Source organism: Pungitius pungitius, chromosome 15 (assembly GCF_949316345.1).
Source record: "Pungitius pungitius chromosome 15, fPunPun2.1, whole genome shotgun sequence".
NCBI lineage: Eukaryota > Metazoa > Chordata > Actinopteri > Perciformes > Gasterosteidae > Pungitius > Pungitius pungitius.
This window is the reverse complement of record NC_084914.1, coordinates 3,724,918-3,860,455: the sequence shown is the minus strand read 5'-3', so window position 1 is coordinate 3,860,455 and position 135,538 is coordinate 3,724,918. Positions and strand designations below refer to the sequence as shown.

Genomic DNA, 135,538 nt, shown 5'->3' with positions numbered 1-135,538 from the left:
TAGTTGCAACAGCACGAACGTGTCTTATCTGCGGCGGGTTCATATAACTTGAAACATTAACCGATTAGTCTTTCGTGCTCCCTCGGGTCTTTAAATGAGGCGACTGCACTGAATTGTCAAGATTTATTTAATTGGCAACCGGCGTTAGAAGTGTATCCAACGCGTCCCTGTCTCTCTGAAGCGATTTTATAGTCCCACTCCATGCGTTCTCTTGAGACCCAACAGAGCCCCCCCCATTGTAAAGATTCCCCCCCCCCCCACCCCACCCACCCACCTCCACAGAACATTCACAAAAACCTTTGTGAAAGGCTTAGTTAGGGGTCTGCGACGCCATGACAACAGGTCCCACATTACAGACCTCTGTAAAGGAGACCTTTATGACCAAACCCATCAGGGTTGTAACGCGCCAACGTGACCACCGGGACGCGGGAGGGTGACCAGTGCATCTGTTTGAAGGGTTAGATCAATTGAACGTAGAAGAAGCGACGCAATGTTTGCTCTCAAATCAGAACACAAGCGCAGTCAGTAAAAATGTCTGTCCCGCGCAGCGAGGTGGTCTCCGGATGAAACCTTTCATCAGGCTTCAGTGGCCGACTGGATGCTCTGCTCTTGAACAACATTGATTCCGCAGGCATGACAGCAGGTATAGAAGAATGAAGTTGTGATGTGAGCATTGTGCCCCTCATCTCTGCTTTAAGGTGCAATGGCATAGTTTTAATAGTGAATGAAGTCGGATCAGGACCCAATAAATGACAATGAACATATTTGCTAAATGTGATAATGGACTTTTCCATCTCTATCCAAGCATCTCCGAAGAGGTCGATGGATACGAGTAAGGTGTGTGTTTTTGTTAGAGGCTCAGCAGTGTGTGTAATCACTGTTTATGCAGCTTGCATTTTCCACCAGTTTGCCTCTTGTTGACTTTTCTGGTCAACAAGAAAAGGCCCTTTCCTACACCCTCATGTCTATATATTGACACGCCGCACACGTTGAGTGGGTTTAGGGGTATGTGTTGTCTTGATCGGGATCATGAGGACATTGTAACACAATGAGAAGCCTTGACACTTAACTTAACTTAGAATAAGTACATTAACTTAACAACCTACACCCTGTGACATGAGCATCAAAGAAACGCAACTTCCCAAGAAACACAACTTCCAAGAAACTCAACGACACAAACGCCGGCGTCCAAGACATGTGTTTTCTTTAACGACCGGCATCCTGTTGTTCGCCCCAAACGCGTCTCATAAAGACGTAAAAGAGCTGCCTCCTGCGTCACCGTCGGAGGCCGAGAGGATCAACAAAGCGTCCGCACTCGCCGCCCTGGGAATAAAGACGGGTCTCCGGCCCGGGGCCAGATGGCCCTGTGGACGAGGCTCGTAGAGAGAGAGAGAGAGAGAGAGAGAGACGTCCACTGCAGGACTGAGAAGGAAGCAGGGTGTGAACTTCACAATGAGGTGCCACAAAAGGCAGGAGTAGAATGTGTCACTCCGGAAACACACAGAGATCCAGACTCTTTCCAGGTTGTTTTAAGGCCCCTTAAGAGGGCAGCGAGTCAGCGTCCTAATACTGATGCGCTCAACTATGGGGCGCCGTTTGTAAAATGTTTGGTTTAGTTGAACAACTTTTCACCAATATATACAAATTCAGGGACTAACATTGGATGCTCAGAGTATTTACATACCTCAACATACCTCAACACGCCTGCATAAAAAAAAACATTTCACAGTGAGTTGAGTATCGGGCGCCGTTTGTAAAATGTTGCACGTTGCAAAATCCTGCGCAGTTTTTGTACATTTAGCGTTATCATATGAATAAAAAAAGCAGGCCAATACTCACACTTTTTCAAACATTTAGAGACAAAATCATGTAAATACATGCAACAACTTTTCCAAGTACAATGTTTGGCAGTAACACAAAGTTGTTAAATAATAAATGTTAAATGTAAATGTTAAATATAAATGTATACATTTAAAATTTAGATTTACATTTAACATTTATATATAACATTTAACATTTACATTTAACATTTATTATTTAACAACTTTGTGTTACTGCCAAACATTGTACTTGGAAAAGTTGTTGCATGTATTTTACATGATTTTGTCTCTAGATAAAGTGACATGTGAATATTGTCCTGCTTCTTAAACCAAACAACCCGCTTCTCCAGCTTTTTATTTCATTTATCAGCACGCATTCACTGCGTTTGTTCATCACTTTGATCGATCTGAACTCATTGGAATTGTTCCACTCATAATTGCGAGATGTGATGCACACGGTGCACAGGGGCCACTTGACAATATTAATCGGGCCGTTTTGTGGAGCGATTCTTCTTATCGCTGTTGGCCTGAGAGAAGACTTTCAGCCCCCTGAAATAAGAGGCAAAACAAGGAATTGGCGTGTAATCCGGCACGAGATTTCGGTGGCAGCAAGAGATCAGACAGGAAGTCGAAGTCCTCCCTCGAGGGGACGTCCATCAGAATTGTACTCTTGTTTTTATAAAAAAGGAAGAACAGCCACAGATCCCCGTTCAGCCTCACCCAAGATAAATGGAGCCAAGGAGACAAAAGAGTGCTATCTGGCGAAAGGACAAAGTGAAATGTCTGAAATGTCAGCCAAGATGCAGATTAAATTTAGCAGCAGTTGTTGTTTGGACATGGCTTTGTACTCACTAATGTGACATTGTGTCAGTCCCCGTTAGGATATGCTTGAACACAATGATGATTTATAGTCATGTATGAGGAGTACTGACAGTTGAAAACCTTGAGGCTGACTAAAATAAGCCATAAAACAAAATAGCTAGTACTATGGGATTTAACCAAGGATTTAACCGCCGTCTTTGATCGTATCCACGATAAGTCATGCATATGTCTGCATGTCTGCATGACTCCACTCACTTCTTCCTCATTACACACAGACATACTGGCTGGAAGTCTCCTTCCCCTTGTGTCTGGGAAGCGCCCTTCCCTTCCCCTTGCCCTCGTGCTTCTTCAAGAAATCCCTTTTCCCCCCCCCCGCGGGGAATCGATGGAAATGGACATCGAGGCCTTTGATGAAACAACGCGGTGAATCCGGGGCGTGTCGCACCTGGCTCAGAACTCCTGTATTTTCCAGTTTCTTGGAAATAGTCAAAGACAGCAGCGTGTGTTGGCCCCTGGATGAGGAACTGAGTCACTTCAGGGATTGAGGTTCCTCTTGGTGGCCTTGTGGTATGAGGGACTGCCCTTGAACTGCATGTGGAAAGAGGATGAGAGGTGGGGGCATGTGTGTTAATAAGCTTAAGTGGCCCTAAACAGCACCGCATCCCGGCGTGACGTAGACACGAACGCAAGTGCACTAGAGGGATTCATAAAACATAAATAAAATATGTTGCTAAAACACTCATGTTGGAGTGCTGTAAGCTTCTTTAAATTCAGATTTAGCAATCTTCCCTTTACCTCCCCGGGAGGAATCTTCGCTCCTGGTTCTAACTCAAACCAACGTGCCTTTCGGAAAGCTGTCACAAACAACTTTGTCCAGATGGCTCTCAGCGCCGAAGCGTTCCTGATTGCCTGAAAAAAAAAAACAGAAAGAAAGAAGAAGAAGCAATTACGGCGTGAACTTAATGCACTCTTCCCAGAACCACACAGAGAGACAATGATATCGCAGCAGGCCTTCCCTGGATGCCTGAGTGTCGCCGTTAAATCTTAAGTGAGCAGCGGCGGGAAATCTGTGATGGCCCGACAATCAGCGGGGTGCCGACTGGGAACTGGGAGGGGGGGGGGGGGGGCAGGGAAATTGGCCCGGGTGGCACCAGGGGGGCAGGTGTTGACGTCAAATGCACAGGATCTTCTCAGATAGTGACGGCCCTTAAGGGTGCAAAACGGTACGACAGAATCTCCGATGTATGTCTGAGGTAGCCACTGCCCTGCCGAGGGGAAGGAAGCAATCTGGGAGCTGCTTCCCTGCATTGTGTTTATTTGCATTGTGCCCCTACTGAGAAGAGGATGCATTTTGCCAGCACGAGGCCGATAACGCCCCACGGGGAACCGGGGGTATTTTTGTTTGTGCTTTTGAGGATTTTCAATTGTTTTGGAAACAGATGATGCTAAACTACACACAGGGGGTGGGGAAGTGGAAGAAGCTTCCTCCAAAAAAAAATCACAACCCAGTTGCCCCGTTTTGCTGAAAGTGTCTTCATTTAACGGCCGAGGCGTGCGGCTGCATAGTGAGAGGTCTGCTCATTCACTGCCTCTGGCACAAAACCAATGCCAATAAACACACAAACACACAAGGCCAACTTGGTTTTCCATTTCTTTGATGCTTAGCAGAATCTGCCGTTTAGAGGGAGAGCAAATATTGAAGCGACTTAAGAGTCCATGCTGTCCAAAAAGGAAAAGCAAACGTGGCGGCACGAGAGCCTCGATTCCTTTCCCCCCTGCAGACGAATAAATGTGGTCACAGCGTCGCCTCTGCCGACCGGCTTAATGGGGTTCGAGGGGGGGTTCGGCTTTCAAGCCATTAGTTTGAATGGCACTCCATTAGTTTGAATGGCGCTCCATTCGACGCAGATCAAGCCCGCTCGGGTGTTTTGCCTTTCACGCGATCGCGTCCCCCCGTCTCCCGAAATTTTTTGCAAAATGTCATCTGCTAATTACAAGTTGCAGAGAGCGAGGTCACGCAGCAGCAATTGGCTTGGAACCCGAGGACATGAAATACTCTGACAGCTTCAGCCTTCAGAGGGCAGGTCAGAAAATAAAAATAACGTAGTGTAATTACAAAATGTTCCGGAATTTGAATAGGTCCCTTTTAATTGGAGCCTCTGATGGCTCTTTATCTTCAGCTATTGAAAGGATCTGCTACCGTTTTTAATGCAGCACCCCCCCCCCCCCCCCCCCTACTAACCCCTGCCCCAGTGAGGAATAAAAGCTGTTTAGGCAACGGGGGCGTTGGGCCCCCTCAGTTGAAAAGGGATCAAATATGTGAGCACAGGGCTGTTGCAGACCTGTATGTTAATGAGCGAGCGATGCCAGGAGGCTGCTGATGCTCTGCCTTCGGGACGCCAACGCCACGGAAGCCCAGAAAAAACGAGACATTGGTCGGCATTTTTGTCCATTCTTGTTCCTGTTTGTCACACGTTGGCTGAATAATTCCCATTTGAAAAAAAAAAATGTATTATTAGGATGCCGAGCGTCGTGCCGAAATTAAGATTCACAGAGAAACGGCAGACTCCGCCTCTCACTCCTTTCCCTTTCCCGTCCGCCCTGTGAGCGCCGAAAAGAAAATCAATTACGTCCACATTAATCAGTTCGCTCAAGGCCGGCTCGGCCCGACTTCCTGCCAAACAAAAGGGCCATGCGGACGTTGCGGGTGCATGCGCCGTGGTTTTCTTAAACGCTTTTTCCTTTCCACGGAGCAGTTTCGCAACAATGGGATAAAGCAGCACCAGAGCAGATGACGTCCATAAACCGTGGCCCAGGCGTAGGGCCAGTCATTGTGGCCGACTCCTGCCAAGTGGGAAACACACGATGTGTGCTGTGTCCACCAAGCGCGCGCTGCCATTTGCATCTTGAATACTTAGCATTCACTGCAGAGATAAACCCACTTCTTCTCCTATAGCAGAGCGGCGCTAAATCTACTGAAAACTTTGAATGCTGAGCGGCCTTTTTTCTTTCTTTCTTTTTTTTACAGAGGAGTGCTGGAAAACAGTCTTTGTAAAGTCCTTGTGTAACCGATTTCAATCTTTTGTATGCAGGCCAACGATAAAATATCATCACGTTTTCGATGAGGCCAAAACACAACTGAGACAAAACAATCCCTTCATATCAGATAGTATGGCACAGAGAATCTGTGGTGTTCTGGTACCGATTGTTCTGATTCCCAACAACATAAGTTACATTACAATACATTACATTCCCAACAGCATTCACAGTACACTACATTATTTCACGGGCTGTTTAAAATGTGCATGTGACCTCGCCGCGGGCTCAAAGTAGCTCCGCCCCTCTGCCATCTTGGTTTTTTTGGAACCCGAAGGGGCCGGTTAGCGAGATGCATCCGTAAATTCACACAAAAAAAAAAGATTTAACAAGACGCGAATGTGGAATGGAATCCAATCAGCTGCTTTGCTTTCCACATCGGCCCGGCAGGACAGCGGAAATTACATAATTCTCCGGATTGGGATTATTTGGGTGGAAGTAAAATAGGAGGACAGGAAACATCACTATTGACAAAGCACTCGTGCAAATATTAGGATAACACTGTGCTGAACTCAAAATATGGGAGGTATGGGCCGCGTGTTATTTCAACGTATCCTGCCATTGTAGGATGGGATGGGATGGGAAAAAGGGCACCATTAAAATCACACATCTATTTGATTCCATCCAGCTTCATGTACTGTAGATCCGAGCTTTGGCTCGCGGTATCGGCTTTGACGATCCGCAGTCATTAAGTGCAAATACGCAGCGCTACATGTCAAAATGTGACATTCTGCAGAACCGTATAGGTTTCCTCAGAGGTTCGGGAGGCCCATGTAGGTATTTTGCTATCAGGACATACCTTGCATTTTACCAGAGGCCCGTAAGGCCACCCAGGACGTTCACATTATTGAACCTTTGGTGGTGCACCAATGCATCACGCTGGCAGCTGCATCGCATGAATGATGTTTTTTTTTATTTATCTGCGAGGGGCCAGATGTCAGCGCCGTCTACTTATTTTTAATCAATCACAAGCTTCGACGTTCCTTTAAACAACGAGGCCGTTTGTCAGCTCTCAGCTTTTCACAGGGACTGATTAGAATATGATGAATGGCGAAAACCAGTAACCCAAACCACCATCCCCGAGTGCAGAGGAAGAGGAGATCTTGAGCTGAGCTGTCCTGCTCTCGTAGCTGGACAGAAGAGCATTTCACAGTGAAAGCTGGAATTTTGGAAAAGTTGAATTGTGCCAAAAACTGGTTTTAATGTTTTTAAAATGTCATTAAAGCACAATGGCCCTCCTTAATTCCACACATTGGTGGCACATGGCTTCCAATGGTTCATTCATCCCAGACACACACAAAACATGTTTTCCCAACTCTGAATGCTTCTCGGGTGTCGTCAGACCAATCGGACACAAAAAGTCTTGTTTCTGGATGCTACTTGGAGCTTATTTAATTTCTCTCTGGCGTCACGCTGAACTTTTTTTTTTAACAAAAAATACCTTATTTCTTCAGGAACGAGTTGGCCTCGAGCTCATCTGCTAGTGCAAGAGAAAATGAGCCTCACAGGTGCTTCGTCGCGTTATTGCTGTGTGCAGTATATTTCATCTCCATCTTCTCCCATATCTGTCCGGGGATTGGTTTAAAAAAAAAAAAAAAAGACTCATCAGAGCGATGCATGAAAACACTCTTTTGATTTGTGTCTTTTCTCAGGTCCTTGACCCTCTGAAGCGGCCTGCTGGGGAACGAGCAGGAAGGACTTGTTCCTCCAGGTGTTGCAGCCATTGGACAGCACGGAGGGATTCAGCAACAAGGCGGGGGGGTGCGCTTGCATGCGATCCTCCCGAAGTCCCACACCCCGCCGCGCGTGAGAAATCAACGTGATGCGTCAGACACATTCCACCTGAGTAGATGAGGTTGTTTACTGTACTACGGCAGCTTTAAATAGCGCGTGTACTTCCTCTATATTATGCTCTGTGATTTCCCTCCGACATCAGAACATATCGTTTCGTATTTCCCAACAGGCTTTTTTGTGGGAAGACAATCGCGAGTCTTTTTGGCTCTCGCCCCGAATTCCGTTCATTCCAGATGCGGCCTGAGAGTTGAACCTCTGGGTCTCCTCACCTCGCCATTGCCCTCTAGTGATGTGGTCGGCGTCAGCTCAGGTTGCCGGACCCCCCCCCCCCCCCCTTTTTACTAGAGGTGTTCGTAGAGCTGGTGGGATGGAATCCACTCTCAGCATGACACCGTTCCCCCCCCCACGAACCCGAGTGGTGCCTCTCTCTTGTCACTCGTCACTTGGGGACAGAGTGTGGGACCAGAGCTGTCACTTTTCATCTTTTTCACTTTTTTTTTTTTTTTTATCAACATGGACAAAAAAAAAAAAGGGTGAAAAGTGAAGCGAGACAACATTTGCACGTTGTGCCTTGATTAAACAGTTGCATGGCAAGAACTTACACACCTTTCTGTATTCACCAGCCACCAAAAACCAGCAAATATGGCTTCTTTGTGGTTATTAAATACTGTTTTTGGATGGATTGTTCGGTAAAGGAGCTCACTCCAAACCTGTTGAAATTAAATGTGCACTTGTTCCAAATGGTGCAGGTTTTGAACATGTACTTTTTAAGCACATTTTCACTGAGAGAGAGAGAGAGACCAATGTCCAGCAGAGGGCAATAAGGGATCAACATTCTTCTTAACATTCTTCTCCACATTCAGAACGTGGGTGATAACCTTTGGATAGACTTTACATAAATGCTTATTGCATATATTTGCTGTTGCTGCTACGTGGTTGCCGTCTCTTTGTCTTTTTCGATTTTCTGTCACCTCTTTTCTTCTTCTGTCAGCTTTATTTCAATTTCACCCTCAATCTCTCAATCTGTGCTCTTACTCCACACAAATGAAAATGTCGTTCCTGAATGACCGTATTTTTTTGCGTGAAAGGAGTAAAAGAAGCGCTCAGAGAAAAGAGGTTCTCGCATAACGTAATCCAAGCACCCGCGTGGGAACACACAGCTTTTTAATCCAAAAGCCCATCAAGAACCCGTTTGAAGTTGAGGTGAAGAATTCCCTAATATATGCAAACCCGAGCGGGATTAAAGTTCCTATTAAAGTCTGTGCCCTGCAGGCAAGTCTAGTGTGGCTGATGGTTGTGGCTGACGTCACCCTGCAGAGACCCTTCAGTGTAAAGTTCAGGCAAAAGCATGAAAACACCCAAACTGCACTGAGGTGTCAGGAAAAAAAAGCAGCTCGCCTCCCAAGAGCAAGAAAAGCGTCAGTGCAAAATTGTGATGTGCTTGAGCTATAAATGTGGGCCTGAAATATTTAGATGGAAAATGATCTTTGCATCACATTGCGTTGTTTGAAAGGATACCGTTTTTTTTTTTTTCTCCAATGTTCTGCACAAGTAACCTGTCATGTTGCCCCTGTCGGACTCCTCCCCCGCCAGCTCTGCTCCACTCTTCCCACCAGCTGCAGTCAATCACCCTCATCACCTCACCTCCTCTTAAGGAGCTGCAAAACCCTGTGCCGTCGTCAGTTCGTTGCCATTCAACGTCGACTCGCCAGGCCCCAGCCAAGCTTTGTCTTGTCCTGCCTTGCCTTTTCTATTTAAACTAACCATTGTTCTCGTGCCTCAGGAAACTGCTTCAGGAGCACGCCAGGGGGGACCTCCAGCCAAGCGGTATCACCCATCCTCGAGCCCGGACCTCGTCCAAGCCAAGTCCCTGTCTGCCGCACCGACACAATAAACCTGTACACTCTCCCACGACTTACCTGTCTTTTCTCTGGGTTCCAGCACCTGGGTTCGCCCCGTCAGGGTACCATGACAGAACGAACTGACCATACTCCGGACCCAGCTGACCCAGAAGGACTCCGTCTTGCCGTCAACCTACAAGGCGTCGCCCTGGGCCGCCAAGCCGACGCTCTGTCCCAGATTGCATCTGCCCAACAAGAGCTCTTCCGACGCCTAGATGGGTTGACACAAACCTTAATGGATCTAACTGGTCAAATGTCCACTTCCCCCACCGCAGCTTCACTTCCGGTTCCCAGCAACGCTTCCGCCCCTCCTTCCGCCATGAACCCGGAGAACGTCCGCCTACTGCCCGAACCGTTCTATGGGGACGTCGAAGCCTGCGGCGGTTTCTTCCTTCAGTGCCGTTTGCTGTTTCAACAAGCCCCGAGGTATTATCAGTCCGATCACAGCAAAATTACGCTCATCATCAATTCACTGCGTAACAAGGCTCTACAATGGGCTCAAGCGTTTCTGGCTGTCAACCCCGTCTCTCACCTATCCTTTGACCACTTCATCGGGGAGTTCCAGTTGGTGTTTGACCGCCCTCAAAGACAAGAAGAAGCCGGCCGTAAGTTATTAGCCCTGCGACAACGCAACCGTCCCGTTAATGATCATGTGATCGATTTCAGGATCCTGGCGGTGGAGGCAGGATGGTCGGACCCAGCATTAAAAGGGGTCTTTTACCAGTCATTGAATGACCCCATTAAGGACCATTTATGTACACAACCAGAAACCCACTCTTTTGAGGAGCTCGTCAGCGCTGCTCTCCGCTCGGACACCCGACTACGTGAACGTCGGCATGAGAACCCTTTTCCGTCCCGCAAGAGCCCAGTAAAGACCACTCAAGGTACGACACACCACTCTCCACTCATTTCCTCGTCTGAACGGCCCCTTACGTCGCAAGAAGAACCCATGCAGATCGGCCACTCGAAACTATCCGCCGAAGAACGCCAACGCCGACGCGATGAGGGGGCATGCTTCTACTGCGGCCAGCAGGGCCACCAAGTAAATCAGTGTACGGCCCGTTTAAACTCCAGAACCCCCCGCTAGACGACAGGCCGCGGGTGGGTGACTCGACACCCTCTTCTAAAGCTTTTCTTGTCGTTCCTGTCAAACTATGTCATCAGTCTAAGATCTCTGAACACCAAGCGCTCATTGACTCCGGGGCTGAACAAAGCCTTATCGACCACAGTGTGGTTTCTCGTCTCTCGCTACCCACAGAAAAACTAGAAGCTCCTGTTAAAGCTGCTGGTTTAGGAGGACAACCTCTCTCGTTAATAACTCACCGCACCAAGCCTGTATTGCTAGTCACCTCCGGTAATCATCGGGAATTCATACGATTTTTCATCACTCACACCCCCCAGAACCCGGTCGTGTTAGGTTTTTCTTGGCTCCAGCGCCATAACCCCCAGTGTGACTGGGTTCACCGTCACATCACCAATTGGAGTGTGTTTTGCCTAGCCAACTGTCTGCAGTCCGCTGTGCCTCCCGTTAAGGGCTCCTCCAGCCCTAGTCTTGAAGAGGTCGACCTATCCAACGTGCCCGACTGCTATCATGACTTAAGAACCGTTTTCAGTAAGGCCAAAGCTAGCTCTCTCCCGCCACACAGACCCTATGATTGCTCTATTCGTCTGCTCGATGGTGCCACGCTTCCTAAAGGAAGGTTATTTAATCTTTCAGGTCCCGAGAAAGCAGCTATGGAGAAGTACATCCAAGAGGCACTTTCTTCGGGACACATTCGTCCCTCGTCCTCTCCTGTTGGTGCTGGGTTTTTCTTTGTCGAAAAGAAGGACAAGACACTTAGGCCGTGCATTGACTACCGCGAACTAAACCAAATCACGATTAAAGACAAGTATTCTCTCCCTCTTATAAGTTCCGTCTTTGACTCTATTCAGGAGGCTCGTATTTTCTCCAAATTAGATCTTCGCAATGCTTATCATCTTGTCCGGGTCAAAGAGGGGGATGAATGGAAGACGGCCTTTAATACACCCTTGGGGCATTACGAGTATTCGGTCATGCCTTTTGGCCTGACCAACGCGCCTGCCGTCTTCCAGCGTTTAGTTAATGACGTTCTTAGGGACTTTATGAATCGATTTGTGTTCGTCTATCTTGACGATATACTTATTTATTCTAAAGACCCCACTCAACATCAGGAACAGGTCCGTCGTGTACTTCTAAGACTCTCCGAAAACCAGCTCTTCGTTAAAGCCGAGAAATGCCAGTTTCACACCACCGTTATCCCCTTCCTGGGGTACATTTTTGAGGCCGGCAGTATCCGACCTGATCCCGCCAAGCTCGAAGCCGTCGCTCAGTGGGAAACCCCCACTTCACGTGAAAAACTTCAGCAATTCCTCGGCTTCGCTAATTTCTACAGACGATTCATCAGAAACTATAGCTCTATCGCCGCCCCCCTCACTCAATTAACATCCACCCTCAGAACCTTCCAGTGGAACCCGGCTGCTCAAGATGCCTTTGACACCCTCAAAAGACTTTTCGTCTCTGCCCCCATCCTTATCCAACCGGATCCCGCCAGACAATTTGTTGTCGAGGTAGACGCTTCGGACTCTGGCGTTGGGGCAGTGCTCTCGCAACGAGAAGAGAAGTCCGGCAAACTAAAACCTTGTGCCTACTTTTCCAGGAAACTCACTCCCGCAGAACGCAACTATGATGTTGGCAACCGTGAACTCCTCGCTATCAAGTTGGCGGTAGAAGAGTGGCGACATTGGCTGGAGGGAGCGGTCCAACCATTCATCGTTTGGACCGACCATAAAAACCTCTCGTACCTACGCTCTGCTAAAAGGTTAAACTCACGTCAAGCCCGTTGGTGTCTGTTCTTTGACCGTTTCAACTTTTCAATAACCTACAGACCAGGCAGCCGTAACGTCAAGCCAGATGCCCTCTCCCGTAAATATTGCTCCTCGGAGGACCAGGACAGCGCCAAAACTACCATCATCCCGCAATCCTGCATCGTTGGAAACCTCACCTGGGACATCGAAACAAAAGTCCTTCAAGCCCAAGGTGAGGAACCGGACCACCCCAATCCTCCTAACGGCACACTCTATGTTCCATCCTCTCTCAGATCTGACGCCATAACCTGGGCCCACTCCTCCCGTATCGCATGTCACGGAGGTGTCACCAGAACCCTCAACCTCCTCCGCAGACGTTTCTTCTGGCCATCGATGAGTAAAGACGTCAAGGAGTATGTTGCCGCCTGTCCAACTTGTGCACGCTCCAAGACCTCCAACGCTCCACCATCCGGACTACTTCATCCTCTGTCTACCCCCAGCCGGCCATGGTCACACATTGCGGTGGATTTTGTTACTGGTCTCCCCACCTCTCAAGGCAACTCTGTGGTATTTACAGTCATTGACCGGTTCTCCAAGTTTGCCCATTTTATCCCGCTTCCACAGTTACCCACAGCCACCGAGACTGCAGATATCCTGGTCCAACAGGTTTTCCGACACCATGGCATCCCCTCTGATATCGTCTCGGACCGAGGGCCTCAATTCATTTCCCAAGTTTGGAGAGCATTCTGCTCAGCGCTGGGCGCCACTGTAAGCCTCACCTCCGGATACCACCCTCAATCCAACGGGCAGGCTGAGAGGGCTAATCAGGAGCTGGAGACCACCCTTCGCTGCCTGGCCTCTCAGGACACTACGGACTGGGCGAAATATCTGGTATGGGCCGAATATGCTCATAATTCTCACCCTTCCTCTGCCACAGGACTGTCCCCGTTCGAGGCCGCCCTCGGGTACCCACCACCACTGTTTCCATCCCAGGAACTGGACTTGGCAGTGCCCTCGGTTCAGGAACATCTTCGTCGGTGCCAAGACATCTGGCACCAAACCAGGGCTGCTCTCCTCCGCACCAAGGAGAGCAACTGCCGTTCCGCCAACCGCCACAGGGTGGTGGGACCCACCTACCAGCCAGGTCAGAGGGTTTGGTTGTCCTCACGGAACATTCCCATCCAAGCCACGTCACGGAAACTCGCTCCCCGCTACATCGGTCCGTACAAGATTGAGAAGGTCATCAATCCCTCCTGTGTCCGCCTCCGGTTGCCCGCTGCCCTCAAGGTCCACCCGTCATTCCATATCTCCCAGATCAAACCTGTTCGAGACAGCGCTCTTTTCCCGCCTTCCGCACCCCCACCACCCGCCCGGCTCATTGACGGTGCGCCGGCCTACACGGTCAATCGCATCCTGGACGTCCGACGACGGGGTCGTGGCCACCAATTCCTGGTGGATTGGGAGGGGTACGGTCCAGAGGAACGTGCCTGGATCTCTCGCTCCCTCATCCTGGACCGTACCCTCATCGAGGACTTCTACCGTGCCAACCCGGATCAGCGTCCAGGACCGCCTGGAGGCGGTCGTTGAGGGGGGGGTACTGTCATGTTGCCCCTGTCGGACTCCTCCCCCGCCAGCTCTGCTCCACTCTTCCCACCAGCTGCAGTCAATCACCCTCGTCACCTCACCTCCTCTTAAGGAGCTGCAAAACCCTGTGCCGTCGTCATTTCTTTGCCATTCAACGTCGACTCGCCAGGCCCCAGCCAAGCTTTGTCTTGTCCTGCCTTGCCTTTTCTATTTAAACTAACCATTGTTCTCGTGCCTCAGGAAACTGCTTCAGGAGCACGCCAGGGGGGACCTCCAGCCAAGCGGTATCACCCATCCTCGAGCCCGGACCTCGTCCAAGCCAAGTCCCTGTCTGCCGCACCGACACAATAAACCTGTACACTCTCCCACGACTTACCTGTCTTTTCTCTGGGTTCCAGCACCTGGGTTCGCCCCGTCAGGGTACCATGACATAACCAAAGGCGGTTCCGTCTTTGTTGGTACAAGCATGGGATTTGTCTCTGCTTTGTGATCAGATCGAGCTCCTCGGTGACAGTGCAAAATGCAAAAAAATAAATGTGAGTGATTCTCTGTGGTTTCATCAGGAAAATTGCTGTTTTTTTTGCCTCCCCCCCCCCCCTCCTGCCCTTCAGCGGAGCCGAGGCCCCTTTTTTTCGTGTCTGACTGCACTCCTGTGCATGCGTGTGTCTAATTGGGCGCGCCAAGCGCAAGAGAAAAATAACCCCGCCGGCTGTGCTGCACACAATTCTTTAGGTACGCCGACAAATTGGATGATTGCGTGTCGCAGATCATCCAATCGTCGGCGTGAAAGCGTTTGACACACACACACACACATAGCGGGTTTTGATGGAGTCAGAACTTTTGGGCCAAATCGGAGTAGAGCTGCAGTGCGTGCCCCATTGTCCCCTCCGAGCATTTCAGGACATTTCCAGGTGTATTCAAAAGTCCTAACAACGACACGGACATATTTGAGCTTTGACTGCTGGAATGTGTCGGATACCGCAAAAAGTTTGGATTGAATGATATTATAACACAAAACCACACACACACACACAGGTGATAACACATTAATGGGAGGCCACACGTTCTTCATTAGTCTCTTCATCTGTTTTGGCCCTTGTTGGGATGTCGCCATAAGGCCACAGGGTACGACCTCAGACATCTCTTATAGGTTCACGCTCTGTTTAAAGTTGGAGACGTACTTGTGCCTTTGCTTTGGCGCTGTAGTGTTGTCAGCTTGCTAAGCTCTTGTTGCGTGTGAAGTCCCTCCATACGCAGCGTGCCGGTGATTGCCTCCTTTCTGTGGACATTGTTCGTAACGAATGCTCCAATAAAGAGGCCCTTCACAGACTCTGAGGACGGATCCGGCGGCGGCGGCGTGAAAAAAACAGATGCACAAGAGGCTCTTCACTTAAAAGCATCAGGGCAGAAACGCACCAGCAGGAATCACGGATAATGCACGTGTCACACGTTTTAAAAACAACTCAATTTGGTTCAAAGTAAACCGGTAAAGTTGATACCCACACAGACCAGATCCTCCACGCACAACGCTCCCAGCAACACAAACCCTTTAGTGTGTTAAAGGCGACACACGCTGCTTATTTTCAGGTCCATGTTTGTGTTGCACATCATCTTTCTCCTACGTTCCGTCTGCGTTTACCTGTGTTTACCTGGAGGAGCTGGATTGTGAGATGTCTCCCCTCACTCACGGCACGCCGCCGTATACGTCGCTTGCTGTTTTTTTTTTTTGGTGTCTTGCAACGTTATCTCTCCTGAAACAGCAAGTTTACAGAGTGCCTGGGTCCACCATCCGGTGCATCGCCCCCCCCTTGTGGTTCCCTCCTCTCACTCACGCTGTGGTCTGTGTTTGCCCCCCCCCCCACCCACCAGTGTTTCTTTGGCAATAAATACACATTAGCATCATCACATGCCAGGGAAGTATACAGACAACATTTTGCACAATTTAAATTCTCACTGGGGTGTGAAGCAATTTGGGGAATATAAGACAGCGACTCTATTACTGAAAATAGACCAGCTGATTGCATGTGGTGCTGTTTAATATCCCCCTGAAAAGGGTTTTCTATTATTACTGCCTGTTCAGTTTCAAATTGAGGAAAAGTAATGGATACAGTTTCACCCAGAGGGTCTCATGCAAAGTGGTTTTTGATCAATTCTATGGACTAAAAGATATAAGTGCTAGTACAACATTAAATCAGAATATAGAGTTCAAATGACAAGAGTTTAGCAGTAGATTCTAGGCAGAAAAAACACAATATGCACACAGGGCTGGTGGTGGGGTGGGGTGGGGGGTGGGGGGGAACCACGTCTGGACTGTACCAACAGACTGAGTGAACAACATTTCCATCTTATGTAAAAATTGGAAACTAATTCAAATAATGGATACCTTCAACGGCAGAACATGTTCTAATCTAATGTTCAGCACAGACGCATCCCTATGCATGACTCCGAGGGACAGCGTCATGATGAAATCACAGTTCCGTGATAAATATTAATATCTCCCCTGTGACTGCAGGCCTTTGAGGATGCACGATAAAGATCAGGCGACAGCATCTTAAATAGGTTGATTATTAAAAATGAAATGAGAAACAGCATGTGTTGAATGAACTCTTGAAGGATCCTACGTCACCATCAAAGCAAAGCAATAGTGTACATGTTATTATATATTTGTATGACAGATGGAAGCAAATCAGAGTCAGAGGCCACAGGCAGCTTCAAGCCTCATATAGAATTCCTCAGTTCATTTGTTGTGTATTAAACTGTTGACATAATTATGTGCAAAATGGTTACATGTGGTCACAGGTGTTTATTTTCCCGCCTCGCAAGATAATTGAATGGATCATAAACCAGCTTCTAATAAAATATTCCCTCCATGGGTTAAGATGACAGTGGAGAAATAATTCCACAACCCCCCCCGACCATCCACTGCTGCACATTTTAAACAGAATAAATAGTATCGCATGATGACATGATGGAAGGCTGAAAACAGAGTGAAAGAGATACAACTAGGTTACAAATGTGTATGAAAAGCTGCAAGAATGACAAAAAACCACGTTGTGCAACACGTCACACGATGCACACACTCATGGAGACGGATGAACTGATATAATAGGCTGACTATATGGACTTCAGCTCCTCGTACCAGCTCTCCCTCAGTGGCGGGGGGGGGGGGGGGGGGGGGGGGGTGCTCCTCATTACTGCTTCCTGCGGCTCAGGTTCAGGTTCATCTCCACCGCCACGGCTTGTTTGCACGTGAATTAGAGGTGAAGCTGACAGATGAGTCCAGTTTTTTTTTTTGTGCTTCTTCCTCCGGGTTCTGAATCCACGCTTTGACTTTCCTATTGGATAAGACGCCTCTACCACACATGTGTGTATTTACATGCATCGAGTGATCATTACGCTAATCTCATTCAGTCTTTACCTGTTCTTTGTCTGAGACCATAGAAGCTTTTCAACGTTTTTTTACTTTGCTTTGAGGTGTTGGATTTCCCGAAATCTGAAAAAAAAATGACAAACCTGTCTGGCAGACCCTTATTGCACCAGAGTGGCGGTGGACGGATCTCCTGCGCGTGGCCCAGCTGTGCTCACCTCCTCCGTAATCCAATCCGGGAGAAAATAACCTGACTGACATATTGTCTCTTGCAGGCCCAAAAAGCTGATTAGCCAGTCACACGGGGGCGGCTGCGTGCCAATTATAGATTTACAATATAGATACATGAATGCGCTGTTAATTAAATTTTTCCGCCTGCAAGGTGCATCTGTGCATACAAAACGTGCTCGGGAGATCTCAAGGGCAAAGCGTCAACTGGATCCGTACCGTTGGTGCTGCATTGAAGACCCGCCCCCAGCCCCCCCCCCTCACCACCATCAGGGCGACGGAGGTCATCAGCTCGAATCACACATTTCAGAAGCACGAATTAAGATTGATTGTAAATGTTAAATAGTACACTCGCTGTGCAGAGAACTATTAGATTGGTTGATTTAGAATGAAGCTGGTTTTCTCCTAGTTGTGACTGTACATGATCCGTTTTAATAACACCCTGAAGGACGTGTTGGATATTTGTCAGCTTCGTTGTCGTGGGTGTTTACAAAAAAAAAAAAAAGGTGCTCGTCGGTTAAAAATGGCTTCCATTAAAAGAAGCTGTGGTCGTGGATAAAAAGATCTAATGAGATGAATTCAAAAAATGGCATTTAGAAAACCAGGAGTCAGCGCCAACAAACTTTACTCATAGCCAATATCATTTATATTCTGCTCCCTGAAGCGAAGAAACACAAATGTCTTTGATTCAACAACACAATGGACGTATTATGATGGCGAAAGGAGGCTAATTGGAAGCAAGAACGGGGGGAGAATTTGAATCGTTAATGGACCCCATTGTCTAGTTGCGGGCCACAATTTTTAGCTGGACACACGAAAATCTGCAGACCAGCTCCTCTAAAAGGGTCCGTTGCCACGGCTACCGTGCATGCTTTAACGCTGGAGGTGGACTGGTCGTACGGAACAGAGCGCCAGACAGTGGAGATGGTGTCAGTTTGAGGGGGGGGGGGGGGGGGGTGGGGTTGTGTGGATGGCATTTATTAGGGGAATCAGACTTGAAGCAGATCAGCTGAGAGGGAAGTTCGCACGATAACGATTCCGATTATAACGCCACGTGCATTTTTTTTCTCCATTTGAACAGAAGAATCGTATGTGAATTTAAACTGGCTGAAGACGTGGGGGCAAAGCCCAGCAGTTCTCTAATCTGTTTTCTCTCTTGTGTTCTCCCTCCAAACTGTTTTCACGGGGGAAAGTCAGGGAGCAGCTGAACTCTTAAACTGCGCCTTTTTAATTGCATTTTGACTTTTTCCTCCTCTTCGGGGCTTCAGGAGGAGAAATAGCAACCGAAGGTGCAGCGAGAGAGATTAGACGGGAGGGGCCGGCCGCGTGTTAACGGGGGCCGGGGGCCTCGGGGGGGGGGGGGAGGTGGGATGGGGGAGGGGGGGCGCTTTGTGTACGAGAAGAAGAGAAACTCGGGTGGATGTTGAGGTCAAGCGGTGGCACTGCGCCCCCCCCAACACCTGCAGTCAGGAGCATCGTGGGCCCAGTGCAGAGCTGATATCAATTATAGATTACAGCAGGTGACTCCTTAAGGCGTGTCCTAGTGCACAGTGCACACGCGCATTGGTCATGCACCAGCCATCACGCTACGTTTTCATTTGGCTGGTCGCCCGAGCGCATTCGACCACAATTGACTGTTCTGTCATCTTTCTCCAGATTCACACTGTCTTCTCTCCTCCTCAGATGTTATAGGCTCACAACAAGGGGGACAGATTTAAAACCCTTCATACGTCATCTAAGCCCCGGAGGCCTTTTTTCCGTAATCTCTCTTTTTGACTCGGACGTGAACTCGCGTGGGGAACATTTAGCATCTGTGGCATATGGCAGATTCACAAAAAGCTCCTTCGAGGTCCCCCGGTATCGTGTGCATTCATTTCTATGAAACATTTACGCTAGAGTACACTTTTTAACAAATGAAACGTGTCAAGTACAAAAAAAAACCCCTGATATTTATGATTCATTAGGCTCCACAAGCACCATTCAAATTTTAATAAAACTTTATTCTTTTTGAATATGAAAAAAAGTTAATGCACCAGGGTTAATGCAGGATTTGCTGCAAATAATAATGAAAACGTGACTACGGTAAAGGTTAGGACTCATGTATGCAGCAGGGAGAGTGATTGCAAATGATTTATATGACACTGCGAAATAATATTGCAATTACAGTGGAGCTCGCCCACTGGAGTACCACCGAGTAAAGGGTCTCGCTTGTGTGATTGGCTGAAAATGGAGGAGACGTCTGATTGGCTGATTATGAGATTTGGGGAATCCAGCCGGGTCAGGGGGGGGGGCTAAGATGAACGCAGTGAAGTTCACACATGCCATTTGTGAATGTGGGTTCAACAGTTTAGAGATTTAACAACCTTCATATGTCTTCAATGAAAATGAATTATCTGTTAAAATAAGTGTCTTTCTCGATTGAAGAGGCTATGGATTCAAAGCATATTTGTGAAATAATAATAGTAATTTTGTTTATGTGAACTGAGAGGGATCTGAGCCCCTTTTTTAAAACGGGAAACCAAAGCGTACCGGGGACACACACACACACACACACATACATTAAGCAAAAACATCTGTATTCATGACAATAATACAATTTCTCGTGTCTCATGACAGATGCAGTTAAAAGCATGCCGTCTTCCCTCCCCCTCGAGATTGACATCTCTAAAGCTCATTTGCAAAGCAATGATGTCCACAGAGAAACAAAGGAAATCGATATAATGAATTAGCATTTGGCTGCAGCGACTGCTCTCAGGTGCAGACACCGGTTGCTACAACTCTCAACCCAGTCTCCAAAAAAAGCGTGAAATGGCTACGTTGGTCCACCGTGATAAACGTAGTATGTCACGTTTTCCCCCAAAATAACGTTACTATGTTACGTTTCTATTGGCCCATTCATTTACATTGCTTTGCAAATAGGTCACGTGACTATCAAGTTTCCCGGTAGCGAAAAGAAAAACATGGCGGACGGTCAGCATAGTCTCCGTGAAAAACACAATATTTTAAGAAAGCATCAGCATTTGTATGCATTTCGATGGCATTTCTAGCGAGAAGAATGCGTTATTCTTTCATAATCTTCTATCAGAGACTGTAGAAGACCTTCCGTTTATTCGTTTCTGCGAAGATTTGAGTGTCTCTTTGGGAAAGCGTGGCTACGCAACGCCTTTAACGGCGCATTATTAAAAAAACACTTCCAGTGGGGGCGTTACCGTAAAGAGGCGTTCAGCCTTAAAGCCACTAATCGCCAAACAAAACAAACTCAAAGCACACGAATCACATTATGACTTTTTAAACATAAATTCCCTTATTTTTATGAGTTTTCAATGAAAGAATGCATAATTTCCGGGTGTAGGCAAGCCCGGGACATCCCGAATTATGGGCAATTTTGATTTGTCCAGCTTTTTGACAGCTCCAGTCCCGACTTCCAATCACAGCCTCCTAAGTCAATGACGCGCCTTAAACTCTCGGTTATTGTGAAGTTGTGTGAGTGCAACTCCCCCCCCCCCCACCCCCCCCCGAACATTACGTCTTGTTTACATGGAAAAGGGGGGCGGGGCTTCGCCTTCAGAGCGGAGCGTCATTTCTCGCTCCACACGTCTCCTCTTTTTACTGGCCAGGAAAACGGGCGATCTATCCCACGTGGGTCTGGCTCCATTCCATTGGCTCTGACGAATCCATGGAGAGGCGGGACTTATCATTTTCCCGGCAAACGGAGCTGCATTGCTTGCCCTGTGCGTGAAGTGGCCGTGAGGCCTCCACTAAAGTCTCTCTCTATTTGTTCTGCTTTACTCAATAAAAGTAAAACCTTTACAGATATACTGTCCACACACTAGGCTAACATAACGGAGATTCCAGGCTTCGTCCTTTATGTTTTATGGGGATAAAGCCTCTGTAAGTAGTTTTTTCCCAAGCAAATCTGAGTTTCTTCTGTTTTTTGTGTGTCCCATACAAATATCAAAATATATATACTGATTTTCACATCCAAACACACTCACTTATGTTCCCTTTTATCATGACAACAAGAAATTTCAAGATAAACCTTTTGCTTTCATAAATATGACAGTTTTAGTGTGTAAATGCCCAGCAGTGTACAGTCCGAGGGCCCCTATCGGGCCACTATTTTGGGGGAAAACGTGACATGACTACGTTTTACACGGTGGACCAACGTAGCCATTTCACGCTTTTTTTGGAGACTGTGTTGCAACTCTCTGCACACGTGAGTCAGAGCGGAGGGCAAAGGTGTGTCCCCTGTCTTGGAGATGAATGGAGTGCCTGCATAAGAGTGAGCGGCGGAGCGGGAGGATGGATAGAAAGGAGACGAAACTGCATCCTGCGTATCAATCACGGGAGGAAACGTTGCTCCTTTTGCCTTTGGGACAGATCGAGCTCTGACTGCGGTGTTGGAGTAAACAAAGTTTAAGGGAAAATGTTGAACGTGCTTATGGTCTCTTTTATGGATTGGCTTTCAAAACACGGGACCTTCATTCACAGAATGAAGAGAGAGATTTGCATTTCAAAGTAATAGTTGTTTAACTTGCAAATACGATTGTCCACATTATTCATTCATTCATTATTATTCATAAGCTATGCATCTTGCATATCGCCGACACCCATCTTCCCATGCAACACGTTGTTTTCTTCAAAGCAGTACAAATGCTCTTTGCTCTGTTGATGTGCCATGACGTAAAGATTTCATTGTCCTATTTATAAGATGGTTTACCCGATACACACTGAAATGCAATATAAGCCTGAGGTGAAAAAAAAAAAAGATATATTAACAAACAAAAAGCGTACTTTTTTTCGGTCCGCTATCTATTAAAAGGGCCTCGATGCTCACTGATTCGGACAGTGTTTGTGTTTACGTAATGACTTCTTATGTATTTAAAAATCAATGTCACTGTCCAGCTGATGGGATTGGATTAAACCCCCCCCCCCCCCCCCCCCAGGTGCAATCTGAGGACGCTCATTCCGTCCAGTCCACGAGTGCGTTCTGAGGACACGAGGAGACGTGGGGAGGGGGGGGAGGGCGTAACTCCTTGTGTAGCCGAGCGGGAGAGCCGTGACCTCCGCCAGAGCCTGACCTCCAGGGGGGGGGGGGGGGGGGCTCTACGAGCTCCAAAAGCCCGAGGCCAATGGAAGGAGTCGAAGCTTCTCCGCTCCTGTCGACGAGCGACGCTTAAATGGAGCGTGACGTGTATACGGGGGAGGTTCGTTGTGTTGTCGTGTCGGACCGTAGTGGTCAAGCTTTATAAGGGATAGGGGGAGGGGGGGGGTAGTTAATTATGGATTGCAGCAATATTCACCTTTTAAAAAATGAATTGCAGAAGAGCTTCCCCCCCTTTGTGGCTGCGTCACATCACGTTTGGGTGTCGTTTACTTGACTCCGTTTCCAAACAACAATGGAGTTCAGGAATAAAACTGACATATGGAGGTGAATTTGGAAGAGGAACGGATTGTGCTTGCATGTATATGCGTTTTGAGAAATATGGAGATGATGTCTGTGGCTTGCATCACTTCCAAAACAATGATGCATTCCCAGTGAAACCTCAGATGAGTGAGGCTGACAGGAAAATGCTAAGCAGCTCATTACGATGTAACAATAATTGCTTTCTGAATTTAATTTGAGTATATTTATTTTCACAATAACGAAGCATATCAAAGACAGTAGACCTACTATAATTTGTAAAAAAATCTTATGTAAATTGTTATCAAAATAACAAACAATGATGGCAACCACTTTGGAGACTTATGACGAAGTGCAGAAATAAAACCTTCTATGAAGAGCATGTTGTGCTTCCCCAGGAAAGCATCTCAGGACTCTTAAGTTGTTTTCTGCATTCTGTTCACATGACTTCTCTCCCCGACATGGGCCTGACGTCTCCGGGGAGGCTGGAGTCCAAAGGAAGAGAGTTTTTCCTTCTCGTGATACCTACAGTACATTCAAAACAGCCAACCAGGGCATATGGCAGGGGATCAAAAGCCAATATGCTGCATATCCGGGGCCCAGATTGTATTTCGGGCTTCCTTTTGAGATACGTTAAAAAGAAGAGATGAGTCCCGAATGGTTTCACAGCGGGAGATGAAGGAAGACATTTGTTTCCCGCTCTGTGCTGACGTACATTCGTATCCTAACATACAAAGTGGATAGCATGAACTGCAACTGCATGTCCCTCGCAGAGTGTGGCCACATATTAAAACCCAGAAAAAATGCTTCATTGACTCCCACCACACACGCAAAGAAGATCCTACCAATAGCCTTCTATACGATAGCGTCCTGTTATATAAACGTAAAGCAGATCAGTAGTGGTGACTAAAACCATATACAGTCGAAAATTGTGAAATGAGAGGCATTCGAAAGCTTCTCCATGAATTCCATGAAGCAAGATAGCTTTTTAAAGAATAAATATGGCATGCAGGATCGGAGAGAGGACGTTGAGGACGGGCTATTGAGCTGCGATGTGCGTAATAATCTCATGCTCTCAGGGTAGAAGAATACGTATTGATTAAACTCTTTCTTCTCATCGCTTGCCGCACGGCAATTTCGAGAACGCTCGGTAAATTCAACACTCACAAAAGAAAAATAAACGGAGCTTGAACGATCCCAACACAAAGAAATTAGGAACAAAAGCACCGGGCGGGAACAAAAAAAAAGTGCGCCGAGCACAGTTCAACTGACTCCCACGTATCGATTTCGTGGGTCCTGAGGATGAATGAGACGGTGATGATACGATGCTTCTTCACTGCCGATAAGACGGCACTTCCAGGCTTTTATCATCTTATCCCGTGGCTCAGACCCGGCCAGAAAGCATATCTCAAACCCCCTGCTTCCAGCCTGCAAGCCAGCGGAGAAAATCTCCTGAATAACGACATGCGGTCAAAGGTTTGGGGGGGGGGGGGGAGACAGAATTGCTTTGCCCCGTCACATGACAGCAGTGACACGAGGATCACCTCTATTACACAGCGGGTGGATGGCGAGGACCTCCGCCTCATCCAGTCGGGGCCTCATTAAGGTGCTGCATGTGATGATGCACAATGTTCATTTCATTATTTACTTGCGGCGACAAACTTGTGTAAATTTTGAATGCTTAACAGAGTTAAAATAATTATCTGTATGTATGTTTTGTGTGTGCCATCTGCCACTAATTAACCATGATGCATGCAACAAAAAAGTGTTTTGCATGCATTTCCAAAACAACATCATTCACATAAAGTGCTTTGTTGGATCTGTCTTCCATTATAGTGTGATAAATACGTCAATGCCGTGTCGCTGGTTGGAGTCCTTTTTTCAGCTTCAATTATGCATATTCAAAACTAATAGGTGCCGATAACCACGAGGGAAGGAAGGAGCACTCGGACTTGTTTAGCGTTAGCCGACGTTCGTCATTCAATCTTCACTAATGAAGCACACAGACAGTGTGTAAATGTTCCCCCAGAGTCAAACACAAAGCCCCTCCGACGAGGACAAATCCACGTGGTTGAGATCGCAGCTCATCCAGCGATTAAAAAACACTTGTTATGGCATTATGGCATTAGCATTTCTCAGATTTATTTACGCCCCCCCCACCGCGGCGCCCACGCATCGACACGATTACGACGTCTCCGGGATTTTAACGCGATGACACAATCGCTCTTGAAAACTGAGTGAGCAGCAGAGGACTCGAGCCCCCCCCGAAGGCATAACGCATTTAAACTTTATACTCTATTAGTATCTGCAAGCAAAAGGTCTTCCTCTCCAGCGCCAAAAACATCCAGCTGAAAAATGATATAATTAAACAGGGGGGGGGGGGGGCTTTGTTCACGTCGGAGTGCCGGGAATCCCCCCTTTGGACAAGGACCATCGTGTTCTTTTCCCCCCCAGGAAAAAAATATTGTTTTGCCCCACAAGTCACCAGGAGGTCACGTGGACATCCTCAGCTGACCTGGTGTTTACACAGTTTTATTGCACAGGATTATTGCAGTTTTTCCCCCCGCAGCATTTAATCTTCCCCTGGACCAGGACTTCACCAGAACTTCACGTGATTTCAAGCGCCCTTGATGACACCCACAAAAAAAAAATGCTTCCTTAAAAAGACATCCCACGCAACACCCGCAGAAGGATTTCCCACAGTTTGACATTCATGGAGCAGGCCGTGGTCGGCGAAGAGCCCTTAGAACCGAAACCATTTCCCACAAAGTTAATCCGAGGCAGTGGGAGTGAAATCCCACGAGGCCGTTTCAGAAAGGCACTCGGATTGCATCAGTGTGGGACGCTGCGTTGTCGTGAAGCTCCCGGAAGGGATCAGCTTTTGGGGAATGAACTGTCTACCGTGAAAATACTTCTTTATTTTCAGTGCAGAATCCTGCTGGCAATTAGCTGGATGCGAAATGTCCCGTTCTGCCGCATTTGTGAGGATTCCTTGAAATACTTAAATGCTGATTGCTATGAAATTAGAACGCATTGAGTGGCCTTCTATATATGTACGAATCCAAGTTTCGCTTGCAGCAAAGCTGTTGAACTGGGTTTGAATAATAATTCCAAGAACAAAATTAACATTGTTTGTCCTTCGGGGGAAGAGTAATCTCTTTTTTAATATATTCATTTCAATGTAATGTTTTTTAGGCGCTTTCCTTCCTTGAGGTGGGGCAGGTATCCTTCTAGAGGCAATTCTGCATTTACATTTGAAGCACCTTTTAATGGCGAGTGGAACACACAGAAGAAACATCCCCATGGGGCTCAAAAGACTTCACAATAAATCGATAAAAGATCTTGAGCCCTTTCAATTTAATATCATCTCCAGTTTTAGTTTGATACTAGAACATAGAATATAAATGACACATTTCAAACCCCATTTCTTGCCTCCTTGTAACACCGGATTGAAACATTCAGCATCAAACACATGCACGCTGTCGGGATAGATGTTGGTGCATGTGACATGCATACGGTCGCTGTTTCCTGAGATTGCAAATTGTAATCTACGTTGTCGCAGACAACAGCTTCGCCGAGGGAGAATAACTCCTTTGAGGTGCGCCGGCAAGCCTGCGGCCGGCACGTCTTTTCCTATTTTCACCCTAATAACTCTGCACTGCCCAGTACTTTGAGTCACAGAGTACTGAAAGTCTCTCCAGATTGTCCACTTGAGCTCCACATTGGAACAAATTACAGCCACTTGTTTCGGGCCTCGGAGAAACCAACACTTGTAAATAATCACATAAACACGGACTCGTGGTGGCACACGGCCACAAACAACACAGCTTGAACTGAGCTTTGGACGGTGTCTCTCGGGGGGGGGGGGAACTGCCTATTCACTCGGATCGCCCTCATTATGGAGTGACTGGCTGCGCCAGCAGACATTGTCCTTTTTAGCATTTTCATACCCTTGAACATGTGTTTTTTTTCATGTTCCAACAACTGTTTTAGGCCCTGAAAAGGCCTCAGGCTGCTTCCTCGTTTGCACAATTTTGTGTTTTTTTTTAGAGACAGGCGTGTGGATCCCGAGGGTGGGCTCCAATAACACATTCTAACAAATTCTTTCCAATATTATTAGAACATTACTTAGAATGTAAACGTCGGAGATATCATCATGCACAAAAAGTAGTTTCGCACTCATACTCATAGTGTGTTCAACGCAGTGATAGCGTGACACCTGAGGCAGCATCAGTGGCAGCGTCTATCTGCTTCACCTCTGCTCCGCTGCACACTGTTCAGAAGACACGGGGCGACCTTCGTGATGCACGCCGCGCGCCGGGCTGGCGTGTTGGACCCCCGGCGGGTGACGGCGGGGTTCGCCGAGAGCGGTCAAAGGCGAGGCGCCGCGTTCCGAGGGGGTGAGCCACGTCCAGGCGAGCGGGAGGCCTCCCGACTGCTCTCGTTGTGGAGTCCTCACAGGATCCGACGTGCAGCTTAGATCCAGTCTTTTTTTTTCTTCATTCTGCGTGTGCATGGCTCGCTTGGATGTAGTCCAACTGTTAGAATATCAGAAGTTCATCCGGACTCGACGGGTTTTCTTCAAAGGCTTCTCAATATGCCAGAGGGCGCGGCGAGAATGTCAAATTCCAGTTCCAGTGGTTTCGCTTGGTTTGCGGGCAATTTTCAGCAGCTTCGGAACGAGTTGAACCAATAACAATCAAGTTACATCTCGGGTCCCCCCTGAATCTGATCGTTCACCGGGGGGGGGGGGGGGGAAACTGGCTCCTTATCGGCAGCCAGCGCTTAAACTCGAGGCATCAAGCATCCCCCCCGTGGCTCAGAGTCACCACAGAAACCCCCCCACATAGAATCAACATCTTTTGGTCAGAGCCGTACACCAGAGCCGTTGGCTAAATTTCAGTTGCGTGGGATTGTGAGGAAAAAAAACGCTGTCGGGTCTGAAAATAGACGGGCTCACACATCTGAGGCTCATTGATGCAAGGCTTTAGTTACACGCAGCCCTCGCGAAAATATCCCTCCTGGTCAGGGGGGGGGGGGGGTTCAGAGCGAGTTCTCAAAGGATGCAAGGTGACTAAAAGCAGGAAAAAACACGCCGCGTGATCGGAAATGCTCTCTTCCAGCAGGTCATTGTTATGATTATGTGTCATTTCTTGTAGCAATGATGAGACCATTTTGTCCAATTTGTAGCTCAAAACTACCACGTAATGATAATGCAAAAAGTACGGATCAAAGTCTGCTCATGACTGTATTAAGTCCATGCAAAATGTGGATTTTATATATATATTAGACTCCAAATGAGACAAAGAATGACCCCCAGTGACCCTTTTACAAACTGGCCCCAGGCAACAAATGAAAAAGGTTTGAAGAATTCTACTAAATTGCAATCTCTGACCTACTGTGTGACAACATTAGACACTAGAGAAACAATCACCACCTCCACCGCATCCAGTCGACATTCAGACGCAGGACTCGGCACCGACGTGTCACAGATCTCTGTGGGCGTGATGTGGAAATGAGACGGGGCGGCGTGCGGGGGGGGAAGGCTGAGAGGGAGCTGGGATCGAAAAGCCTCTCGCTGGTGAAAAGGTCACGTCTCGCAACCCGGAGAGAGGTAAACATGCCGAGATATTTAATCCCTCCGTTATGAGGCACCTGTCTAGTCGAGGCATTTTGGATATTTATGCAGTGGCGTTATTGCAGTTTTGCATTTTTGGTGATTTCAAGAAATGTACACCAGCAAATCTGCTAAAAGGTTGTTTACAAGGCTCATTCAGTCGTTTTTAAGTTCATTTTTTGAATCAGAAATGTCCAATATGTGAAAAAACGAAATAAATAAATCGCTGACTTCGTTCCATTCAATGCATTGAGCAATGTGTGGGCTCCTGTCTGACCGATGCTGAAACCCTCCAAGCCAGCAGGGAGCAGGGCGATGGTCGGGGTGGATGGCAGGCTGCTGCAGAGCAGTGTTTGAGGGCACTCAACCTTGTTGTAATTTGCAGTTTGGTGGGAAAATGCCAAGTGTTGGGAGCTCCGAAATGTATGGTAATTTCCCCTTTTGTGGTCTAAATTTCCACATTTTTAAATTGCAAGCAGACTCATTATTTTAAAGGACAAAGCGTCTATTGCTCATTCTTTTTAAAGCTGATGTCAATGAAGAGCTTTTTTTTTTTCTTTCGCTATAGCATATAAATCAAATCAGTCTCCCACATCGAGCCGACAGGCTTCCATACACTGAACTCTATGCTATTACCGCAGAGGTTGAGTGCCAGTCTAACCTTCATTTGTCTGACCTGCAGAAGATGGTTATCCAAGGCCACGCTTTAAGTCTCACCTCCAAACTCTGCTTCTCAATGTCACGTTTAAGTCAGACCTCCAAGCCTTTAGCTTCAGAAACACAGAAGAGAATTCAAGAATATTAGGATTTAGACCGGACGCATATTATAAAGCTGGAACGCTCTCTGGAATCCCCCCCCCCCCCGCCTGGACTGTGTGGGTGTGCAGAGACCAGCTGATGGATATCGTCCTGAACCTCCTGTCAGCTTTGTTCAACATGCCGCGGCGGGACGAGTCACGCCTCTGCCGCGCCGGGGAGATATGTGACTAAAAGAATTGAGTCAGAGCCCCTCCTTCAACCCCCAGAGCAGAGGTCCAGTGAGCCAGGACGGTTGTAAATCGCAGGTCAGCGGTGTGATAAGATTCAAGCGTCAGCGCATGTGGTGCACCTGCACGCCACAGCGTCCACACCTCCTATCACCTGTCCGGATATAAGTGGCGCACTACGCATTGTGGCCCGGGCCTTGTGTCACCGTCGCCAAACACCTCGGTTTCTGCCGAAACAGCATTGTGGGTATTTGTCCGGCATGGACTCAAATACAGGGAATATACTTGCCTGTCGTGTTCATAAGCGTTACCTGTAAAGGTAAACTTCACTTAGAGGACACACGCAAACGTTAGGCCTCGATTGGCCCACTAAACCACATAAATCTAAATCATCCATCCACAGATTTTCTATTTAAAAACTCCCAATTTGTAAAAAAAAAAAGAAAAGAAGAAGAAACCAGTTACGGTGGTTAGCAGGTGTGCGGGATAAATGAGGGTGACAAAGCCTCATCAGCCGCGTCGTTGCGGTTTGTCTCACACGCGGCTGTTGCGTGGACGGAGCAGCTCTTTTGCGCGCCGCTGATTGGCCGGGCACGCGGCTCCCGCGCGGGGGCACGTGGGCTCCTCACTTGTCGTTACGGTTTTCTCCGGTCGTCGAGCGCGTGCACGCCCCGCCGGGCTCAGTGCGTCCGCCTTCTCCTCGGACTCGGAACCAAATCTTCCGGCTCGCGCCATGGACGCTACCGTTTATCAGATCCTAATTGGGGAGCTCGGGGACATAAATTGCACTTTGATAGACGCACTCCAAGACACTTTTTTCCAAAACGCATCATTCTCATTTCTCAGCTCTGATGGTAAGATAGACTTCCTCCTCCTCCTCCTCTTCCTCTTCCTCCTCTTCCTCCTCCTCCTCCTCATCTTCTCCGACACTGAGTGATGCTGCGTGCGGGCTTTGTTGTACTCTGTTGTCTTCCCTCCCCAAAAGGGTTTTATTGCAATGCCACAAGCGATGAGATTGGCACCTGCTGGCCGCAGAGCAGCGCGGGCAGCGTCGTGGAGAGACCGTGTCCCGAGTACATCAACGGGGTGAAGTACAACACAACCAGTAAGGACCAAAGTTACTCCCTGCGTTCATTTGGATGAGGTCGTTTTTCCCCGAATAAGTGTGTTTATGGTGTTTTTATTTATTTCATTTTCTATGAATGCAAACAATGAAGCCAAATGCCGAAGGGCAAAACATTCTTTTTGCGAGAGTCACGTGAGCAAACACGCGAATACATCGCGATGTGTCTCGTGTTTGTTGGTAAATCGGGCTGCATGTGTGGTATAGAAGAGGTATTAAATATGTTTATGTAAACAATATATTTTTTTAAATAAAGCTTATACATAAAATATTTAAATTTTAAATTGAAAGCCCATTAAAAGCAGTAGTTTTTTTTTGCAAGCCTCATTACAAAACGTTACAGACTTGAGTTCAAAAATCACATATGCGGAATCAATCATGTGATATGGCTGATCCAATCAATCAATCAATCAATCAATCAGTGGTGAATGTGTGACACCTGACTCTCGCTCAGATGAATGTGTGGTTGGAGGCGGGTTCGTTTGAGTAAGGCACACGACCGGTCAGAAGTTTGGACACACCTTCTCATTCAGTTCAATTTCGAATTTCACGGAATTGCAGAATCTTCAGTTCAACAATGATAACATTGATTTAAACTTGCCGGCTTGTTTTCTCGCAATAATCTGCGGAGAGCTGGCAGAGCAACAGAGTCACGTTATGCAACTGCTGCATTAATCATAGGAGGAAGTTGTTGAGACATTAAAAGAAAAAAAAAGCAATTTGCAGGTTTTAATTTCAGAAAACCACTATAAAAGACTATTTTTAGCGCGAGGGTTCAGCTTGACGCTGGGAGTGTGGGAGGGTGGACTTTTCGTTTAACCATAGCAGTTATCTCTGTAATCGCGTAGCAGTGTCCCCCCCCCCCCCCTCCTGCAATGATTCACAATCAGTTCATTCGTTGAGGAATTTTAGGTCACGTTGTTGAACAGATGGTATCTTTGAGGTGAAATAACCCAGCTGATGATGACCTGATGACAAAGACCCGTATCTCCTAAAGGCCTCGGCCTCCTTTTTCAGGCAGAATGGAAATAAAACAAAAGAACAAAATGGAATCCTTGTTGCCAACCTTTTTGCAGGAGCACTGCTTAGCCGCTCTCATCCCCCGTCCGCCGCTGTGAATCCAATTTTAATGTCTTCTGTACACTTCGGAGCTATAAGCTTTTACACGCTCGCCTCCCACATCACTGCCTCTTCTCAAATATTCATTCACCTTGTGTCACTGCATCCGCGGCGACGTTGGCCAGCTGCGAGTGGCGAAAGGAGAGCGAGTCATCATCAGACCTGATCATTGGCGGTGGCGTGGAGTCAGAATCGAGTGATCAAGAATCCATCCATCCCTCCCACCTGTGCTGCGGCCCGCCAGGTGGCGCTCTGCACGCCGCGCGCATGAGTGTTTTTTTTCGAGCTCGAACGTGACGGAGGTGATTGACGGCGTTTGAACGATGCACGATTAGCCTTCGCCTGCACACGAAGGAGACGGGAGTAGTTCTTGTTTGACTCCATTTCACTAGACTCATCCGTTCAGTTGGCTGGTGTTGAGTGGAACATCAGTGGAGCCTTCAGAAAACTCTTTACTGCATAATTAATACTTCAGTCACGGGACGAGCTTCTTCACGCCGCCGGGTTCCCGTCTTTTTCAGCCGAGGGCGAATGCAAATTTAAAAACCACTAAAATAGGTTTGACATAAAGGGAAGAAGCAGGTTCCCGAACGTCACACGGAGCAGGTGTTGATTAAAAGCTCGTCCCACACAAGACGCAAGCACGCTGGAAACTGAAGGCCGAACTGGATGCGCGTGACCAGTGGCCCTGGAACCAGATCCTCTTCCTTCTGCCTCCTTGGGAAACTCTCGTTTTTTTTTAAAAGGTCATATGTCAACAAAAATTGAAGCTTTACAGAAATGCGACGTTTCACCTGGCTTGACGTGTGAAAGAAAGAAGGAACGAAGGAAATGTGAAGCCCGGTCGGGGACGTCTGGAAGAATTCAGCCCAAAACGACTTCTCTCGTTGTGGTGGATTTGTTTGTCAGATCACAGGTGACAAGTGACAGCGCTGCGTCTGCAAAGGCAGGAGCAGTCGAACAGAGCGTGAGTGTTGTGTGGTGTCTGGTGTGTCTCTAACCCCCATCCCGCTTGGCCCCTCTGACCTTCTGACCTTCTGACCTCAACCAGCACAAGACAGTGACTCCCTAACTGAGCACTATGAAAGAGCTTTTGATTATCACGTGCCTTTTTCAGGTGTGTTGGGAGGGTGTGGGTGGGGGGGGGGGTTGTCTCTGGTCTGACATCAGCACACGGGGGGGCCCAGTTTGGCTCACGTGGTTCCACATCAGTCCTTCATCCCCCCCCCCCCACACATTTCATTCTGGGCGAACAATAGACACGGACCCGCTGTACAGGCCACATCTGGATTGACCCCCCGCCTTTGTGTTTCCCGGGCTCATTGCCGCTGACCCCCCCCCCCCCCTCCCCCCCACCCGTCAGCGGCTCTGCGCACCTTCAGGCCGCACGGCTTTCCACGGCAGGACTTTTATTTACCTTCTTATCTGGATTAATAACGTCGGATGGTTATTGGGATCAGAGGGAGCGGCGTGGGGTGCCCTCGTGACGGGGGGGGGGCGTCTCAATGCTTTATTTGAAAAGAGATGCGAGTCTGTGCGATATTACCTCGTCTTTCGGGGAGGGGGAGGGGGGGGGCAGTCACGAAACTGGGGTAGAGAGCGGAGGACAAACAGAGACACGGTGCCACGCTTTTTAATTGCTCGGTCGAGTCACAACATCCTATTTTTTGGTCGGGGGAAAAAGACGGCGCGTCGGGTTTTAGAAACGTCCAAAACCGCAGAATATCTCGCGTCAGACGCTTTGTTTTTCTCTGCATGAGGCGCCCGTGGATGGGAAGTCGATCGCATGACTCACTTCTTCCCCCCCCCCCCCCCCCGGTGAGTGAATGCACCGTATCATCGCCTCAGAAGCACCTCTCTTGCAGTGAACAAATCCCATGGAAACTTTGGCCCAGTTCTCCACTTTGAGAAGGCTACACACACACACACACACACACACACACCAGTGCCTCCACACACACATGACACTTGAACACTCTCATCTGTGAGGACTGTAAATAATAATATTCCTGACTATTTTTAATAAGAATGCTATTTATCTTGATAAATGATTTATGTTTTTCATTGTAGGCTATAGTTACTGGAAAAGTACCAATGTTTAGGCTTCCTCGTGTGTTCTGCAGATATAAATGTCAAATAAAAGACATGTACAAGCCACCCTAATCCTTTGCGAATGACTAAACAATTGCGATTATCCCACCATACAATTACTAAAAGTCCACAGGACAGATAAAAGGTAATTGCTTGATTTTAATCATAAAGAGGACGGACAAAGTTGCAGTGACCTTCTATAAACGAGTTGGATGAAGATTGCTTACTTGTAAGATGTGTGATGCATAATATACTGTAATCACATGGAAAGCACATGTGGCAAAAGTCTGCATCAATGATTTACTCATTGCAAGTCACGGTGTGATAATAAGAAGTTATGTGCAGCCAAGCAACAGCACCGGTGTCACTTTTATCCATAGTTGTATTATAGTTGTCGTTATGCCGGTGAAGCGTCTAACTCCTTTTAAACAGAACATTAATCTGCAACAGTTTAAACTGGGACAAGATTTGTTAACCGAGCAATAGAAACCCCAACCATTCCCACCTTGGACTGTGCATCAATGACCTACTTGGGGGGGGAGGCTGGCAGCGGTATGTTTTACAGACTCGATCCCTCTCTCTGAATGCATGTTCCAATCAACCGGCTCCGAAACCCAAACAAAACCCGCCCCCATCCTTTCAATCCAAATTAGAGCAGCTGCCTTCTTTTCACTTTCAATTATCTTCTTTTGGGGGAAAATAATGAGCACATTAGACGTCCGAGTAATACTGATGAATTTCTAAAAGAACATTTAATTGCAGGTTGGTTGTGGTTCTCCCCCCCCCCCACGTTTAGATTCCCCCCATGTCGTCAAGAAGTAAATATGCCACAATGTTTGTCATTTGTGAAATTCAACGGACCATCTCATGTGCAAAGTGGATGCCATTCACAGCTCTGACCTCGGTTTGGCTCGGGAATATTTTCCTTTTTGGGAACGGCGCCGGCCTGCGTTTTCGCTGACGGGTTCCCGAGCACTCGAGACCTAACGTTGTTTGATCTGAAGGTCGTCGGGGTTCATGGGTTTGTGCTGTTTGGAGTTTTTTTCCATTATGCTGCTCGCAGGGGGGGGGCTTTTTATGCGTGATTTACTTTACATATGAATCTGTCACGGAGGTCTTCTGGTATGTGTTTTTGGAGGAGAATATATCACTGGGCAATAACAAAACTAGAAATATATACGCGGAGGAGTAAATAACATATTTATATAACTGCCCTTTGATGAAGGACACACAAAGGGCACGAGAGGTCGCTGGAACACTTCAAGGAAGCAAAAAAACGTACTTAGGGATGAGAAGTCGGCCTCAGAAGGAATCACTATAACACAATAAATCCTGACCCAAAGACTAAAAAACAGATCACATAAATTCAGTGCACCGCAGTTCTGCCCCATTTCTTGTTTAAATGGCGCCTGGAAGGAGCGCCGCTGGGACTGGCCCAGGTGTGCGACAATTTCAACCCCCCCCCCCCCCTTTTTTTTCATCTTTACTACTTGTACACAGCTCCGAGCGGCGGCTCTGTGCTTTCGAGGAGTCGTTCACCAACAGTCGTGTCATTCGGGGAAGATGACCTGCGGGGTTCAATTAATCAAATGAATCAAATCAAGCTGCGTTTCAGCCCGAGTGTGACGGCGTCAAATGCGACGACGTGTGAAATGCGAGCTTTCAATGGCCAATATCATCGCGCATATAGAATGTCTGCCGGTTTAACTCTGAGGAGCAAGTGTCCGACCTCCCATCCCTTGAGCGAGCATCATTTATTCCGCACGCACTTTTTGCAGGACAGCCGGGACCAGCTGTCCCGCTACCGCCCTCGTTAACGACTTCACGACGCCACCCACCACCCCCCTCCGTGCCAAATTCGAACCCAGGAATAAGATCATCTCGCTTTTTTGTGTGTGTGTGTGTGTGGATAAAATGTGAAGAAGAATGTTCAGAGAAAGGCTTCTCCATGCGTAATGCACAGATGGTCGTGCCAGTGGAAATGGCTCACAGGGACGGAGCCAACAACCTTCTCCCCTTCCTCTACTTCAACACTGCTTTGTTCCGCTAAATGCAATATTAGTGTTGATTTTTTTCTTTCTTTTTTTTTGGAGTGCTGACTGACACTTTCTCAAAAACACCAATTACCGTCCTCTGCAGCCATTGGCTGGCCTGCTGACTAATCCCTCGCTGGTTTAACAGGCCTCTGGGCTGCAAATGTGTTGCAAAAACACAGCTGCTCCTCTGCAGCCCAGAGATAGCCAGGTAAAGACATTGCTTCTTGCCATTGTCAAAGCAGGCGGATGCACCAGTAGCTGTTGCTCTTTTTGGTCTTTCGACTACTTAGGTACGAGGTCATTGTGCTTTACGGCCAGTTCTTTTTTACGTTTTCCTTTTCGCGAAGGAGCACAAAGCAACGTCTGCGACCACCAAGTAAGCTCCGCTCTGCTTCCAGCTGCCACCAGCAGTTTTCTAATGTCACGTTGCGTAACGTCAGTACGAAGGCTACGGATGCACAGAGAGCCGCTGTGAGCCTTTTTCCGAGGTAAAGGTTTTCCTCGCTTTTTTATAGGGTGTTTTTTTTTTTTTTTTTTTTGTATCTAAAAATGACAAGGACGTTCTCGCCTACACAGTTGGCACAAAATCACTAACCTTGGTGTTGGCTTCAGATGTGAGGTCTGAAGGCACTGCCCATTAGAACAGTCCAACCAGTGTTTTGTTAACCTCTACAATGCACTCTCACCTCTTTTCTTGCAGGGAGCGCGTACAGGGAATGCATGGACAACGGCACCTGGGCCTCGAAGAGCAACTACTCCAATTGTGAACCCATTTTGGAGGAGAAGGTTAGCGGAGCGCCCCCCAATCCCCCCCCCCCGTGATAGCGATCTCGTTACGTCCTTTCTCCTGTAAACAATCTGTCAGGCACCTCGGAGATAAATGCTCATCACAGCATGTCATGATTACACTAAAGATCTGGCGGTGAGTAACGTGGTGCTCTGAAGGACACTCGGCCGAGGGGCTGATTTCTCGGGTTTCTGCGCGGCGTCGGTTTGCAGACGTCGCAGGCGATGAGTTTTTAGGCCTTGTTACCGATCCTCACATCGCGCCTCGCTCCATTTTCTCAGATAATTGGAAGCCGCGACACCCCCCGAAGTGGGACGTCGATACATATCTGTGCTTTCACTCGCGTTACCTCAAAACGACATGCCTAGATAGCTGGAAGCATATGCTGTCTGCACGAGGGTTCTTCATATATATATATATATGTGTGTATTGTTTTCCTCCTAACCTCTCGTTCTTGTTTTGTTTTCACCCAGTTGCCTTTGAGGAGTAACCCGTGCGTTGTCTTTTCAGAGAAAATATCCAGTGCATTACAAAATTGCGCTGATCATCAACTACCTGGGTCACTGCATCTCTGTGGGAGCTCTCGTCGTGGCCTTCGTCCTCTTCTTGTGCTTGAGGCAAGAAAACAGAAACAGTTTCCCTCTTCATCATTGACTCGCTTATGCAAAAGAGATTAGATGCGGGGGCTGAGATTCTTCAGAACAACATCCTCAGTTTGGTTGCACTCGTTTAATAGATGTGAGCGTCTCAAGTCTTGATATCTTTAGTTTGAAGAAAAAAAAAAGCCTCCCAACCTAACTCAAGGAATTTGCTTGAACAGCACCACAAAGTCTTCCTCAGTGAGAAAAAGAGTCTGTTGATAGTGGGTGTGTACGGTGCAGGGTGGATCGATACGTGAAACAACGTCATGAATCATTTTAACACGGAGGTGCAAACTGTTTGCATTGGAGCCTCCATCCGTGACGATGACCTGCCGAGGGTTTTATAGGAAATAACGCTGAACCTGCTAATGAAAGGTTTCTCGTTTGGCTTGTGCTTGAAGGAGCATACGATGCCTCCGCAACATCATCCACTGGAACTTGATCACCACGTTCATCCTGAGGAACGTCATGTGGTTTTTGCTTCAGTTGATCGACCACAATATCCACGAGAGCAATGAGGTACAAGCCGCGTTTCACGCACACACACACACACACACACACACATGCTACATAAAGTAGAGACTCGGAGTCTTACGTTGTTGTCTCTTTCAGCCCTGGTGTCGATTCATTACGACCATATACAACTACTTTGTGGTGACGAACTTCTTCTGGATGTTCGTTGAAGGGTGTTACCTTCACACGGCCATCGTGATGACCTATTCCACCGATAAGCTCAGGAAGTGGGTCTTCCTCTTCATCGGCTGGTGTGAGTATCTTGCGACGAACGCGTTGATTCGCGATGGATCTGTAAAGCTGAGTTTTGTCCACAAGGAATCCCGCAAAAGCACCACTTCAAATATTGCATTTGCCTTTCTCACTTTTAAAGCCTTCAATCCCCACACGTTATCGGCCCCAACACATGCTCTCACATGTCACCATTGGGTTTCCGCCACCGATTTATTCGCCACGGATGTCCTTAAAGCCGTTGAAGTGAAGTGTGGTCGGGGCGCGTGAGGTGGAGGGAGACCCTTAGTGCTGCAGACTCGCTTATTCTCATTTAAAGAGAACACAGCTCCAGTGAAGTGGGCGAAATGTAATTGTTTGAGCTTGACTTCCAGTGATGGAATGAGTCTTTGAACACGCACTGCGGCGTAGGCGAAACGTATGACCACATGAATTATCAATGCTCACCTCCACTACTGTTCAGTATTAGCAAAGCACGACGTTTGTTCTCTAAACACACTTCGCTGCATCAAGGTCAAACTGAACAACTCCGATTTATGAACACGGGAATGGAAAAGTTAAAAAAAAAAAAAAAAGATCAAAGAAGACGCGATAAGCGATGATGACACTTGGACGACATGGTCGTGAAGCTCATGATGACTTTAAAATAGAAATAACCAAAGGCAGATATCAATCATATCAATGTGGCTCAATTGGTGTAATTAGAATATGGAGATTATGACAACTTTTCCTTGTGATGATTAGTCGCAGTGACTAATCACGATGGTTCATTAAATATTTGAAACCAAGTACCCCGGTCAATATGCATTCAGTGAGCACAACAAATATATCTGTGAAAAGTTTGTATCATCATCCACATGTTGGTGCAGCAAAGAACGCACACAAGATAAAAGAATAACGTCGCCGTAGTTAACTAGAGGAAATCAAAACGAATTGTTAACAGAGTATAACACAAATACTGTGGAAATGATGTAGTTCTCTCTTTCTTACGTTATAGAGATAGAGAATATTGAAGTCTCGGGAGGTTGTTAATATGAAGCCGTTGAGGAGATGTGGAAGTGGGTCAGATTAAATCTGTCCCCATGTCAGATGGGATGGAAATAGGTTCACAGTTTTTTCAGCTACTGTGAAAGTGGAAATCAGGTGAATCATCGCTAAAGCTTTTGTCTTGAGGTAGAAAAAGGATTGGGACTTAACACACCGGCACTTTATTCATAACATTTGTTTTTTTTTATTATGTGTCAATCTATACTTCATTTCTTCACTGGACCTTTATGCGTCTATGAAGAAAATATAGGCTAAAAATGTTGTTACTTCAGAAGAGAAAAGGGAGAGTGTCTTTCTTTTTCTTTTTGGAATTACCCTAATCCCCATCACGCTGCACAAACCAATATGTTTCTGTGGCTAAAATTATAAATTATATAGTATATTGTGTGGTTTTCACTCTCATTATTCGGACCTCCTCCAGTGACGTTAAGAAGAAAGCCGTTAGTTAGGTTACCAAAAGGTGGACGGGCTACATTCATTTCCTTCTGTAACCAAATTCCCTTTCATGTGATGCTTTTTGTCGTTTCTGTCCTCCAGGTATTCCCTGCCCTATAATCATAGCTTGGGCCGTAGGAAAGCTATATTACGAAAACGAACAGTGAGTATCGAAAGCGACTGCTTTGTCCCAGTTTGATGTTGTGCGAATCTTTCGGGCTTTTGACCGTCGCGTCTCTGCTGTCTGCAGGTGTTGGTTCGGCAAAGAACCTGGAAAATACATGGACTACATCTACCAGGGCCCGGTTATTCTCGTGCTTCTGGTGAGCGACGCGGGGACCGCGAACCCGCCGTCGTTATTTTTTTTTCCCCCCCCCACATGATTAAGGAACCTTCAGTCACGCGACATTAAGATCCATCGCCTGCTCGAGGGGGTAAAACTGATGGAAGGAACGCGCTCCGCAGTGAAAGTGGTTTTTATAATGAAGGCCCGTGATGGTTTGGTTCTAAATGTTACCAGCGTGTAGCGGTTTGGCATCTCACTCTCGTTGAGGTGTCTTTGTTTATTCCTCCTCCTCCATCAGGACTTAATGGGCGGAGGGAGTTGCTCTTGGTGTTTTACCACAGGCTCAACGCTGATGATTGTGTTTGTGTGTGTGTTTGTGTGTGTGTGTGTGTGTGTGTTTTTTTTTCTTCTAGATAAACTTTGTTTTCCTCTTCAACATAGTAAGAATTCTCATGACCAAACTAAGAGCTTCAACCACCTCTGAAACAATACAGTACAGGTGAGTTAACGATGGCAGAAGTAAGGAATTAACGCTGACGTTGTTATCATTACTGACTTGATTTCAGCCGAATCCCCTCGGGGGGGGAGGGGGGGGGGGAGCTAGAGATGATCAATTATCGATCTCATGGATTCTGCATCTGAAAGTCAATGAAAACAAATGCACTTGATTCAGCACAATGTCATTATTCACAATGTCGGTCATCTTTGGAGTTGGGAAACCTCCGTGTGTGAGTTTTTGCTTTCTGCCCTTTGATGACAGTCAAAGTCATCAAAGTTGGGGGGGGGGGGGTGATAACTTGGAGTGTGTTTGCATAGTCACAGCTCAGGCCACTTCCCTTCAGGCCTCACAGGCTGCACGCGGCGAGACAGGTTTAAGTGGGTGCGAGTGCCACGGCGTCTGGCATTAACCAGACTCAAGCCCTGGTGACGTCACTGCACTAAGACTGCACTGACGTGGTGCAACAACGCAGATATTTCTAAATGAATTATTATTAAGTTATGGCGCATCATCTCTGATACCGTGTTGATATTTTCCGATCTGAGAGTCCAAAACAGCGTATTTCCAAAAAACAAACGACGCATTGGAGTCATTTCCCACAGCTGAAGCTGCTGGTTATTTGTCCATCTGTGCCTTCACAGGAAAGCGGTGAAGGCCACCTTGGTGTTGTTGCCTCTGCTGGGCATCACCTACATGCTGTTCTTTGTGAATCCGGGGGAGGACGACATCTCACAAATCGTCTTTATCTATTTCAACTCCTTTTTGCAGTCCTTTCAGGTGAGGTCAAAAGGTCGCGCTGCACCGCTTTCTTACGCCGCTAAGCCGGGCCTTCTGGTAAAGGAAGATGATTGAACCTCCTCGTTCAGTGGTCTTGGATGACAGGGCCGTGTGAGGGGGGGGGGCGTTGTTTCTTATGTGCTTAACTGTAAGACTGAGTGAATGGAACGAGCCTTTTTTTTCATCCAAATCTGCTATAAAGCTGAGAATTGTATTTGGCAAGACTCAATTCAACACCTCCTTTTTATTTTTTCCTGAATTCTCTGATGTCTAGTCAATGTTCCCTAACACATAACACCTGCTTTTATCTATTACCAATGTGTTCTTTTTACTCTGCAGGGGTTCTTTGTGTCCGTGTTTTACTGCTTCCTGAATGGAGAGGTGAGATTTTTGCAAAAGACACAGGATTTATGAATTTAATTTACACTTGATTCATTTAGTTGTATCTGTGTATTACCTTTCTAGTTATAGACATCTTTGCTAAGCAGTGGGTAGGATCAGGTTCCTTTCATAAGGGATATATCCTGTTCTTCTGGTGACATTTCTGATTAGATATTGAAATGAAAACTCCCATCTAATTACAATCAAAGTAAATTGCTCCAATTTAAAGTCAATAAAAACGATATGTACACATTTTTCTCTAATTGTGACGATGTGAAAATGAAAGAACCTCTTTCCTCGAATGATTGAAAGAGAGAGAAGTGTTTTAATTTGATGAGGAAGTGGGAAGAACGTGAGTCACACATTATTGCTTTATGATTCCGTCCAAATTCAAAATGGTCTTTGGCAACAGACAACATTTAGATTCTTGTACTCGGTGCCCAAATAGAAGCGTTTTCTTGGCTGCATTAAATTGTCTTTTTAAATCGTCTGATTTAAGACGGTCAACACTCGCCTCTTTTCTCCTCGTGACCACTTGAAAAGACGATATTTATTATACTGCTTTTTAATGGTCAAATAGTTCAGATGGTCTGAATTCTCTGAAGGTTGAAACACAAACGGAATACTTTTGAGATTCAGAATGAAACGTGTGGTCAGCGTGACATCCGTCTCCCCTCTCCTTTGACACCACGATCACATCGACCCCCCCCCCACTCTCCTTCTCCCTCCCCCCTCCCCCTCCTTCCCTTCCACATGCACAGGTGCGTTCCGCAGTCAGGAAGCGGTGGCACCGCTGGCAGGACAACCACGCCCTGCGAGTGAGGGTGGCCCGAGCCATGTCCATCCCCACCTCGCCGACCCGGATGAGCTTCCACAGCATCAAGCAGACGACGGCTGTGTGAGCGGCGCGGTGTGGAGGGGGGGGGGGGGGTTCAACAACACAGAGAGGACAAAAAGAGACGCGAAATCCTCGGAGAACATGTTGCACACGAGTCGGAGAGTTTGCCTGAGGCTGGCGGCGCTGGGATCTCGCTGCTTAGCGGCTGCTTAGTGGGAGCCAGATAATCCCCCCCCCCCCCCCCCCCCCCCAGCGGGAGAGAACGTCGACTGCTGAAGACGCTTTTAGACACCGGCTCCCATTGTCACTCAGCGGCGGCATAACAGGATCGCCTGATCGGAATTCTGGTGCGATGAACATCATCAAATGCTCTCTGAATGGACCGATCTCACACAGATATGGACGAGGCTGAGGGTGACAAAGGGGGTTCACCTGAAGTAAATATAAAACAACTTTACTTTATAAAAAATTTAAAAAAAGGGAAACCATCCATAGGAGGCCAAATACACCTTTCAAGACTTATTATTGATAGTGATCATCAAAGAAGACAGAACGTGGTAATAAGCTTCTGGTAAACGAGAGCAGTGTTAACAGAAGCCTTTGTAATGCCTTTATAATGTGTCTTCACCGCAGTGTGAGCCTCCTCCTCGTGAGGCTGTGTGCTCTCACACTGTGTTGCATTTTCTGTCTCGTAGTCCAGAATACTTTAGCTTCCTCTGGTTTGTGTTCCTCCAACACAGACAACACACAGCTACACATTCCCCGTATTTCCTAAAACGCCACATGACGTTATCTTGTAACATCCACCTGTTCCACTGTGGTTTTTTTTTTTTTTTTCGGCGTTGGGGGGTGTTGTGTAGCAGCTCTAATACCTCAGCACTGTGTGGTAAAATGTACATATTCATGTTTGCACTGTGTTGATACCGCGTGCTGCTCGCCGGGACTGATTTTGATCGACTTATTGCAGAACTTAGTTGCGTTTGCAGCATGAAGACCCGCGGAGGTGTATCACTGCACAACCCCCCCCGTGGCTGTGTCATGTTATGTAAATATAAAATAGGACTTTTATTTAATATTTTCATACAGAAGTGAGAAAAACCAACTCAACTCGCCAAAGAGAGAGAGAGAGAGAGAGACCATGTTTACCAGCATCCAGATGTTTTACTGCCACTGCACTTTGTAGCCCCGAGTGGTGTCAACGGTTACCTTCTACACCATTTACTGTACGTGATGAAATGCATTCGGTGCAGCGTGTTATTTGTCAATTACTGTACATGAACACATCGGACTTCATGTAAAGATATTTATTCCACCACCCATGTTGCCTTACACAAAAAAAAAAAAGGCTTTCCCCCAAACCCCCCGTCCCTGTCTCTGTGCACATCTGTACGCGTCTCTACTCATTGTGTGACCGTTCCCTTTGCACACGCGCACACACGTGTGAAAGCGACGATAACGCTTTGAATTAAAACCATTCCCTTAATTCTGTCTCTTTGGCCTTTTCACCGACGAGATCCGTTCAGCCCATTCGTTTGTTTTGGCGATGACTCACCCGTGTAATCATCGCCGTTACAGAGCAGGCCCTTTGCAGGTGACCTATTGCTGCCACCGTGGCCACTAAATGTGACACCAGCGCATCGGAGCAGAAATACCGCAGCCCGTGCACCAGAACCCTGAGGACTTTGTGAGTTACTATACTATAGGCCCATGGCGGTGGACAGGAGCGTGGGAGGAGCTTCTGAGCCTGCAGCCAGAGGCAAGCGGCACATCTGCACCTGCGCCTGGGCTCCTTTGTGTTGATACTAAACTGCATTTCACGAGTCATTGCCTCTGCTAAAAAATTAAAAAAAATGGATTGAAAATGCTCCGTTTCTTTATGCTGCGATGGAGTGTTTCTCATTACACTATAGGCATCCTTTTGAGAGGAAATAAAGCAGCACAACCAACGTTCAAAGGGTTTTGGAAACGTGTGGTTCTGAAAACTTGATTATTTGTTGCTTTAAGAAAGGACCTTAAGAAACACTTTCGATTTAAGAAGTAAACATTTACACTTTTGGTCATTTTGCCTGTGAAGACGGCTTTAGAATACGTTCTGTGGCCACCGGGGAGCTTTGTGCAGGATGTATGAAACCTCTTAGTTCTGTTATGCTGCAACCTAACATGCAATAATTGCTTAAATTCATCACCATGGAAAAGGGAGATGTTGTATTTGCATGTCAGACTAAACCCTTTTTGGGATGTGATACCGTGCATTATTAAGCATCTCTATCAATGTTTCTTTGATACAGATGCTCCTCCTTGTGTTGGTTTTAAGTCGAGCAGGAAACTGGCAATCTGATCTGTCAACACTGATCTCGAGGGCGCAACGCGCTTCCTATTTCCACGTCTCTCACGTCTTCTCACATCCTGCGGCTCACGCTCGGCCCCCGTCGACGTCGCTCACTTGATTGTCTTTCGTTTTGAAACCCTGTTGAAGTCTTTGAATTGAATAAAGCTTGAATTCGTTCAATGGGTTTGAATTTGCCTGGAGGCGTTACGTGATCGAGTGTACAGATGTTGCATTGTGACACTATTCCCCCCCCCCCTGAGCCGGCGGTATCTTGTTAGATTGGTGAGCGATTGGTGCTTTTCATTAAGGGCACGTCTATCTCCTCTTTCCCTCAACACCGACCTGTTCCCCAGTCTCTGCCTCTGAAAGCACAGATCAATAGCACCAGGCCACCTATTTTATTTCAAAACCTTTTTTTTCCCCCTTTTCGAGGCAACTTTGCTTTTGGGAACTTAAAATGCAAAATAAATGGTTAATAAAGTGACTACGATCACATCCTGATTCTATTTTCATGCTGTTACTACATCATTATAATAATAATTATTATTATTATACTTAAATGCCTTCCCCCCCATTGGTTACATCAAAGCAACTAAGAAACACATGTTGCCCATCATTCACTGATGGGAAACATAATTAAATAGACTCAATAAATACGTCCGTGACAGAGAATGTCAGAGGAACTCCACGAGAGGAATACAGTTCCAACCTTTGGCTTGCGAATTGCAGGGGTGATGATATCTGTCTAATTCATTACGTTAAACAAGGTCGTCGCTTAAGAGCATTTTATTTCATCCTCGGGGAGCTGAGGTTGAGCTCGGAAAGTGCACCGTAACAAGAGGAGATAAATGATCCCATTACGATACCACAGGTTTACACCGTAACTCGTTTGACTGCAGTTGAGATGGAATTCCTAACGTGCCGGGGGAAGAAGAAGTGCTTGAAAAAAAAAGAAGATATTTTGTTCTGTTAAGAAGTACAACAGATTGGGTGGATTTCTTTACGAATGTGTTCACCTCTGGACGCGCTAGCGGTCGTTATGGATAATATCTTTCCAATGACACCAAAAAAAAGGCATAAGTGTAAACATTTGTAGTTATTTGTTCCCAAATGACAATCTTTTCTTGCTGGGAGAAAAAAGAAGAAAAAGACGGCTTCCACGATGTCATACGTGAGGTTGTACGAGGATAAATGAAACTGTGCCTGAAAGGGGTCAAATGAATTGGGTCAAAAAGGGAACTGGCAGATTAGAAGATCAGGTGGGTCCCAACACGAGGGCAAAGCTCCAGAGAGGGGACACGCGTGCAGATAGGAGGGTGTATACATAGCACCTGACCTTTGTGGACGATCTGAGTGTCACTTAAAAGTCTAGTTGATACCAGCGTCGTTTTCTAACCGCTCTCCTAGCAGACTAATTCCAATATTCCAATATTACCTACTAGCTAACAGGTGTATGAGTCATACACACAGCATCTCACTCATTATGCAAATCCCCCCCCCCCCCTCCTTTCTTAATGCCCCGGGGCTGGCGTGCTCCGAGGAGTCAGGGGAGGCCCTCACCCTTCACAAGGTCGCCGAGGTTACCGAGGTACCTGGTGCAGAGGTTCCAGATGTTTGCAGCGTCAACTAACGAGCGGAAAAACAACACAAGTCGGCGTGATTCCACTCAGCGTCAAAGTCGTGACTGCGGAGACTTCCGCTCGGGTTCCATGTTTTTGTCTGACGTGTGTCTTCTTTTCTGGTTATGTCTATAACACTGAAGAAAATTAGGACCATACTTTCTTTATTTACAACCCTCCCCTCCACACAGTAAAAAAACATACATACCGGTAATCTAAAACATCAAACTACAGTGGACAGAAAAAGAGACAAACAACAACCACCAGAAGGCAGTGATTGTGTGTTTTGTGGGTTGTGAAAGGGCAATTATATTGGTTTTTAATGCTCTTTATGATCAAAACAGCTCAAGATTTTATTTATTTATTTAGATAATGAGGTTTTCTGTCAGACAGATTTACAAACGTTCCATTTGAGGGACTCTTACTGTGAAAATCTACGTACTTCCGGTTTAGCGGCTACACTTCGTATTTTTCGTTTTACAGGGAAAAAGGGAAAAACTATCAAAAGGTTCACAGACAATTGTTTTATATATATATTATATATATATATATTTATAATGAATATACTGAATTGTATGAATAAAATGCCCTTGTTATGTTAAACTGTTGGAATAAATGTTAAATATTTAACTGCAAAGTAACAATGCGTGTTTTTGCATTGAATCACGTTCACTCAAACTGATTGGCTGACCTTACTCCAAAAAAAAAAAAATCCACCAGCCACCACTGGTCGTCTTCCTCTTTTCTTCTCCTGGTGCGTTGCTGCCACCTGCTGTGAGTCAGTGGAACATCATCAAGGGTCTAAAAGGTGACCTTTAGGTGGAACCTTTCCTCCAGGTGCAGCGTGAGGGGTTGGACCTCCATTTCTTTATTGGTGCTTCTTGAAGTCCACGAGGTGAACGGTGATGACGGCAGACACCATGATGATCAGACCCACAGAGAACACCACCATCTTCACCAGGAACACGGAGGGAAGCTCTGCACCTAAAACACACCACAAACACAACACATCTGGGCTTTCGGGTTGAGTTTGGATTTAAGCCCTGCGTCCCTGAAGAGGAGCTTCAGAGATGCTCAGAACTCAGAATTCTGAAAAACACACAATTTTTTCTTTAAAACAGAGAAAGAATGAAACTCCAAACTGTCATCAGGAAGTCGTCCTCTCTTTCGGTCTTACCAGCGTGTTCGGGGCAAAGGATTTCCGTCGTATTGAAGGCGTGGGTCCAGTGAACCTGGTTGCTATGGTTACAGATGATGGTGCTGTTCAACAGGTAGACCTGGAGAGAAGCCCCAGAGGTCGTGACCTCTCCTCCCTCCTGCCCGCAGACCCGGTCGACACCTCTGAAAGTGCTGCAGATGTGAGAGTTGTGAGTCCTGCAGGTCACATGGAGGTCACATGACTCTGAGCTGTTGGAGTCCACTCGGTCCACGGTCAGTTCAACTGGAGACACTGGTCCTGAGGGGGGGGGGGGGGGGGGTACTTTATGAAACATGGCGGCAGAAACTCTCCATCAGTGAGAAGTTTACAGACTCACCTTGAACTGTGACCTTGTATTCAACAAGAGTTTGGTCTTTCAGAATCGTCACCAGTTGTGCAGAATAAACTCCACTGTCGGCCTCTTGCAGATTCTTCAATATCACAGCGAAGTCTATCTCAGGAAACTCAAGCCTTCCGGGGAAATTGTTGTATTCTAAATGTTGTCCAGTCGGTTCAAATCTTACTAAATTAACCCTGTTGTTGAATTTCCACTCAATAAATGAAAACTCCTGAAGAACAGCATCAAACTTCAGCAGCAGATCTCGTCCCTTCAGCACAAACACAGGAGTCACAGCAGGGGTTTCTGGGAAAACAGGAGACGCAAAACGACCCGCGTTGGTTGATGAGAAGAATCCGACACGTCAATTAATTGAAGTTAAAAAGTTAACATTTATTTAGAAGAGAAGCAGTATACATTGAGCAATTCCCGCAGATATCTGGAGACATTTTGGCGCATCCAACATCAAATCTGTCAGAGTCTGTCAGCTGACTCTGTACCCTTTAGTACTAAGAACTGGTCCAAACTGGCTCATCCAAGGCGGTGATCACAGAAGCGGTATTTTTGTACTTCTCCTTTCTGCTTTATTACCCTGTTTTACCCTATAAGGTCCTAAGACACACCACAGCAAGTGTTTATGCATCATGATTAATAGGTCAATGTTACATTTGGCTTCATGGCTAAAGATCTATTTGAAGAGTTTTTTTGTATGCATTACATCAGCTTTGTATTCTAAGATAGAAAATAGCTTAATAATTTAGCACTAAGTAAAGAGTGATGACACCTTTTTTATGTACTGTTTAAGACATAAACCTTTCTGTAGACTTGTACAAACAAAGAGGAGCTAATCAACCCCCCCCCCCCCCCTAACAAGTATGTAATGTTTACCCATCACAATAAAGCATCCCGCTCAGACCTCCGTGGTTTGTGGGTTTCTCACCTTGAGCCTTGATGCAGACGAGCAGCCCGAGTATCACAAACAGAGACATGACGGAGTCTCCGACCCCTCGCTGCAACAACCTGCTTCACAATAAACAGCTCGCCTCTTATTTGAAGAACCTCAGAGACGTTTGCACACAGCTCATCACACTGGATCAGTAGTGCAGTCAATTATCTTTTTCCGGTAAAAAAAAACACAGAATCTTAATCAGGATGTGAAGAAATTAGCTCCTCTTTGAGTTCCTTACTAGTGAAGGCCATTTTATTTGTATGGAACATTTCAACAACAAGGCAACCCGAAGAGCGTCACATAAAACCATTAAAAACATCCACACATAAAGAGAGATTTAAAAACAATTAAGAATATCAAAATCAAATTACACACTGCACACTAATCAACAGTTGTTAGCCAGATGTTTTTAAGGCAGCCTGAAATAACAAAATCACAAAAAGAAATGTAATTGAAATGAATAGACAAACGGACATCAGCGAATAAGAGAAACCAATAGACTGCTTGAGATGTGTGAAAGGATGACTTTGTTCAGCCCTTTGGTAAACTTAATAGTTTGATATTCATGTCATGAGAAGTATCAAGGTGTACAAAGGTGTGATGAGGAAGTCAAGGATGTGAGACAAACAAAAGTCACACTTCAGTAAGTAAAAGAGTGTGTCTGTAGATGTCGTACCATCGAAAGTCATTTAAAATGTCATAAAAGGATCAATAAAGCCTGCACTCATTACCAGATTGATCCATTACTGTCGGACAGATGATTACATTTCAGGTTATTTACTTGTTGTTGTTGGTCTTGGTCAAAAATAAAAAGATTTTCTTTTTCTTTAATTTTTTCAAGATAACATCTTGTGATCCTGTGATATTGGGTGTAATCAATAGATTATCAGCAGGATTTATTCCGTTTAAGATGTTGAAACCTCTTTTTTATCTATCAGCATTGCCAAAACTAATACACAGACTATAATATAACTTCCCTCCCATGTGAAAGTTATATTTTATTCACTTCTGGTGTATCTTTTAATGTTCTTTCCAGTTAAGGGCCAAATGTGTCCCTCGGTGGGGGAGGCATGGGGGAGAGAGGGAGTTTCTTCCTTTAACCTCTCAGGACGCCTTTGAATCAGACTCTGATGACAGATGGTTTGATCACTGACAGTCGAATCTGATCAAATGACCCACACAGTCCACTCAGAGTCCTAATAGATAATGATCATAACAATAGATGTTGCTTTTGCATTATTGACTTGAAAAACCTGAAAGAAGGCGTGACGATGTATCTGCATAAAGTAGTAAATACATTTGTCCTGAAACACCATTTACATCCATGTGTGCACTTTCACTGGTTATATCTAGCAGTAGTGTAGAGACGATAATATGTTGGTTTCCTGAACAACATCTCAAGCTTCAACTAACTCAGATAAAAGGCAGTGTTAGCTGTGACAGGAAGTGTGTTTATATCTTCAATACTAAGACACTTTTCTCCCCCCCCCCCACTTCCTCTTTGTCAGCTCAACTGACTTCAATAAAGATTAAAAGTCCTGTTTAATGTAGAACTACAAACTTCAGGTTGAATATATTGTGATAGTTGAGTATTAAATATAATCATGCATGCTCACGCTAGACTGTAATTACACTTGAACAATAATTGGATAATAATAATGAGTGGAGGCCGTGCATGACCCGGAGCACACGATCATGTTGATAAAGAACTGCACGCACTCTCAGGGTCAAATGTAGATAAAACAGAACATTGAGAATAACATGTCTCACACACAAAACATCTTAAAGCATGCAGTGAACTCGTGAACAACGGGAGACGTGATGATCCGAGAGCCTGAATGGATGGACATCCCTGTGTTCCAATGGGGCTCTCCGAAGGTCATAAACAAGGACCCGCCTCCATCATAGTGAACCAATCAAAAATGCTATTTAAGACTCTACAATCCGAGCGCACTTTGTATTAAGCGCCCTTTCATTGCTGTTGCTAGACAGCTTTGAAACAGGTCCGTGCACGTAGGACGGAATACTCCTGTCACAAATAAACATTGTCATATTGCTTTTTTAAAGAGTTTTAAATCTGGTCCTTGCTTTGCTCGCGCGACATGATGAAGCCTCGACTGAGTCCATCGATGGTTTGGTCTGTTATTGACAGCACTTTATATCATTTTATACATATACATATTGTAGCGTTCCGTGCACGCTACAATATACATATATATTCCCGTAGGGTTAGACCTTCTGGGGAGTATTGAGTCGGGGAGATGGGGGTGGGGGGGGTGTTAGGGTTTCTACTTGCAGGCACTGGCACGTGTGCGCGCATATACGGACACATGCGCACACAAATGTTCAGGGGGGCGGGGGATAATTTGAGCGCGGGGGGGGGCTGTTATAAGGGAAACACTGCACTTGATGTACTTTTACACCGTGAGAGGGTCAGCTGTTGAACATGTGAGGAAGGAAGATGTGCTTTTTGATGCGACTAAAATAGTTTCATACTAAAAGTCCCTTTTCACAACTTCCGTATTTGTTACCGGAAATACGCAATCGTGTTGGAAATATTCTTTCTGTCCGGTCAGTGCAACGTTAAACAAATGGCGCAAGAAAATAGAAACAAGTTTATTGTAGCGTACCGGGCTGTTCTTGTTATTCCCAAAAAGCAGCCAAATCTGTCGTTTCATTCCTTTCCTGTTGATGGTGGTGTTTGACGAAAATGGATCCGGCGGGACGAAGGACCAAACTTTAGCAAAGGGGAGCACTCATATGATGCAGCTGTTGACATCTGCAATGCTTAAGGTATAGAGACCAGAGTCTCATCTCAAACAGCTGTGACTTTGATATAAAAGCCCACCAGGTCCCTGTGGTTTGCAGCGGTTACTTTAATAGAAGCTCTTTCTTTGTGAAGTGGAACCCTGTACTTCTATTTCTTTGAGAGTTACTAACATTGAATTAAAAAGGACGTGATGAGGACCAGAGGTGAGAGCTGAGAATGTGAAACTAATCTTTGAGGTATTGATGATATTTTGATGAAAATGTGTAACAATGATGAAGCAAGGAGGAAGATATTGGAGTTAAATGCGTGAGAAATCATGATGTGTTACAAGTCAACAACATGGAGACATATATGGCCTTATTCAAATCACCTTTGATGTAATTGGTTCTTGTTTCAAGGGGAAGCCAAACGTTCTCTTCCTGGTTTCATCGTCACACCTCCATTCTGCAGAATGAGGCCGTGCGTCGTGCCTCTTTTTGCTGTTACTCTGCTGACGTTATGTGAAGCACAAGGTGAGGACTTTATTTTATATACATTTTAGGTCAAAGGTTTTATACCGTAGCAACATTTCTGCAATAGAAGTTGGGTATTAAACGTATTTTGTATCAGGATTCATGTTGTTCCTTCGTGTACTGAGCTCTCAGAGGCAGGAAATCATCTCAGTATACATGTTTCAAAAGCTTTAAAAGAGAACAAGGAGACCGTTGGTAGAATAATATCATTGCTCTATGACAGTCAACAAGATGATTTAATATTTATAAATATTTATCTATATATATTTAGGTGAAGATTTGGATCCAAATACAGACCGTAAACACATTCAGCTTCCGTTGTTGAGGAAAAACTTTAAGTCCTTTTATAGTTTTTATTTAAAAATAATAGCTGATGGGGAACATTAGTGTGGTGAGAGAGATGGGAAAGACCAACTTGTGCTACATTTATATACAGCGGGTGAGATAAGTATTAAACACGTCACCATTTTTCTCAGTAAATATATTTCCAAAGCAGCTATTGACAAGTGACGATAATTTTCACCAGATGTTGGTAACAACAAGTAATACATACATACAAAGAAACCAAAACAAAGAAGTTCAGAAATAAAGTTATGTGTAATCATGTGAAATGACACGGGGAAAAAGTACGGAACACGCCTACTGATATTTATTCAATACTTGGTACAAAAGCCTTTGTTGGTAATGACGGCTTCAAGACGCCTCCTTTTTGAAGAAAATAGTCGCATGCTTTGCTCTTTCCATAGATTTTCAGTTGAGAGTTTCCTTGGCTGTGTGTTTGGGATCATCGTCTTGCTGAAGTGTCCACGGCGGTCATGTGGGCCGCATTTCAAAATAAAATGAGCCTCTATTTAAGGTGTTAAGGTAAACGGGCTTGTACAGCTCAAAAAGCACTGATCATCTTTGAAGTTTTTTTTTTTTCAATCTTTGAACTGTCTTTAAACCAGATCCAAGCTGGGTAACACTTTATTGACACTTGATCCTAGTTCAGGTTGACTTCCTCTATAACCATTTCCATCAAATATTCCTCCTTGATCGGATGTAGCTGCCGGTGGACATTTGTTCTTGTACTGATCGTGTTACAAAAGGTGTTGGGTCCAGCTCCAGCGGGGGTCCATGGGTCCATGACCCTCCTCAACCGCTCCAGCAGTTCTGGGGCTGCACCTCATAAAATGGCAATATTACTAACTTTGCCTTCAATTTTCTCAAAGTACACAGTAATATTTGTTGAAAATGTACATGGTTATAGATGAGGCCAACCTGACCTAGGATCAAGTGGAAAAAGTGTTACCCAGCTTAGATCTGGTTTAAAGATTGGATTATACACTTCATAGAAGCGATTAGTGCCTTTAAGGCTGAAAGCCCTTTTAACGTAACGCCCCAAGAGCATTTCTTTTTAAAAATGCGGTCCACATGACCGCAGTGCCGCAACCTGTCCCCTCTTTTGCCATAAACCAGCCTGCTCACCTGCTGCAGAGACGAGCATGACTGTTATTACCACTGTGTATAACACTGCCAACACGAGATGACATTACATGTCAGCTAATGCTGCGACCACAATTTTTAGTTAGCATTAATGCCCTAATGGCTGATCGTGTAGCTGTAACAAGTTAGTGAGCATGAATTAACACAATACCAACCAGTCAGAAGATGCCTGTCCTGTTTAAATGGGATTTGCCCGGCTAACTGACGCAGCAATGCTAGTATCTCGTTAGCATCTCGATAGCATCTCGTTAGCCGCTAGCTTTCGCTAATGACTGAAAAGCTTTGTTTAGTTGTTGAAAATGTGTAGGTCACTTTCTCCATTAAACAGCTTACAACATACTGCACAAAACAACTCAGAATAAAATCTTTCCCGCATTTCACAACAAGGAAATGAGAGTTAGCAGAACTGTTGTCCCTTGTATTGAACCGCAACTTGGATTTAAGTATTGACAACGCACCAAATGTATTTGGACCATACAACACGGACCGTTCTAGAACTTATACCTTTCAGCATTGATGGTCCCTTTCCAGCTGCCCATGCCACACGCACTCATGCAACCCCATACCATCAGAGACGCAGGCTTCTGAACTGAGCGGTTGTCCTTGGCCTCTTTTGTCCGGATCACATGGCGTCCCAGTTTTCCAAGAATCCAATAACTCTGACCAAAAAACGGCTGCGTTTCTAGATCATTGACCGTTACGCACAGAGATTGTTCTTTCTGTTCTTTTCTGAATCTTTGGATAAAATCATGCACTGTAGATGAGAAACTCCTCTCTGATATTGCTTCACTATTTTAACTGGGGAATTGGTGATCCTTTGCCCATCTAGACTTCTGAAAGACACTGCCACTCTGAGAGGCTCTTTTTATACCCAAGCATGTTGCCAATTGACCTAATAAGTTGCAAGTTTGTCCTCCAGCTGTTCCTTATATGTACATTTACCTTTTCCGGCCTCTTGTTGCTGCCTGTCCTAACCTTTTGGTAATGTGTAGCTCTCATCCAAAATAGCATGACATTTCAAATGGTCTCACTTTCAACATTGATATGTTATCTATATTCTATTGTGAATAAAATAAAAAGTTTATGAGATTTGTAAATTATTGCATTTCTTTTTTATTCACAAATTGTACAGTGTCCCAACTTTTTTGGAATCGTGTTTGTACTTTGTCACGTCAAAAAGAAGAACTTTGAGTACCAACTTGCTCTCAGTGGGTTTAGGACCTCTGTCACTTCATGTTAAGCAGTGATAAGCTGGTTCAATGTGTGAGAAATAAAGTAAAGGGATGGAGTAACATTCAGCAATGAATGATTCATCATATGTTGTGTGTGATGTTTATTGTATCATGTGTCTACTGTTTTTACAGGAACCATTGAGACTCCTGTGTTTGTGCTGAAGGGACGTGATCTGCTCCTGGAGCTTCATGCTGATCTTCCTGAGAAGTTTTCATTTGTTGACTGGAAAATCAATAAAACAGTCACTTTAGTAAGAATCGAATCTAGTGGGGAACCAAATGTCTTTAAAGATTTCACTGGAAGGCTTGAGTTTCCAGATAAACACTTCTCTGTAATATTGAAGAATCTACAAGACGCCGATAGTGGAGTTTATTCTGCTGTAGCAGTAACACCTACAGGAAACAAACAAGTACTTGAATACAAGGTCACAGTTCAAGGTGAGTCTGTAAACATTTCACTGATAGAGTTTCCGCCGTCATGTTTCATAAAGTCTTCACAGAACCCCCCCCCCCCCCCCCTCTCAGGACCAGTGTCTCCAGTTAAACTGATTGTGGACCGACTGGACTCCAACAGCTCAGAGTCATGTGACCTCCATGTGACCTGTAGGACTCACAACTCTCACATCAACAGCACTTTCAGATGTGTCGACCAGAACTGCAGTCAGGAGGGAGGAGAGCGACCAGAGGTCACGACCTCTGGGGCTTCTCTCCAGGTCTACCTGTTGAACAGCACCATCATCTGTAACCATAGCAACCAGGTTAACTGGACCAAAGACTTTAATACTGCTGAACATCTTTGCTCCTCAAATACTGGTAAGACTTAAAGAGGAGACAACTTCATGATAATAATGCAGCATCTGGCTCCCATAAAAACACCTTATAGTGTCACCATTAATAACTATAGGTCAGTAAAACTACATTATCTTTTTTAATTGAAGAAATTAAATGATTTCTTACTAAATATCACGTTACAAAGATGTTTTCACAATCCAAACTGCAGTCCGTCAGCAGCACATCAGGCTGTGAACATGTGACACATTCTCAGCTGTGCTGCTTCATTTAAATGAGGAAGACTCTTCTAATGTGGTTTTTGTTCCGTTTTACAGCTCTTCCCCTTCAATATGGCTGGGTGACTGCTATCATTCTCATTCCTGTTGTAATTATGGTTCTATTCGTCTTCCTTTTTTATCGTCGAAAGAGAATAATCTGTAAGTCCAAGTTAACATTCCAACAAATAATCACAAGATCTGCAAAACTACATAGTCTTCCCTGTTTGGTTAAATAGCCCAATATCATCACAAGTCACAGAGCCTCAGAGCGCTGTACAATCTGTACAACACAGGGCGTCTCTTACTGCATCAGATGAGGAAATACTTTTGTGTTAAAAATATACATGTGATATATTACCAAAAGGTGCTTTTTATCTCACTGGGATTGTCATAATTTGCTGTTTTTGAAACAACGTCTAAGAGTCACAAACATCAACAAATAAAACCCAACACATCAACATGTGCTTCTGTTTGAGGATGGAGTAAATTAGACACCACCCAAAAGATGGACCAATGAAGTAGTAAAAGTGTACAACAGTTTAAATCTTTAAAGTGCTGTTTTTTTTCTATAACAGCAGATTCAAGGCAGATCGTCAATGATACAGTTTATGAAGTTCCTCAGGTAAATGTTATGTCTTTTCTTCTTTTTTTTTTACAAACTTAAATGTTTTTAGAATCACAACCTTGTGCCAAGGTCACACCTGCTGCTTGTGCTCAGATTCTCTGGGAGGAACCTGATGATGCATCGATATAAACCTGGTCTCTTGTGGCCATTACTCCTCTTCAGCTGTGTTTATTCCTGTTGTGCACGTGTTGTTTGTTTGTGTCTCAGTCCGTCATCACGATTTTAACACTTCGCCCCAACATCAATATGTCAATATCGGCCAAAGGTTGGTAGTCACATGACATCTACTACGTATTCATGTGACCCTCCTTTTGCTTCCATGTGTTGGCTCACACCAGTTAGCCACTTTCCCCCTGAGCCAAGGAGGGGGCTCTTTTCTCTGTGAGAAGAGCCCAAAATATGTTTTAAATTTAAATCAGTGACTGTTAATCATCAGGAGATGACTCTACGTGGAAAATAGAACCATTAAAAAGAATCAAGTAACCTTTTCTTACGTTTGTGATTCATCCTGCAGGCAGTAACATCAGGACCACCTCTCAATGAGAACTCCACCTACAGCTTGGTGGGACATCCTGCTGGATCGACTCAGCCGGAGAGCATCTACGCTACAGTGAAGAAGCCTGACCGGTCCTCCAACGATTGAAGAGGAATGTTTTCCCAAATCCCGGAATTCTGCTGGAATTTTTTTGTGTTGTTGAAGTTTTCTATGTATTAGTTCATGTGACCTGCTTTAATGCTGAAAGATTCTCTACACAAACGTACCATTTGAGAAAAATAAAAAAATATTACTAAGGATATCACACAATCACAAAATGCTTTTTTAGCATCACTGTCGTGGACCAAGTTGTCAGGGTACAAGTAAGGTTTTTACTGCAGAAGAGTTAGTTTATTTTCCCAAACATTTATCAATATGCAACATTTATCAAAAACAATTAATGGAGTTCTAGGGCCACAATTTAAAGACGTAGGCTAAACATAACTGTTCCATCGTAAGGTCTAGCTATGCAAAGTATCCCCTTCAAATCCCCCACCCAACATTTGAGTGAAATACAGTGGCTGACTTGTTACCTGTTTTAAAAACCTCCTTTTACACAGACAGCTTGGTGGGACATCACACCAGAGGTGTGGACTCGAGTCATGTGACTTGGACTCGAGTCAGACTCGAGTCATGAATTTGATGACTTGAGACTCGACTCGACAAAACTTACAAAGACTTGCAACTCGACTTGGACTTGAATACCGATGACTCGTGACTTGACTTGGACTCGAGCCTTTTGACTCGAGAAGACTTGCTACTTCCCATGAAAACTGGGGGAAAACATTTTCACATCACCGCGCCGCTCTGTTTATCTGCATCTGTCAAAAAAATGTGCGCCACCTGTATGCAGAGAGCGCTGCCAGCACGACATCCAATCACTGCAGTCCATTTGACCGTATCAACGAGACAGCTCGTTCATGGTTACAAAAATCGGGATTTTTGAACCCGGATTCAGACTCCGATGGAAATCCTCGCCAACATTATGTCAACGTCCGTTTTAAAGTAGTGTAATGAGCTGAGTTAAAGTTATTAGTTAATCAGTTATGCAGATGTTGCATGTGTTCACGTTATGCTCCGTTACCAGCTGTAGTTACGCGAGACAACCCGAGTTTTGGGGGTCCGTGTATGCGGAAGTGTTCGGCGTGGTGACGGCCAAGTGACCGAAGTTGAGTTGTTTTATATAAATAAATGCAGCGGAGTTGCAAGCCAGTCATTGCCTCCTTATTTACGCTGCAGCATTGGGGTGAGCGTTACAGTACTATAACACAGTCACAGTCGATCCACCATTACCCTTCCCTTCGTAGTCTAGGTCTGTGAGGCAGCGCACCATCACCCAGGGTTCCCCGTCCCCACTATAATAAAATGACTCGAAATGACTCGAAATTAAATTGGTACGACTTGTGACTCGACTTGACACTTGTTGGCTGTGACTCGACTTGAGACTTGCTTGTGACTTGCCTAACAGTGACTTGATCCCACCTCTGCATCGCACACATTACATGTCATTTAGCTGACGCTTTTATCCAAAGCGACTTGCGAATTTTAAAGGTTATATGAACATGGTTGAGAAACTATGAGTGAGAATATGACACCTGAAAGGAGGCGTGATGACGTATCTGCATGACATGTTACTGGGGTGGATAAAACAACATTTGTCCTGAAACACCATTTACATCCATGTGTGCACTTTCAATGGTTATTTCTATAGTGTAGAGGCGATATGTTGTTATGCTGAACAGTATCTCAAACTTCAACTAACTCAGATAAAATGCAACATTAGCTGTGCCAGGAAGTGTGTTCATCTCTTCAATAAGACACCTGCTCTCCACCACTTCTCCACGCTCACTTCTCCAACGTTCTCCCTACTGAGTGCAGTTAAGATTAAAAACAATTTACATTGTAATCTACTATATTAAGACAAGACATTAGAACAACTTCAATGAGTTTTTGTTGCCCTTTTTTTCCAACCTCCTGAGTTTAATCCACCTTCAAACCACACACCGTGTGTAATGCAGACCTGACGGGGGCCTTCCTCTTCTCCCTGGAGACCCAGAGGACCATCGGCTATGGTTTCCGTTGCATCTCAGTGAGGAATGTCCTGCTGCCGTCTTCCTCCTCATTGTTCAGCTGGTCATCACCATGCTGATGGAGATCTTTATCATCAGTACCGTCCTTGCCAAAGTAGCTGATGCATAAGACACAAAACAGTGAACACATAGAATTTATATACGGATCCACATGAGTTCATACACAAGTGCACACGTCTTAACAAAGTTGACCAGATTGAAACAATAAGTAATTTCTTCGCTCAGTGTACTTATAGCAGACGTCTTCCTCTTCTCATTTTAACGGTGCATTGCTCTTGCAGCATCACCTTCACAAACAGTCACTCAGTGCAGCAGTGGAAGTCACTGGCAGGATTTATGTCACCTGATTCAGCATCCAATTAACCAGCTCATAGTAAAGTTACTCTATAGCACTCCTGGTGGTCAAAAACTCCACAGAGACCCTTTAAATTTAGTATTTTGTACAAATTCCAGCTTCCTCCCTTCCATCTGTCTGCCTCCATGTATCACACCTCTCCGTAATGTCCCAAAGTGTTTTGTTTGGTGGCTGTACAGAGTTCTTACAGACGAGCAGTCAAAGCTGATGTTGTGACGAAACCATTAATTAATCAAATATGATGCGCCACGTAATGATGTGAAGAACGTTACAAGTCAACCACATAGAGACATATATGGCTTTATTGAAACCGTCTTTTGAAGGGATTGGTTCTTGCTTCAAGGGGAAGTGAAACATTTTCCACTTCCTGGTTTCATCAACACACTTCCATTCTGCAGAATGAGGCCGTGCGTCGTGCTTCTCTTTGTCGTTTCTCTGCTGACTTTATGTGAAGCACAAGGTGAGGACTTTATTTTATATGTATTTTGGGCCAAAGCTTATTTTATATATATATTTTGTTTTGTACTGTAGCACCATTTCTGCAATAGAAGGTTAAAAAAACATTTTTGAAATCTGTTTTTCTTTGTGGTCAATCATTTGTGTTGTTACTCCTCGTACTGAGCTCTCAGAGGCAGGACATTTCCTCAGTATACAGAATCAGAGCTTTGAAAAACAATGAACTATGTCACTGTTAGTAGAATAATATCATTTCTCTCAGCCAGTCAACAAGATTAATTAATATTTTCCAAATTTAGGTGAAGATCTGGATCCACACACAGACTATAAACACATTCAGCTTCTGTTGTCGAGGGAAAGCTTTCTTTCTTTCTATGTCCTTTTTAGTTTTCATTTAAAAATCTTCCGTAATTTATGTGTTTTATTTCAATGAATATTAAAAGAGGAAGTCTAATTTTCTAAATGCATCCATGTTCAGTGTAGCTGATGCTGGGGGACATTAGTGTGCTGAGAGGGAGGGAAAGAGGACAAAGGGACACAAAGACCCTACGTTTCAGAAAGGAAATACTTTGTTATGACAAAAAGAACTTTGGGCACCAACTTGGTCTCAGTGGGTTTAGTTTGTGCTGTTAAGCTTCTCTGGTTCCTCAGGAAGAGACAACGTGAGACATTTTAAGAGACCTCTGTCACTTCATGTTAAGCAGTGATGAGCTGAAGGTGAACCGCTGGTTCAATGTGTGAGAAATAAAGTAAAGGGATGGAGTAACGTTCAGCAATGAATGATTCATCATATGTTGTGTGTGATGTTTATAGTATCATGTGTCTACTGTTTTTACAGGAACCATTGAGACTCCTGTGTTTGTGCTGAAGGGACGTGATCTGCTCCTGGAGCTTCATGCTGATCTTCCTGAGAAGTTTTCATTTGTTGACTGGAAAATCAATAAAACAGTCGATTTAGTAAGAATCGAATCTAGTGGGGAACCAAATGTCTTTAAAGATTTCACTGGAAGGCTTGAGTTTCCAGATAAACACTTCTCTGTAATATTGAAGAATCTACAAGAGGCCGACAGTGGAGTTTATTCTGCTGAAGCAGTAACACCTACAGAAGACAAACCACTGACTGAATACAAGGTCACAGTTCAAGGTGAGTCTGTAAACATTTCACTGATAGATTTTCTGCCGCCATGTTTCATAAACTCCCCCCTCAAACCCCCCCCCCCCCTCAGGACCAGTGTCTCCAGTTAAACAGATTGTGGACCGAGTGGACTCCAGCATCTCAGAGTCATGTGACCTCCATGTGACCTGTAGGACTCACAACTCTCACATCAACAGCACTTTCAGATGTGTCGACCAGAACTGCAGTCAGGAGGGAGGAGAGCGACCAGAGGTCACGACCTCTGGGGCTTCTCTCCAGGTCTACCTGTTGAACAGCACCATCATCTGTAACCATAGCAACCAGGTTAACTGGACCCAGGCCTTCAATACGACTGAACATTTTTGCTCCTCAAATGGTAAGACTTAAAGAGGAGACGACGACAATAATAATAATCCACCCTCTGCCCCCCCCAGAAAAAAGATTACAAAGACGTTTTCACAATCCAAACTGCAGTCCATCAGAAGCACATCAGGCTGTGAACATGTGACACATTTGTGCTGTGTCATTTAAACGAGGAAGATTCTTCTAATCTGGTTCTTGTTCTGTTTTACAGCTTCTCCCTTTCACTATGGCTGGGTTCCTGCTATCTGCACTGTCACTCTCGTCATAACTGCAGCTCTACATGTCTAAGGAGAAGAATCAGTGAGTCCAAGTAAACATTTTAACAAATAATCACAACATCTGTAAAATCCTCTTTGTTTCCTCTACATAGAAACTCAATGTTTCCAAGTCCTCCATAACTATGGACCCACTTGTTTGGTTAAATAGTCCAATATCACAAGTCACAGTTTGCCTCAGAGCGCTGTACAATCTGTACAACACAGGACGTCTTTTACTGCATCAGATGAGGAAATACTTTTGGGTAAAAAATATACATGTGATATATTACCAAAAGGTGCTTTTTATCTCACTGGGATTGTCATGATTTGTTGATTTGATTCAACCTCTAAGAGTCACAAACATCCATCACATCAACATGTGCTTCTGTTTGAGGGTGGAGAAAATTAGACACCACCCAATAAATGGACCAATGAAGTAGTGAAAATGTACAACAGTTCAAATCTTTAAAGTGCTGTTTTATTTTCTTCCTTTCTTTGTGTCTCAGTCCGTCATCACGATTTTAACACTTCGCCCAACATCAACATGTCAGAATCTTAAGAACTCTGCTGCTTTCTCTCACGAGAGATTCCTCTGAACTCCTTGTGAAAAAAGCCCAAAATATATTTTGTAGCAGTTTGATGCATTTTAGAAAAACAGACTTAAGTATTTAAATCAGTGACTGTTAATCGTCAAGAAATGACTCCTCACGTGGAAAATAGAAGCATTAAAAGAAGCAAGTAACCTTTCCTTTAATGTGATTCATCCTGCAGGAAGTAACCTCAGCCCCTTCAGAATAGGAGCCTCCCACGCAATCCCCCCCCCCCCCGCTGGATCGAGCCTCTACGCTACGATGATGAAGCCAGGTCCTCCAACGATTCACATCACAATTGGAGATATTAGTAATTACATCTTTTACATTTAAGATCCACATATAAAAAGTAATAAATACGTTGACATTGTTGTCCTGTACCTTTGGTACCTGGTTTAATTCTTCATGTCACCTTTCATCTGATCATTTCCTAAAGAGAGGATTTTCACTTTAGACTTTTAAGGCATCACCTGATTGGTGAGATTTATTTGATGCAGGATGCTTCTGTTATATATTTTTATTTCTTCTAGTTTTTTAGATGAAAGGAATCAAATATTTTTCATTTGTGACAAATATGGGACACAACACATTTTTTCCTAAATGTTTTTCCATAATATATTTAGTCATCATTTAGTGTTCCAAATGTCTTTAATATAATAACGACACATTCTTTGGTAAAAACCCAAACTACACCAGAGAGGACCACGTGACTTTTTAATTACCTTTTAATCACTGAAACACAAGACAAGTATGAAGCTTTAACAAGTTCAAAGTTTCCACCCAAAACAAAACGTGCAGAACAGAATTATTTATGCACTTTTATACGGTGTATTTTTTAGGTTATTTGCTTACATAAAGTGGGTCTTGATTATACCTTACACACATATATGTATTATATTTTTTTGTACAACATCCACCAAAAACATATTTACATGGTCATTTCTTTTCAATCATTTTATTTACAACGTGAAAACAGTGACATTCTGTTTAATCAATGGATGCTCAGTGTTTGTTAACAATGTTAACATTAATTTTTTTCTTGCCGAAATGCATCTTTCAATGTCTTTTCTTCACCAGAAAATGTATGCAAAGCTAAATTTATAAATTCTTTAAATCCTAATAGTTGGCGTCCATGTTTGCTGCTTTGCGTCGTATTCCTCTTTTCTTCTCCTGGTGCGTTGCTGCCACCTGCTGTGAGTCAGTGGAACATCATCAACGGTCTAAAAGCTATCCACCTGCTGCACGATCACGTCAGCAGGTGGTGCCGTGGTGCTGCTGTGGATCGATGGGAGAGAACCTAGCTTTAGACTCATGCACAGCCCAGAATAAAACTAGCTCTGGCTGGAGCATGACATCAACGTGTGTCCTCTCTCTGTTGTTAATCCACAGGCTACACAGTGCTTCCTAGCTTGTGTGACTCTTGCAGCCGGTCCAGATTACCCCTAGGTCTGGTTCCAGTAACAGAAGCACTGCACCTGAAACACAAAACATCTGTGCTTTCTGGTTGAGTTTGTAGATAGAGATGCTCAGAACTCAACACACAATTATTTCTTTAAAACGGAGAACGGCTGAAACTACAAACTGTCATCAGGAAGTCGTCCTCTCTTTCGGTCTTACCAGCATGTTCGAGGCAAAGGATGTCGTATTGAAGGCGTGGGTCCAGTGAACCTGGTTGCTATGGTTACAGATGATGGTGCTGTTCAACAGGTAGACCTGGAGAGAAGCCCCAGAGGTCGTGACCTCTCCTCCCTCCTGCCCGCAGACCCGGTCGACACGTCTGAAAGTGCTGCTGATGTGAGAGTTGTGAGTCCTGCAGGTCACATGGAGGTCACATGACTCTGAGCTGTTGGAGTCCACCCGGTCCACGGTCAGTTCAACTGGAGACACTGGTCCTGAGGGGGGGGGGAGGTTTTTTTCATGAAACATGGCGGCAGAAACTCTCCGTCAGTGAAATGTTTACAGACTCACCTTGAACTGTGACCTTGTATTCAGCAAGAGTTTGTTCTTTCAGAATTGTTACTAGTTGAGCAGAATAAACTCCACTGTCGGCCTCGTGCAGATTCTTCAATATCACAGTGAAGTCTATCTCAGGAAACTCAAGCCTTCCGGGGAAATTGTTGTATTCTAAATGTTGTCCAGTCGGTTCAAATCTTACTAAACTAACCCTGTTGTTGAATTTCCACTCAATAAATGAAAACTCCTGAAGAACAGCATCAAACTTCAGCAGCAGATCTCGTCCCTTCAGCACAAACACAGGAGTCACAGCAGGGGTTTCTGGGAAAACAGGAGACGCAAAACGACCCGAGTTGGTGGGTGAGAAGAATCCGACACGTCAATCAATTGAAGTTAAAAAGTTAACATTTATTTAGAAGAGAAGCAGTATACATTGAGCAATTCCTGCAGATATCTGGAGACACTTTGGCGCATCAAACATCAAATCTGTCAGAGTCTGTCAGCTAACTCTGTACCCTTTAGTACTAAGAACTGGTCCAAACTGGCTGGTAAAAAGGCGGTGATCACAGAAGCGGTATTTTTGTACTTCTCCTTTCTGCTTTATTATCCTGTTTTACCCTATAAGGTCCTAAGACACACCACAGCAAGTGTTTATGCATCATGATTAATAGGTCAATGTTACATTTGGCTTCATGGCTAAACATCTATTTGAAAAAAAATGTATGCATTTCATCAGCTTTGTCTTGTGAGATAGAAAACAGAATAATAATTTAGCACTAAGTACTACAGTGATGACACCTTTGAATGTACTGTTTAAGACAAACCTTTCTGTAGACTTTTAGAAACAAAGAAGAGCTAATCAAGACCTCCGTGCTTTGTGGGTTTCTCACCTTGAGCCTTGATGCAGACGAGCAGCCCGAGTATCACAAACAGAGACATGACGGAGTCTCCGACCCCTCGCTGCAACAACCTGCTTCACAATAAACAGCTCGCCTCTTATTTGAAGAACCTCAGAGACGTTTGCACACAGCTCATCACACACGATCAGTAGTGCAGTCAGTTATCTTTTTCCGGTAAAAAAAAACACAGAATCTTAATCAGGATGTGAAGAAATTAGCTCCTCTTTGAGTTCCTTACTAGTGAAGGCCATTTTATTTGTATGGAACATTTCAACAACAAGGCAACCCGAAGAGCGTCACATAAAACCATTAAAAACATCCACACATAAAGAGATTTAAAAACAATTAAGAATATCCAAATCAAATAAAGCTCTGTTTTACTTATTTATTTGATTGATTAATTCATTAATTTTTCACACTGCACACTAATCAACAGTTGTTAGCCAGATGTTTTTAAGGCAGCCTGAAATAGCAAAATCACAAAAAGAAACGTAATTGAAATGAATAGACAGACATCAGCGAATAAGAGAAACCAATAGACTGCTTGAGATGTGTGAAAGGATGACTTAGTTCAGCCCTTTGGTAAACTAAATAGTTTGATATTCATGTCATGAGAAGTATCAGTAATAAGTAAGTCACACTTCAGGATGTAAAAAAGTGTGTCTGTGGATGTCGTACCATTGAGAGTCATTTAAAATGTCATCAAAAGGATCAATAAAGCCTGCACTCATTATCTGATTGATCCATTACTGTCAGATGGTTGATTGCATTTCAGGTTATTTACTTGTTGTTGTTGGTCTTGGTCAAAAATAAAGAGATTTTCTTTTTCTTTCATTTTTTCAAGAGATCTTGTGATATTGGGTGTAATCAATAGATTATCAGCAGGGTTTATTCTGTTTAAGAAGTTGAAACCTCTTTTTTGTCTGTCAGCATTGCAACTGATACACAGACTGTGACACAAACAAAACAAAACAAAAAGGTACACACACAACCAAATAAGGGAGGAGAAGGGGACTATGGGGACTGGGGTCAAAGTAATGAAACAAACAAAAGGTCCCTTTTGTTCTACACCCCTTTCCCTGCCTAACACAATCTATCCCTAACCAGCTCACCTCTCTATTGCACAAACTACAGGGGTGACCCCACCCAGCTAACTTAGTGTGTGTAACAAAGTTTTACCTACATGATGGAAATGTACACCTATGGGCAGAACTACCTTCCCCTTCTCCAAAACTGAGGTAGAGTACCATTGGGTCTCACTCGACCAGATCCCAAACAAAACAATATCAGCCAGGCCATACAACAAAACACAGCCTCTCCTTTCTTTTAGCTCTTCTCCCTCTGTTCCTCAACCAGGCTGGTTATATAGGCCACCAGCTCGTTAGCTGATTGCTCCCCATGTCTTATACGGCCACGCCTCCTCGCCACCAGCCAACCAGCACTGGACACCAGTAATGCATGAACAAAACAAAACACTACCCCCACTCCCAGTTGAAGGCAGAGACCAAACGTGGGGACATGCAACACAGACTATAATATAACATCCCTCCCATGTGAAAGTTATATTTATTCACTTCTGGTGTATAATTTAATGTTCCCCAGTTAGGGGCCAAATGTGTCCCTCAGTGGGGGAGTCATGGGGGAGAGAGGGGGGGGGGGGGGGGGTTCTTCCTTTAACCCCTCAGGACGCCTTTGAATCAGACTCTGATGACAGATGGTTTGATCACTGACAGTCGAATCTGATTAAATGACCCACACAGTCCACTCAGAGTCCTAATAGATAGTGATCATGAGAACAATAGATGTTGCTTCAGCATTATTGACTGTTTGGCACATGAGTGGAAATATGACACCTGAAAGGAGGCGTGACGATGTATCTGCATGAAGTATTAAAAAAGACATTTGTCCTGAAACACCATTTACATCCATGTGTTCACTTTCTCTGGTTATTTTTAGCAGCAGAGACGATATGTTGGTGTCCTGAACAGTATTTTAAGTTTCAACTAACTTCGATAAAATACAACATAGCTGTGACAGGAAGTGTGTTCATATCTTCAACAAGACACTCTCCCCCACTTCCTCTTCGCCTGCTGTAGAGAGAGCAGTCTGTCCGCTGGTGTGTGGGTGTGTGTGCGTATATGAACATGATATACTCACACGTGTTGTAGCGGAATCGACGTGCGTGGAAAAAATGAATTTAACTCCACACTTATTCTGCGGGTGGGGGATAATCTCAGCGGGGGGGTGCGCCCCGCTGTTATAATGGTTGGGAAACACAGCACTGATGTACTTTTGCATCTTGAGAGGGTTTCCCGTTGAACCTGTGACCTTGCCGTAGGAAGATGTGCTTTTTGATACTAAATATCATTGAATTTGAAGCGGTCACCCACTTTTGAACAGACGCTTCCTTCAAAACCAACAACAAAAGTAAGAAAGTTTCATCTCAAACGGCTGTGACTCGGATAGATCAGGTCAGGGTGGTTTGCAGCAGTTACTTTATTAATTGAAGCTCTTTCTGTGTGAAGTGGAACCCTGTACTTCTATTTCTTTAAACAAAAATGTAGTGGAGTCCTCTTATTTCTCGGTTGAGGCAACAAAGACGTGATGAGGACCAGAGGTGAGAGCTGAGGGTGTGAAAGTGATCTTTGAGTTAATGGTGTTGATGATTTTCTGATGGAAATGTGTGACAACGATGAAGCAAGGAGGTATGATCTCTTTTGCAGAAGTGAAACCACTTCCTTGTTTCATCGGCCCACATTCTGCACAATGAGGCAGTGCGTCGTGCTTCTCTTTGCTTCTCTGCTGACATTATGTGAAGCAAAAGGTGAGGACTTTATTTTACATACATTTTGGGTCCAAGCTTTTATACCGTGGCATCATTTCTGAAATAGAAGTTGAGTTATAAACGCATTTTTTATCAGTGTTTCTTTCTGTTTAATCAGGATTCGTGTCGTACCTTCGTGGCAGGAAGTTGTCAGTATACAGAATCGGAGCTTTGAAAGAGAATGAACTATGCTATGTTATAATAACCATTGCTCTCAGCCAGTCAACAAGGTTATTTCCTTAATCCATATTTAGGTGAAGACCTGGTTTTAAACACAGACTGTAAACACAAACATTCCGTTTCTGTTGCAGAGGGAAAGCTTTCTTTAAGTCCCTTTTTTAATATCAGTGTTTTATTTCAATGAATATTTTAATTGTTTCAATAGTAGACGTGTGTGGTACAGAGGAACCATTCAAGGTGCTTTTAGACACTTTGTAACCACTTGTTGAAACGGACTGAAGAGGAAAGAACTTTGAGCACAAACTTACTCTCAGTGGGTTTTGCGGGGCTCTCAACATTTAAAAAACTTTGGAGTGAGATTTTGTCGAAGTTGACCTCAAAGCGGACGGGGTGGGGGCGCGTGGGAGTTAAGCCTGATACCAAAAAGTGTGACACTGTACAGTATCATTTCAATTCTATCAAATATTTCATTTAACTCTACTAAGTGTTGCAAATGAATCTGATCTTGAAACTGGATGATGACTCCGACTCGTTCGTACAATTGACTCTGGAAGAGTTGAAACTTTTTGCAGTGTGATTTCAACTCCGCACTTCAACACTGGAAAATTAACTCTAAGGATTTAAGGAGGGTGGGGCTCGTGACCATATTAGGGCAAAATTCTCATAAGAACTCAAATTAATGCCAGATATGAAAATAGCTGTATTGTTGGTGGGGAATTGATGACAGAGAGAGTAATTTGTATTCTTAAATATTGATGAATGAATAAAAAATTGGGCTCCAACAGAAGGGGCACTTATCTCATTTAGCGCTAAAGGACAGATGCTTGAGCACCACTAGGGGTCTATTTGTGTGCCTGTTGTGTGTGATGTTTATAGTATCATGTGTCTACTGTTTTTACAGGAACCATTGAGACTCCTGTGTTTGTGCTGAAGGGACGTGATCTGCTCCTGGAGCTTCATGCTGATCTTCCTGGAGGGCTTTCATATGTTGACTGGAAAATCAATAAAACAGTCAATTTAGTAAGATTTAAACCTGGTAGGAAACTAATTGTCCTTCATAATGTCTCTGGAGGGTTTGAGTTTCCTGAGAAAAACTTCTCTGTGATATTGAAGAATCTACAAGAGGCCGACAGTGGAGTTTATTCTGCTGTAGCAGTAACAGATTCAGGAGACAAACCACTGACTGAATACAAGGTCACAGTTCAAGGTGAGTCTCTAAACATTTCACTGATAGAGTTTCTACCGCCATGTTTCATAAACTCCTCCCTCAAACCTCCCCCCCTCAGGACCAGTGTCTCCAGTTGAACTGACCGTGGACCGAGTGGACTCCAACAGCTCAGAGTCATGTGACCTCCATGTGACCTGCAGGACTCACAACTCTCACATCAACAGCACTTTCAGATGTGTCGCCCATAACTGCAGTCAGGAGGGAGGAGAGCGACCAGAGGTCACGACCTCTGGGGCTTCTCTCCAGGTCTACCTGTTGAACAGCACCATCTTCTGTAACCATAGCAACCAGGTTACCTGGACCAACGCCTCCAACACGACTAAACATTTTTGCTCCTCAAATGGTAAGACTTAAAAGGGAGATGACTTCATGATAATAATGCACCCCCTACCTCCCCCCCAAAAAATACAACAGTCAGTAAAACAAAATGTTTTTATTTGAAGAAAGGAAATGATTTCTTACTATATATCACGTTACAAAGATGTTTTCACAATCCAAACTGAAGTCCGTCAGAAGCACATCAGGCTGTGAACATGTGACACATTTGTGCTTCGTCATTTAAACCAGGAAGACTCTTCTAATCTGGTTCTTGTTCTGTTTTACAGCTCCTCCCTTTCCCTATGGCTGGGTTACTGCTATCTGCACTGTCACTCTCGTCATAACTGTGGTTGTATTCGTCTTGATTTGTTGTCGTCGAAGGAGAAGAATCAGTGAGTTTAAGTTAACATTCCAACAAATAATCACAAGATCTGCAAAACTACAGAGAAACTCAATGTTTCCAAGTCCTCCATAACTATGGACCCACCTGTTTGGTTAAAGAGCCCAACATCACAATCACAGAACCTCAGAGCGCTGTACAATCTGTACAACACAGGACGTCTTTTACTGCATCAGATGAGGAAATACTTTTGTGTTAAAAATATACATGTGATATATTACCAAAAAGTGCTTTTTATCTCACTGGGATCATGATTTGCTGTTTTGAAACAATGTCTAAGAGTCACAAACATCCAACACATTGAACAGTTCAAATCTTTAAAGTGTGTTTTTTTTTTCTATAACAGCAGATTCAAGGCAGATTGTCAATGATACAGTTTATGAAGTTCCTCAGGTAATTGTTACGTCTTTTCTTCTTTTTTTTTTACAAACTTAAATGTTTTAGAATCACAACCTTGTGCCAAGGTCACATCTGCTGCTTGTGCTCAGATTCTCTGGGAGGAACCTGATGGTCCATCGATCCAAACCTCGTCTCTTGTGGCCATTACTCCTCTTCAGTTGTGTTTCTTCCTGTTGTGCACGTGTTGTTTTTCTTTGTGTCTCAGTCTGTCATCACAATTTTATACCTCGCCCAACAGCAATATGTCAAAATCTTAACTCTTTGTGTGAATTTTAAAATCCCATGCTGGTGTCTGAAATACAAGTAATTCTGAAAAACCGACTCTTCAGTTTTGAAACAGAAGCAAGTAACCTTTTCTTACGTATGTGATTCATCCAGCAGGAAGTAACATCAGCACCACCTCTCAATCAGAACTCCACCTACAGCTTGGTGGGACATCCTGCTGGATCGACTCAGCCGGAGAGCATCTACGCTACGGTGAAGAAGCCTGACAGGTCCTCCATTAAAGAGGAATGATTCCCCAAATCCCGGAATTCTGCTGGAAATTTTCAGTGCTGTTGAAACTGTATATGTATTAGTTCATGTGACCTGCTTTAATGCTGAACGATTCTCTACACAAACTTGTCATTGGAGAGAAATTAATAAATATTACTAAGGATCACACACAATCACAAAATGCTTTTTAGCAAGCTGCCGAAGGGTTTATTTTCCCAAACATTTCTCGATATGAAACATTTAAAAAAAACAATCAATGAAGTTCAAGGACCACAATTTAAAGATGTAGGCTAAACATAACTGTTCCATTGTAAGGTCTAGCTATGCAAAGCATCCCCTTCAATTCCCCCACCCAACAATTGAGTAAAACATATACAGTGGCTGACTTGTTCTCAAGTCCAGAGACACAGAAAAAGGGTAATTTGCAGTGTGAAAGTGGAACGTATTCTACATGATGTTAAAGTCATAGGTGCTTTATTTAAGGCTCTTGCTGCAGTGTGATGTGCTTTCTACCCCGAGAGATTCCTCTGAACTCTTTGTGGAAAGAGCCCAAAATATATTTTGTAGCAGTTTGATGCATTTTAGAAAAACTTGTATTTAAATCAGTGACTGTTAATCGTCAAGAAATGACTCCTCACGTGGAAAATAGAAGCATTAAAAAGAAGCAAGTAACCTTTCCTTTAATGTGATTCATCCTGCAGGAAGTAACCTCAGCCCCTTCAGAATAAGAGCCCCCCCCCCCCCCCCCCCTGCTGGATCGAGCCTCTACGCTACAGTGATGAAGCCAGGTCCTCCAACGATTCACATCACAATTGGAGATATTTGTAATTAGATCTTTTACATTTAAGATCCACATATAAAAAGTAATAAATACGTTGACATTGTTGTCCTGTACCTTTGGTACCTGGTTTGATTCTTCATGTGACCTTTCATCTGATCATTTCCTAAAGAGAGGATTTTCACTTTAGACTTTTAAGGCCTTACCTGATTGGTGAGATTTAAGCCACATGATGGAGGATGCTTCTGTTATATATTTTTATTTCCTGTTTTTTTAGACCAGAAGGAATCAAATATTTTTCATTTGTGACAAATATGTAAAACAACATTTCTTTCTAAATGTTTTTCCATAAAATATTTAGTCATCATTCAGTGTTCAAAATGTCTTTAGTATAATAATGACACATATTGATTCCTTGGTAAAAACTACACCAGAGAGGACCACGTCACTTTTTAATTACCTTTTAATCACTGAAACACAAGACAAGTATGAAGCTTTAACAAGTTCAAAGTTTCCACCCAAAACAAAACGTGCAGAACAGAATTATTTTTGCACTTTTATACGGTGTATTTTTTAAGGCTATTTGCTTACATAAAGTTGGTCTTGATTATACCTTACACACACACATATATATATTGATTTGTTTGTATAACATCCACCAAAAACATATTTACATGGTCATTTCTTTTCAATCATTTTATTTACAACGTGAAAACAGTGACATTCTGTTTAATCAATGGATTATCAGTGTTTGTTCTTGCCAAAATGCATCTTTAAGTCCACGTTTTCAATGTCTTTTCTTCACCAGAAAATGTATGCAAAGCTAAATTTATAAATTCTTTAAATCCTAATAGTTTACGTCCATGTTTGCTGCTTTGCGTCGTCTTCCTCTTTTCTTCTCCTGGTGCGTTGCTGCCACCTGCTGTGAGTCAGTGGAACATCATCAAGGGTCTAAAAGGTGACCTTTAGGTGGGAGCTTTGAGGGGTTTGACCTCCATTTTTTTCTTGGTGCTTCTTGAAGTCCACGAGGTGAACGGTGATGACTGCAGACACCATGATGATCAGACCCACAGAGAACACCACCATCTTCACCAGGAACACGGAGGGAAGTGTAGTGTAGCAGGTGGCACCATGGGGTGGCGCTGTGGGGTCAAGGCGGTGCACCTATATAACGGGAAGTGGCACTTTGCCACGAAGTGCCAGTTTCCTGTTGGGTGGCCAGGGTATGGTTGGGCCCCCAGTAGCGGTGAGAAATCCCCATTCTCCTTTGATCTGTAAACATGTTTCTTTCATATGTACGGGTGGTAGATTTTATTGGTGTTTTGCATGACAGGATCGGGAGGAGAGGCACCGATCCGGGCAAAGAGGGAACGAATGGGTGTGAGAGTTTGACACAGCAGGTATGTAGGTTTTTTTTAAGTATGAATTAAAGTTCGTTGTTGGTAATTGTGTATCCTTGTGTTTCAGTAATTCTCCCGCTACCTGCTGTCCTTTTGTTAGTTTTTTCAGCGGTTAGTCCGCTCCTGGTCCATTGTATTTTGTTTTGGATGTAAGAGCGGATTAACCACTTTAAGTTTGTTTGTCTGTTTTCACTTTTCCCACTTTCCTAGATATACTTCCAGCAGTTCTCTGGGCAAACCCCTGACCTATAGTGTGAACTGAAGGGGGGGGTTGTTTGGGTTTGACCGTGGTGTGTTGCAGGGTAACTCGGGGGCGCTCCGAGCCTGCAATTACATTACATGTCATTTAGCGGACTCTTTTATCCAAAGCGACGTACAATAAGTGCATTTCCACATAGATACAAACTCAGAAGAACAAGTAACAAGAAAGTACATTTTTCATCAAATACACAGACTGCAATGTGTCTGTGTATGTGGGGTGTCAGATTAGACCTATCTGCAATAAATATTGTTAAACTGTATTCGGCTTCAGTTTCTTATATTCATAAGTTAACAGTAGGTTGGAAATGCTACAAGGTAGTTTTATTAAAACAGACCCCCACCCCCTTTTTTCGTTGTTAAGAATTGCACTTTTCAACGGTACATTGGGGTATTGCACAATCACGTCAGCAGGTGGTGCCGTGGTGCTGCTGTGGATCGATGGAAGAGAACCTAGCTTCAGACTCTGCTCATGCACAGCTCAGAATAAAACTAGCTCTGGCTGGAGCATGACATCAACGTGTGTCCTCTCTCTTGTTAATCCACAGGCTACACAGTGCTTCCTAGCCTGTGTAACTCTTGCTGCCGGTCCAGATTACCCCTAGGTCTGGTTCCAGTAACAGAAGCACGGCACCTGAAACACACCACAAACACATCTGTGCTTTCTGGTTGAGTTTGTAGATAGAGATGCTCAGAACTCCACACACAATTATTTCTTTAAAACTGAGAAAGGCTGAAACTACAAACTGTCATCAGGAAGTCGTCCCCACTTTCGGTCTTGTCAGGAGGCAGCTGGTGCAGGTTGCAGGGAGGACTCCAATGTCGAGTTCACAAACAGTTGCTCTTTATTGCAAAAACCAAAACCGAGGAAGGCCGTGCACCAACGACGAGGAACATAGACAATGACGCGACAGGGGACAACAGGCACACAGGGCTTAAATACACTAGGGAGGTGCAGGTGATTGGACACAGGTGGAAACAATCAGGCAATCACAGGACACGGCAGGAAGTGAAGTTACCCAGGAACACAAGAGACATGAAACTACAAAATAAGACAAGAAGCCGACCCAAACCGTGACAGGTCTTACCAGCATGTTCGGGGCAAAGGATGTCGTATTGAAGGCGTGGGTCCAGTTAACCTGGTTGCTATGGTTACAGATGATGGGGCTGTTCAACAGGTAGACCTGAGAGTTGTGAGTCCTGCAGGTCACATTGAGGTCACTTGACTGAGTTGTTGGAGTCCACTCGGTTCACGGTCAGTTCAACTGGAGACACTGGTCCTACGGGGGGGGGTTTCTTCTTGAAACATGGCGGCAGAAACTCTCTACCAGTGAGAAGTTTACAGACTCACCTTGAACTGTGACCTTGTACTCAGCAAGAGTTTGGTCTTCCAGAATCGTTACTAGTTGAGCAGAATAAACTCCACTGTCGGCCTCTTGCAGATTCTTCAATATCACAGCGAAGTCTATCTCAGGAAGCTCAAGCCTTCCGGTGAAATTGTTGTATTCTAAATGTTGTCCAGCCGGTTCAAATCTTACTAAACTAACCCTGTTGTTGAATTTCCACTCGATAAATGAAAACTCCTGAAGAACAGCATCAAACTTCAGCAGCAGATCTCGTCCCTTCAGCACAAACACAGGAGTCACAGCAGGGGTTTCTGGGAAAACAGGAGACGCAAAATACCATAAAAATGAATCAATAATTAATTAGTCAATACTAAAATTGGCTTCATTCCTATTCATGGCTAAACATCCATTTGAAGAGTTTTTTGTATGCATGTATTTCATCAGCTTTGTCTTATGAGATAGAAAAAAGCAGTTTGATTGAGACTAGGAAGCAGAATTTATTTAGCACTAAGTAGACAACAGTGATGACACCTTTTTTATGTACTGTTTTTACAAAGAGCTAGTCAATCCCCCCCCCCCCCCGACAAGTATGTAATGTTCACCCATCACAACAAAGCGTCCCGCTCAGACCTCCGTTCTTTGTGGGTTTCTCACCTTGAGCCTCGTCAGGTATGTGAGACATTACAACAACAAGGCCATCCAGAGAGCGACACATAAAACCATTAAAAACATCCACAGATAAAGAAAGATTTAAAAACAATTAACAACATCAAAATCAAATCAAGCTCTGTTTTACTTCTTTATTTGATTGATTTATTCATTTATTTTGCGAGGACACTGGACATCAATCAACAGTTGTTCTGTCAGTGAGCCAGAGTTAGCCAGATGTTTTTAAGGCAGCCTCAAATAACAAAATCACTGAAACGTAATTGAAATGAATAGACAAACGGACATCAGCGAATAAGAGAAACCAATAGACTGCTTGAGATGTGTGAAAGGATGACTTTGTTCAGCCCTTTGGTAAACTTAATAGTTTGATAATCATGTCATGAGAAGTATCGAGGTGTACAACGGTGTGATGAGGAAGTCAAGGATGTGAGATAAACAAAAGTCACACTTCAGTAAGTAAAAGAGTGTGTCTGTAGATGTCGTACCATCGAAAGTCATTTAAAATGTCATAAAAAGGATCAATAAAGCCTGCACTCATTACCAGATTGATCCATTACTGTCGGACAGATGATTACATTTCAGGTTATTTACTTGTTGTTGTTGGTCTTGGTCAAAAATAAAAAGATTTTCTTTTTCTTTCATTTTTTCAAGATAACATCTTGTGATCCTGTGATATTGGGTGTAATCAATAGATTATCAGCAGGATTTATTCCGTTTAAGAAGTTGAAACCTCTTTTTTAGCTGTCAGCATTGCCAAAACAAAACTTCCCTCCCATGTGAAAGTTATATTTATTCACTTCTGGTGTATCATTTAATGTTCCCCAGTTAGGGGCCAAATGTGTCCCTCAGTGGGGGAGGCATGGGGGAGAGAGGGAGTTTCTTCCTTTAACCCCTCAGGCCTTTGAATCAGACTCTGATGACAGATGGTTTGATCACTGACAGTCGAATCTGATCAAATGACCCACACAGTCCACTCAGAGTCCTAATAGATAATGATCATGAGAACAACAGATGTTGCTTCAGCATTATTGACTGATTATGAACATGGTTGACTAACTATGAGTGGAAATATGACACCAGAAAGGAGGCGTGATGATGCATCTGCATGAAGTGTTAAAACAACATTTGTCCTGAAACACCATCCATGTGTGTTCTTTCACTGGTTATTTCTAGCAGTAGAGACGATATGTTTCCTGAACACTATCTCAAGCTTCAACTAACTCGGATAAAATGCTGTATTTTCTGTGACAGGAAGTGTGTTCATATCTTCAACAAAACACCTTCCCCCCCCCCCCCCCCCCCTTCCTATTTGTCTGCTGTAGAGAGAGAGCAGTCTGTCCGCTGGTACCTGTGTGTGTGTGTGCATGAACATGACATACGCACACGTGTTGTAGCGGAATCGGCGTGTGTGGAAAAAATAAATTTTCCAGGGGGGCGCCCCGCTGTTATAATGGTGGGGAAACACAGCACTGATGTACTTTTGCATCTTGAGAGGGTTTCCCGTTGAACCTGTGACCTTGCCGTAGGAAGATGTGCTTTTTGATACTAAATATCATTGAATTTGAAGTGGTCACCCACTTTTGAACAGACGCTTCCTTCCAAACCAACAACAAAAGTAAAAAAAGTTCTCAAACGGCTGTGACTATATAGATCTGTGATAGATCAGGTCAGGGTGGTTTGCAGCAGTTACTTTATTAATAGAAGCTCTTTATGTGTGAAGTGGAACCCTGTACTTCTATTTCTTTGAGAGTTACTAACAATGAACTAAAAAACAAAAATGTAGCGGAATCCTCTTTTATTTCTCGGTTGAGGCAACAAAGACGTGATGAGGACCAGATGTAGCATCCCTGGCTGAATTATGGTCGTCTTAAACTGATGGTCCATAGGTATTTTATTGAACACGCCGTAAGAACTAAGAGAAAAAATAAATATTTACACTGATTAGCATCTTACACAGAACATAAAGAAAACTTAATAACCTAAAACAATATTTTACAAACTTGAACAAATACTAACCTTGTGCCCCTGTCAACCGGGTGCTAAACTAATGAAACCGTGACTCTTTCCGTGTTTTTCTATTGTTTTACCCTCCTTTTAACGTCTTATAACGTCTTTTAACGTCTCCCTCGCGCTTCTCACTACCCACTTCCGGTTTTCGAACCTTCAAAATAAAAGCGCCACCGGAAATACTCCGATTGACGTAACAAGATGCCTAAAATAAAATACTTAACCCTATATTTGAATACTCCCCCTATCAGAGGTCCTTTACACCAGAGGTGAGAGCTGGGGATGTAAAAGTGATTTTTGAGTTAACAGTGTTGATGATTTTCTGATGGAAATGTGTGACAATGATGACGCAAGGAGGAAGATGTTGTTTTGCAGAAGTGAAACAACTTCCTAGTTTCATCGGCCCACATTCTGCACAATGAGGCAGTGCGTCGTGCTTCTCTTTGCTTCTCTGCTGACATTATGTGAAGCAAAAGGTGAGGACTTTATTTTATATACATTTTGGGTCCAAGCTTTTATACTGTGGCATCATTTCTGAAATAGAAGTTGGGTTATAAACGTATTTTTTATCAGTGTTTCTTTCTGTTTAATCAGGATTCGTGTCGTACCTTCGTGGCAGGAAGTCGTCAGTATACAGAATCGGAGCTTTGAAAGAGAATGAACTATGCTATGTTATAATAACCATTGCTCTCAGCCAGTCAACAAGGTTATTTCATACTTCCATATTTAGGTGAAGTTCTGGATCTAAACACAGACTGTAAACACAAACATTCAGCTTCTGTTGCAGAGGGAAAGCTTTCTTTAAGTCCCTTTTTTAATATCAGTGTTTTATTTCAATGAATATTTTAATTGTTCCAATGGAAGACGTGTGTGACACAGAGGAAACATTGAAGGTGCTTTTAGACACTTTGTAACCACTTGTTGAAACGGGCTGAAGGGGAAAGAACTTTGGGCACCAACTTGGTCTCAGTGGGTTTAGTTTGTGCTGTTAAGCTTCTCTGGTTCCTCAGGAAGAGACGACGTGAGACATTTTAAGTTCATGTTAAGCAGTGATGAGCTGAAGGTGAACCGCTGGTTCAATGTGTGAGAAATAAAGTGAAGGAATGGATTAACATTCAGCAATGAATGATTCATCATATGTTGTGTCAGACATTTTCGGGGGCAGGTTCTCAAACTAAAGTAAAAGGGCACCTATTGCCCAAATTATTTATGAAATTATAAATAATATTTATTCAATATTAAATAAAAAACATAGTGTGATATATTTCTTTTTGGTAGCAAACTAACTCGATTTATCCCATTGAAAAAAAAAATGGCCTGGTTTTTGCGTGTAATGTAGGCTACTGTACTTAAGCAATAGGGGACTCGAGACGAGGCAGTGCGAGTATTGCAGGGCTCTCAACTTTTCAAAAGTGTGAGTTGGCGATACGCCCGACGTGGCGGGGGGGTGCGTGGGCGATGCGGTCTGCGGGGGAAGATTGAAGAGGAACCACCGCGATGTTTTAGCGTGAGAACTTGGATGTGTGGCGGGCATCTGACCACCTTTTCAGTAACGAGTAATCTAACGCGTTAGTATGTCCAAGTCACTGTGCGTTACTATTTTGTCATTAATAGTAAAATATATATTTGACTTGGCTTTAAAATTCGGGAGTCTCGCGGAAAAATCGGGAGGGTTGACATGACTAATATACCACAATATATCTCACCAGACTGTGATGTGGCTTAACTTAAGACCTACACAGCAAAATGCACAGACTCAAATTAACACTATTTGAGTTGATTTTAACACCTTTAAAGCAGTGGTTCTCAACTGGTTCTGGCTCCGGGACCTACCATCACCCCTTAATGACAAGCCGCGACCCAAATCAAGGAACATTCTCAACCTCTCAAATTTATTCAAAATCAAGTTCATAAGCTGAATTTTATACTCAGGATGTTTAATTATCCTAAAAACCCAAATGTCTCCCCCATATCAGAATGGTTTGACCCAACCTGGCACACGCTGCTGAAAACATGGACGGACGAGCCGGCAAAAAAACGACACTCCGCTGCATTAAAAAAGTCCCTTCAAAATAAAATCACAGGATGACTTTTTTGTGATTTTTTTATTTTTTATTCTAATTTTTATTTTCCCATGCAAAGGCCCGCGACCCATCAAAAACGGGTCCCACCAGCTGAGAATGACTGCTTTAAAGTGTCCCATGGGGTCCACACTCCACAGTGTCAAGACTTTTTAAAGTGTTGCCATTTTAACACTGTTATAATTTTAACTAAGTAATTCAGGATTAGGTGTATTGCTCAGGGACACTTGGAACATGGGGTTCGAAACCCTCTCCAATCCATGCACCATATTACATGGAGTTAAGCCTGAGACCAAGAAGTGTGACACTGTAGAGTTACATTTCAAACTTTCAAAGAGTTAGTTTAACTCTGCTAAGTGTTGCAAATGAATCTGATCTTGACGCTGGATGATGACTCCAGCTCTTTCGTATAATTGACTCTGTAAAAGTTGAATCTTTTTGCAGTGTGATTTCAACTTTGCACTTCAACACTTTTGCCCAAAACCGGATAATTAATTTTAAGGATTTTGCTGTGTACCTTTCATTTCAGCAATTGTCTAATTTGTTGGACAGTAAAACTGCCTTTAAATTCGCTGTCAGTCGGCATCTCTCCCTTCATGAAACATGACAAACGCCAGTAAACAGCTGGACAACGCATTGGAATCACGGACCAGTTGCATCGTAATGTTTTCAGCGGCACTAATGTGGTTATTTTATCACCAAACAACGTCGGGGGATTTCACAAGCACCGTCAGCAGTGTTTGTCCGACGCTACGCGCTCAGCACGAGCACCAAGTGGGAGGGGGGGGGGGGGGGGGGCTTGTGACAATATTGGGGCGAAATTCTCACAAGAACTCAAATTAATGCCAGATATTAAATTGTGGGGAATAAATGACAGAGAGAGTAATTTTTATTCTTAATACATTGAGAAAAAAAATTGGGCTCCAGCAGAAAGGGAACTTTTCTCATCCAGGGCAAAAGGACAGATGCTTGAACACCACTAGGGGTCTATTTGTGCACGTGCCTGTTGTGTGTGATGTTTATTGTATCATGTGTCTACTGTTTTTACAGGAACCATTGAGACTCCTGTGTTTGTGCTGAAGGGACGTGATCTGCTCCTGGAGCTTCATGCTGGTCCTCCTGAGAGGGTTTTATTTGTTGACTGGAAAATCAATAAAACAGTCACTTTAGTAAGATTTGAACCTACAGGGGAACCAAATGTCCTTCATAATGTCTCTGGAGGGTTTGAGTTTCCAGATAAAAACTTCTCTGTGACATTGAAGAATCTACAAGAGGCCGACAGTGGAGTTTATTCTGCTGAAGCAGGAACATTTAAAGGAAACAAACCTCTAGCTGAATACAAGGTCACAGTTCAAGGTGAGTCTGTAAACATTTCACTTGTAGAGAGTTTCTGCCGCCATGTTTCATACTGCTAGAAATAAACAGTGAAAGTGCACACATGGATGGTGTTTCAGGACAAATGTTGACCCCCCCCCCCTCAGGACCAGTGTCTCCAGTTGAACTGACCGTGGACCGAGTGGACTCCAACAGCTCAGAGTCATGTGACCTCCATGTGACCTGCAGGACTCACAACTCTCACATCAACAGCACTTTTAGACGTCTCGACCAGAACTGCAGTCAGGAGGGAAGAGAGCAATCAGAGGTAACGGCCTCTGGGGCTTCTCTCCAGGTCTACCTGTTGAAGAACACCATCATCTGTAACCATAGCAACCAGGTTCACTGGACCCAGGACTTTAATACTGCTGAACATCTTTGCTCCTCAAATACTGGTAAGACTTAAAAGGAGACGACTTCATGATGATAATGCAGCCTCTGGCCCCCATAAAACACCTTTTAGTGGCACTATTAATTACTGTAAAGGTTAGCAAACCTAAATTGTCTGTTTTAATTGAATAAATGAAATGATGTCTAACTATATATCACTGTAACAAGATGGCACGGGGTTTTTTCGAATCGCCGCAGCTCCACAGTCAAGAGAAAAAGCAGAGTTGTCATTTATTGAACAAAAAAAAAGAAACAAACCAAATTGCTCCGGGTATCTCCCACGTTCATCAAAACCGTTCAGGTATACACCAGCCGGGCCACTCCCTGGCTCACCAGGCTCCTCACCCCAAAAAACCCTCGGTACTACTCCTCCCACCTAGGTTTTGTACCCCCCTTAATGAGGAGGTCCCAGTGTGTCTCCTGGCACACCTGATTGCCATGAGCTTGCTTTCGGGGGTGTAGGTGGTAGGCCTTTGGCTTGGACATACATCCCCTTCACCACTCTGCCTCTCAGCCCTTTACAATCACATTACAAAGATGTTTTCACAATCCAAACTGCAGTCGGTCAGCAGCACATCAGGCTGTGAACATGTGACACATTCTCAGCTGTGCTGCTTCATTTAAATGAGGAAGACTGTTCTAATCTGGTTTTTGTTCGGTTTTACAGCTCTTCCCCTTCAATATGGCTGGATGACTGCTATCATTCTCATTCTCTTACTTGTGGTTGCATTCGTCTTGCTTTGTTATCATCGAAAGAGAAGAATCAGTGAGTCCAAGTAAACATTCCAACAAATAATCACAATATCTGCAATATCTCTTTTTTCCCTCTAAATAGAAACTCAATGTTTCCAAGTCCTTCATAACTATGGACCCACCTGTTTGGTTAAATTGCCCAATATCACAAGTCACAGTTTGCCTCAGAGCGCTGTACAATCTGTACAACACAGGACGTCTTTTATTGCATCAGATGAGGAAATACTTTTGGGTGAAAACTATACATGTGATATATTACCAAAAGGTGCTTTTATCCGAAATCCAACACCTCAACGTGTGCTTCTGTTTGAGCATGGAGTAAATTAGTCCCCACCAAAAAGATGGACTCAGTTTATCTGCAGCTCAAATAAAGTAAATGTACAACAGTTCATATCTTTAAAGTTCTGTTTTTTTTCTTCAACAACAGCAGATTCAAGACAGATCGATATTGAAACAAATTACCAGGTTCTTCCGGTAAGCGTTACATCTTTTTTTTTTTAACAAACTAAGAAATATTTTTACAATCAAAACCTTGTGCCACGTGGTTGTTTACAGGTTTTCCAGATGGCTTCATGCAGCTACGTGCTACGTGTTGTTTGTTTGTGTCTCAGTCCGTCATCACAATTTTTCCACTTAGCCCAAAACTCTTTGTGCAGATATCAAATCCCACGCTGTTGTCTAAACTTAACATTTTAGAAAAACAGACTCATTAGTTTTTAATGAAGAGGCAGAAGAATTTAAATCAGCGACTGTTAATCAAGTAACCTTTTCTTACGTATGTGATTCATCCTGCAGGAAGTAAAATCAGCACCACCTCTCAATCAGAACTCCACCTACAGCTTGTTGGGACATTCTGCTGTATCGACTCAGCCGGAGAGCATCTACGCTACAGTGGAGAAGCCTGACAGGTCCTCCAACCATTAAAGAGGAATGATTTCCCAAATTCTAGATTTCTGCTGGCAGTTTTCCGTGTTGTTGAAGCTTTCGATGTATCAGTTCATGTGACCTGCTTTAATGCTGAGATTCTCTACACAAACGTGCCATTGGTGAGAGGTTACTAAGCATCACACGCATTCACACACAAGCTTATTTAGCGTCACAAGAGATATGTGTAATGACATCTTTTATATTTAAGATAAATGTATAAAAAGTAATAATTATGTCGTTGAGAGGCTTTTTATTTTGGACTGGTACATCAGAATGTCCTGGTCATCACCAAGTCACACCATGGTGATGTGTACTGCCTAAAGTGGAATTACTGTGTAACTATTTTTAGTTACCTTCTATTTATAACCTGAAATTGACCAAAAGTGGTCTGTTGAAAGATTTAGGTGTAAGGATGTATGTAAGGAAACCATACAGCTCATGAATGGTATTTTTAGAGGCTTTAATTTTGGAATGGTAGATCAGAATGTCCTGGTTATATGTTGACAGAAAAGGTCTGTTAAAGATAATGTTTGCGAAGCGAGCATTCCTGTTGTTGATTCACACGGTTAGCGACCACTGACTTTCTTCCCCTGTGATTGTATTTAAGCCTTGTGAGTCTCTTGTCTCTTGTCGCGTCATTGTCTTGCCACGTAGTTTATAGTTCATGTTGTTTTTGTAAGATCTTTGTTTTTTTTCCCTCCTTGGGTGGAGTGGTTTTTGAGTTTAATTTTTGAAATTTTGACTATTAACTTGGATTATAAAGTATTTTTGTTTTCGTATAACTCCGCGTCTGAGTCCTCCCTCCTTGCCCACGACGTTTAGTGTAGAATTGTAGTTTGTGTGATGTTAGATAGTAGTTATTACATTTGTATGTTAGAGGAAGTGAATGCATTTGTCACGGTTTGGTTCTTCTTCCTGTTTTATTTTGTAGTTTCATGTCTCTTGAGTCTCTGGGTTAGTTTCACTTCCTGCCTTGTCCTGTGATTGTCTGATTGTTTCCACCTGTGTCCAATCACCTGCACCTCTCTAGTGTATTTAAGCCCTGTGTGCCTGTTGTCCCCTGTCGCGTCATTGTCTATGTCTGTTCGTGGTTTGTGCACGTCTGCCTTGTTTGGAATAATTAAAGAGCACCTTTGTTTGGAAAGTCCTGCATTTGAGTCCTCCCTCAACCTGCCCCAGCAGCAACTCCTGTGACAGAATGACGCGACCAACTAAGGACTCAGCGGGGTTTTTCCCGAGGGACATTTTTTTGGGGAACTCGTCTGGCTCTGGGTGGCCCGCGCAGCGTGCAGCTGGCTGCCCAGAGCAACGCCAACCCCCGGCTCGCCAACAGGCCATCCGGTCACTGCCCTCGCCGCTCTCCAGACCCCGCTTGGGACTCGCAGGTGGAGGCCAGCGTCCAGCCCCCCGGTCGTCAGCATGCTGGGAGCGGGTGTTGGAGCAGGCTGCCCACCTTCAGGCCAACTACGACCCCCACGCTGTGGACCTGCGCGCTGGGCCACACCGAACCTCCCGAGTCCCGTCTCCGCACGTCCCGGCCCCAAGACACCCGTTTTTTGGGAGTTTTTTTCTCCTGTCAGGTATTAGATAAGCAATTAGATGCAAAGTACTGCACCACATAAACTGTGATAAACCATTAAGAACTGTGATCTTATACAGTATGTTGTGTTGTAATTGAAGTGTACTAGTTATAATATGAAGACAAACTATGTATGCTGTGTTATATTCACTCATTGAGGCATAAAGCCAAATGTTTCTACATAGAATGTATTGGAATGTGAGGGAGAGATGAGACAGAGCGGTTTCACACTTGGATGTGAAGAGGATGAACCAGGAGGAGACACTCTGAAGGAGAAGCCAATGACATTCGAATGCAACAAAAGACCCCCCAGGAGTTTTTAAAATACCAAACAGCGAAGCACTTGTTAGAGTTCTCCTGCAGCCGCTTTGATATGTAAACTTTGACTTGGTCGGAGAATTCTCTATTTCGCGAAATATGTTACTTTTCAAATTGTATTTCACTTTGTAAATTGTATTCCTTATTACTTTGTTTAGATATTAAATACTTTTTGATTTTTAAAATTTGAGCCAGGTGACTCTTTGATTCATCGTAGTGTGATCTCCCTCGAGGGGCCTTCCGAACCCCAAAAATATCATCCACCCAAAACGTATATACACGGTCATTTCTTTGCAATCATTTTTTTAGCGTGAAATTGTGTATAATCTTATCAGCATTTGTTTTAGAGGTGAATTATGAATTTTTTCCTGCCAAAATGCATCTTTGAGTTTTGAATGTCTTTCCTTCACCAGGTAATGTCTGCAAAGCTGATTTTATAAATACTTTGAATTCTAAATAGTTTGCGTCCATGTCAGCAGAAAATCAAGAGATCAGTGATGCTGCTCAATGAAACCTCTTTCCTTGCCTTTTTTAATCTGTTATTGCCAAAACTATTACACAGACTAAACTATAACTTCCCTCCCATGTGAAAGTTATATTTTATTCACTTCTGGTGTATCTTTTAATGTTCTTTCCATTTAGGGGCCAAATGTGTCCCTCAGTGGGGGAGGCATGGGGGAGAGAGGGAGTTTCTTCCTTTAACCTCTCAGGACGCCTTTGAATCAGACTCTGATGACAGATGGTTTGATCACTGACAGTCGAATCTGATCAAATGACCCACACAGTCCACTCAGAGTCCTAATAGATAATGATCATGAGAACAATAGATGTTGCTTCAGCATTATTGAATGTGTATGAACATGGTTGAAAAACCTGAAAGGAGGCGTGATGATGTATCTGCATGAACTGTTTTTTATAGGGATTTAAGCAGAAGATCACACCTAGTGGTTGAAAGTATAAAAAATGTAGTAATGTTTAGTGTTAGAATTGTAGTTTCTGTGATATTACATTAGCATGTAAGATAAAGTGAATGCTTTTTACTTGTTAATTAATAAATTCTTTCACTTTTAAACTCAAGCCAGTTGGTTTTTTATGACCTCTCGACTCAGAAGGGCCATCTTTGATCAGAAGTTAAGAACTCCACAGGGTGGAGGAAACAACATTTGTAGAGACGATAAGTTGTTTCTTTGAACAGTATCTCAAACTCCAACTAACTCAGATAAAATGCAACATTAGCCGTGCCAGGAAGTGTGTTCATCTCTTCAATGAGACACCTGCTCTGAACCACTTCCTCTTCTGACGCTCACTTCAACGTTCGCTCTACTGAGTGCAGTTATGATTACAAGTTGTGTGTAATGTTCTGAAGCTGACACTGATGTTCTGCCCTGTAAATGTTAATTTGCACTGTTATCTACTATTATTTTAACACAAGACATTAGAACATCTTGTTGCCTTTTTAGATTACATGTGTCTATTCAAACGGTCGAACTCTTTGCACATCGTTCATATTCCCCCCCCCCCCCCCCCCCCCCCCCAAAAGGTCAGTAGAAATCTGCTGCAGACGTCTCAGACCAAAGAAGGCGAGACAGTTGGTCTGGACCAGAGGAACGAGTATCCTTCAAGGTGGACGCCTTTGTCCTCCACTGACTGCAGCTACTAATTATATTTTAGGGTGGCAAATGCACACCCACACACGTTTATAACAAAGCAAATAGGTGGAATTATTAATTTGCACAGTACCCCCCCCCCCCCATGAAAACAAGAGTAAAAAGGGATCTGATCAGATGAAGGCAGATGAAGCCTGGTTCTCGTTTGGCTCCTCTCCTTCAAAAAGAGAACAACTTGTGCGAGTTAACACGCATGTTCCACACATTTAAAATAGTCTTATGATTTTTAGTTTATTCTCAGTTCTGTATTTATATTATAAAAATACCAATGAGTGACGTTAAGGAAAGTTTCACAGAACCCCAAAACACTCTCATGATATTTTTACATTTCCTGTTGTACAACGGCAGAAGACCTCGAGTTAAAGACACAAACACAAAATAACAATGCACTGTGAAATGTTAAGTAAAGCACTTCCTGTTAATGTAGAACTACAAACTTCAGATTGAATGTATTCAATGTGCCTCGACTGAGTCCATCGAAAAATTTTAACAGCATTTTATATTCTGTACTTTGGCACCTTGAGAGGGTCAGCTGTTGAACTTGTGACCTTGCAGAAGTAGACGTTTAATCTCAAACGGGTATAAAGGCCCATCAGGTCACTGTGGGCCTTTAAAGCTGTGTGCGTGTGTGTGTGTCTGTGTGTGTGTGTGTGGGCTAACCGGATGCTGTGTGTGTGTGTGTGTGTGGGTGTGATGCTAGGATTTGCTGTGCTGTGCTGAATGTTAAATGCTCAATCCGAGGTAAGCGACAGGACGAAAATGTGTTGTTTGTGTGTTTTATTACGTGTTCTTGTGAATGTATAATCTGATCTGAATGGTAAATGGTTAAATGTATTGTGTACTTGGTATTTCTCAGTAAATAACTGGTTTGTTAATTGATGGTAGTAACTTACTAGGTTAGGTTTAAAAGTGATGCATACATAGGTTGAGTAGAAGTATTAGATATAATTGCTGCATTTGGTATTGGGCTATTTAACGAGTATGTATAACGTGCTTATATGATAACGTTAGCAGAGTGGTATAAATATATATAATATAATATATAGGGAACAGTTTAGGAATTTGGGCAGCACACTCCACTAAAATAGCCAGGCAACAAGGAAGTGATGAGGACCAGAAACTGAAAGTGCTCTTTGAGTCGAAGGCGTTGATGATATCCTGATGGAAATGTGTGACCATGATGAAGCAAGAAGGAAGATGATGGAGGTAAATACCTGGGACATTGTATGTGTTTGTTGAATGGCATTTTATTGAATCAGCATCAAGCTGTGAAAGCTGTTTATAGTGTTTAAAGTGCAGATGGACACATTTCTGTGGTTTAATAAAGTAAAATACCTGGTGGCCGTACAGACTTCCTACAGAAGAACAGTCAAAGCTGCTGACGAGACCATCCATTAAGTAAAGGAGCCCACGTCATGATGTGAAGGTAAGTGTGAACAAGTCAACCACATGGAGACATATATGGCTTTGTAGAAACTATCTTTAAATTGGTTGTTGTTTTAAGGGGAAGTGAAGCGTTCTCCACCTTTCATCGTCACACCTCCATTCTGCAGAATGAGGCCGTGCGTCGTGCTTCTCTTTGTCGTTTCTCTGCTGACGTTATGTGAAGCACAAGGTGAGGACTTTATTTTATACACATTTTGGGTCAAAGCTTTTATACCGTAGCACCGATTCTGCACTAGAAGTTGATTAGTGATTCTTTCCGTTTAATCAGCATTCGTGTTGATCCTTCCTGAACTAATCTCTAAGATGCAGGAAGTTGTCAGTACACAGAATCAGAGCTTTGAAAGAGATTTAATCTCCATGAAAAATATCATTGCTCTCAGAGAGACAACAAGATTATTGAATATTTTCCACATTTAGGTAAATATCTGGATCTGTAAACACATTCAGTTTCCGTTGTCGAGGGAAAGTTTTCTTTAAGTCCTTTTTTATTTTTCATTTAAAAGTCTGTGTTTTATTTCATTGAATATTGTAACCGTTACAATAGAAGACGTGTGTGATACAGAGGAAACATTGAAGGTGCTTTTAGACACTTTGTAACCACTTGTTGAAATGTTTGTGTGTGATGTTTATTGTATCGTGTGTCTACTGTTTTTACAGGAACCATTGAGACTCCTGTGTTTGTGCTGAAGGGACGTGATCTGCTCCTGAAGCTTCATGCTGATCCTCCTGAGAAGTTTATATTTGTTGACTGGAAAATCAATAAAACAGTCGCTTTAGTAAGATTTAGACCTAGTGGGGAACCAAATGTCCTTCATAATGTCTCTGGAGGGCTTGAGTTTCCTGAGAGATTCTCTGTGACATTGAAGAATCTACAAGAGGCCGACAGTGGAGTTTATTCTGCTGCAGCTTTAACATTTAAAGGAAACAAACCTCTAGCTGAATACAAGGTCACAGTTCAAGGTGAGTCTGTAAACATTTCACTGATAGAGAGTTTCTGCCGCCATGTTTCATGTAGAACGCCCCCTCCCCCTTCAGGACCAGTGTCTCCAGTTGAACTGACCGTGGACCGAGTGGACTCCAACAGCTCAGAGTCATGTGACCTCCATGTGACCTGCAGGACTCACAACTCTCACATCAACAGCACTTTCAGATGTGTCGACCAGAACTGCAGTCAGGAGAGAGGAGAGCGACCAGAGGTCACGACCTCTGGGGCTTCTCTCCAGGTCTACTTGTTGAAGAGCACCATCATCTGTAACCATAGCAACCAGGTTCACTGGACCAAAGACTTTAATACTGCTGAACATCTTTGCTCCTCAAATACTGGTAAGACTTAAAAGGAGACGACTTCATGATGATAATGCAGCCTCTGCCCCCCATAAAAACACCTTATAGTGTCACCATCAATGCCTTTAAAGGTCAGTAACACTAAATTCTGTTTTAATTGAAGAAATGAAATTATTTCTTACTACAGATCACATTACAAAGACGTTTTCATGATCCAAACTGCAGTCCCTCAGAAGCACATCAGGCTGTGAACATCTCACACCTTCTCAGCTTTGCTAAAAGATTCTTCTAATCTGGTTTTTCTTCTGTTTTACAGCTCCTCCCTTTCCCCTTGTCTGGGTGACTGCTATAATTCTCACTCCTGTTGTAGTTGTGGCTCTAATCGTCTTGCTTTGTTATCGTCGAAAGAGAATAATCTGTAAGTCCATTCCAACAAATAATCACAAGATCTGCAAAACTACATAGAAACTCAATGTTTCCAAGTCCTCCATAACTATGGACCCACCTGTTTGGTTAAATAGCCCAACATCACAATCACAGAGCCTCAGAGCGCTGTATAATCTGTACAACACAGAACGTCTTACTGGCATAGTAAGAGTCACAAACATCCAACACATCAAATCCAACACATCAGCATGTGCTTCTGTTTGATGATGGAGTAAATTAGACACCACCCAAAAGATGGACTCAGTTTATCTGCAGCTTAAGGAAACAGTTCAAATCTTTGCTGTTTTTTTTTCTTCAACAACAGCAGATTCAAGACAGATCTTCAATACAGTTTATGAAGATCCTCAGGTAAGCGTTGCACCTTTTTTTTTTAAACAAATAAAAAAAAAAATGTTTTTAGAATCAAAACCTTGTGCCAAGGTTTTTTCCAGGTTTTCCAGGTGGGCTTCATGCTGCCAGCTGCTACGTGCACACACCTGCTACGTGCACACACCTGCTGCTTGTGCTCCGATACTCTGAAATACTGAAACAATGTAGGCCACAGGTTGGTAGTCACATGACATCTACTACGTGGTCACGTGACCCTCCCTTTGCTTCCACGTGGTGGCTCACACCACGTGGACACTTTCCTCCTGAGCTGATGTTTTTCTACTTGTTCTTCTTTTTCCTAAAAACCTCCTTTTACCCAGAGAACAAGTCCAGAGACACAAGTGGAACGTACTCTACATGATGTTAAAGCTGTAGGTGCTTTTTTAAGGCTTTTGCTGCAGTGTGATGTGCTTTCTACCCCGAGAGATTCCTCTGAACTCTTTGTGAAAAGAGCCCAAAATGTGTTTTGTAGCAGTTTGATGCATTTTAGAAAAACTGACTCATTAGTTTTTAACATAAAGGGGCAGAAGTTAATCATCAGGAAATGACTCACCAAAGAAGTAGCAAGTAACCATTTCTTACGTATGTGATTCATTCTGCAGGAAGTAGCATCAGCACCACCTCTCAATCAGAACTCCACCTACAGCGTGGTGGGACTTAACGCTCAATCGACTCAGCCGGAGAGCATCTACGCTACAGTGAAGAAGCCTGGCAGGTCCTCCATTAATTAAAGAGGCATGATTTACCAAATCCCAGAATCATGTTGTAAGTTTTCAGTGTGATCGAAGCTTTCTATGCGTTAGTTCATTTTCACCCTGTCTCCACGGTTGTTTTGTGACTTCCTGTTTTATTTTGGAAATTAGCTCTCCTCTCAGGTTTCCTTGCCCTTCCTTGTGTGTCACCAGTCTGTTGGTCCCCCCTGGTTCCTGATTGTGTTACCTGTTCCCACACTTCCCTTATGTGCACTTGTAGTCTGCGTCTCCCCTTGTCCTGCACACCGTCACGTCCAGCCCATAGTGTCCTCTGTCCCGAGTCCCGTTGCAGGCTCTTCGTATTACTTCAGAGTAACCAGCTTTGGTACCTGGTTTGGTTCTTCATGTCACCTTTCATCTGATCATTTCCTAAAGAGTTGATTTTCACTTTAGACTTTTAAGACCTCACCTGATTGGTGAGATTTAAGCCACATGATGCAGGATGCTTCTGTTATCTATTTTTCTTTCTTCTGTTATTTATTGTTATTTATGTTCACAAAATATGTGAAACAACACATTTTTCATTTTTTTTCTAAATGTTTTTCCATAACATATTTAGTCATCATTCAGTGTTCCAAATGTCCAAATATAATAACGACACATATTGATTCTTTGGTAAAAACTCAAACTCATCTGATCATTTCCTAAAGAGCAACGATTTACACTTTAGACGTTTAAGGCCTCACCAGATTGGTGAGATTTGAGCTACATGATGCAGGATGCTTCTGTTCTATATTTTTATTTTTTAGACAAAAAAAGCATCTAAATTCCTTTTAACTGTGAGGAATATGTGAAACGACAGGAAATTTTAAAAGTTATTTCATTTGCAACGTGAAAACAGTGATTTTGTGTATAATCAATATTATTATCAGCATTTGTTTTAAAGGTAAACTATGAAGTTTTCTTGTAAAGAAACATGTTAAGTTATTAAGTCTGCCAAAAAACATCTTTGAGTTTTGAATGTCTTTCCTTCACCAGGTAACATCTGGAAAGCTGAATTTATAAATACTGTAGCGATCGGAGCGGCGGATCGAGTTAGGCGGCGCTGGTAGGCGCATTGCATGATGGGACAATCCTTAGATGCATTTCTGTTATGTTAATGTTCTAGTGTTTAAGATTATGTGTGTTTTCTAGGGTCTGTTATGTTGTGCTCAAATGTTACTGTTTAATGTTTTAATTAAATGTTTAATGTTTTGTTACAGTTTAATGTGTAGGAGTGTGGGCACCATGACCCAACTTAGTATGGCTGTGGGTGAAGTTCTTAGTTCAACGCCTTAATAAAGTGTCTATTTCCTGGGGTCGTGCGGTGTATGAAACACAGGAAGGGCAGCAAAATTAATACCAGTCTCCTGTCTCGTTCATCTGGCCAAGCTCGCCACATTGGTGTCAGAAGTGGGATATAGCTACTAGAATGCAGATGGAGATGGAGATTGAAGAGCTGGAGAGGGCCCTAGGGCAGACCCAGGGCCACTTGCGAAGCCTGATGCGGCAAAAGATGGAGTCTAATGAGGATGGACAACGCCTAGCCCTCCCTGATGGCTGCAGCACCAGACGGCTACGCCAGCAGGGGAACGTCTCAAGGCCTCACCCACCACCCATGGCTACGGAAGACCCTCGACTGCCCAGGACGGCTACTACCAGCGAGGGCCTGCTACCTACCAACACCCCCGACCAGCCACGGGTCTTCACCCCTGGCCTACAAGGCTCCTCAATCAAGCCAAGGACATCAGTCAAACTACCCAAATACGATGGGACGACACAGCTGTAGCCATATTTGTCACAAGTCCATCTAGCAGCCCAACACAGCGGCTGGGACAGCGAAGAGGCTGCCACCCATCTAGCCCTAGCATTAGAAGGCAAGGCAGTGCAGGTGCTTCGTGACCTAGCTCCAGCGGAACAAGGGGACCTACAGGCCCTAAAAATGGCGTTAAAGAGGAGATTTGGACAGCGGCTCCTTGTTGACCAGAGCCGGGAGGAACTAGCCAGCCGCCGCCGCCAAGGAGAAGAAAGTTTGGGTACCTTCGCAGCAGATGTGCAGCTACACGCTCGACTGGGTTACCCGCACTTCCAAGCAGCGGCACAAGAAGAACTAGCCCTTCACGCCTTCCTGAGAGGACTTGCACCTGAGCAGTTGCGTCAGCATGTCGCTCTCATCAGACCCCAGACCCTCGGTGATGCACTCCACGAGGCTGAACGAGCAGAGGGAGTACTCACCGCATGGCCCAGCCAGAAAAGAACTCTCCACCAACAGCCATGCGTCAGGCTTACCGATTATGACGAGGAAGAAGAAGCAGAAGAGGTCCGTCAGGTGAGGCCTCCACCACAACGAATGCAGCCCTGGCCTCCAGCACCCAGGCGGCGTCCCCCCCAGCCTACTGACCGCTGCTATCGTTGTGACGAACCGGGTCACATAGCCAGAAATTGCCCAGCCCCAACTCCGAAACCCAGAGTCACTTCACCAGCGGGAAACGACAGAGGAATGGTGTAGCGAGGGGTGCACCATTCCGGCCTCCAGCCCCCCTCCATGGCCGATGCACTTTAGTCGGCCGCCTCGGACACACTGAAGGGCTGTACCTGAACTGCAAACTGGATGGCCAACCGTGTCGGGCGCTGGTTGACACTGGGTCCACCATCTCCTTGGTACGACCTGGCATCCTCCCTGGTACTAGCGGAGACCTCCCAAAGACTTGGTCAACAACCACCACTCAGATGCTCACGGTAACGGGGGAACGAGCTGGCATGAGAGGGACCAAGAGACTGAAAGTCCAGGCTGGGGCCCAGGAGCTGGTGCACAAGTTCTGGCTTGCTTATATTCGGGACCCATGTATCATCGGCTTGGACCTGTTGACCCGCTGGGGTGCCTGTGTCAACGTGTTAGGAGAAACCATCACCCTTGGCACAGAGATTTTGGCACTCCAGTCCGGTAGGGCCGCACCACCACCTATGCCGTCCATCGCCAGTGGCCCTGCACATCCACAGGCCACCTTGGCTGCCTCCATTGCACCAGCTGTCTCTTCCTCCAGTGAGACTGTGGAAGCCGTCCGTGATTTGTGGGAGCGCAGCAGTGCTGGCCTGGACCCTGAACATCAGCATCAGTTGAAGTGCCTTCTGGAAAATTATATGGACATATTTGCGGCAAAAGACAAAGACTGCACGCAGACAGGGCTGGTCCAGCATTCCATCGATACCGGCTCTGCACAGCCCATCCGTCTGCGGCCCAATCGACTGGCCCTCAGTAAGCAGCAAGCTGCAGAGGAGAAAACTTGCGAGATGGCTGCTGCAGGAGTAATTGAGCCCTCGGACAGTCCATGGGCAGCCCCGGCCGTACTGGTAAGGAAGAAGGACAACAACTGGCGGTTCTGTGTGGACTATCGACGTCTCAACAATGTCACCAAAAAAGACTCGTACCCCCTACCTCGTATTGACGATGCTCTCGATTACATCGCGGGGTCCAGCTGGTTCAGCTCCCTTGACCTGCGCAGCGGTTACTGGCAGGTAGAGCTGTCCCCCGACGCAAGACCTAAGACCGCCTTCACCATCGGGCAAGGGCTGTGGCAATTCCGCGTCATGCCATTTGGACTCTGCAACGCGCCGGCTACATTTGAGCGGCTGATGGAAAGGGTGCTGGCGGGCATTCCCCGGAATCATTGCGTTGTGTACCTCGACGACCTGCTGGTACATGCCAATGACTTTGACAGAGCCCTTATCAACCTCCAAGAAGTCTTCAATGCCATCCGCCATGCCCAGTTGCGACTCAACCCTGCGAAGTGCCGACTGCTAACAAGGGAAACAGCTTTCCTGGGCCACATTGTCAGTGCTCGTGGTGTAGCTACAGACCCAGCAAAGGTGACTGCAGTAAAGGACTGGCCAACCCCAGCTAACGTCAGTGAGTTGAGAAGTTTCCTGGGCCTGGGGTCATACTATCGGCGCTTCATCCGAGATTTTGCTTCGATTGCCAGTCCCCTCCATCGTCTGACTAACCTGGGCCAGCCATTCCTCTGGGATGACACCTGCACCGTAGCTTTCAACCAACTCAAGGTATCGCTAACCAAAGCCCCGATCCTTGCCTACCCTGATGCCCGCCGGCCCTTTATTGTGGACACTGACGCCAGCAATGTGGGGATCGGGGCTGTCCTTTCCCAACACGGGGACGAGGGGGAACGTGCAGTGGCATACTTCAGTCGCTCCTTGAGCCGGGCGGAGAGGAACTACTGTGTGACACGACGTGAGCTGCTAGCGGTGGTCCGGGCGCTACAGCACTTCCGGCCATACCTGCACGGCAGCCACTTCCTGATCCGCACTGATCATGCCTCGCTCACTTGGCTCCTGAATTTCAAAAATCCGGAAGGGCAGGTTGCTCGATGGCTGGAGGCCCTACAAGAGCATGATTTTGAAATTCAGCATCGGGCAGGGCGACATCATGGCAATGCCGATGCACTCTCCAGACGCCCCTGCGAGGCTGTCGAGTGCCGTTACTGTCAGCGACAGGAGGAACAGGACCAATCAATGCCAGCAGTGACGATGGTGCAGGCGGTTGACAACGAAGCAGACCTGTTCCCACTGACAAGCCTGCAGTTGGAGCAGCAGCAGAAAGAGGACGGGACTCTGGCGTTAGTTAGAAGTTGGCTGGAAGCAGGGCAGCGCCCCGAGTGGGCTGTGGTATCAGCACTGGGGCCCGAGGTAAAGGCCTACCACTCGCAGTGGGGTAACTTCGAGTTCCATGACGGGGTGGTGTACCGGAGGTGGAGGGCTCCCGAAAGAGGACGCGACCTTGTACAATTGCTGGTGCCCCGCACACTCCGCCCCCAAGTCCTGAAGCTTGCCCACGGCTCGGTGGGGGCGGGGCACTATGGGAATACCAAGACTCTCTACCGCCTCAGAGAACGGTTCTACTGGCCTAGCTGTCGACGGGACGTTGAGCTGTATGTGCATTGCTGCGACCTTTGCACTGCCCAGAAGGGGCCAACCCAGCGCTCTCATGCCCCATTGCAGCAGTACCTGGTGGGGGCTCCGATGGAGCGAGTAGGAGTGGACATTCTTGGGCCCTTTCCGGTCACGGATTCTGGCAACCGTTATGTCCTCGTGGCCATGGACTATTTCACTAAGTGGCCCGAGGCTTATGCTGTGCCGGATCAGAGCGCCATCACGACTGCAGAGAGACTGGTGGAGGAGATGTTTGCCCGCTTCGGGGCCCCCGCTGAGCTGCACAGCGACCAAGGGCGAAACTTTGAGTCCCAGGTCTTCAGCGAGGTTTGTCGTCGGCTCGGGGTGAGCAAGACCAGGACGACACCCCTGCACCCCCAGAGTGATGGCTTGGTGGAACGGTTCAACCGCACGCTAGCCACCCAACTTGCTATCCTCACCAGCCAACACCAGCGTGACTGGGACCGCCACCTACCATTGGTCCTGTGGTCCTACCGGACAGCTGTCCAGGAGTCCAGCCGATGCACACCTGCTGCCCTCATGTTTGGGCGAGAACTACGGACCCCAATCGACTTGGTGTTTGGGGCTCCCCCCGAGCCCGAGATCAGCGGAGGGACAGCGATGGACTACTGTCGTCGATTGAGGGATCGCCTGCAGGTGGTCCATGACTATACTCGCCAGGCCCAGGCCAGCTCCGGAGTGCGGCAGAAACGAGCCTATGACACCAGGGGCCGGGGGCAAGCACTCATACCCGGGGACCGGATCTGGGTGTATTGTCCAGTCCGGAAGAAGGGCGTCTCCCCCAAGCTTTGCAGCCACTGGCAAGGGCCCGGCGAGATTTTGGAACGCCTGTCGGAGGTGGTGTACCGGGTGCGCATGCCTGGCCGGGGACGCACAGTGGTGTTACACCGGGACAGACTTTCACCGTACCGCCCCCTAGCTCCGCCCACGGTTGGAGAGGACAGTGACGTTTGCAGACCATGTGCTGGTACAAGTGGTTCCCCAAATGTGCCTTCTGCAAGCCGACGACGGCCTGTACGCCAACGGCGTCTACCGGGACGTTGGAGAGACTTTGTGCTAGGTGATGGGGTCGTTGAGGACAACTGACCCCTCAGGTGGGGGCTATGTAGCGATCGGAGCGGCGGATCGAGTTAGGCGGCGCTGGTAGGCGCATTGCATGATGGGACAATCCTTAGATGCATTTCTGTTATGTTAATGTTCTAGTGTTTAAGATTATGTGTGTTTTCTAGGGTCTGTTATGTTGTGCTCAAATGTTACTGTTTAATGTTTTAATTAAATGTTTAATTTTTTGTTACAGTTTAATGTGTAGGAGTGTGGGCACCATGACCCAACTTAGTATGGCTGTGGGTGAAGTTCTTAGTTCAACGCCTTAATAAAGTGTCTATTTCCTGGGGTCGTGCGGTGTATGAAACACAGGAAGGGCAGCAAAATTAATACCAGTCTCCTGTCTCGTTCATCTGGCCAAGCTCGCCACAATACTTTAAATCTTAGCTGATTTGCAGTCGTCTACTTCATTTCTTCTCCAGGGGTCCGTTTCAAGTAAATAAATCATTTTTAAAAAATGATTGTTGACTGTTGATGAGGCGCCTGACTGCAGCTACTACTTATATTTCAGTGTGGCGCCTCACATACACACTTTTATAACAAAGCAAATGTCAGGTGATCTAATAAGGGAGAGGCACATGAAGCCGAGCCAAGTGGTCTCGTTTGGCTCCTCCCCTTCTTACTTGAAGAGAACAACTTGTGTGAGTTAACACACATGTTCCACACATTTATAATAGTCTTGTGATTTTTAGTTTCTTCTCAGTTCTGTGTTTATATTATAAAAACACCATTGAGTGATGTTAAGTTTCACAGAACCCCAAAACACTCAAACTCACAACATTTTTTACATTTCCTGTTTTACAACGACAGAAGACCTCGAGTTAAAGACACAAAGACAAAATGACAATGCACTGTAAAATGTTGAACTTTTTGATGCAACTAAAACACTTTCATATTAAATACCATTAAATTTGAAGCGGTCACACACTTGTAAACACACGCTTCCTTCCAACGAAGCTTATTTGGATTTTCTGTTTTTGTGTCTGAGCGGCTTAAAACGATAAAAGAAGAAAAAGTGTTAATAGTGTTCAGAGTGCAGATGGACAGATTTCTCTGGTTTAATAAAGTAAAATATTTTGTTTGGTGGCCGTACAGAGTTCCTACAGACGAGCAGTCAAAGCCAGTAATTAATCAAATATATAAATATGAGCGTCACGTCATGATGTGAAGGTCGTCACAAGTCAACCACATAGAGACACAAGGCTTTACTTGAACCATCATCTTTGAGGTGATATCTTCTCGCTTCAAGCAGGAAGTGAAGCGTTTCATCGGCCCACTTCCATTCTGCAAAATGAGGCCGTGCGTCGTGCTTCTCTTTGCTTCTCTGCTGACATTATGTGAAGCACAAGGTAAGGACTTAAGGTCAAAGCTTTCATATTGTGACACTATTTCTGCACTAGAAGTTGGGTTAAAAACGCATTTTTGAACTGTATTTCTTTTTGGTTAATCGGGATCCGTGTTGTTTCTTCTTGTACTGAGCTCTCAGGCAGGAAGTTGTCTCAGAGCTTTGAAAAACAATGAATTATGCCAATGTTGATAGAAAAATATCATTGCTCTCAGAGATTTAAGAAGATTATATCGTATTTTTTATATTTAGGTGAAGATCTGGATCCACACACAGACTATAAACACATTCAGTCCTTTTGGTTTTCATTTTTAAATCTTCCGTAATTTCCGTGTTTTATTTACAATGAATATTTTAACCGATTACAATACAGAGGAAAAGATTGAAGGTGCTTTTAGACACTTTGTAACCACTTGTTGAAACGGGCTGAACGCATCTTTCCCTCCAAGACAAATGTTGACCTTTACTAACTTTTACCTCTCAGAGTTGAACTCCTTCAGTGTTCGGTCTGTGGACGTCTGATTTTCTAACATTTGGGATGTGAGACATCTTAAGAGACCTCTGAGTACTAAGAATATTGTACATTCTCTGGTTAACGTGGCAGGCACGTGTGCATGTCCGGCCAAGTGTGTGTGTGTGGTTCCGTTTTGCTAACCGTTCATCTCTAGCATTCTAAACAACGAACAAAATACATGAAAGCAGCCTTTTTCAGTCCGGTTCTACCAGCTCAACTCAAACTCTGATCCTAACTCAGACCTCATCCAACCCTGTGTTGTTTTATCATTACACACCTTTTATAACAAAATTACAAATGCAAGTTTGTGACCTCTGTTTCACACACATGCTCTTTGCACGCGCCTACCCCACCACAACTATTACACTAATATGCAATATTATTACTACTCTGTCACTTCATGTTAAGCAGTGATGAGCTGAAGGTGAACCGCTGGTTCAATGTGTGAGAAATAAAGTAAAGGGATGGAGTAACATTCAGCAATGAATGATTCATCATATGTTGTGTGTGATGTTTTTTGTATCTTGTGTCTACTGTTTTTACAGGAACCATTGAGGCTCCTGTGTTTGTGCTGAAGGGACGTGATCTGCTCCTGGAGCTTGATGCTGATCCTCCTGACGGGGTTTCATTTGTTGACTGGAAAATCAATAAAACAGTCACTTTAGTAAGATTTAAACCTGATGGGGAACCACATGTCTTTAAAGATTTCACTGGAAGGCTTGAGTTTCCTGAGAGATTCTCTGTGATATTGAAGAATCTCCAAGAGGCTGATAGTGGAGTTTATTCTGCTGAAGCAGGAACATCTACAGGAGACGAACTACTGACTGAATACAACGTCACAGTTCAAGGTGAGTCTGTAAACATTTCACTGATAGATTTTCTGCCGCCATGTTTCATAATCTCCCCCCTCAAACCCTCCCCCCTCAGGACCAGTGTCTCCAGTTGAACTGACCGTGGATCGAGTGGACTCAGAGTCATGTGACCTCCATGTGACCTGCAGGACTCACAACTCTCACATCAACAGCACTTTCAGATGTGTCGACCAGGTCTGCAGTCAGGAGGTTGGAGAGCGATCAGAGGTCACGACCTCTGGGGCTTCTCTCCAGGTCTACCTGTTGAACAGCACAATCTTCTGTAACCATAGCAACCAGGTTAACTGGACCAACGCCTCCGATACGACTGAACATTTTTGCCTCTCAAATGGTGAGACTTAAAGGGGAGATGACTTCATGATAATATTCCACCCTCTGCCCCCCCAAAAAAAGATTACAAAGATGTTTTCACAATCCAAACTGCAGTCCGTCAGAAGCACATCAGGCTGTGAACATGTGAAACATTTGTGCTGCTTCATTTAAACCAGGAAGACTCTTCTAATCTGGTTCTTGTTCTGTTTTACAGCTCCTTCCTTTCACTATGGCTGGGTTACTGCTATCTGCACTGTCACTCTCGTCATAACTGCAGCTCTATATGTCTAAGGAGAAGAATCAGTGAGTCCAAGTTAACATTTTAACAAATAATCACAACATCTGTAAAATCCTCTTTGTTTCCTCTACATAGAAACTCAATGATTCCAAGTCCTCCATAACTATGGACCCACCTGTTTGGTTAAATAGCCCAAATAAATAGCTGGGAGGAACCTGATGGTCCATTGATCCAAACCTGGTCTCTTGTGGCCATTTGTCCTCTTCAGCTGTGTTTCTTCTGTTGTGCACGTGTTGTTTGTTTGTGTCTCAGTCCGTCATCACGATTTTAACACTTCGCCCAACAGCAACATGTTAAAATCTTAAAAACTCTGCTGCTTTCTACCCCGAGAGATTCCTCTACACTTCTTGTGAAAAGAGCCCAAAATGTGTTTTGTAGCAGTTTGATGCATTTTAGAAAAACAGACTTAAGTATTTAAAACAGTGACTGTTAATCGTCAAGAAATGACTCCTCACGTGGAAAATAGAAGCATTAAAAAGAAGCAAGTAACCTTTCCTTCATGTGATTCATCCTACAGGAAGTAACCTCAGCCCCTTCAGAATAAGAGCCCCCCCCCCCCCCCCCTGCTGGATCGAGCCTCTACGCTACGGTGATGAAGCCAGGTCCTCCAACGATTCACATCACAATTGGAGATATTAGTAATTACATCTTTTTACAATCAAGATCCACATATAAAAAGTAATAAATACGTTGACGTTGTTGTTCTGTACCTTTGGTACCTGGTTTGATTCTTCATGTCACCTTTCATCTGATCATTTCCTAAAGAGAGGATTTTCACTTTTAAGGCCTCACCTGATTGGTGAGATTTAAGCCACATGATGCAGGATGCTTCTGTTATATATTTTTATTTCTTCTGTTTTTTAGATAAAAGGAATCAAATATTTTTCATTTGTGACAAATATGTGAAACAACAACATTTTTATTTACTAAATGTTTTTCCATAATATATTTAGTCATCACTCAGTGTTCCAAGTGTCTTTAATATAATAACCACACATATTGATTCTTTGGTAAAAACTCAAACTACACCAGAGAGGACCACGTGACTTTTTAATTACCTTTTAATCACTGAAACACAAGACAAGTATGAAGCTTTAACAAGTTCAAAGTTTCCACCCAAAACAAAACGTGCAGAACAGAATTATTTATGCACTTTTATACGGTGTATTTTTAAGATTATTTGCTTACATAAAGTTGGTCTTGATTATACCTTACACACATATATATTGATTTGTTTGTATAACATCCACCAAAAACATATTTACATGGTCATTTCTTTTCAATCATTTTATTTACAACGTGAAATCAGTGACATTGTGTTTAATCAATGGATTATCAGCAATTGTTTTAAAAAGAGAAGTTATCTTCTAAAGAAACAATGTTAACATTAATTTTTTTATTGCCAAAATGCATCTTTAAGTCCACGTTTTCAATGTCTTTCCTTCACCAGAAAATGTATGCAAAGCTAAATTTATAAATTCTTTAAATCCTAATAGTTTGCGTCCATGTTTGCTGCTTTGCGTCGTCTTCCTCTTTTCTTCTCCTGGTGCGTTGCTGCCACCTGCTGTGAGTCAGTGGAACATCATCAAGGGTCTAAAAGGTGACCTTTAGGTGGGAGCTCTCCTCCAGGTGCAGCGTGAGGGGTTTGACCTCCATTTTTTTCTTGGTGCTTCTTGAAGTCCACGAGGTAAACGGTGATGACGGCGGACACCATGATGATCAGACCCACAGAGAACACCACCATCTTCACCAGGAACACGGAGGGAAGCTCTGCACCAGAAACACACCACAAACACAACACATCTGGGCTTTCTGGTCTGAGTTTGGATTTAAGCCCTGCGTCCCTGAAGAGGAGCTTCAGAGATGCTTAGAACTCAGAAAACACACAATAATTTCTTTAAAATAGAGAAATAATGGAAATACAAACTGACATCATGAAGTCGTCTCCTCTTTCAGTCTTACCAGCATTTTCAGGGCAAAGATGTTCAGCAGTATTAAAGTCTTTGGTCCAGTGAACCTGGTTGCTATGGTTACAGATGATGGTGCTGTTCAACAGGTAGACCTGGAGGGAAGCCCCAGAGGTCGTGACCTCTGATCGCTCTCCTCCCTCCTGACTGCAGTTCTGGTCGACACATCTGAAAGTGCTGTTGATGTGAGAGTTGTGAGTCCTGCAGGTCACATGGAGGTCACATGACTCTGAGCTCCTGGAGTCCACTCGGTCCACGGTCAGTTCAACTGGAGACACTGGTCCTGAGGGGGGGGGAGTGGGGGTTCTATGAAGAGTTCATGAAACATGGTGGCAGAAAGTCTATCAGTGAAATGTTTAGAGACTCACCTTGAACTGTGACCTTGTATTCAGTCAGTGGTTTGTCTCCTAAATCTGTTACTCCTACAGCAGAATAAACTCCACTGTTGGTCTCTTGTAAATTCTTCAATATCACAGAGAAGTTTTTCTCAGGAAACTCAAACCCTCCAGAGACATTATGAAAGACAATTAGTTTCCCACCAGGTTTAAATCTTACTAAATAGACTGTTTTATTGATTTTCCAGTCAACATATGAAAGCCCTCCAGGAGGATCAGCATGAAGCTCCAGGAGCAGATCACGTCCCTTCAGCACAAACACAGGAGTCTCAATGGTTCCTGTAAAAACAGTAGACACATGATACAATAAACATCACACACAACGTATGATGAATCATTCATTGCTGAATGTTACTCCATCCCTTTACTTTATTTCTTACACATCAAACCAGCGGTTTATTGTAACAACTTTATATTAAAATTATTTTAGCATCGTAATACGATTTTGGTAAAATTGTCTTCTAATGCTTTGTCTTTAACTTTTAATACTGAAAAGAAAAATAAATAATTTTGCAAAAGCATTCTCATTTAAATCAGGTTCTCATTTAAATCAAGTTGTTTTGTCCGTCATTTTCAAAATATATAGAATTAAGCAGAACCAAATGAAACTTTTCAAAATTCACATTAACTTTCGGGGGCTAAATATTGTGTTTCTATTAATTACTAATACTATATAATATACAGAACAAAGCATCCCGCTCAGACCTCAGTGCTTTTTCTCACCTTGAGCCTGGATGCAGACGAGTAGCCCGAGTATCACAAACAGAGACATGACGGAGTCTCCGACCCCTCGCTGCAACATCCTGCTTCACAATAAACCAACAGCTCGCCTCTTATTTCAAGAACCTACAAGAACTGCTCTTCATTAGACTCCTTTTGAACTTCCTCTCTGAGCTCTGCCTGTCAAGGAGGCTCATTTACACAAAGACGACCACTTCCTTTTTTTCTTCAGAGTTTCCACTGAGGACAGAGAAGGTGTCAAAGTAAGAGGAACCTGCAAAAGCAACTTCTCAGAAATCATTCTGCACATTAAATGATTCTGATGAGCAACATAAATATAAATAAACGATTCATCTAGAATATAAAAATGCAAAAACAAGTAACAGACAAGATCTTTTTTTTTGTGTAAATGCTTCTTCTGATCAGGCCACAAACATAACCCTTCACACGGGAAACATTGTGCTTCACACACAGCACAGGCCGAGGTGTTTATGCATCACGTAGCTTGCACCAAACACCACGTCCAATTCCTTGTATGTCTGACATAGTACGGTAATCAATGTTTCCTGATTCCTGGTACAAGACACAAATGGTCAGGCATGAATTTTACTTTGACACAATTTGGATTCAAAAACATTTCATGCAATATATTAACCGTGGTTTTCTCTTCTAAATTGTGTCCGGTCGACAGTCCTGCACGAGAGGACCACCACGTTGGTCTTAATTATGTGCAATGCATGGTAGCTAAAAGCAACATTTAAAAAAGTTAATACATAATAATGTAGGCAAAGTGGAGCTCAGCTGGTTGCCAGATTTGAGCGTTGTTGCAGTCTGTTGCAGAGAAGTTAAGGAGGAAGTCGTGAGGCGGAAGTGTCTCTGACACAGAGACACACAACCAGTCTGACATTCACACAATCTAGTCACCAAAAAACCCACAGGTGCATATTTTGACATAAAATGTTTAAAAGAAACATATTTATAATATAAATATTAGATTGCTTTAGCTGACAGATAGCACACATTGATCAAGCTGTAATGGTTCATTTGATCAAAGGAATGACAGGTTTGTTTCTTTCAATGTGTGCTGGAATGAGGACGAAATCCTTTTAACAACGGTTCCCTCTGCTGGTCAAAGAAGTGAATTACCACTCATTTCCCCTTAAGCCACATAATACACAAACATCGAATGACCTTTGATCTGGGTGGTTTTTATTCTTCAACATTTTGTTTTGATAAATTTAACTTCATTGCAAAAAATACATTAGGTTTCGTGTTGAACTGATGTCATTTTTTATGTGTGTTTACATAGAATACAGAAAGTTGTTAATAAGAGACCGGAATCAAGTGAGACTACACCACTGCCTTGTCCCTCCCTCCATGTGACCCAAGGCGAGTCATGTGCTGAAAGACAGAAGAAAATCAATCGTTCCACCTGTAAAAACAGAGTTAAGGTCACAGGCTTCCCAACTAGGTCACACATTGTGTTTCTGAGAAAACTCACAATGTGCAGATCAAAAATTCTCCCCCAACAGGATTAACGGAAGCAAAAGTCAGCAGTTTGTCTCATTTTTTGGTTCTAAACAAGAAAACGGCCGCCCACTTCGGTTTAACCGTTTTTTCTAAAAATTTTGTAAACTGTGGTATTTCCGTATGTTTGTTATATGGTTTTTACGGTAAATTATTAAAAGGTACAAGGAGCTTGTCCCCCTCCATTTTGTTTTTGTCCAATTTATCCTGCAGTTCTTCACTCAGTGTTTCCAACTTAGCAACTTGGTTGATAGATTCAGCAACTTTTCAGACTACCCTTGCAACCTTTCATTCGATATTTGGTTTATATCAAATCTGGTGTATTGGTTACCGCTACTGCTCGTAATTATTAGCATTACTGGACTACTGCGGGGTGTAGATCGTCATGACTTGGATTCAAAAGTGTTCTTTATTGAGCAGCAGATCGACTTTGCTGGAAAACGTCCTAGAGGCGACGCCACCCTTTAGTCCACCCCCCTTAAGTTCACCACCCTTTAGTTCACCACCCTCTTTAGGGTCAGAGGTCCCACCTGTTTGATTAAATATAATATCCAATATAACATCCAATATCACAAGTCCCAGTTTGCCTCAGAGCGCTGATCTGGTCCATTGATCCAAACCTGGTCTCTTGTGGCCATTACTCCTCTTCAGCTGTGTTTCTTCTGTTGTGCACGTGTTGTTTGTTTGTGTCTCAGTCCGTCATCACGATTTTAACACCTCGCTCAACGGCAACATGTCAGAATCTTAAAAAACTCTTTGTACGGATATCAAATCCCACGCAGGAGTCTAAAATACTGAAACAATGTGATTTAAATGAGGCCACAGGTTGGTAGTCACATGACATCTACTACGTGGTCACGTGACCCTCCCATTGCTTCCACCAGTTGGCCACTTTCTTCCTGAGCCGATGGTTTTCTACTCGTTTCTTGTTTTTAAAACCTCCTTTTACACAGAGAACAAGTCCAGAGATGATGTTAAAGCTACAGGTGCTTTATTTAAGGCTCATGCTGCAGCGTGATGTGCTTTCTACCCCGAGAGATTCCTCTCAACTCTTTGTGAAAAGAGCCCAAAATGTGTTTTGTAGCAGTTTGAAGTATTTTAGAAAAACAGATTCATTAGTTTTAAGACAAAGAGGTAGAAGTATTTAAATCAGTGACTGGTAATCATCAGGAGATGACAACTCAAAAGGAAAATATTGTGATTCATCCTTCAGGAAGTAACATCAGCACCACCTCAGGATGAGAACTCCACCTACAGCGTGGTGGGACTTCAAGCTGGATCCACTCGGCCAGAGAGCCGGAGGTGGAGAAGCCTGACAGGTCCTTTAAGGATTAAAGAGGAATGATTCCCCAAATCCCAGAATTCTGCTGGTAGTTTGCAGTGTTACTGAAGCTTTCTATGTATTAGTTCATGTGACCTTCTTTAATGCTGAACGATTCTCCTCTACACAAACGCCATTGGAGAGAGACACAGAAATCCTTAATGCCTTAAATGTTCTAACTTTTTAAAGGAATATAATCAGCTACATTGTGTTGAGTACATATTATAGAGATGTAGTTTTACCCAGGCTTAACCTGGGTATGATAAGAGGTATTAAAAGAGGTGGTTGTTGGTGAATTTTTGATGGAGAGAGACGGTGATCGAGAAGCTGAGATCTTCCTTCAGAACGAGTCCGTTTTTTTTGGTTCTCAACACTTTTATCCTTTTTTTGTTCCAAATTCAGACTGCTGTCCTTTTTCTCTGTAACTCGTTATGATCGGATTTCTGTTCTGAAGTAAATAAAGCCGCATTCACTCTGAGCCTTTCACGTTTTTCGAAAAGTTTCTTCATTGAGACCCCCCCCCCCCCCGCCCCTTGACCTCCGGCAAGAGGGGCGAGCAGCGGACCACTGGGCCCGACTGCGGTGACTCCACCACGGACACTTGCACCCACTCACTCCACACCTCATAACCGGAGGGGGCGGGGGGCGGTAAGAGATGTCTTCAGGAGCTCCAGGCCGGGCAGGGGTCTAAATTATTTTGGAGTCCCATTATGAACCTTCGCTCCATCCTATTTACTCCGGTCCTTTTTCTTCCCATTAATTGATCAATGCGCTCTACCGCCACAAGGTGGCGACACCATCGAAGAAAATTAACCCAAAACCCTTAACGACTTCTCTGCCTCGGCGATACAAAGCCATTGACATCATCTGTGGAGGAACAGAGGACAAATGTCATCCTCCACTCATATGATAATACAAGCAACAAACCACTTTAAACAGTGCAACTCCAATTTTGTCATGGCCCAAAGAGCAAGGTCGTGACAATGTAAACATGTACAGTACATTATGGCTCAATGCAGTAGACCCGTTACTCACTCTAAACCAATCAGAATGCTGGATTTCATCATAAGCAGTAGTCAATGGACACTCGGCCTGTTGAATGGTGCATTTATGCTTCTCTGTTGAATTCATATATTTGTGAATGTGACGTTGAGGAGCAGCTTGATTATGTTGGTCAGCAACGATTTTAAAACGATTTACTGAATATGAAGGCAAAGGGCTTGTCGCCGGCATCCATTCAACCACACGTAATGTTTGAAAAGTCTTTATTATTTCTATGCATACATTGCAACTCCTGTAAAAACTAAAATATGATTTCTGATTATTTCTCTTTTTACATAAAAAGTTAATTGAACAAACGGTTGTACTGTATGTGATGTTGTCAGAGCATGTTCGCCACCACAGAGAACAGTTTCCTCAATTATTATTCAAATTATTAAAACACATTCCATTTCAGTTCATGCCGAAGAAGAGACTAATTAAAATCAATTTAGGTAATTATTCAATAGAAGTGATCCTGTCCAAGAAGATGAGACAAAGCAGCATAAACAACATTTCAAGAAGATTTTTAAGCCATATTAAAAAATTATTTGACTCAAAAAGATGCAACATATTTCAAGTAAGAAAACAAATGTAAAAAACAGGTGTTTCATCTTAGTTGAGTGAGCTGTTGATGTGAAACTACCCAAACTGGTATTTTCTGGATAAAACAGTAAAAGCTGGAATCTTTCCAGTGATGCAGCGACATTAAACTGATCATTTAAAATAGTTTCCAATTATTCGACTATGTTGCAGCTCCACGTCGAGGAGGCAGCAAAGCTTCCTTGGAACCCGAGCCAGTAACACACAGCGTGCTCAGGCTTCACGTCCAACCCCCCCCCCCAAGGACCCGACACCACCTGCTGGGTGACCCCCCCCCCCCCTTTGATCCCTCCTTCGTGGGGAGCAAACCTCCGTCTCACCACAGCGACGAGTAGTTGAACTTGATCCGCAGCAGGTACCGCATGCGGGTCTGTGCCGGGTTGTACACAATGAACTCGTTGTACAGGAGGGAGTAGCCGCGGTCCTTACCCGCCCCCGTCTCCACGGCCGGGCCCATCGGCACCGACACCCCGTCCCTGAGAAGCAGAGGGACAGACCGCACTGAGCAGATGAAGGGCAAACATGTGGTTAACGTCTGAAAGACTCGTGCAAAGGCACTGACAGGTTGACGGAGGTTCGCGGGTGGGGTCCGGTCCGCCCCAGCCCTTTGGTGCTGTGCTTCCCAGCAGGCAGCTTGTTGGCCTCATAGTCGGCGTCCAGCAGCTCGTTGGAGTCTCCGAGGGCGACCTGCAGCCACGCACACACACACACACGGACGGGTGAAACAAACGCGCACGTGACAAACCCCCCCCCATCCCCCGCGCAGCGACCCACCTCGCACAGCAGCAGCAGGCCCACGTGGTTGTTCTGGCTGGCGAAGCAGTAGTTGGCGCTCTTCGACGACATGTCGGCGAAGTAGATCCCTTTACCGAACTAGACGAACGAGGAGCAAGGAGGTCACACGAGGTCACACAAGCGCGCGCTGCTGGAACGAAGCGAATCCCACTGTACCATGTAACCCGTGACGGGGGCCTCGGGGGGGGCCACTCGCAGCCCCTGGCTGAGGATCCCGACCCAGTTGGACAGGCGGGAGCCGTGCCACAGCAGAGTCCTGGCGGGTCACACACACACACACACACACACGCACACACACGCGCGTAACCATGGTGATCGTAAAGCAACGGCCTTTGGGCGAGGGGGTGGGTGGGGGAGGTACCTGTTGTGCATCTGAGACAGGAAGTTGTTCCTCTCGCCTTCTCGGTCCACTGAGAAGATGTCGAGGAGGGTCATGGTGTAGTCGCAGTGCGTGGAGGCGTGAGTGGAGTGTAGATACTTTTCTATCACCTTCAAGAGAACAATGAGAAGGAAAATGAGAAGGAATCTACAGTCTGTGATCCATCCATCTCTCCTGAATGGCTCCACGTCAATTTAAGGGAGTTCAGGATAAAGAATAAAAGACACCCATACAGAGTTTTGTGTTGTGAGTGAAGCTCGTCAGGGGCTCGGATCGTCTGTGTGAATTACTGCAAATTGTTCATTTTTATATATATTTCAAACATTTTACTTAGAACGCGTTTTAAAATGATCATGATTAGTGGTGTATCTCTGTATTATGAATTGAGTTTTAGGGCAGAGGATGTCGCATGTGTGCAGATTGAAGGGCTCTGTGTCAACCGTATAAACTATAAGAAATGGGTTCAACATAATGGTTATGAATATGTTGATGTAAGATATGTTAGGATTAGTGTGTATTGCATATTACATAAAACTGATGGTATGATACATGAAGGCGCCTGTGACTGACTTGAACCCCTCCGACTCGGCTGCCATGACACAGTTTCTGTGGCTCGTTCCCCCCAGCACCAGGGCAGCGGTTCTGAGGAGAGGAACACGGACCTTGTACTCGTGGCTGCCGGAGTCCAGAGGCTGCATCTGGCATTGAAGGGAGCAGTACTGTCTGTCCAGGGGGTGTTCGTCACTGTCCTCACTGGACTCGACCATTTTCACAGCTATCTGAATGTCACCTAGAGCCTAAAAGAAGACCATAAGACCAACAGATGTTAGTAGAACAGAAGAATCGAAGTCTAGAGGTAATAACTATAAAGAATCTTTCCCCTTTACCTCCAAAAGTGAAATCTTTTCCTTAAGCTCTTTTTCTGTGTGAATGATTGGCGGCGTTTTCAACCTGGGGACGGACATATTTTAGTGACATTGACACACACAGAGAGATAGATCGGGGGAAGGGGAATCCCTCCGAGTTGTTTTCCCTACCCAAAGTCGTGAGGGATGCGGGTGTAGAACTGGTTGCAGGCTTCCAGCAGATCCCGACTGTTGCCCTTCTTCTTTAAACACTCCTCGATTTTCTTCAGCGCCGCGTAGCCTGCACGGATCTGCTCCGTGGTCAGCTTGCCTGCAGGTAAGAGGACAAATGCGGACTCGTTTGTCACTTGAATCTACTCACGAGATCAGGTAAGAAGCACAACGAGAGCGAGGATTGTGACTTTTATTCTTATAAAAGGCGATTCAGTGGAATAACGGGAACATTTTAGCAGAAGGGACGGACCCAGAGGAGCTTTCCGGGTGTCAAACTTCATCTCCAGCACACACTCCTCCATGGCTTTGATGTCACAGATGAGCTCCAGGAGCGACTGGAGCTTCACATCCAGCTTGCAGGTCCTCCTTTTGGGTGCAGCATCCACAGCGGTCTGTTTCTCCTCCTGCAACCCGTGAAATATATCAATACACAACAACAGACTCCGGAAGGGGATGAATGAATGGATGAATTAGTTGTTGGCTCTTTGCCTTTTTGCTCGTGCTGTAGTCCATGAACACCATGTCATATTTTCCCGCTACTTTCTCAAAACTCGCTCGGCGCTCCCAATCGTTCTTGGTCTTGTCTAAAAATCTGCGGCGAAACAAACAAAGTCTCCGAATTTTTACTAAACTCTGATCCAGTGTCAAGACATTCGGAAAAGTTTTTTTCATTACCACAATCTTACTTTTTCTTGAAGAAATCTTTGGCTTTCAGCAGGTCTCCACCACATGATGTCAGGCTGCTCTGACCCACTTTTCCCACTAAAGAAAAAACAATGAAGGATCCGACATGAACAGAATAAAGGGCAGTTGGTTCCAAGCTGCAGGATGATGCTAATTGTCCAGCAGCCGTTCGACACGTGAACTCACCGCGGCCCCATCGCAACCACACGCTGTACGCCTTGCCGCTGTCGTCCTGCAGCAGCTGGATCAGGTAGTATTTGTTGTTGTTGAACTGAACATTTGTCTGAAAAGAAAAAAAAAAAGAGAGCGACGGCGTTTGCTGAAAGCAGAAAGAATCCGTTCCCATTCCCACCGATCAAAATGGGAAAGAAACGTTACAGCTTATTGGGAGTTTCTGATATCGTTCAAGAAAGCGTAAAGGGGGCTGAGTTGTTGTAGGAGTGTGAAGAATCAGAAATAGACACTGGAACTTTATATATTAAAACAAAAAGCATTTCCAACTTTGAGTTGGGCAAAAAACAGGTTTTACCTGATTCAGCATCACGTCGTAAACATCATTTCCTTCACAGTACACATGAGCCTGGAATAGAAAAAAAGGCTTATTTATGTTAAATAAAATTACTTTATAATGATGAAACACAAGAACAAAAATGAGAAAGTACTATTACATGAACATATTAGATACCTTTATTTATTTACCAGTGATACACTGACGAAATAAAACTCACTCTGAGGATCCAACATGTCACATTAGCTCTGCCAGTAACTACCACAGTAATAGAATATTCTTGAGTTCGAGCCGGTTCCGAGATGCGAGTCTACTTTACCTTTCCCAGTTTAGCTTTACATTCAGGGTCCACTGGGGCTTTTCCCTTCATGATCACCGTCCTCACGACCTCTGTTCAACATCCCAAGATGAGACAAAAAACATTGACGAATTAATGATGTTGCCATAGTAACTGCTCTTTGTAGGCCGACAGCTACTCCGCAGCTTTAAAGTCCAAATTCTCTTTTTAATGGTTTTTACGTACGCAACACATACGGCAATAAAACCCAACTTTACCGTCGCTTTTTATTTCTTCTTTGGGCGTTTTCTCGCTCTTTGTCTGACTCTTGCTCTGCGCTCTCTTCCTCTTGGCGGCAGGTTGCTTCTCCGTTTCTTCCTCTTTGAGTGGAGCTGAACTGTTTGGAGCGGCCAGCTCACCTGCATCGTCCAAACTTTCTGAAACAAAAGGAGGCGACAGACGCAATGTGAAACAGTCCAGTGGTTGTTCTGTTTTTTTTCTTTGTTGGATATTGAGGAAACTATAAGACACTGAAAAGTCTTTTTAAATAATGCAAAATAATAAACATTAATAATGACAGACCGATATGCCACGATTCACACACACCTGGTTTTACCGTCTGAGAGCGAATCTTCCTCTTGTACTTGGTGACGGGGTTAATCTGGACCATCTTCTTCAGGTCGACTTCGTAGCTCGTCCCGGAGCCCACAGGCAGAGACACAGAAGCGTCTCCCGAAGAGACGGCCGAGTCCAACAAGGCGCAGAGTGCAGGAGGGTACGGCTCCCATTGTCCTTCGTCTCCCTCCCACTGCCACACTGACACACACACACACACACACACACACACACACACACAGACGATTCATACGTTTGTTACGCACCACTATTCTGGTAACTTGGAAATTCCAGAGCAATTATAAAAAGAAAAGGATATATAGAATTTCAAAATAAGATTTATTACTACATCGTTTCTATTATTGTCTAATATCTAATGACTGGGAGCGAGGAACCAACATTTTTAACATTACAATTAAAAGAGCAAAAAAAATTGCCAATGAGTAAGTTTATGGACAAATGTTTTCTCATTAATATACGTCAACATACATATAAAATCTATAGAAACCAGAGCAATGCATGAGACTAGTTTCTCCACACAGGAGGCACCTTGAAGCAGTCATTACCAACAAAGGCTTTTGTACAAAGTATTGAATAAATATCAGTAAGCGGGTTTAATACTTTTTCCCTGTGTCATTTCACATTATTACACATAACTTTGTTTCTGAACTTCTTTGTTTTGGATTCTTCGCATGCATGTATTACTTATCTGGTGAAATGTCATGTCAATAGCTCTTTTGGAAATATTTACTGAGAAAAATGGTGACGTTTGTATATTACCAACTCAATACGGTCTGATATTATCTCCTCAAAGTATTGACTGATATTTGTGTGATAAAGTCATGTTTTCCCAACAATATTCCTTTGAAGAAAATGTGCAAATAATAAAAGCAATTATACGTTTAATCGCTTGAAGTGTGACATTCCTTAAAATAAAATTCAGGGAATCAGCAGCTTTTACTGCACCACAAACCACAGCCTCCAAAACTGACAACAACGACGGATCAACATCCCACGACAACGTCATCACCTTATTTACTTATTACATTATCCTGCATGACGTATCGCAGGAGGTTGTAACGTCAGCTGATTGTAACCAGCAGTGACGTAATAACTGGGAGACCCATCCGTGCTCATCCAGGACCTTCATGTTGGTGCTATAATGGTTGACGTTCGAACATGGTCAACTGGTACCCGGTAATGAAGAAAACAACCCGGGGGGGGGGTGTTACCGCACAGCAACAACACAGTCTTTAGCCTGACATGAACCCTCCGGCTCTCCTCGGCGGAGGCGCGTCGTTATACAGCCGCTAACCGTTAGCTTCCGGCGGCTAGCGAGCACCAACCTGCTTGTGGCGGGACCTCTCCTGTTTCTGGTGCACTCTGGCTTTTATTTCTCGAACTTCTGGTGCGCCTCATGGTGGTTTGTGAGAAAGAGCCGGCGGTGGGGACGCGGCTCGGCTACAGGGGTGGAGCGACAACAAAGAGGAGGCGGACAACTTTCCCCGCCACTCTTTCCCTGGCGGGTGTCGCGAAAAGATCGTTTAGGCTGAAGATGAGCCACCGCGGTTAAAAGCAAAATCTGTTATTGACGCATGCGCCACACAACCCATACCGTTGCCATGGCAACAAACCTCGGACGAAGTAGCACAGCAATAGTCCAGAAGGAACCGTAACATTAATTGTGATCACCCAATGCTTAATATTATTTTCGAGAAGTAACCTGGGTAAGTACAAACAACGGCGGAGTGAGAGCTCCTGTATTTGTGACTTCACCGGGCGGAACAGAACTTCGGGACAAAAGGTTCCGCCTCAAAGATAGTCGGAGTTATTTTGTTGAGGGATTCGCGAGGCGACGGTAACGTGTTTCCGTGCCGGTCGAAATGTGCAAAGATTAAAAGCTAATTTCACGCCAGTAGTCCCCGCTGAGGTGTCTGAGAAATGGCCTCCCCGACTTTTGGAGCGCGTCTCCTCTGTAGGAGGGCGGCGGTGAAGATAACCAGCAGGGTGAGCGCGGTTCATGGGTGTCATTGAATGCATCATCTTTACCATGGAGGTCAGACAGAAAAAAACTGATTAGAACTGGACTGACATTAATAGAGTTCATCAATCTTCACAGCTTGGTTTAAAGAGGAGTAATGATCATGTTCATATATGATATATGTATTAATATGTATTATTATTAATCACATTCCTTGAGGCTCCTGTTTTGATGCAATTGCTCTCTGAATATATTTAGAATAGAATAGAGAGTCCGACAGTTTTTCCTTTTAATGCTAATTTTGTTTAGTTGTCGACTTTATGCTTCTGACACAGTTGTACTAATAGAACAATTAATACTGTATGTGGCATTTATATGTACATACTATCAGATTTTAGCATAATGTTTGCATAAAATAACCATGAGACTATTATTAGTATTACACTATTATTATTATGGTTTGACTGCAGATTTACATCAAATACCAAAATATTGGCTCTGAGGCCACAATTATGTTTTGCATATTAGAACAGATGCGAGGAGGTCACCGTTAACTCACCAGAGCATAAAGCGTTGGTGAATGAACATCCGCTTTTATCCCTCATCCTCAGGGAATGAGCACGGCGGCAGACGCACAGTCCCGGGGGGGTTTCCTGAGAGGAGAACCGCACCGGAGGCACCCGGGTGTGACCAACCTGAAAACTCTGCGCCTACCCGACGAACTCCAGACGGCCGCGCGGGCGATTATCAACAGTAGGCCACAACCATGAATGTGGGCTTTTGGGGTCTGACGCCCCCCCCACCCCCCGTGGCCTCACCGCGGGTCTCTTTCTTCCACCTGTGCATCCCGTGTAGGAGCTCCGGTGACTCGGCTGACTGACCGCTCTCGCAGCCTGGCGAACTTCCTGTGGAGCAGAAAAAGAGCCGTCGAGGATTGGACGCTGAGGCGGAAAGCTGTGAGCCTGGAGAGGGGACTGTGGGAGGAAGCCACGGAGAAGGCACGAGGTCGGTGTCACGGGGGAGCAAAAAGAATACGTGGAACGAAGCGGCAACTGGGGGAACGTGTGCTCTGTGTTTCAGATATGGATGAACAGTTACTGGAAGAACGCATCAGGAAGAAAGTGTTTTCAGAGCTGAGAAAAACGACGTATCACTGGACTCCCATGAAGTAAACCCCCGCTTTTATCATTACCTCCTTTGATCGAAATATGTATTCAAATTACATTTGCCTGTAGAATAGACTGCTCCCCCAGTGGAGATTGGAATGAAATGGAACATTTTATAGGTTTTACGGGCCAGAAGTGGGGCCCATGTCTGCTGTCACGTTTTGGAGCTCGTACATTAACTGCTGATTTTGAGGTGCGAGCGTCTCTCGCTCTGTGCGTTTCAGGTATGACGAAGAGTTAGCCGTGGTTTACATGGCGGCTCGGCTGGCCGGGGGCTACGCAGCAGTGAGGAGGGCCATGAATGAGGTACTGAACAAAAGTGGAGGAGATCACCGACTAACTGACGTCACAACGCCCCGCTGGGGATGAAATAACCAAATGAAAGTCCTTATCGCTAAAGATCGTGACCCTGAATGCATCATGCGACCTACGTTGTCCGCTTCATTGTTTCAGATCAAGAAGCGGGATCCCTCTTTTGCCCCCAAGTCTCTCCTGGACTTCGGATCGGGGCTGGGAACAGTTGTCTGGTTGGTGAAAATATAAACTGATGCTGGCACGTAAATCCCTGGAGCTCCAGCTGAGTCTCTCGGTTCCCCCCCCCCCCCCGCAGGGCATCGCACTCGTGCTGGGGCGACACTATGAGGGAGATGGTGTGTGTGGACAGCTCCGGGCCCATGAACGTCCTGGCTGAACGACTTCTTAAAGGTCTATGTGCAAAAATCCTCTATTTCTTTTAACATTGTTGTTTTTTTGGGGTAAAAAAACCTCCAACCTCCTTTTTTTTATGTTGAGCAGGTGATGAAGAAAGAGCTGAACCTCACATCAAACAAGTCTATTTCAGACAGTTCCTCCCTGTCTCTCCTAAGGTAAAAGCCTCTACCCTCGTATTTCATATATATGTATATTTATACATACATTTTGAGAGGAGAGCTGTAGTGAAAAGTGACCTCTGGGAAATGTAGTGCAGAATCACTGCTGTCGAGCCCACAAAAGATAAAATGAGGTAACGAGGAGCATCGTCAGGATTTCCCCTCTTTGACATTTTTTTGTATCCAAGGAGCGACTTCACATCAAAGCTCAGGGGGCGAGGAGCCGTGACGGTGCTCCGTTTCTCCCCCCCAGGTGCAGTTTGACTTGGTGGCGGCAGCCTTCACCCTGTCGGAGCTCCTGAACGCCAAGGACCGGGAAGAGGCGGTGCTGACTCTGTGGAGAAAGACGGGCTCGTACCTGGTGGGTCGAAAAGCACAAAACATCACGGATACATGACGTGCACTTTCTTTTCATTTGAGCCATTCTCGTCCTCCCGCGTTTCATGTAATTGCATTTTTTGCGTAGGTTCTGGTGGAAAATGGGACCAAAGAAGGCCATGAGATGCTCATGGAGGCCAGAGACACCGTGTTAAAGGTACGGCAGGATCCCGTTCGGTGACTCGGCCAATGGAAGCAGACCGATGACTTGCACTTTCCATTTGTCCAGAAATGGGAGCAGACGGTCCATGACAGCAGGCCGGCGTCGGTGTTCGCTCCGGTTCGTCTCGATCCCACCTGCTTTTTAAGTATTGTTCTTTCTACCAGCCGCGTCACCGGCTTCTTCTTTCTGCAGTGCCCTCATGACCTGTCATGTCCTAAACTGGCCCTCGAACCCACCACACCGTGCAACTTCCAGCAGATGTTCCACCCTCTGCCTCTACCGGGGGTAAGGAGCCCAACGTGTCAGATACTCACGTTCCCCCGTAAAACGTAACGGGAATTACAGGATGCATCGCAATTGTGTTACACAAGTTACTAACATAAGACATAAGAAAATGTTGATTTCGACAGAAAAGCTTATTTATTAAATGATTCCAGCACAAGGAGCGTCAGACGGAGAAGTTCAGCTACCTCATTCTGACTCGGGCTGAGGCGCCGCCGGTGGAGGCGGACGGCGTGGACTGGGCCAGGCTGATCGCGCCGGTGCAGCGCAGGACGCGACACGTCCACTGCCGCGCCTGCTGCTCCGACGGACAACTGCAACACCTGGTGGTGACGGCGCGAAAGCACAGCCGGTAACAAGCCCACGGTCAAACGGGGCAGCGGATGAGCGGGTTTGATTTTGGGGGGGGAAATTGTGCTTCAACGGCTCAGAGGAGCTGAATGAGATGCGTATGAATTTTATTTATTATTAGAGGTTTCATCTGATAAATTAAAAATTTCTGTACAAAAGAAAAACAAAAAAATGCAGTCAGACACATTTGTGACGTTGATATTAATGTCAAATGAGCGCGTTCTGTTTTCTTCCCTCAGGGACGTGTACCGCTGCGCGCGCAGCAGCGACTGGGGGGATCAACTCCCAACCGCGCCGAGAGCCCCCGACGTCCAGAGTGATTCAGAGTGACGATTCAGCGACGAAGAGACATTTTTCTGTAGACTTTTGAGACGCCGTAAAACCGCCCACTCAGCGTTGTTTTTAATTCAGCAGAACCTCCACATTTCCCCCCCCCCGCCTTGGATTGTTAAAATACGGACTCATAGGCCAACGTCTGATCACTCCAATAAAAAGTCATAACATAACGTTTTTTAACCAGCTTTATTTTGCACCACCTTCAACAAATCAAAGTCCATTTGCAACACGGATGAAGAAGACGGAGGAGAAGACATTTCCTCCTGCTTGTTGCCTAAAGTTCATGATTATCATCCCTTTTAGCGGGAAAAAAAGCACCACTTGTTTTGCACGTCTGCTCTCGTTTGAGTTCATACGAAAGAAAAGTGCGAAAAGCGGCTAAACGGGAAACAATCAAATTTGTGACGTCTTTTGTCAAACGCGCCGATCGTAGTTTGCTCTAAAGGTTACGCGGGGATGACTCCTCCCCGCCTCTGTCTTGAGTCGAGGCTTCTCTGCGTATTGCTTGGCATGGAGGAACTCTCCTGATTCCTACTCTGTTCTTATGGGATTTGACAAACACTCCTCAGACCGCAGCGATGGACGCGAGTCGTCACGTTTTGTTAAAAGTCTCTTAAAGCCCGTGAAATATGAACACACCCAACCACAGAATGTCTCCAGGGGAAGCACACATTCTGTCCACACCTGTCAACTCCCAACGATCTCCTTCAGGGCCGAGGTCAGGTCCGGGTACCTGTACACGTACCCGGCCTCTTGAGTCCTCTTCGGGACGACCTTTTGGCCCTGCAGGAGCACCACGGCCCTCTCGGAGCCCATCAGGGCGTTCATCACTAACCCGGGCACGGGGAAGACAGTGGGCCTCCTCAGGACCCGGCCCAGTTCTTTGGTGAACTCGAGGTTGGTGCTGAGCGCCGGGGCGACCCCGTTGAGCACCTGCGGCGAGGGCGAGGTGGGGGCGGCGGGCGGCTCCAGGCTCTCGGCGATGATGCCCGCCAGGTCGGAGACGTGGATCCAGGGAAACGGCTGCCCCCCCGAGCCCAGGGTGCCGCCGAGGCCGAGCCAGAAGGGGAGCAGCATCTGCTTCATGGCACCACCGTCGCGGCCCAACACCGCCCCTGGTGGAGGGAGGGGGGAGGGGAGGAATAAATCACGATATTTGATATTGAAAGTATAGAATCACTGTTTAAAATTAAGAGGAGTTACTAGTTAGTTAATTGTCTTTGGATCAAAACACGACACAAACACATGCGCTGTTTGTGTGTGTGAGATGCTCTTCGTTTACTGGACTCTATATTTAAAGATTTTCTTTCTCCTACCGTGACCTTGAGGGGGGAGGGGGGGGGTGTTTTGACGTACCTGACCTGATGACGACTTGTTTGGTGTTTTTTGTCACATCCTCGGGAAGAAGTGCCGAGGCCTCCCACTCTTTCACCAGCTGGGAGAGAATGTCGAATGGAGTCCACTCAGTGTCTTCTGTATACTCCGCTGTCAGACTGGGCTTGTAGCAAGCTGCGGGTGAAAAGAAGCACGTCATGAACGTCACAGTGTACGTTAACTGCGAGTCAATCCGTTCCGGTTTAATCACAAGTTGTGTTATCAGGCAGAGACAGACCTACACCCGATACCAGGACCCAGGAGTGAGGAGGGCTGGGGGAAGCGGCAATGGCTTGAGCCATTGATTTTGTGGTATCGATGCGACTGGAGAACAAATCCTTTTTATAGCTTTCATTCCACCTGAAACCAAATTAAAGATACATGTATTTATATTAGCCACAGGAGTTAGTGGTCGCCCACCGAAGGCCTGACTTCCACGCTCACCATCTCAGTGGGTTCATCAGATTCTCTCCTGCCAAGTTGACGGCTCCCTCACACGGCGGGAGGCCATGAGACTCCAACTCGGCCTGTGTAGAAGCACAGAGGGTAAAGTATAAGTTTATGAATGAGTTTGGATTTACATAAAGTAGACTTATCTGCAATGCAGTAAAAAGGGTGAAAATAAAAAAAATTGACATGCAAATCAGGAGTTTTTCCTCCTGAGGTCATACCCATGTTATCTTCCCTGGACCAGGCTGGCGGGAGATCACAGTGACTTCATGGCCTTTGTGTCTGAGCAGGCGAGTCAGCTCACGGCCCACAAAGCCAGACCCTCCTCCTGCAAGTTAGAAAATTTAAAGAAATGCTTATAATGAGAATCGAAGTAGAGAATACGCAGACGGAATCCATTATTCAGTTTTAATGCACGTGGATGAGAGGAAAAAAGGTTTAGGTTACATTATTATATTATTTGTGCTGCACTATGATGTAAGTAACTCAATGCAAAACGTAATAGATGGAATTCAGAATGGTGCGGACTGCGCATGCGTACTATACATGCTTACAAAACAGGACTTTTGCAAGCTTTAGATGACAATAAAAAGAATAAACACAATGACAGTTGTACATCGAGTCATATAACAGGCACGCTTTGCAAACTAGCATTGTCCGTACGAACATTACGAACACATAACTGAGTTGGGAAGTTAGCCAATGTCTTACTTTAGCTGTTCAATGTTTGTCTGCAATGCTAACGGTGGCTAGCAGCTAGCTGGTAGCGTTATGTCACATTGACCTTTCCGCAGACAGAAAGTTTATTGATAGTAATGAATAGCACACATACCTATCAATACTCTCATGGTCGTTGACGTGTCGTCCGATGTCGATTAAAATAACGTAACGTTGGTGCAGGTTAGAACGTTTCCTCTTGACTGTGCCGCTATAATTGGTGACAGTGAGAATTGTTTCTTGCCTTTTGGGTTTGGACCAACGGGGGTTCCGTAGACAGGCTGAAACGCCCCTTTGCTGTTAAACGCCGCAAAAATAACATCCTTTAATATGTACCTACTGAAACAAGAGTTTGTGAGTTTAGTGAGTCTGGGGGTTTCGTTTCAAGCGGTGGATGACATATAAATGAGTCAGTAACAACTACAAGCTGATGTATAATTTTTATTTAAATTAAACTCCTTCCTTGGTACAGATTACACGTATGAGAGCGAGATACCATTTGGTCGGTGTAACACTTTCGTGGATCTTTAGCTCCAAGATTGTTGGTACATGTTGTGTTATGTTTATACTTGTTGTTCATTTTTAATATCGCTTAATTCTTTACTTTTAGTATGTATGTACGTGAAACCAAAAAGAAAAGCATAACACACTTTCTTGTAAATATAATAATAATATATAATATACTAATTTCTATTGGAAATCCTTACATACTCATTGATAAACGGTGTCGTGTGGTTAGTGGTTTTAAGAAACAAATAAAAAATCAGTTGCAAATAATGATCAAAGTCTGAAAAGAACAATTTATGGTTGAAAGAGAAACATAATAATTTTACAAAGAATACAATATAAATCAGGATTCAATAATTTAACAGTGTTTAATAGCCCCCTTTGCTGTTCGATTAAAAGTACATGTTTATTGATCTTATTAAATAACATTATTATTTGTAATGATGATATGCACTTTGCATTAAAAACAACACGTCGTTCATAACGTATGTAAACATGTGTTTTTTTTAGCCGACCGCGTCACACCCGGAAGCATGCCCCTTCCAGCGAACACGTGGTTTTGATGAGGCCATAAAAGGAGCCGCAGCCTCGGCGTCGGTCTCTCTTCCTCGTTGCGGTGAAAGAAGAAGGTTGTGCTGCCGCAGAGAGAGAGAGAGAGAGACACACACACACTTACACAACCCGAGGCTCGGTCCGGCCTTGTTGGTGCGTATTGACATTTATTTTGGGAATAGGCGCTCTCACTCCCCGTGTTTACGTCCGTGCTTGTGGCGGTTTTGTTTTTCGGTTCACGTTGTGGCTTCCAAACCGACCACGTGGTCCTGAGCCAAGTTTGCTTCACATTGCCCCCTGCAATGCGACGAAAATGACGTCAGTACTGCCAGTTAATCCTAGTTCCTGTTTTTGCAAATGTTTTTGTATAATTTACACACAAAAGCCACTTTTAAACCTTCAAACTTGAATGATGATTTGCCTGTGAGTCCGTGTTTCACCTGAAACTCATGATTACTCTTTCACTGCACTGATCGGTTTGAAGAACAGACGTAAGGAGGAAGCTCATCGGTTCGCAAACTGAGACTAACATGATGTGTTTTCGTTTTGTAGGGATAAAAAGCCACGATTTGGGAGGTCTCTTGATGAGGTCAGTATCTCATAGTGTGAAATGTTGTGCACTCATCTGACATGTTTTCAGTTTACTGGGTCCCTGCAGGTCAAATAAATGCATTAGAACATAGGATTTTGGGTAGATAGTTGCAGTTCAATGACTTTGTTCAGATTGCTTGACTGAATCTATTGTCCATCAGATGGTATGAAGATAAGAGTGCATGCTGGACAAGCTTCTAGTATTTCAAGGTGCAGCAGAACAATGAACAATGCAGATATTTGATACGTTTAGCATTGACTGTGCGTTTGTAATTTAATGTCTGTCTTTGTGAGGTAGTTGTGATTCGGGAGTGCGGTGGACTTTTTGAATTAGTTTCTAATGCCCCTTTGTGTTTACAGATAAAGGGAATGCTGTATAACCGGAATCTGAAGAAGGAGCACCTCGCTTGCTGTGTAGTTGTATCATGTACACTCACCGGCCACTTTATTAGGTACACCTGTCCAACTGCTCGTTAACACTTAATTTCTAAGCAGCCAATCACATGGCGGCAACTCAGTGCATTTAGGCATGTAGACATTGTCAAGACAATCTCCTGCAGTTCAAACCGAGCATCAGTATGGGGAAGAAAGGTGATTTGGGTGACTTTGAACGTGGCATGATTGTTGGTGCCAGAAGGGCTGGTCTGAGTGTTTCAGAAACTGCTAATCTACTGGGATTTTCACGCACAACCATCTCTAGGGTTTACAGAGAATGGTCCGAAAAAGAAAAAACATCCAGTGAGCGGCAGTTCTGTGGGCGGAAATGCCTTGTTGATGCCAGAGGTCAGAGGAGAATGGCCAGACTGGTTCGAGCTGATGGAAGGGTAACAGTGACTCAAATAACCACCCGTTACAACCAAGGTGGGCATAAGAGCATCTCTGAACGCACAGTACGTCGAACTTTGAGGCAGATGGGCTACAGCAGCAGAAGACCACACCGGGTGCCACTCGTTTCAGCTGAGAACAGGAAACTGAGGCTACAATTTGCACAAGCTCATCGAAATTGGACAATAGAAGATTGGAAAAACGTTGCCTGGTCTGATGAGTCTCGATTTCTGCCGCGTCATTCGGATGGTAGGGTCAGAATTTGGCGTCTACAACATGAAAGCATGGATCCATCCTGCCTTGTATCAACGGTTCAGGCTGGTGGTGGTGGTGTCATGGTGTGGGGAATATTTTCTTGGCACTCTTTGGGCCCCTTGGTACCAATTGAGCATCGTTGCAACGCCACAGACTACCTGAGTATTGTTGCTGACCATGTCCATCCCTTTATGACCACAATGTACCCAACTTCTGATGGCTACTTTCAGCAGGATAATGCGCCATGTCATAAAGCTGAAATCATCTCGGACTGGTTTCTTGAACATGACAATGAGTTCGCTGTACTCAAATGGCCTCCACAATCACCAGATCTCAATCCAATAGAGCATCTTTGGGATGTGGTGGAACGGGAGATTCGCATCATGGATGTGCAGCCGACAAATCTGCGGCAACTGTGTGATGCCATCATGTCAATATGGACCAAACTCCCTGAGGAATGCTTCCAGCACCTTGTTGAATCTATGCCACGAAGAATTGAGGCAGTTCTGAAGGCAAAAGGGGGTCCAACCCGTTACTAGCATGGGGTACCTAATAAAGTGGCCAGTGAGTGTATATCCGCCATGCTTTTTTAAATACTGTATAACATGTTCTTCACTGCTCAATAAAGCTAATTAAGTTAAACTTGTGTTTTACTTTGCCCTCATGTAGATCTTGTGTGTCTGTAGGTATTCAGCTGTCACTAGTTTTAAATGGGTGGGTCTGAATCATCTGTTATCTGCAAAAATCATTCTGAAGACTCAAGTAATCTTTCAAGGAATAAAAATATTTAATGCAGTCTACTTTTCCTTGGATGGCTTTTTTTCAATTCAACACTGAACTGTTGTGATGCTGCAGGTGAAATAATTTAAAAAAAAACCTGAGCTAAACATTTCTATTAACTGAGGTGAAACTTTAGTTAAAATATAAGCCTTTTAGCAATATCTTTAATAGTAACTTAAGTGGTGTTAATCTTATCTGAGCTAGTTTGAATCTCAATCAGTAAACAAAAGGCATTTTGTCAGCTTGTGTATTTACAGTCCTGATTATCAGTAGTTAAATGCCTTGTCCTTATACAGCTGCCTACCAGTAAAACTTTCCACACCATCAGTCTACAAAACAATTATTTTCTCTGGTTTTGCGTTTAACAATCTAAAAGTTCCCCTTGCGTTCGTTCAAATTCTCCCGTGCACCAAGTAATTTAAGCGCTCAACTCCCGTTCGGCATGATATGGATTCCAGGTCCCGAGCCGCTTGTGGAGTCGACGGTGGTGAGTCCAACGCCGTCTTTGCCCTTCTTGTTCCCCGTCGGGTCCAGCGACGTCCCCTCGAAGAGCCGAGCCATGAAGGCGAAGCCGTTCTGCCTGATGTAGGACTTCCCGGCGAAGGTGTAGAGCAGGGCTATTCAATTGGCGGCCCGCGGGCCACATGCGGCCCGAAAGCAACCTCAGAGTGGCCCAGCCCGTAGTTCCGCAATAGACAGTATAAAGAGAAAATAAGGTCCCGCCAGCGATATTTTTCCCCCACTATGGCCACGCCAAGACCCGCCCTTCAATAGCATTCACACACTACTGTTGGCCAGGTGTCCGTGTAGAGTAGCGATCGTCATCCTCAGTATGTTTGGATCAACGTACACATGTGAGTCAAGTTTTTCACACATGAACTCGATAAAAAGCAACTCTCGTGGCTCCCTGACTGACCGTACCGTCCATCAATGCCTCCGGATTGCATTGACAACAGTCACTGCTCTCGTTCAAAACAAAAAATGTCACCTCTCCCACTAAGTCAGCAGGATAAATGTAGCCTACCTACATCAATATAATGTGGCATGTGTAATCACACATGTTGGTGATTTAAAATATGTTCCCTCAATGTGCAGTAGTACACCTTGTGTAGTTAGTTATAGTTGTGAATACTGCGCACTTTTTATTTTTATGCACTTTGAGATGTTCCTGCATGGGTCAAATATGAGCAAGATGTTTATTTTATTTCAAAAGGAAACTTAATGATATTGTGAATTGCCTATTGTGCACTTTTTTGTTTTATGTACTTAGTATTTAGGTCAGATATGTAGCTTAGGTAGGCCTAGGCAGGAGGTGCCTAGGTCAGTTTCTTTTCTTTTGTAAGTGGAAAAAGTAGGAGCTACCTCAGATTCTGTTCAGTTAGCTCTTTTGTTTTCTATGCACCTTTTGCTGTGCAAACTGACCAAATTCAAAAGAGAAACGCTGAAATGACTGGCCCAACTAACCTTTCTCGATTTGAAAATCTGGCCCAACTGAATTTGTAATTGAATAGCCCTGGTGTAGAGGATGGGGTTGGCGCAGCTGCTGATGAAGGCCAAAGCAGAGGTCACCGCCCGACTGGACTGGGTGATGTGGTCCAGTCTGCGGGGGGAAAACAAAAAACGGCTCAGACCACAAACAAAACACGGAATATTGAGGGAGAATCAAACTGGAGTTTGGAAGAATTCCGCGAGAGACTGATTTTAAGTAAACAGGAAGAAAACAATTTTGTCACTCACCTGTGTCTTTTGGGCGAATCCTCCTTGTACCACTGAGCCGCCACCTTGGACCAAAACACACGTGGCGTTCATTCAAAAGATCTCATTCATTAAATTGTTTTTAAAAAAAAATGTGGCCAACGACACCTTGCGCACCTGCATCATGTTGATGACGTGGTACGGCAGCCAGAAAATGCCGAAAGTCACCACGATGGCCTGATTCAGCATCACGTCGTAAACATCATTTCCTTCACAGTACACATGAGCCTGGAATAGAAAAATGGCTTATTTATGTTAAATAAAATTACTTTATAATGATTACTCATTAAAACACAAGAACAAAAATGACAAAGTACTAACACATGAACATATTAGATACCTTTATTTATTTACCAGTGATACACTGACGAAATAAAACTCACTCTGAGGATCCAACATGTCACATTAGCTCTGCCAGTAACTACCACAGCAATAGAATATTCTTGAGTTCGAGCCAGTTCCGAGATGCGAGTCTACTTTACCTTTCCCAGTTTAGCTTTACATTCAGGATCCACTGGGGCTTTTCCCTTCATGATCACCGTCCTCACGACCTCTGTTCAACATCCCAAGATGAGACAAAAAACATTGACGAATTAATGATGTTGCCATAGTAACTGCTCTTTGTAGGCCGACAGCTACTCCGCAGCTTTAAAGTTTTATGCACGCAACACATAAGGCAATAAAACCCAACTTTACCGTCGCTTTTTATTTCTTCTTTGGGCGTTTTCTCGCTCTTTGTCTGACTCTTGCTCTGCGCTCTCTTCCTCTTGGCGGCAGGTTGCTTCTCCGTTTCTTCCTCTTTGAGTGGAGCTGAACTGTTTGGAGCGGCCAGCTCACCTGCATCGTCCAAACTTTCTGAAACAAAATGAGGCGACGGAAGAAAAACATTAAATAACTTCAGTAATTTAATGAGTGAAAAACGCAATGTGAAACAGTCCAGTGGTTGTTCTGTTTTTTTTCTTTGTTGGATATTGAGGAAACTATAAGACACTGAAAAGTCAACAAAACATCGTTTTTAAAATAATGCAAAATAATAAACATTAATAATGACAGACCGATATGCCACGATTCACACACACCTGGTTTTACCGTCTGAGAGCGAATCTTCCTCTTGTACTTGGTGACGGGGTTAATCTGGACCATCTTCTTCAGGTCGACCTCGTAGCTCGTCCCGGAGCCCACAGGCAGAGACACAGAAGCGTCTCCCGAAGAGACGGCCGAGTCCAACAAGGCGCAGAGTGCAGGAGGGTACGGCTCCCATTGTCCTTCGTCTCCCTCCCACTGCCACACTGACACACACACACACACACACACACACGATTCATACGTTTGTAACGCAGTACTATTCTGGTAACTTGGAAATTCCAGAGCAATTATAAAAAGAAAAGGATATATAGAATTTCAAAATAAGATTTTTTACTACATCATTTCTATTATTGTCAAATATCTAATGACTGGGAGCGAGGAACCAACATCTTTAACATTACAATTAAAAAAGCAACGATATCAATTAAAAAATTTGCCAATGAGGAAGTTTATGGACAAATGTTTTCTCATTAATATAAATCAACATACATATAAAATCTATAGAAACCAGAGCAATGGATGCGACTAGTTTCTCCACACAGTAGGCACCTTGAAGCCGTCATTACCAACAAAGGCTTTTGTACAAAGTATGGAATAAATATCAGTAAGCGTGTTCAATACTTTTTCCCTGTGTCATTTCACATAACTTTGTTTCTGAACTTCTTTGTTTTGGATTCTTCTGATGACTGTATTACTTAGGTTGTTACCAACATCTGGTCAAAATGTCATGTCAATAGTTCCTTTGGAAATATATTTACTGAGAAAAAGGGTGACGTGTTCAATACTTATTTCACCCGATGTATATTACCAACTCAATACGATCTGGTATTATCGCCTCAAAAGTCATGTTTTCCCAACAATATTCCTTTGAAGAAAATGTGCAAATAACAAAAGCAATTATAAGTTTAATCGGTTTAAGTGTGAAAATAAAAAAAATTGACATGCAAATCAGGAGTTTTTCCTCCTGAGGTCATACCCATGTTATCTTCCCTGGACCAGGGTGGCGGGAGATCACAGTGACTTCATGGCCTTTGTGTCTGAGCAGGCGAGTCAGCTCACGGCCCACAAAGCCAGACCCTCCTCCTGCAAGTTAGAAAATTTAAAGAAATGCTTATAATGAGAATCGAAGTAGAGAATACGCAGACGGAATCCATTATTCAGTTTTAATGCACGTGGATGAGAGGAAAAAAGGTTTAGGTTACATTATTATATTATTTGTGCTGCACTATGATGTAAGTAACTCAATGCAAAACGTAATAGATTGAATTCAGAATGGTGCGGACTGCGCATGCGTACTATACATGCTTACAAAACAGGACTTTTGCAAGCTTTAGATGACAATAAAAAGAATAAACACAATGACAGTTGTACATCGAGTCATATAACAGGCACGCTTTGCAAACTAGCATTGTCCGTACGAACATTACGAACACATAACTGAGTTGGGAAGTTAGCCAATGTCTTACTTTAGCTGTTCAATGTTTGTCTGCAATGCTAACGGTGGCTAGCAGCTAGCTGGTAGCGTTATGTCACATTGACCTTTCCGCAGACAGAAAGTTTATTGATAGTAATGAATAGCACACATACCTATCAATACTCTCATGGTCGTTGACGTGTCGTCCGATGTCGATTAAAATAACGTAACGTTGGTGCAGGTTAGAACGTTTCCTCTTGACTGTGCCGCTATAATTGGTGACAGTGAGAATTGTTTCTTGCCTTTTGGGTTTGGACCAACGGGGGTTCCGTAGACAGGCTGAAACGCCCCTTTGCTGTTAAACGCCGCAAAAATAACATCCTTTAATATGTACCTACTGAAACAAGAGTTTGTGAGTTTAGTGAGTCTGGGGGTTTCGTTTCAAGCGGTGGATGACATATAAATGAGTCAGTAACAACTACAAGCTGATGTATAATTTTTATTTAAATTAAACTCCTTCCTTGGTACAGATTACACGTATGAGAGCGAGATACCATTTGGTCGGTGTAACACTTTCGTGGATCTTTAGCTCCAAGATTGTTGGTACATGTTGTGTTATGTTTATACTTGTTGTTCATTTTTAATATCGCTTAATTCTTTACTTTTAGTATGTATGTACGTGAAACCAAAAAGAAAAGCATAACACACTTTCTTGTAAATATAATAATAATATATAATATACTAATTTCTATTGGAAATCCTTACATACTCATTGATAAACGGTGTCGTGTGGTTAGTGGTTTTAAGAAACAAATAAAAAATCAGTTGCAAATAATGATTAAAGTCTGAAAAGAACAATTTATGGTTGAAAGAGAAACATAATAATTTTACAAAGAATAATATAAATCAGGATTCAATAATTTAACAGTGTTTAATAGCCCCCTTTGCTGTTCGATTAAAAGTACATGTTTATTGATCTTATTAAATAACATTATTATTTGTAATGATGATATGCACTTTGCATTAAAAACAACACGTCGTTCATAACGTATGTAAACATGTGTTTTTTTTAGCCAACCGCGTCACACCCGGAAGCATGCCCCTTCCAGCGAACACGTGGTTTTGATGAGGCCATAAAAGGAGCCGCAGCCTCGGTGTCGGTCTCTCTTCCTCGTTGCGGTGAAAGAAGAAGGTTGTGCTGCCGCAGAGAGAGAGAGAGAGAGAGAGAGAGAGACACACACACTTACACAACCCGAGGCTCGGTCCGGCCTTGTTGGTACGTATTGACATTTATTTTGGGAATAGGCGCTCTCACTCCCCGTGTTTACGTCCGTGCTTGTGGCGGTTTTGTTTTTCGGTTCACGTTGTGGCTTCCAAACCGACCACGTGGTCCTGAGCCAAGTTTGCTTCACATTGCCCCCTGCAATGCGACGAAAATGACGTCAGTACTGCCAGTTAATCCTAGTTCCTGTTTTTGCAAATGTTTTTGTATAATTTACACACAAAAGCCACTTTTAAACCTTCAAACTTGAATGATGATTTGCCTGTGAGTCCGTGTTTCACCTGAAACTCATGATTACTCTTTCACTGCACTGATCGGTTTGAAGAACAGACGTAAGGAGGAAGCTCATCGGTTCGCAAACTGAGACTAACATGTTGTGTTTTCGTTTTGTAGGGATAAAAAGCCACGATTTGGGAGGTCTCTTGATGAGGTCAGTATCTCATTGTGTGAAATGTTTTGCACTCATCTGACATGTTTTCAGTTTACTGGGTCCCTGCAGGTCAAATAAATGCATTAGAACATAGGATTTTGGGTAGATAGTTGCAGTACAAAGACTTTGTTCAGATTGCTTGACTGAATCTGTTGTCCATCAGATGGTATAAAGATAAAAGTGTGCATGCTGGACAAAATATGTGTTCTAGTTTTCCAAGGTGCAGCAGAACAATGAGCAATGCAGACACTGATATTTAATACTTTTAGCATTGACTGCTTTTGTAATTTAATGTAGTCTGTCTTTGTGAGGTATGATTCAGGAGTGCGGTGGACTTTTTGAATTTGTTTCTAATGCCCCTTTGTGTTTACAGGTAAAGGGAATGCTGTATAACAGGAATCTGAAGAAGGATCACCTCGCTTGCTGTGTAGTTACACTCACCTGTCCAACTGCTCGTTAACACTTAATTTCTAAGCAGCCAATCACATGGCGGCAACTCAGTGCATTTAGGCATGTAGACATTGTCAAGACAATCTCCTGCAGTTCAAACCGAGCATCAGTATGGAGAAGAAAGGTGATTTGAGTGACTTTGAACGTGGCATGATTGTTGGTGCCAGAAGGGCTGGTCTGAATATTTCAGAAACTGCTGATCGACTGGGATTTTCACGCACAACCATCTCTAGGGTTTACAGAGAATTGTCCGAAAAAGAAAAAACATCCAGTGAGCGGCAGTTCTGTGGGCGGAAACAACATGAAAGCATGGATCCTACAACATGAAAGCATGGATCCATCCTGCCTTGTATCAACGGTTCAGGCTGGTGGTGGTGGTGTCATGGTGTGGGGAATATTTTCTTGGCACTCTTTGGGCCCCTTGGTACCAATTGAGCATCGTTGCAACGCCACAGCCTACCTGAGTATTGTTGCTGACCATGTCCATCCCTTTATGACCACAATGTACCCAACTTCTAATGGCTACTTTCAGCAGGATAATGCGCCATGTCATAAAGCTGGAATCATCTCAGACTGGTTTCTTGAACATGACAATGAGTTCGCTGTACTCAAATGGCCTCCACAATCACCAGATCTCAATCCAATAGAGCATCTTTGGGATGTGGTGGAACGGGAGATTCGCATCATGGATGTGCAGCCGACAAATCTGCGGCAACTGTGTGATGCCATCATGTCAATATGGACCAAACTCCCTGAGGAATGCTTCCAGCACCTTGTTGAATCTATGCCACGAAGAATTGAGGCAGTTCTGAAGGCAAAAGGGGCCGGCGAGTATATCAGTCATGCTTTTTGAAATACTGTATAACATGTTCAACACTGCTCAATAAAGCTAATTAAGTTAAACTTGTGTGTTTCTTTGCCCTCGTGTAGAACTTGTGTGTCTGTAGGTATTTGTTCAGCTGTCACTAGTTTTAAATGGGTGGGTCTGAATGATCAGTTATCTGCAAAAATCATTCTGAAGACTTAAGCAGGTAATCTTTCAATGAGTAACCATATTTAATGCAGTCTACTTTTCCTTGGATGGCTTTTTTTCAATTCAACCCAGAACCATGACGCTGCAGGTGAAATAATTAAAAAAAAATGAGCTAAACATTCCTATTAACTGATGTGAAACTTTAGTTAAAATAAGCCTTTCTGACAATATCTTTAATAGTAACTTTAGTGGTGTTGGTTAATTTTATCTGAGCTAGTTTGAATCTCAATCAGTAAACAAAAGGCATTTTGTCAGCTTGTGTATTTACAGTCCTGATTATCAGTAGTTAAATGCCTTGTCCTTATACAGCTGCCTACCAGTAAAACTTTCAACACCATCAGTCTACAAAACGATTATTTTCTCGGATTTTGCGTTTTACAATCTAAAAGTTCCCCTTGCGTTCGTTCAAATTCTCCCGTGCACCAAGTAATTTAAGCGCTCAACTCCCGTTCGGCATGATATGGATTCCAGGTCCCGAGCCGCTTGTGGAGTCGACGGTGGTGAGTCCAACGCCGTCTTTGCCCTTCTTGTTCCCCGTCGGGTCCAGCGACGTCCCCTCGAAGAGCCGAGCCATGAAGGCGAAGCCGTTCTGCCTGATGTAGGACTTCCCGGCGAAGGTGTAGAGGATGGGGTTGGCGCAGCTGCTGATGAAGGCCAAAGCGGAGGTCACCGCCCGACTGGACTGGGTGATGTGGTCCAGTCTGCGGGGGAAAACAAAAAACGGCTCAGACCACAATTTAAACACGGAATATTGAGGGAGAATCAAACTGGAGTTTGGAAGAATTCCGCGAGAGACTGATTTTAAGTAAATAGGAAGAAAACAATTTTGTCACTCACCTGTGTCTTTTGGGCGAATCCTCCTTGTACCACTGAGCCGCCACCTTGGACCAAAACACGTGGCGTTCATTCAAAAGATCTCAATGAATTGTTTTTTTTTTTTTTAAACACAAATGTGACGAGCGGCACCTTGCGCACCTGCATCATGTTGATGACGTGGTACGGCAGCCAGAAAATGCCGAAAGTCACCACGATGGCCAGGATGAGGTTCTCGCTCCGCACCTTTCTGCGGAACTTGGTCTGCCTGAGGCGCCTCAGGATGAGCACGTAGCACGTGATGATGGCGGCGTACGGGAGGATGAATCCCGCCACCGTCTCAAAGGCGTACTGGAACCGCACCTGCAGGCGAGAGGACACAAATCAACACCTGACGTGACGGTGGTATTAAAACAAGTCCCAGCTGGAAAACCGAAACATCTGATTCACGCCGAAAGGCGTGGTCCACTCACGTGTTGAGGCCGCGTGTGATTGGGCGTGCACACGTGTCTCGTTATGTTGTTCTCGTCGCGGTCCTCCCTGACGTCTCGAAACACCAGCGAGGGGATGGAAATGACCATCACCGACACCCACGTGCACACGATCACCCTCCTCACCACCTTCATGGTGATCAGGGAGGACATCCTCCTCGGCAGCACCACCGCCACGAACCTGTGCACGCTCATCAGCGTGATCAGGAAGATGGAGGCGTACATGTTGGTGTTGCACAGGTAGAACAGCCCTTTGCACATGACTTCGCCGAAGACCCACGACTGCTTGGCCAGGTAGACGATGAAGAAGACGGTGATGGCCATCAGGGAGCCGTCGGCGACCGCCAGGTTGAGGATGAGGAGGGTGGTGACCGAGCGCCGCCGGGTGCGCGCCAGGATGCTCCAGACGATGAAGAAGTTGCCGGGGACGCCCACGAGGAAGACCACGCCGAGGATGAGGGCGCCCAGGGTGGTGGAGAAGTCGTTGCTCACCACGCTCTCATTTTCGATGTTCGTGTCGTTGGGTTCGGAGGTGGGGAAGGGGAAGGAGGGGGCGGAGTTGCTCATGCTGGACGGAGTTTTGAACCCTGAGGAGACAAAGAGACAAAAGTCAGAAGCCGAAAACAAGCAGCCGGAGACCAACCGGCTTCGTGCGGGGAGCCCATCGGCCTCTGTGTGAGACCCAAAAGGGGCTCACACACCCTCTGGGAGTGAGATGATTTACCATAAACGTACCATCTTCGCACCCCAGGTAGCGGTGTTTATATTGAACCTAAACAGGACTTTCAACCTGGTTTGTGTCCCAGAGGTCGCCGTTGATACTAATCCAACGTTGTTCATTTAGTGGAATAAAGAGGAAAGAGGTGAACGAAATGACATTTAACAAACTACCCAACGTGTGGTTCGGCTCTTTCAGTTGAGGACTATCATCGCCAAGCATCTGCGCGCCGCTTGTTCGTTTTCACAACGGCGGGAAGGCTGCCGCCCTGACGCAGACGCAGAAATATTCCCATTAATCAATGCGACCGTTGGAAATCAAGCTCAGAGGCGGCATGCTAAAACACGCCGAGCGTTACAGAGGCCGTGCGTCACGGATGTCGACATCGTCTCTGTTACCCTACCGACTTCTTTTTTTTCCCCTTGGATATTAGTTTCTCACTCTTCCTTTTACATGGAACCCGGTGACCTGCGGTCTAGAGGTCACACAGCGCTGATCTTGAAGGTTAAAAACAATAACGGTGTGTCTCTGACCGTGCCCTGACTATTATCACACACTGACCTGCTGAAAATGAAAATGTAAAACGTGATGAAAACGTAAATGTAAACGTGAGGCATAAGACATAAGCTCTCTGCAAAATGACATTTCTCCCTGTGAGATCAGGCCCTTGTTTCCTGATTTAGTCCCGATTTTTCTTGCTCTGGTCCCAGTGAAGCAAACCTATTTCCCCCTGACAGCGATGAGCAAACAATAAAAGCTCTTGAGAAAACTGCTTAAATTTTCTTTTTAGCAAACCAGGCGACATAAAGTGGATCTAATGGACTAATCAGTTTTAGTAAAAAATGCAATTGCTAATTATGTTGCACCAGACAAATCACATGAATGTGCGGTTGTAATGGACAAACTACTAAAAATGATGCAAATTACAAATAGCAAATATATATTTTATATATCTCTCTGGTTTCTTTTCATTTTGAAAGAATTTGAAAAGGGACTCCGCTACGAGTCGCTGTAGAAACAAAGAAGCCGTGTTTCCATCCGCAGCTCTGGAACAAATCCGCATCTAGACTGAAGGAAAATGACAATAACAAGTCCAAAATCCAGGTTCCCAGTGATGCCGAGTGACTTACCTTGGCAGGCCTGGATGTGTCTCTCTCTGCGATGGACGTCAGATGGAATTATCCGCTCGCTCCGTCGGCGCTGCCCTCTAAAGACGCCGTCGGTTCTGTCGGCCCATAACGAACTGAACCACATCCGGCCACTCAGGCTGCAACACGCTGCGGTTTGGAGAGAGAGACAGGCGGGAGAGGTGTGTCCTTCACCAAAACTCTCACTCCCACCCCCACCCCCACACACACACCTCTGTGTTCACTGCGGTGTCATCCCCACGATTAAGATCTCCTGGAATGTTTTCATGCAGTAACGTTTCGTGAAACAGTAAATTAGCATCTGTCGTTCCCGGAGGCCTGACTCAGAGTTCTGTGTCAAAATGAACCCTTTGGGGTCCTCGGGGCGCTTTTCACTCGCCGTTGAGTAATCTGAAGTAAGAGCAAGGCCAGGATGAGTCTTGCTCTTGCAAAAGCTTCCTGCTTCACGGATGTGAGTATCGCTAGTGCAGACATGCATACCGGAACACCACAGAAACACACACACACACACACACACACACATCCAACCAGTCCACACAGGTTCCCTAACAATGGCATGAATGCTAGAAATGGACGAGGCCCAGAGAGCAAATCTTCCTCCCTCAGGGGAAGGTGTGATCTTTCAGGTTAATGCAGCGTCAGCACGGTGGAGACAAATGTAAAATGTGTGTGAAACAAGTTTAGCGGGGAAGGGGAACTTGTTTTTTTTTATCGTTCATCATCCTGTTTCTAGTTTGATGTCACTTAAAGTATTGAAATGATCAAAAGGGAGGTGATATTGTTTTAACACTGCAACAAGAACAAAATAATATGTGCAGTAAGTCTCAGAACATTTCTCAGTCTGCTAACAGTAATATTGATCACAGTATACAATTCTTTGCTTATTTCTACAGTAATAATCACACTGTAAACACTGTACTTGTCCTTACAGTAACAGGCGACTTCATTTTTAATTACACGCCGTTTTCGTCCCCAAAGGTAATATATTTGATCACTTTGAACATTTTAAATTTTGAATTCAAATTCTTCTTTATATTTAACACGTTTACATAAAACTGCAATTTCAAAACAGTTAAATGTCCAAACTGACTATTGTCGGGGCCGTCTCTGGTGTAACCTTTCCCCATCAATACGAACAAATACTAACATAGATGTGATCAAAATGACTATGTATGTGCTTAAGAAAAACAACAAGGGAATAACAGTCTTTTGTTCTTTGAAACTGCACGGAACGTACTTCCGTTAAATCAGATCTATGAATCATTACCTGTTTCTCTCTGATTCAGAGCATCCGTGTGTCCAGAGCTCAGGTTGCAAAACACACACACAAAAAAAACGTGCACCAACCCTTTGTCCCGAGGCTTTGGAAGT

The 135,538-nt window shown here is 44.5% G+C and overlaps 12 protein-coding genes, 3 long non-coding RNA genes and 1 pseudogene across 20 annotated transcripts; 9 read left to right on the top strand and 7 right to left on the bottom strand.

Moving 5' to 3' along the window:
• Window positions 1–30,047: 30,047 nt before the first annotated feature.
• On the top strand, window positions 30,048–42,320 carry LOC119209702 (corticotropin-releasing factor receptor 2). Its single transcript, XM_037459199.2, has 12 exons — window positions 30,048–30,296; window positions 30,428–30,547; window positions 36,512–36,597; window positions 37,109–37,215; window positions 37,641–37,758; window positions 37,852–38,005; window positions 39,568–39,628; window positions 39,716–39,788; window positions 40,165–40,250; window positions 40,892–41,027; window positions 41,367–41,408; window positions 42,170–42,320. Exons 1-12 carry the CDS (start codon window positions 30,176–30,178, stop codon window positions 42,308–42,310), a joined length of 1,245 nt encoding a protein of 414 aa, XP_037315096.2. The 5' UTR covers window positions 30,048–30,175; the 3' UTR covers window positions 42,311–42,320.
• Window positions 42,321–47,675: 5,355 nt separating this feature from the next.
• LOC119209474 (uncharacterized) lies at window positions 47,676–48,762 on the bottom strand. The gene is made up of 2 exons (XR_009942479.1): window positions 48,670–48,762; window positions 47,676–48,035 (listed from the first exon to the last, which is right to left on the bottom strand). It is a non-coding gene; the product is annotated as an uncharacterized LOC119209474 (long non-coding RNA).
• A 2,322-nt stretch (window positions 48,763–51,084) lies between these two features.
• On the top strand, window positions 51,085–55,074 carry LOC119206954 (uncharacterized). The gene is made up of 3 exons (XR_009942492.1): window positions 51,085–51,471; window positions 51,847–51,960; window positions 54,810–55,074. It is a non-coding gene; the product is annotated as an uncharacterized LOC119206954 (long non-coding RNA).
• A 4,619-nt stretch (window positions 55,075–59,693) lies between these two features.
• Window positions 59,694–63,215, top strand: LOC119207459 (SLAM family member 7-like). The gene is made up of 5 exons (XM_062557738.1): window positions 59,694–59,791; window positions 60,626–60,931; window positions 61,014–61,298; window positions 61,497–61,585; window positions 62,314–63,215. The coding sequence occupies exons 1-4, from the start codon at window positions 59,731–59,733 to the stop codon at window positions 61,571–61,573; spliced, it is 729 nt and encodes a 242-aa protein (XP_062413722.1). The 5' UTR covers window positions 59,694–59,730; the 3' UTR covers window positions 61,574–61,585; window positions 62,314–63,215.
• Window positions 63,216–67,717: 4,502 nt separating this feature from the next.
• On the top strand, window positions 67,718–72,265 carry LOC119207443 (uncharacterized). Of its 3 annotated transcripts, XM_062557735.1 has the most exons (7): window positions 67,718–67,808; window positions 68,890–69,195; window positions 69,275–69,559; window positions 69,822–69,926; window positions 70,281–70,327; window positions 70,712–70,810; window positions 71,530–72,265. In XM_062557735.1, the coding sequence occupies exons 1-7, from the start codon at window positions 67,751–67,753 to the stop codon at window positions 71,554–71,556; spliced, it is 927 nt and encodes a 308-aa protein (XP_062413719.1). In that variant the 5' UTR covers window positions 67,718–67,750; the 3' UTR covers window positions 71,557–72,265. The 3 variants fall into 3 exon arrangements, with proteins under 3 accessions (XP_062413719.1, XP_062413718.1, XP_062413717.1); XM_062557734.1 differs by having other exon boundaries at window positions 70,715–72,265; XM_062557733.1 differs by having other exon boundaries at window positions 70,712–72,265.
• Window positions 72,265–75,292, bottom strand: LOC134105268 (uncharacterized; annotated as a pseudogene).
• Window positions 75,293–77,652: 2,360 nt separating this feature from the next.
• LOC119206979 (SLAM family member 9-like) lies at window positions 77,653–85,720 on the top strand. 3 transcript variants are annotated; one of them, XM_062557737.1, is made up of 6 exons: window positions 77,653–77,762; window positions 80,418–80,723; window positions 80,849–81,136; window positions 81,799–81,897; window positions 82,315–82,358; window positions 82,680–85,720. In XM_062557737.1, exons 1-6 carry the CDS (start codon window positions 77,705–77,707, stop codon window positions 82,806–82,808), a joined length of 924 nt encoding a protein of 307 aa, XP_062413721.1. In that variant the 5' UTR covers window positions 77,653–77,704; the 3' UTR covers window positions 82,809–85,720. The 3 variants fall into 3 exon arrangements, 2 of the variants coding, with proteins under 2 accessions (XP_062413721.1, XP_062413720.1); XM_062557736.1 differs by having other exon boundaries at window positions 82,312–82,358; XR_009942465.1 differs by lacking the exon at window positions 82,680–85,720 and having other exon boundaries at window positions 80,849–81,009; window positions 82,312–82,359.
• Window positions 85,721–87,073: 1,353 nt separating this feature from the next.
• On the top strand, window positions 87,074–92,072 carry LOC119207036 (uncharacterized). 2 transcript variants are annotated; one of them, XM_037457676.2, is made up of 9 exons: window positions 87,074–87,116; window positions 87,422–87,581; window positions 87,726–87,801; window positions 87,880–87,990; window positions 88,479–88,781; window positions 88,857–89,144; window positions 89,422–89,523; window positions 89,857–89,900; window positions 90,524–92,072. In XM_037457676.2, exons 4-9 carry the CDS (start codon window positions 87,930–87,932, stop codon window positions 90,650–90,652), a joined length of 927 nt encoding a protein of 308 aa, XP_037313573.2. In that variant the 5' UTR covers window positions 87,074–87,116; window positions 87,422–87,581; window positions 87,726–87,801; window positions 87,880–87,929; the 3' UTR covers window positions 90,653–92,072. The 2 variants fall into 2 exon arrangements, with proteins under 2 accessions (XP_037313573.2, XP_037313569.2); XM_037457672.2 differs by lacking the exon at window positions 87,074–87,116 and having other exon boundaries at window positions 87,128–87,581.
• Window positions 92,073–97,961: 5,889 nt separating this feature from the next.
• Window positions 97,962–101,182, top strand: LOC119207162 (uncharacterized). Its single transcript, XM_062557944.1, has 5 exons — window positions 97,962–98,070; window positions 99,126–99,428; window positions 99,508–99,783; window positions 99,979–100,067; window positions 100,580–101,182. The coding sequence occupies exons 1-4, from the start codon at window positions 98,013–98,015 to the stop codon at window positions 100,053–100,055; spliced, it is 714 nt and encodes a 237-aa protein (XP_062413928.1). The 5' UTR covers window positions 97,962–98,012; the 3' UTR covers window positions 100,056–100,067; window positions 100,580–101,182.
• Window positions 101,183–101,548: 366 nt separating this feature from the next.
• Window positions 101,549–103,327, bottom strand: LOC119207410 (uncharacterized). The gene is made up of 4 exons (XM_062557943.1): window positions 103,148–103,327; window positions 102,398–102,703; window positions 102,025–102,312; window positions 101,549–101,832 (listed from the first exon to the last, which is right to left on the bottom strand). The coding sequence occupies exons 1-4, from the start codon at window positions 103,224–103,226 to the stop codon at window positions 101,648–101,650; spliced, it is 858 nt and encodes a 285-aa protein (XP_062413927.1). The 5' UTR covers window positions 103,227–103,327; the 3' UTR covers window positions 101,549–101,647.
• Window positions 103,328–107,240: 3,913 nt separating this feature from the next.
• Window positions 107,241–113,496, bottom strand: parp2 (poly (ADP-ribose) polymerase 2). Its single transcript, XM_037457459.2, has 17 exons — window positions 113,317–113,496; window positions 111,962–112,171; window positions 111,634–111,792; window positions 111,398–111,468; window positions 111,100–111,150; window positions 110,757–110,853; window positions 110,573–110,648; window positions 110,376–110,478; window positions 110,137–110,290; window positions 109,845–109,983; window positions 109,695–109,758; window positions 109,470–109,604; window positions 108,790–108,917; window positions 108,585–108,684; window positions 108,408–108,506; window positions 108,196–108,320; window positions 107,241–108,109 (listed from the first exon to the last, which is right to left on the bottom strand). The coding sequence occupies exons 1-17, from the start codon at window positions 113,387–113,389 to the stop codon at window positions 107,950–107,952; spliced, it is 1,944 nt and encodes a 647-aa protein (XP_037313356.2). The 5' UTR covers window positions 113,390–113,496; the 3' UTR covers window positions 107,241–107,949.
• Window positions 113,497–113,798: 302 nt separating this feature from the next.
• mettl17 (methyltransferase like 17) lies at window positions 113,799–117,626 on the top strand. Its single transcript, XM_037457518.2, has 14 exons — window positions 113,799–113,977; window positions 114,563–114,704; window positions 114,807–114,956; window positions 115,032–115,119; window positions 115,342–115,423; window positions 115,571–115,644; window positions 115,728–115,822; window positions 115,913–115,983; window positions 116,240–116,347; window positions 116,453–116,521; window positions 116,594–116,644; window positions 116,720–116,812; window positions 116,965–117,161; window positions 117,400–117,626. Exons 1-14 carry the CDS (start codon window positions 113,912–113,914, stop codon window positions 117,488–117,490), a joined length of 1,377 nt encoding a protein of 458 aa, XP_037313415.2. The 5' UTR covers window positions 113,799–113,911; the 3' UTR covers window positions 117,491–117,626.
• Window positions 117,627–117,668: 42 nt separating this feature from the next.
• On the bottom strand, window positions 117,669–120,304 carry sdr39u1 (short chain dehydrogenase/reductase family 39U, member 1). The gene is made up of 6 exons (XM_037457679.2): window positions 120,153–120,304; window positions 119,542–119,648; window positions 119,315–119,397; window positions 119,109–119,230; window positions 118,853–119,005; window positions 117,669–118,611 (listed from the first exon to the last, which is right to left on the bottom strand). The coding sequence occupies exons 1-6, from the start codon at window positions 120,166–120,168 to the stop codon at window positions 118,184–118,186; spliced, it is 909 nt and encodes a 302-aa protein (XP_037313576.2). The 5' UTR covers window positions 120,169–120,304; the 3' UTR covers window positions 117,669–118,183.
• Window positions 120,305–124,291: 3,987 nt separating this feature from the next.
• LOC134105232 (uncharacterized) lies at window positions 124,292–128,117 on the bottom strand. The gene is made up of 8 exons (XM_062557792.1): window positions 127,976–128,117; window positions 127,365–127,471; window positions 126,382–126,591; window positions 125,999–126,157; window positions 125,785–125,855; window positions 125,420–125,530; window positions 125,285–125,328; window positions 124,292–125,147 (listed from the first exon to the last, which is right to left on the bottom strand). The coding sequence occupies exons 2-8, from the start codon at window positions 127,366–127,368 to the stop codon at window positions 124,922–124,924; spliced, it is 825 nt and encodes a 274-aa protein (XP_062413776.1). The 5' UTR covers window positions 127,369–127,471; window positions 127,976–128,117; the 3' UTR covers window positions 124,292–124,921.
• An 847-nt stretch (window positions 128,118–128,964) lies between these two features.
• On the top strand, window positions 128,965–130,837 carry LOC134105233 (uncharacterized). Its single transcript, XR_009942476.1, has 3 exons — window positions 128,965–129,078; window positions 129,478–129,514; window positions 129,888–130,837. It is a non-coding gene; the product is annotated as an uncharacterized LOC134105233 (long non-coding RNA).
• Window positions 130,838–130,996: 159 nt separating this feature from the next.
• Window positions 130,997–134,300, bottom strand: ltb4r2b (leukotriene B4 receptor 2b). The gene is made up of 5 exons (XM_037457575.2): window positions 134,150–134,300; window positions 132,284–132,888; window positions 131,973–132,173; window positions 131,835–131,878; window positions 130,997–131,698 (listed from the first exon to the last, which is right to left on the bottom strand). The coding sequence occupies exons 1-5, from the start codon at window positions 134,271–134,273 to the stop codon at window positions 131,437–131,439; spliced, it is 1,236 nt and encodes a 411-aa protein (XP_037313472.2). The 5' UTR covers window positions 134,274–134,300; the 3' UTR covers window positions 130,997–131,436.
• Window positions 134,301–135,538: the final 1,238 nt, after the last annotated feature.

Coding starts and splice junctions, on each gene's coding strand:
- LOC119207410 (XM_062557943.1), bottom strand. CDS start 103,226: ATGTTGCAGCGAGGGGTCGGAGACTCCGTCATGTCTCTGTTTGTGATA. Junction 102,704..103,147: donor CGTCTGCATCCAGGCTCAAG/GTGAGAAAAAGC, acceptor CTGTTTTTACAG/GAACCATTGAGACTCCTGTG. Junction 102,313..102,397: donor ATACAAGGTCACAGTTCAAG/GTGAGTCTCTAA, acceptor CCCCCCCCTCAG/GACCAGTGTCTCCAGTTGAA.
- LOC119207036 (XM_037457676.2), top strand. CDS start 87,930: ATGAGGCCGTGCGTCGTGCTTCTCTTTGTCGTTTCTCTGCTGACGTTA. Junction 89,145..89,421: donor TCTTTGCTCCTCAAATACTG/GTAAGACTTAAA, acceptor TCTGTTTTACAG/CTCCTCCCTTTCCCCTTGTC. Junction 89,524..89,856: donor TCGTCGAAAGAGAATAATCT/GTAAGTCCATTC, acceptor CTTCAACAACAG/CAGATTCAAGACAGATCTTC.
- LOC119207459 (XM_062557738.1), top strand. CDS start 59,731: ATGAGGCCGTGCGTCGTGCTTCTCTTTGTCGTTTCTCTGCTGACTTTA. Junction 59,792..60,625: donor GACTTTATGTGAAGCACAAG/GTGAGGACTTTA, acceptor CTGTTTTTACAG/GAACCATTGAGACTCCTGTG. Junction 60,932..61,013: donor ATACAAGGTCACAGTTCAAG/GTGAGTCTGTAA, acceptor CCCCCCCCTCAG/GACCAGTGTCTCCAGTTAAA.
- ltb4r2b (XM_037457575.2), bottom strand. CDS start 134,273: ATGTGGTTCAGTTCGTTATGGGCCGACAGAACCGACGGCGTCTTTAGA. Junction 131,879..131,972: donor ACGTCATCAACATGATGCAG/GTGCGCAAGGTG, acceptor TTTTGGTCCAAG/GTGGCGGCTCAGTGGTACAA. Junction 131,699..131,834: donor GATTCGCCCAAAAGACACAG/GTGAGTGACAAA, acceptor TTTCCCCCGCAG/ACTGGACCACATCACCCAGT.
- LOC119209702 (XM_037459199.2), top strand. CDS start 30,176: ATGGACGCTACCGTTTATCAGATCCTAATTGGGGAGCTCGGGGACATA. Junction 37,759..37,851: donor ATATCCACGAGAGCAATGAG/GTACAAGCCGCG, acceptor TGTCTCTTTCAG/CCCTGGTGTCGATTCATTAC. Junction 38,006..39,567: donor CTTCCTCTTCATCGGCTGGT/GTGAGTATCTTG, acceptor TCTGTCCTCCAG/GTATTCCCTGCCCTATAATC.
- LOC119207162 (XM_062557944.1), top strand. CDS start 98,013: ATGAGGCCGTGCGTCGTGCTTCTCTTTGCTTCTCTGCTGACATTATGT. Junction 99,429..99,507: donor ATACAACGTCACAGTTCAAG/GTGAGTCTGTAA, acceptor CTCCCCCCTCAG/GACCAGTGTCTCCAGTTGAA. Junction 99,784..99,978: donor ACATTTTTGCCTCTCAAATG/GTGAGACTTAAA, acceptor TCTGTTTTACAG/CTCCTTCCTTTCACTATGGC.
- LOC134105232 (XM_062557792.1), bottom strand. Junction 125,856..125,998: donor AGAAGAAATAAAAAGCGACG/GTAAAGTTGGGT, acceptor GATGTTGAACAG/AGGTCGTGAGGACGGTGATC. Junction 125,329..125,419: donor ACGTCATCAACATGATGCAG/GTGCGCAAGGTG, acceptor TTTTGGTCCAAG/GTGGCGGCTCAGTGGTACAA.
- sdr39u1 (XM_037457679.2), bottom strand. Junction 119,398..119,541: donor GTCCAGGGAAGATAACATGG/GTATGACCTCAG, acceptor GCTTCTACACAG/GCCGAGTTGGAGTCTCATGG. Junction 119,006..119,108: donor GGTCCTGGTATCGGGTGTAG/GTCTGTCTCTGC, acceptor TTTCACCCGCAG/CTTGCTACAAGCCCAGTCTG.
- LOC119207443 (XM_062557733.1), top strand. CDS start 67,751: ATGAGGCAGTGCGTCGTGCTTCTCTTTGCTTCTCTGCTGACATTATGT. Junction 69,560..69,821: donor ACATTTTTGCTCCTCAAATG/GTAAGACTTAAA, acceptor TCTGTTTTACAG/CTCCTCCCTTTCCCTATGGC. Junction 69,927..70,280: donor TCGTCGAAGGAGAAGAATCA/GTGAGTTTAAGT, acceptor TTTCTATAACAG/CAGATTCAAGGCAGATTGTC.
- mettl17 (XM_037457518.2), top strand. CDS start 113,912: ATGGCCTCCCCGACTTTTGGAGCGCGTCTCCTCTGTAGGAGGGCGGCG. Junction 115,823..115,912: donor GGCTGAACGACTTCTTAAAG/GTCTATGTGCAA, acceptor TATGTTGAGCAG/GTGATGAAGAAAGAGCTGAA. Junction 115,984..116,239: donor TCCTCCCTGTCTCTCCTAAG/GTAAAAGCCTCT, acceptor TCTCCCCCCCAG/GTGCAGTTTGACTTGGTGGC.
- parp2 (XM_037457459.2), bottom strand. CDS start 113,389: ATGAGGCGCACCAGAAGTTCGAGAAATAAAAGCCAGAGTGCACCAGAA. Junction 109,759..109,844: donor CGCATCCCTCACGACTTTGG/GTAGGGAAAACA, acceptor GTCCGTCCCCAG/GTTGAAAACGCCGCCAATCA. Junction 108,685..108,789: donor CTGTCTCAGATGCACAACAG/GTACCTCCCCCA, acceptor GTGACCCGCCAG/GACTCTGCTGTGGCACGGCT.
- LOC119206979 (XM_062557736.1), top strand. CDS start 77,705: ATGAGGCAGTGCGTCGTGCTTCTCTTTGCTTCTCTGCTGACATTATGT. Junction 80,724..80,848: donor ATACAAGGTCACAGTTCAAG/GTGAGTCTGTAA, acceptor CCCCCCCCTCAG/GACCAGTGTCTCCAGTTGAA. Junction 82,359..82,679: donor CAAATTACCAGGTTCTTCCG/GTAAGCGTTACA, acceptor TTCATCCTGCAG/GAAGTAAAATCAGCACCACC.